The sequence below is a fragment of the Cibotium barometz genome, chromosome 25 (genome assembly GCF_041138505.1).
Source record: "Cibotium barometz isolate CiBa-2024 chromosome 25, ASM4113850v1, whole genome shotgun sequence".
NCBI lineage: Eukaryota > Viridiplantae > Streptophyta > Polypodiopsida > Cyatheales > Cibotiaceae > Cibotium > Cibotium barometz.
The window spans coordinates 8,974,240-9,081,739 of record NC_141070.1 but is presented as its reverse complement, the minus strand read 5'-3'; the positions used below and the strand labels follow the sequence as shown (position 1 = coordinate 9,081,739).

Sequence of the window (107,500 nt, the reverse complement as noted above, 5' to 3'; positions counted from 1 at the left end):
TTACATTGTGGATAGTAGATGTAGAAGCTCCGAGGAAAAGCGCTTCATTTTTAGGGAAATATTGAAATGCATTCCATTGAAAAAGTTGGTAAAGATAATGTAATAAGATTTAAGATTATTGATGGATGGGCCTCTCTCTCTCTCTCCCTCCTTCTGTATGTTTGATTGTTTGTCTCTCTCTCTCTCTCTCTTTGACATACTCACACACACATAAAATATACCAATAGTTATTATTGCGCTTTATTTTGTATTTGGTGTCAAATATAGTTAGGAGAGGGTGAAAGAAACAGAGAGATCATAAGTTTGTTATTTTATGTGCCTTTGTATATGAATGTGTAGAAGCAATCACAAGGACAATTGAATCAAAGTTGGTGCTTTCGACTATAATTCTCTCTTCAACTTGAGGTTAGTTCTTTGGATACCATCATTGTCTCTCTCAATTTTTGTGTTAAAAAGGGATGCATAGAGTGAGGACTACCTAGAGAAAGAGAGAGAGAGAGAGGGAGGGAGGGAGAGAGAGGATTGTGTACATCAGGATACTTTTTATATCTCTTTCTATCTTATGAGTGTTTTTGTTGTTGATAATCTGATTGCAAATATTAGTGTAAGTTGATATGTTAAAAATCTTTCATTTTTTGGACTTCTGTCGTTGAGATTGTTCAGAATATATAGATATAGAATATATAAATTGTAGTAGCCTTGGAGAATATATGCATTTATATTAATTGATAAACATTCTTAAAAAAGCAAAAAAACCTTTCATAAACAATTATATGTATCAATGTGTTCTTTTTTTTTGTTATGGTATACATGTAGGTTGCTAGGGTTAGGTATATGTTGGCAAAGATACATAGAGATAATTGTAGAGCTTTAAGATATTAATTTTGGATTTCAACAAATGGAGCTTCAAAATGATAACAACCGCTCCAAAGATGTAGTGGCTGTGGATGATTCTTTCAATGAAGAAGTACCTTTGTCTACACCACCTGAGTTTATGAATGTTCGTGCTGCAAAACACCTTGCTTGGTCAAGGTATCCATTTGGACAATCAAGCTCTAAACGTCTACAGACTATGGCCAAAGGGGAGATACGTTAAGAGATGAGTTGACTCATCATCTCCATCACGTCCATGATAGTAGTGGTCGCATGGAGGCAAACCAACTAGATATGTTTTCTTTCAAGGAGAACATGCATGTTCAAATCGGGGAATGTTTATGTGGATGTAATGGGCAATGTAAATAACATGTAGATTCTCTAAAAGATCAAGTGTGTACATTAGGCATGGAGGTATTGAGTCTAATAATATCTGTTAATAGACTCAATACAATTATGAAAAAGATGTGCCGTGTTTTAGAAGCCAGGGTAGTTGCTTAGAGATTTTTTGTGAGAGGGATGATGTTTTTTTTATCAAGGGTCAAATTGTGTTCCAACTTTTATATTTGGCTCTTCATCTTGGCGATATATATGAAATTTTTATTTTCTCAAATTTAATACTTCTCTCTTTTATTTTATCTTCATGCTCTAATTTTCCATCTCTCAACATGTTTCAACTTTGCCTTCCTCTCTCTCTCTCTCTCTCTCTCTCTCTCTCTCTCTCTCTCTCTCTCTCTCTATCTATCTATCTATCTATCTATCTATCTATCTATGTCATTGTCTATCTATTTGTCTATCTTTAGTATTATGTTGTTTGAAGTTAACAAAAAAAGTATTTGTTATTTTTTGTTTCGAAAGAGATTGAAGATGGCTTGGAGCTGTACATACTTGAGTTCAAACACATTCGTTGGCTTCGAATTTTGGATGCAACATGCATTCAAAAACAAAATGTTGCTAATTTTACAGATTACTTCAACATAGATGGGATTGAAACATTTAGAAGGGTTGAAAATGAGGAGCACAGTGAACCCCATGGTAGAATCCACTTGGAATCAAGAAACAAAACAATTCTCAATGCTACGGTTCTTCAAGAACCTATCAATAAACATCACAATGCTCAGACACATAGAGATTTGGTGCGAGGCCATTTCTCATTTGATTTAAATGAGCTACCTATGGAGGATGATAATTTCCAATCTATAACTTTTTGTTGTTGGTGATGTGTGAAAGATATTAGATCTGAATGTCACTCTATAACACGTGTGTTTTCTTTACCTCAAAATGTCAAGCACCCAGCACTATGGTGATATATTTTGGAGATTGTACTCTTCACTCATTTAGGAGGCCTTTCTTACAAGTGCCATTTTTGTGGTGCAATAATTTGGAAGTGTGAGGCGTCAAGAAAGCTTGGAGAATATGTGGGCAAACACTGTTGTGGAAGTGGGAAGGTCTCTTTACTACCATTGGAAAATCAACCTCTTGCATTGGTGGAGTTGTTGCGTGGTAATGATAATGCAAGTAAGGAATATATAAAGAATATACGCTCTTATAATAATGCCTTGGCATTTGTTTCACTAGGTGCTTACTTGGATAGTCAGTTCACTAGGAGAGGAGGAGTATTCAATTTTCGAATCCATGGTACCACCTATCATTGTGTTGGTTCTGTTATACCTTATAAAACCCGAGATACGGCTCCTTGATTTTCCTAGCTTTATGTGTATGATACAAAGCATGAATTAGAGAGTAGACTTCATGGGGATGCCCTCTTTAAATCATAAAATTGTTGAAAGGTTGCAAACAATGATGTATGTACATAATCCATACACTCGCACACTTCGTTCAATGAGAGAAATGTTGCTGTCAAGTCCACATGAAGTGTTCATAGACATGAACTAAGGCACACCTCGCCTCTCTCCACACTGATGCAATGTTTGCAATGTCATGCATGCTCTAGCCATGGTTCCAGTACCAAAAAAGCAATCTAGGACTGCATCCCTGCAATCAGCGAACATCCCGAGTAACCACTTACGAGAGTACAAGCTCACAATTACCATATGTACAAGTAGACGACAATGTGTAAGACATTGACTATATAATGATTTCAATACTTGAATTGTGCTTTAATTACCTTGTGAAAGGCTTGCTACACTCAATAGTATATTGGATGGGATTCCCATCTGCATTCAACTAGTATGGGGAGGTTTCCTCCTGTGCTTTCAGCTCTAAGAAGATATCCTCGCCCACCACAAAACCTAAACAAAGTGTAGCTACCTCGCCTCCCCGCCTGTCATACTTTGGAAAATTGGATGTACTCTCACTAGGGTGTGTCGGGTGCGTGAAAATAACGATTACCAAAGCAGAGACCTACTTGCACACACTAGTAAGTATGTTAGGGAGGAAAATCTTTGAGCTTCACTTTGATAAAAACCAAAGAATCCTGCACTCACCTCTTCTTGGCCATCTTCTGACATGACATACAGATATCATGGGACACGCAAGAACAAAGTCCTTTGCAATGTGAAGTTCCACGTTCCTGCCTCCTACACAACAATCCCTAGGTGCTCCGCATGTAGAGTGCACACCATAGTGCCATCAGCCTATCAAAACTCTGCAGCAGCAAGCACAAAAGCCGACTCCACAAGTACCTCCCTAAAAACATTCCATTGAGGAACCACAAAATCGCCCTTGTGGAGACACAAATCTGTAGGAAAATGAGCCCACACCAAGTGCATGCCTCCAAGGATATCGAAGGCATCCATGCTTCCCCACCTCGTTAGAGATCCCATGAGTCGTTGCAATACTGCAAGATTCCTGGAACAGCATGTAAAGGGAGTGTAAATGATATAATGACGATGAATGGAGAGAGTCCCTAGCACGCTAGAGAGATTTTACCTGTGTTTTTGCTTTCCCAAAAGCGCGAGATAGAGGTGATCAATGTTGGAGCTCAAAACTAAGTGCAAGGGGTCCACCACAACAGGATGATAGTCTTCATTTACACACCACCAAATACATGTTATGAGCGTTGATGAATAAATGATCTAATGAATGTTCAAACATGTTAAGTTCACTTACTAGATCCCAAGAGGTTTGCCTCGTCATCTTTTAAACTCTCTAACCCCTACTCTTGGGTCTCACCATGCGAAGGGGTCACATGCTCTTTGCCCTGTGCATGGGACTACCGCTCATCTTCATGCTCATCTTCCTTGGAATGGATGTCCTCAGATTTCTCATCAAAGTCATCCCCTTCCCACTCTGGCCATGACTTTTTCATTCATGCGAATTGTCAGGTTTGCAAAACAAGCAACAAAGTGGAACTCTAGGAAGGCGGGTTTGGTTGTCAACCAAGTGGTCCTCCACCCAATTTGTAGAGATGTGTTGATCAACCACTTGGCCGAGAATCTCTTTCACAGAATCCTCTTCTTCTACAATCGTGGCACTACTACTGGCCACACGATTGTCGACGGGCATTAAAGAACCAGCTCCCATAGTCAACTACAATTGTGAGGTGTTTGTTACCTCGCTTGATGTGGCCACTTTTGATATGCCCACATCTTGTGAGAGAGCGATCTCATCTTGCGATCCGGTGAACCCCTTCGATTGCAAACAAGTGCATGGAGGCATTTTGTCCTGAATATTCATCCATATTTAAGATTAGTTCTTAAATTAGTCTTTTATCATTAAAATGTGATGCGATTATTTTAAATTAGTCTTTAATTATCATTAATTTTTTATTCAAATAACATGTGATGCACTATCTCTTAAATTTTAGAAATATTATGCCATTTATATTAATCAAAACAAGTTTACCTTGAGAATTTGGATGATTGAGAACTCTTGGGCATTGAGGGCGAGTGAGGATCACTACTGCTTGAGGGCGTTTAGACCGCTACCGCTTGAGGGCCGCTTGATCTTGAAGGTGCTTGAGGACGGGCGAGAGAGAGAGAAAGGTTGAGAGGGCTTGAGAGAGCAACAGAGGGCGAGTCCGATGAGAGGGCTTGAGAGAGCGAGTGTTGAGGGCTCTTTGTGAGCTTGACAGGGCTTGATAGAGAGAGGGCGAGTGTTGAGGGATCTTTGTGAGCCCTCAACATTGGTTGTGCAATTGCTTTTAAAGCCGTTGCATAGCCATGTGGCCTGCGTGGCTAGCCACCACGCAGGCCATGTGGCCATGCGGCTAGCAGGCCAACCGCGTGCGTGGCTTTGTGGCCTTTTCCCTTGTAGCCTTTGCCGCGTGCCACACACGTGGCAAAGGCCACATGGCATGGGCCGTGTGTAATACCCTTACGCGGGCATTACACATGGCGTGGCCACGTGGACTATTTAATCCACGTGGCCTTGCCACGTGTAATGACCGAGTGCAGGCATTACACGTGTAATGACCGAGTGTGCAGGCATTACACGTGGCGATGCCATGTGAACTAAATAGTACACGTCCATGCCACATGGACTATTTAGTCCACATGGCCTTGCCACGTGTAATGCCCACACTTAGACATTACATGTGGCAAATCCATGTGGACAAAATAGTCCACATGGCTAACCACAGAGACTAAACAGTCCACGTGGCGTGGACGCTGACTGTTTAGTCCATGTGGCTAACCATGTGCTCACCACGTGGACTAGATAGTCCATGTGGCATGCCACATCCAGCCACATGTGTCACCAATGGTGACACGTGGAGCCAATTAGTAGGCACCGCGTGTGATTCACAAGGCACCCACGTGGACTGCGGCACCGTGCAGTCCACATGGGCACTACGTCAAGTGCACAGTGCACATGATGCCACGTGCACTACGCACTACACGTGTCAGCCACATGTAATGGCATGTTCCGCGTGGCCTGCATGCCACCGGTGGCATGCAGACCATGTGGCTGCACTAGAGGAGGGCCCACAAAAGCCCTCCTCCCAAGCGCCCCCTCGCCTATCGCCCTCTGCTATCGCCCTCTCCAAGCGCCCCCTCTCATATTGTCCCTCTCTCCAAGCGCCCCCTCTTCTATCACTGTAATCAAGGCCGAAACTTTCTCTATTCTCCATCAGCGTCGTGCAAACACCCACTTTTCTTCCATCAACACGTCTTTTTATTTTTTTTCTACTCGTCATGGCCATGCCATCATTAGAGGAGCTTACCATGGAGTGTATCATCTTGCAAGGATACATGATGGCGCTTGATGAGATGTACAAGAAAGACTCAAACAATCCAGACTTGTACCAAGTTAAAGAGATTTCAGGGAGTTTATTATTAGAATTAAAGCAAATAATCAAAGAAAAGGAGAATGACCTGGCATTGATAGATATGTTCGAGCTCAGAATATCAAGTGCAATTGCTTACTTGAGGACATACAGAGTCATCAACGATGAGAACAAGCAACTAATTAGGAATTCGGTTTAATCAATATGGTTACGCGTCGTAGAGTAATAATAATGCTGGCACTACTTCATAACATAATTAGGGAGTTTGGAAAAATCCCAATTCCCATTTTGCAAGATCAAAAAATGGGAGGCATGGTAAACCCTTTTAAGATTTTGTCAAAACCCCCTCATGTGACATATCATTGGAAAGCTCTTGAAGAGTAGATTCTAAATCCACATTCTCCAAAAACTTTGGAATTAGTATGCTTAAGATATGCCAAAAAAATAGATTGAAAAGAAAATTCCCAAAGTAATGGGATTTTTCTAAACTCCCTAATATGGTATTTAGGTAGTTTGAAGTGTGTTAATGAACTTTGCCCGCATTTAAAGAAGCACAGGGTGCCAAATACATCACATTTTATTGGAAGCATGCAAAAGCCACCAACCATTGGAGAGGAGTGCAACAGTGCATCTGGGAAGCTCCTTTGCTACCATTACTGCTCAATTCCAGCAATGTGTATTTCTACATGCAATTGCTACATCTACTATGTGATGCCCTCTAACGAGACGATGAGCAAATTAATGATACACATCGGCACCCATCAACATAATGTACATGCAGGCAAATCAAAGGAACTAACTGGTAGGACAATGCAAATGGTGTCTAGGGTGCTAGGGGTGGATCACAATGCTGGGGCAAGGAAGGTACAAATATGTGTGGCAAAAGAAATCGTAATGGCAGCACTAGTGCATGAAGGTGGTTCCTTACATTTCATTGGGGAAGGAACAAGAGTTCATCAACATTGCAAAGGAGATGGGACCACTAGTGGAAGATAACTGGTAGGCTAATCTTGTTTCGAAATTAGGTTTGTGTAAAAGAGTTATTTAAATCTAGATAAGTAAATTGTGATATTTGAACAATTTGATTTTTAGGTTTCGGAGATCAGTCATTGCAACTTGGCAAGGGCCTTCAAAGGAGAGCTTTGTCTTGGATGCACTTCTAAAGCTGAAGCGAGAGTGCACTTACAACTTCTCCACGGAAGCAGGTTCCCAGGTCCAGGGTCCTCATGTGAGAAGTGCTATGTTTTCAAGATGTTCACCATTGGACCCGCTTCAGGGTTGGATTTGGTGAATCGAATGCAACGGACTAGCTCTGGTGACCTGCAACATGCATGGATACAGTTCGACCACACCCAACGAACATCAGATTGGGTGACCATGGCTTGTCATGTATATGATCCAAGGTTCCAAGGTAGCAAATTACCAATGTAGAGTATTTAGGTAGTTAGAGCTAGCTAATTGTACAACCTCTTAAATGACTAGAGTTTTTACGGAGCATGCATGATCTTCTCACGATTGCGGTATGTGAAATGAAAGAGGAGGAAATGGAGGCCCAATGTCTATTCTGGGAATGCATTAATGAAGTGATGGCCAACCATGGTTGTGAGAGGGTAGATTTCTATGGTTTCATGGCAGAGGAGGCTCATGCTAACTGGAATGCAGTTCCTCGACATGTGTTCAATGGTCGAAAAACAACGTCTTAATAGATAGGGAGAGGTCTTGCCTATTTCATTAGAAGCAGACCATGTTTGCCTACACAACAAAGTATGTGTGTGTTACGTCTCAAGGAGAGCACAAAGAAATATACGAGAAGTGGCACATGGCTCCTATCAGTGAAGTTGCATATCAGTGGAGGCTCGATTGATACATCAACGATGGCATAATCGTCATGTGATGGATATGAATTTGTCAGCAATGGACTCTTGGTTGAGTTGGTGGGAGGTGCACATAGCACATTGGGGTTCAATCATGATAACGATAGAGAGAAGTAATGATGGTCCAAATACCCCAAGAACAAACCTAGCAGAAAGCAAGCATGGAAGTTGGCTAGTAGGGGAAGGATGTAGACGCAAGATTTCCCCTTATGATGCATGCACTACTGATATGGCAAATAATGCAATTTTGCAAAGCACAAAGATAGTCTCTTACATGAAGGAAGAGTACACCTCTCCTCCCCATTACTATAAATATAGAGGTAATCTTTAAAACACTTTGTTATACACCATTACCACCAAGCCTTGTTAGTAGAGTACAGCACCCTAGACCCTCCTTCATTTTGTTTATGATGGCCTCAAATGTTAGCATTAAAGTTGTTGCTGCGCATATCCAGAGGGAGGCCACCAATGTGGAGGTCAAGCAGAAGACCATAGATGGTGCACAAGCATGGAAAGGTCTCACATCCTTTCCACTTTCTAGAAAATGCTGATGTTATTTCTCAAGTTAAGGACAGTGGTGGGATTAATTGCAATTTGGCGCGAGTCCATGGTTTTATTGATGAATCATCTGAGCGTGTCTTGCTAGAGGAAGTGAGGAAGGGTACGAACACCGTTCGCTTACTTTGTGCCTACACCCCAAAGAACAACTGAGGTCCATAGTAGTAAAGATGATGGTTTTCACATTTCTGTATTTGGAAGGTGTATGTGAATGAACTTGGTTCTATTTTCAATTTGAACCAATAACCTCAATGTAGAGGATGTGATGTTGACATGTTTTTTATGTGTTCACTCCCTCCAAAATAATTATGTCATGTTGCTCTCTCCAACTTACTTTGCCCCTCTCTCTTCATGGAGGAGGGTTTAACATTTCTGTAATTGGAAGTTGTACCTGAATGAACTTGGTTTTATTTTTAGTTTGAACCAATAACCTCAATTGTAGAGGATGTTTTTCTGTGTTCACTCCCTCTGGCTCACTATCACCCTCTCCTCAAATATTTATGTCATGTTGCTCTCTCCAACTTACTTCGCACCTCTTTCTCTTTGGGGAGGCTGGGTATATTTTTGGAATCTGCTCACCTGATTCCCAAAAAGCGCTTGCTTGAAAATGCTCGCCAAAAAAAACCCCCATGTGTGCATACATGCCTGGTCATCATGGTCGTTTACGAAAGGTATTACAAAATTATTTGCAAAGGAAAAAGTTGATATTGATGCTAATATGTCGATGCTAGTGGAACCCATGTCACAGTCTCTCTCTTCTTTTAAACCCAACTTTAAGTGCTGGATTGGATGTTGATTAAAACACCACAAACAAGCCATAAGTCCACGCTAGTGACTACCCTTAATGTACATGAGAAACAATTCATATAAAAAATTTGGATGTGAATACATCCTTGTTAAAGTCTCCTTTGCACCACTTTTTACACAATGAAGGACATGACCCTTGAGGTTTTCAAAAGAAATAATGTTGGTGGAAAACAAAAAACATGATTTGTGCTCTCATGTGGCCGTCATGACTCAAAAAGAGATCCTAGCTACACTTCAAAAGAATGCTACTTGTGTAACAGTTTTGTGAACATTTAAAATCTCACTTCTTTGACCTCCCCTCTCTCCTTCTCTCATATGTCTGCTACACAAAGGTAGTGATGCTTGTCTCATAATGATGCTGAAAACTCCCTTCTTTGACCTCCTCTCTCTCTCTCTCTCTCTCTCTCTCTCTCTCTCTCTCTACTACACAAAGGTAGCGATGCTTGTCACAAGGATGCACACCTATGATCAACACTCTATTTCTCTTACTTTGCATTGAGCTACAGGTTAGCTTCTCTCTCTCTCTCTCTCTTCTAGATAATTTTTAAGAGGATGCACACCTATGGTTAGCACTCTATCTCTCTTACTTTCTCATGCTATAGGTCAAGTTCTCTCTCTCTCTCTCTCTCTCTCTCTCTCTAGATACTTTTCTAAAGCATTGAAATTTCAACTATAATTGTTGTCATCTTGCAAGTAGATGCCTAAGGTAGTGTAGTTAATGCACACACTATGGCAGTGAAGAGGAGTGCACATCTATTTAAGGTGTTAAAATGAAGCAAGTTATATTGGTCTTTCTCTATAGGCATTTGCAAGGAGTTTCCAAGAGTATAGCTAAAATTGTTGTGTTATGTCTCCTTCTTAGAGAGAATGTAAGCTGCGCATAGCAAGTAGAGAGAGAGAGAGAGAGAGAGAGAGAGAGAGAGAGAGAGAGAGAGAGAGAGAGAGAGAGAGATTCATTGTCATCTATAACTTGAGCACTATCCCCCCCTAATGCGTGACATCATGTATGCAAGCGAGATGGAGCAATGAGAGCTAGATACATGTGATCAACAAGAGGAAGTACGGGGGTATTCACCAAGTGGTTATAAATATGTAAATGGGTACATTCTTTTGGACGTCTTGTTAAAAAAGGCTCAATTTAATGACATTGGAATAAGACTCAATTTAATGACATTGGAATAAGAACAAATCTTAAGCACGCATCATCTTCAACGCTAATTAATTAACGCATTTAAAAAGGATATTTAGGGAGCATATTGGCTAATTGAGTAATACTATGGTATGTCCAAACCTACGTGATTTGAAGGGCAATACATGAACAATTCTTTTGAACCATAGGTATTGATTAATTTATTGCAATAATACATTTTAAATTAATATGATATTAGTAGGGATTTGGAAACTATATGTATGCCAAACTATTGTCATAATCAATGTAGGAACTATAGCACATGGATGAGGAGAGCGATAATGGTATATATCGTACATCTTTGAAGATCATCATGAATGCATTTAAGAGTCCCAAAAGTTGTTGGTTTAGGGACCTAGTATTTGTGTGAGAATATTCTATCTTTTAAGGGTGTTTCCTAAGGTTCGCTAAAGTATGAATGCATTTATATTTTTGGATGCTATTATCAGAAACCCTTAGGACAAGCTATCCATAATTTTAATTAATCGGGTAAAAAATTATTTATCATGGAAGCTTAGAGTTACACATGGAACTCTCTGGCTACGGAAAACATATTTTGGAGTTTTAAACCCCTTGCTCTTGTTCTAGGCTTGAGAGCCAAGACCCTTTTAAAGAAAGCGGTGAGCCAATTCAGGATACCAAGGATAGAAATGGATAAATTTTCCCCTTTTCACAAGCCAAAATAAGATTCAGATTACCTCCCAACTATATGAAAGCATGGCATACACTTTGCTCCTACATTCACAACTTGGAGACAGGTTTAATGTGCTATTAGCCTTGACTTGAATGTTAGTAAGTCCACACCTTATCAACCTCACTGCTATAATTTTGGTTAAAGGCTTCCTATTTGGGTTAGGAATCAGTAAAACAAAGACCATTCATCATTCAAACCATCATTATTCCTTACATTTTGTATTATCTCCCACTTTTAGATTGGAAAAAAACTCATGTTGCCTGGTTTGAAAGCATTACTAAAAGAGCTACATTTATGCACAAAATGTTTGATAATCATGAGATTCGGTGTACATGCTTGTGGGACATTATCCAAGGTCTTAAATTATATTTTCATGATATTTGGGACCTTGACACATGGGATACGTTTTTTTCTAATGCTCCTTATCTTGGAAGCTTTGTTGTGTTGAGCTTAAATGGAATGGAAGAACGAGATACACATGGAATTCTCTGGCTATGGAAAACATCTTTTGGAGTTTTAAATTTAAAGAGCCCCCTGCTCTTGTTCCAGGCTTGAGAGAGCCAAGACCCTTTTCAAGAAAGGGGTGAGACAAATTTAGGATACCAATGCAAAATTCCTCCCCTTTTTCCAAGCCAAAAGAAGATTCGGATTACATTTACTGTAACTTGGAGAGAGGTTTTAATGTGCAGACACAAGGATTGGATGATCACCTCTTACACAAAGGGGATCAGTGGAAGGCTCCCATAAAATCTTTCTATTCTATTATGCACACGTATATAGCCATTGTAACACTACCTGGGGGCTGCAAAACACCAAACATACTTTTCAAAATTTGTGGTCGACTACACCTATTATGCTTGAAGCATAAGGTTTTCATGTGGAGGATGACCACTGGATCTCTTCCTCTTGGCCACACAGGCTCAATGCTAGCTAGGCACATGACTAATGCTCTCTGTCTTCGATGTGGAACACACCAAGCACTTCATTTGTGCCCTAGGATATAAGCTAAATTCTAGAAGGAGATCAATGACAGCATCTACAAAGCCTTTGGGTACAAAATTAGTAAAACTCAATGGACTTGAACTTTGTTGCGCCTGCTGCAGAGGATGAGTGCGTTGCGCGCTTTCTCAGAATTTGGTTTCTAAATCTCCTATGGATTATTAGGAAATAATATTAGAGCCTTTGAAGGATTTTGTATGGATAATCTGTCATGGGCATGTCTCAGCAGCCAGAAATTCCTAGAGGTTATATCAGCTTGCCCTAATAAATCTTAGAGCATTTAACCCGATGATACTAATTCATAAAAAAACTCGGACGGTGGCTTGTTGGCGCTGCCTTGCAAAAGAAGTCACACCTAGAGAGAGACACCCGCTCCTGCATTTTAATTGCGGAACGTACCACCATGGCCGCTCATGAAGGAGAAGAAGAAGCTGCTGCTGCTGCTGTTGCCGCTGCCAAGAAGCTCAACCCCTTCCTTGTGAGAAAGCTGGCGCTGGAGAGAGAAGAGGGGAGGCGAAAGCAGGCCAAGGGACGGGGCCATGTCGTTCGGGTGGTGTGCGCTGCCCCTCTTCGCTGGCTGCTTCATCATGTGCCGCTGCCGCCAACCGCTTATGGGTGCAGCATGAGTCTTATGGGGAGAGCCAGGGCTGGCGCCAGGTCGCGGCTTGCGAGCAGGGAGGTGGTGGTGGTGGTGGGCGAGGTGGGGAAGGGCATCAGCTCGTCCTCTCCGGGCCCACACCTGCAAAGTAAGGCACAAGAATAATAAAGTACCCCACGGTCATACGCATGGAGGAGGGGGGCGTACTGTCTCACCTTCCAAGGGAGGCACACATGGCACATGCACAGTCTGACTGATGATGGTTTGCTCCCGGAGATCAGCCTCAGACACACACACACACACATGGCACCTGCACAGTCTGACTGATGATGGTTTGCTCCCGGAGATCAGCCTCAGACACATGCACAGGCTCCCTTGGAAGAAGCCTATGTGGGGCTCTGGCGTCATCTCACTCCATGACGCGACCGTGAGGGGAACCTACTAGTACCTTTATTTTTGGGTGTGGGTGTGGAGGGGGCTTGAGAATATACTTTGGTCCATCTAAGGAACGGCTTGCAACCGCTCTTTGGCCATGGAAACTACATATTCTCCTTTTGGTGTCGGGGGAACGGGGGGCCAACTGTTCATCTGGAGACTGGCTTGCAACCAGTCACCAGCATGAAAACTATGCCCACCCATCTCTCCCCACGCCTCCTCTGCCTCCACCTCCTCTCTCTCTCTCTCGCTAGCTATGGCCGGGGCCGGCACTGGCACCCCCTATGAGGTAAATTTTACCCCACCTTTCCTTTTGGGATTGGGCCTTGTACTCATCATCAATTTTGATCGGAAGAAGAAGACGGTGCAGTTTCTTAAACCCTAATCCTCTTATTTTGAGAGAGAGAGAGAGAGAGAGAGAGAGAGAGAGAGAGAGATTATCTCACGCACCAATCTGTTTGTTTAACAAGTTGTGTGTACTTATGTGTGGATCACGTGATGTTTATAAGGTTATCTTATGGTCCACACTCACAGTGTATGAAAGATATCCGTGATGCCTTTCGTGTCCAGAGTGCAAGGAGAATCAACTTACCTGCCATCCATGGCTTGCAGTATACCCTGCTAGTATTCACAGGTGTATGTCTATTATGAAAGACGTACAACCTTTCTTAATCCTTACATAAAATCATATGGGCTTTCATCTCAAATGTTATTAAACAGGGGACTGTGGTCTGGTTTGGCCAGAGATGAGCTGATCCTTAGTGCTGGCAGTGAGCCAGGCACATTGCCTGTGCTGTGTTTCTAGAAGCTCCCGTCCGCATTTCATTTCTAGAAGCTCTTGGGAAGTTGCAAGGGCAGCCCATGCAGAATGTATGTTTGCATATGTTTTAGTCATGTTATGAGGATGCTGAGGCAGCCTTATAAAGGAGGAAAACTAGACCTCCATGGTGAAGGGTATGCAGAGATTGAGAGACGATAGATTAGGTGTATATGTCAGTTGTACATATTACTTTAATGGGGGTAATCACATCAATAGAGGGTTGTGACCATATCTGTGAGTAAGTGTAAATACATATACCTCAACGTTCCCGCTCTCTTAAAGAGAGGATCTTATTCATTGAATAAGTCTAGAAGCTATCTTTGAGAGGGAATAGCATTGATCAGCCTGGATCTATTTTCGTATGAGATCAAAGGCTTGCTGTCCTGTATCTTTTCACTGGAGCTCGGAAAACAACCCTCCTCCTCTTTGACCATTGAATAAATCACCAGCTGAAGGCTGATTAATATAGGCAGTGATAAGGGAGCTCTCAATGTCTGCAAACGAAGAGAGACGTGGCTGCCATGCACATGTGACCTGCTCTTTGACACACCTTGGGTCTTTTGACTGACTCACGTACCACCACGGCATTAGGAAGCCGATTGCCTTTTTGCTTGAGTAGACCCCCCCACCTCCCCGCACCCCCCCCTGCCCCGGGCGCAAGCCTTTGTGATCAGCTTATCAATCGATCATCTGGCCCAAAGTTGACTTCTTGATGGGGTGCCCAATTGTTGGGGCTCAGAGTCCACCACCATTTGGGGGACCAACTTGCATGTCTTCATTTGGGTGGTGCTGCAAGGCCACTCACTCCATCACTGGTCTGCATATACTGTTGAGATGCTTTACGTTTGAACGAGCTTCGGTCCTCTCTGGCTGTTGTGTGTGTGCTGCCTCCCACTATCGGACTGCAAAACTTATCCATGTATGAGACTTGAATAGATTTATATGGGGCTAGATTTGCTGCTGCCAAGAAGCAGTACATGTGTACAGTGGCATTGCATGTCTTCTCGTCTTGTGCAGCAGCAGAATGGGCACATCTCTTCTTCTTCTTGCATGTCTTCTACTGCATGATCATGTTCTGCTTCAAATTGTGTGCCCTTGTCCAATTGTTATTCTCTGAAAAAAAACTGGGCAAATGGCTCATTTAAGCATAGCTAATTGTGCAGCAGCATTGGCCTTTTCCTTCTCCTAATCTATCTGATTCAGAAAATCAGCACAGCTGTTTCTTCCAAGCCATATGGCTTGGGGTCCTCAGCTTCATTTCCAAGGGCATCATCATGTACTAGGGCTTCGATGCAGGGCTCCATTCTGTTCTTCTCCATGGAAACCTCCCCTTTGGATTTTGAGATCATCAAGTTTGTCTGTACACAAGCAAAACTAAACTGACATTAAACATGAAAGAGATCCTTTCAAGGTTTTCCTTTGCTCTGCGATGTGCGTTGCGTTGAGATGAGAGATTAAATTGGGGCTCTGGATGGTCTACACGTGGCCATTGCTTGCTTTGTGTTCTTTTGCTTGCCTGCCTTCTTCTGCTATAATAATATTGTAATGGCACCACACTACACAATGTGTTTGTTGAACAAGTTGTATGTAGCTATGTGTGGATCAAGTGATGTTTATGAGGTTAATTTATGGTTCACACACAATGTACGAAAGATGTCCATGATACCCTTCGTGTCTAGCCTTTGGTTGGCTGCTCTATGAGGAGAAGGCTATCTCATAAGGGGGGGGGGGGGGGGGGGGGGCTGTGGGGGTGGGAAACAACCACACAGGTGGTCTGAAGTGCTGAATGGGGTCACCGCCTCTATCTGTGAGGAAAGGGCCAGGCCTCCAAAGTCTCAAGAAGGGTTCCTGCCGCTTCTGCATATGCGGTCAGAACCTCCCTGCAGCTTCCCCCACTGACCGCGGAGGGTGTGAATGATGTCGAGCCATATGCTCCTAATGGTCTTAGCTGGTGAAATGTGGATACTCTTGATGGCCTCGCTACATCTAGCACGCCAGATGTGCCAGGCTGCCATGCTACTGAAAATCTCCGAGCATTGGCATGAGCCTGGTCGCCAAACACCTGCTGCTGCAGGTGGGGCTGTGACTGGTACTAATGCAATATGACGGTGGAAGACCTGAAGGGCATGGCCTCCCCCATCCTCCTCGTAAGTCCCTACCACTCTAGCCTCAGTGGCCCAAGCGACAGTACCCCAAGTGATAATCCGGGTCGATGCCCTGTCCCATAGCAAAGATGCGGAGAATCCGTTGCCAAATTTACTGAGCCTTCGAGCAATCCGAAAGGCAATGTCGCTGAGACTCCTGGGGGTGGCCGCACCTCTGGCAAGTTGTTGACCGACCTTCGACCGCTAGCCAAGTACCCACTACCAGACTCCTGTGTGCCGTCAACCAAAGGAAGAGAGTGATCTTCCTCGGTCAAAAGCTGTCCCAAAGCTCTTCCAGAAATCTGAAAGGACACGTTGTGATAGGCCCTCAGACTGCCAATGTGCTGTTGTTGCCGGTGTGCCATCTATCTTTGACATCTGGATCCTGCGGTCGGGCCGCGCTGTATATGCAAAGAAAGGGGCATCCAGAGTCTCCACCCTATCTGTGGGATCACGCCACGTCCACTCTCCAGGGTTCCACTGCAACCGCGTGAGAGGTCAGCACTCCCAAATCCATAACCGCCAAAATCTCTCCTTGGTCACCTTGGCCGGTGATGGATCTATGTGCCATGCACGTGCCCGAAAACCAATCACTCTCACCCTCTGCAAGGTGCAACCCCTGAAATCCTCCAAGGGGTGCTCTAATGTCTCTAATTTGGCATGTAATCCAATAGAAAAAGTGAGTAGACAACTGTCCTCGTCTACTTCGTAGACTGCCATGAGAATATCGCGTCTGGTGAACATGTCTAGCCACATTGGGGGGGTCGGGTTTGGAATAGGAGTCAGCCACTCTGGAGGAATAGCTGAGTCAATGTCGATGTTGAGCCTGTCTCTACCCCGGATCCCTGTGAGGCCTCTCTCCTACTCCTCTTGAGGTAACTGCATGTGTGCAACCCAATCTCCAAGAGACCTGGCTGGTCCCATGCTCAAGGCGCCCCAGGATATGTGCGGTCGAGCCCCTAGCATGTGGCCACTGGGTAAATGAATAGGGGGTTCCAAATCAAAGACTGTCGAAGCTGCTGCTCTGAGGCCACTAGGCCACTGGAACAATCTGTCTGAGGGCTGGCTTGAGATGATCCCAAGCACAAAGTAGATTGGCTGCGAATCTGTCCTCAAATGTAGGACTAAAACCACAGGCTCGCATCTCTGTGAAGATCCATCTAGTACTCTGCGGCCACGGGCCTCCAAGTCTCGGCGTGCGGGCTGAAATCTGGACCAAGAGGAAATCCTTCCAAGGCTCACCATCGGGTTGGAGTCCTCTGACAATCAACTTGCCCAATAGGGCACGGCTCTATATAGCTGGATCAATGAGGCCTAGCCCCCCTTTGCTATGTGGTTGAATGATCACTCTCCATGCCACCTTGGCCCTGGCTCGCCCCATGCTCAAGGCGCCCCAGGATATGTGCGGTCGAGCCCCAAGCATGTGGCCACTGGGTAAATGGATTAGGGGGTTCCAAATCAAAAACTGTCGAAGCTATTGCTCTGAGGCCACTAGAACAATCTGTCTGAGGGTTGGCTTGAGATGATCCCAAGCACAAAGTAGACTAGCTGTGAATCTGTCCTCAAAGGCAGGACTAAAACCACGGGCTCGCATCACTGTGAAGATCCATCTAGTACTCTACGGCCACGGGCCTCCAAGTCTTGGTGTGCGGGCTGAAATCTAGACCAAAAGGAAATCCTTCCAAAGCTCACCATCGGGTTGGAGTCCTCTGACAATCAACTTGTCCAATAGGGCACGGCTCTATATAGCTGGATCAATGAGGCCTAGCCCCCCTCTGCTACGTGGTTGAATGATCACTCTCCATGCCACCTTGGCCTTGGCTCACTTCCCATCACTTCCGGCCCACAAGAAGTTCCTGATCAAACGTTGTACTTGGCCAATACAAGCCCGAGAAAAGGCCCAGCATGAGGTGATGTACCACATGGTGGCAAGCAGTACTTGGTTCGCCACCACCACTCTGCCTGCTAGGGATAGCCTCGCCGAGCTCTAGTATAGAAGCTTCTTTCGAATACTCAGAAGAAGCGGAGCAAGCTCCTGCTCGGGAGAGAGATCAATGCCAACCTGGCAGTCGAGGTATCGGACTGGAGTGCCCCTCGAGATCCACTGGAAAGCCTCAACTGGTCGCCAAGTTGGGGTGGGTGGTTAAGCCTACCCAAAAACCACACGACTTGTGCCAGTTGATCAGTGCTCCTGATGCACGACAGAAAATTTCTATCGCCTCTGCGAATCTCTAGAGATTCCCAACATCTCTAGCAAGGTAGGTTGCTGTGTCATCTGCAAACTCTGAGTCCAGCAGCTCCTCTTGTGTGCGGAGGGGAAGGCGCAATCCTTGAAGTCCGGTCTCCCGTGTCATGTGCATGATCAATGCCATGGACAATCTTCATACGCTGATCCAGAAGAGGCAGCTAGATAAAGACTATGAACCAGATAGGATCAGAGAGTGGAGCACAGGTGCTTTGGGCAGTGTGGGGCAAGGCTTGGGGAAAACAAGAAGAGGATGCTGTCGGCTACCTGGAAAGGGGGTACTGTTGGTTGGACACAGGCTCTGTCGGCTGCCTGGAAAGGGGGTACTGTTGGTTGGACACAGGCTCTGTCGGCTGTACCAGAGAGCATGGCGGCGGAAATGCATCAGGATATGGCAAAGGGACTACAAGCGCATCAAAACATGATTTATTTGTCCAATCAACTGGCCGACCAGCAGTCGGCCAGTTCTCCATAAAGTCAAAAGAACTATAAATAGCACAAGAGGCTCCTTGAAAGATTCATTCAATCCCCTAGGGATTGGGTCAGTAGGAGTCCCATAGGGGGACAGAATTTTGGGTGTTATCACCTTTTCTTCAAGGCAGCCTAGGGCTGCAGACAAGTACCTTTTTGTACTATAGTAATATACTGAATTTCCAGCATCTCTCTCTCTGTATATCTGCGTTTTGCATCAGATGGTTTCTAGGAGTGTTTAGGGTTGAAAGAAGACTCCCAGAGTGGAGAGAAAACTATTAATGGCCTCGGCGACAAATACAAAGAGGTACAGTGCTAGAGGACAGCCCTGTCGAACCGAGCGGGAGAGGGGGAATATGTCGCCTTGGGCTCCCTGAATGAGAACCTGGCTGTGAGATGCTGAATAAAGTCTTGAGACTCCGTGAATCCACTCCATGGGGAAGCCCATCTGGCTCATAGTGCCCTCTAGAAAGCTCCAATCCACCCTATCATAAGCTTTCTTAAAGTCAAGAAGTAGCACAATGAGGTCCTGCTGTCGTATCTTGGCCGAAGCTGTCACCTCCCAAAAGGTAAAGATGTTGTCTAGAATACTCAGATCCTGAACAAAACCAGTCTGAGTGTCATGGATCAAGTCTGGTGGGGAAGGCTGAAGTCACCTGCTGATGGCCTTGGCCAAAATCTGTAGGCCGTCCCTAGAAGGGTGATGGGTCTCCACTGCTGGATCTCCAATCTATCACCACCCTTCTAGGCGGCGGGGGAGGAGGTAGGGGAGGAGGTGAGGGGGAGTGGAAAGGCAGAGAGGGATGCTACTGAGAGGTATCCATCGGAGAGGAGGCTATTGGGGAAGGCTCGACGAAGTGAGGGTGGGGTCAACCTGCCCCACTGGGCACTGAAGGCTAGAGGAGAAGTCGCGACGAGGAATCGGCCGCCACCTCGGGGTGGGGGGTGGGTGTGTTGGGGGGGGGGGGGGGGGGCTCCGTGGACTGGAGGGGGTCCGCCGTCTGCGGGCAGGTGCTGGATAAGTGCTCGAAACGGTTCTTTGATAGAACCGAATCCTTTTGCATGTTGCTAGCGTGGCGCACATGGTGGCGACGCTGAGCTCTGGTGCTCGGCCGGCGATCGGGGCGGGGGCCAACCGTCTGCCATCCATGGTCGGAACCTGGTGCACCGCGGCCTGGGAACCTGCTCCTCCCTCGGCCCCCTGATGAGGATCTGAGTGGGAAGTAGGAGGGGGAACCACCAGGGGTGGCCGCCTAGTCTAACGCCGAGGACAAACTATGGCCAGATGACCCATCTGTTTGCAAATAAAGCATTGGCTTGGAAGGCCGGAATACTCCACTCGCTGCATAGTGGGATCGCTCCGAACACTGTGAATAGATATCATGTGAGGCACAGAATCCGACGAGGCAATACAAATGCGGAGAGATGGAATCCCCGTTGCTCGTGCGAGGGCCGAGGCAGCGGTGGGGGGGTATTCCATCACTCTCCCGATGGCACCACCAATCACTGGGAGGAGGAAGGTATTCCTTCCTGAGGCCTGGAAAGTAGACTGTCATAGGAAAGCTTGAAACTCCAGCTAATGGGTCAGATGCCTGGTCGAAGCCGTGCTGCCACTGTGCAAAGAAGGCATGGGCCCTACGCAGTGCAATGGGGCTCAGGTGCATGACAAGATTAGACGCCGTTGGTGAGTCGAACTCAACCTGGTAGTAGCCGTGCCCCAAAGGATGAATATCTACGATCGTTGCTAGCGCACCTAGGAGGCTAGCCTGAAGAAGATCTCTGAGTTGGCCACGCACAGGGCGGCTAGCGACAATCTTGCATGCGAGAGTGGAGGCCTCTAGGGATGTGACAGTTGTAGCGAGAAGCTGCAGGTCCACTTTGGAAAATGAAAGGCAGGTAATGGCGGCCTCGGTTGGGGCAGACGGAGCAGCTGCCATGGAGTCCTCCTGGGGGAGAAGACCAGAAGAGGCCGAAACTTACCGAGAAAATGAAGAAATACCGACAACCTGAGGGCGTTGCCGGTGGAACAAGGATGGGCTAGAGATGGCGGAGAAGAGTAAAATCATCTGGGCTTTCATCTCAAATATTATCAAACAGGGGACTGTGGTCTGGTTTAAGGCTGATTAATATAGGCAGTGATAAGGGAGCTCTGGATGTCTGCAAACAAAGAGAGACGTGGCTGCCAGGCACACGTGACCTGCTCTTTGACACACCTTGGGTTTTTTGACTGATGTACGTACCACCACGGCATTAGGAAGCCAACTGCCTTTTTGATTGAGTAGACCCATCCCCCTTGCCGGCTGCAAGCCTTTATGATCAGCTTGTCAATTGATCATCTGGCCCAAAGTTGACTTCTTGATGGGGTGCCCAATTTTTGGGGCTCAGAGTCCACCACCATTTGGGGGACCAACTTCAAGTTGCATGTCTTGATGTGGGTGGGGCTGCAAGGCCACTCACTTCATCACCCATCTGCATATACTGTTGAGATGCTTTACGTTTGAATGAGCTTCGGCCTTTCTGGCTGTTGTGTGTGTGTGTGCTGCCTCCCACTATCAGACTGCAAACTTATCCATGTACGAGACCCGAATAGATTTATATGGGGCTAGATTTGCTGCTGCCAAGAAGCAATACATGTGTACAGTGGCATTGCATGTGTGTGCGTCATCTTGTCATCTTGTGCGGTAGCAGAATCGGCGCATCTCTTCTTCTTCTTCTTCTTCTTCTTGCATGTCTTCTACTGCATGATTATGTTCTGCTTCAAATTGTGTGCCCTTGTCCGATTGTTATTCTCTGATAAAAAAACTGGGCAAATGGCTCCTTTAAGCGTGGCTAATTGTGCAGCAGCATTGGCCTTTTCCTTCTCCTAAATCTCTCTGATTCAGAAAATCAGCAAACTGTTTCTTCCAAGCCATATGGCTTGTCGTCCTCAGCTTCATTGCTCTCTGTATGTTTGCCATCCTCAGCTTCTTTCCAAGGGCATCATCATGTACTAAGGCTTCGATGCAGGGCTCCATTCTTTTCTTCTTCTCCATGGAAACCTCCCCTTTGGATTCTGAGATCATCAAGTCTGTGCTATACACAAGCAAAACTAAACTGACAATTAAACATGAAAGAGATCCTTTCAAGGTTTTCCTTTGCTCTGTACAGCGGCGTTGCGCTGAGATTGGAATCGGGGCTCTGGATGGTCTAATGTGGCCGTTGCTTGCTTTGTGTGCTTTCGCTTGTTAGAAGTCATCTCCTGTCTAGATTTATACACCAAGGCCTTTGTTGTGGGTGTGCCCGCCCTTATCAGGTGTTTTATCATTTTTCCTCACTCCCCGCATTTTTCCCCTATTTTTTTCCCATTTTTCTGTGGCATGGGAGGCAGTCTAGTAGTGGCAGGAGGACCCTGAGCCTGGCCGACTGCATCTGTGACATGGCCGACTGCAGTGCATGAGTCGTGGGACTCTTCTGGTGCTGGCCGACCCATTCAGATGCTGGCCGACTGTGATTATCCGGTCGTGGAGGTTCCTGTGTCCAGTCGGCTGCCCTACAACAGGCCGACTGCTGATGTGGGGGCATATATATAGGCCCCCAGCCCCATACCACTATTTGTATCATATTCGGGATCTTCTTGTGTATATCAGAGCAGAGTTACACGCCTACATCTCTCACTCTCTTGTGCTGTTTTTCTGCCTGCGTTTTTGCTCTTGTGTTCCCAGATCTGGTCATCATCTCCGCTGTGTATTCTGACATGGTATCAGAGCCCTAGGCTCTAGATAGTTCTTGGGATTTGTGTGAGCAAGAGGGGGACTGTTTTGTGGCTGATTGGTGGACTGTTTTGGACTGTTCGGGAAGAGGAGAAGCAAGAGGAAGGCGGGCTGATTTGCTGGACAGCCACTTGCAGGTTTTAGTTCTTCTTTGTTCCCACCCACCCACCCTTTTCAGAGTACATCCCCGCTATGGCAGATCTGTTTGAGATGGCCGAGAGACATGTGAAGATTCTGACACTCCCCACGTTCCCGGTGGACCGTCAGTTGGACGGGAGCAACTACGGCATATGGAAGGTGATGATGGAATCTGTTCTGGAGTCCTACGACCTTGCCAATTTCGTCGTTGTTGGTGTTCCACGGCCGGAAGTAGAGGAAGAGGAGTTACCGTCAACCCGAAAGGACCGGGAGGCCCAGACACAGATGTGGGATCGTGTCAACGCCAGGGTCCGTTCGTTTATTTTCCTCAACTGCACACCGCAGGTAATCAATCATGTAAAGCATATGACGCTGGCCAGAGGTATATGGGAGCATTTGGCCTCACTTTACAACAGGGTATCGCCCATGAAGAGAATTTCCTTGGAAGTACAGATGCGGGTTATGAGCCCTGCAAAGTCGTCGACGATGCGGGAGCATATTAACAAGGCTTCATCGGAGAAGTCTTCTGAGAAGAAGTCCGACGCTGACCGTGAGAAACTGAAGGCAGAGAGGACCTGTAATGATTGTGGCGAGAAAGGCCACTATTGGAGGCAGTTTTCCAAGCGGAAGACCGAGAAGGGTGAAGATTCCTCAGTAGCAATCATGAAGACTCCGGCTTTTGTGCACCTGGAGGCGATGGACACCGATGTTTCATTTTCTTCAGGTAGGGAGGAGATTGGAGGACTCTCCGCAACGGATACTCGAGAGTGGATTCTCGATAGTGGTGCTTCCAGGCACATGACTCCTTCCCGTTCCGGTTTACAGGATCTCTGCAGGCTTTCTGGTCATATTCTTACTGGGGATACGTCCACTATCCCAGTTCACAGCAGTGAGGGCAGGATGGAGATAGTTCCCGATGGTAGAGGGGGGAAGCATTCCTCCCAGGTGTTGTATGTTCCGGCACTTGGTTTTCATCTGTTGTCCGTGCATCAAGTTTGCAAGACTGGTGTACGGGTGGAGTTTGATGAGCATTTTGTTGTTCTCCGGGACAAAGCAATAGGCCAAGTGGTTTGGGAAGGCGGAGTGGAGAATGGAGTTTACAGGCTTTCAGCACTCTCTCTCCCAGGTCCTCAGGTTTGTGATGAGTGGCAGTCTGGTAATGGCCACTTAAGTGTGATGCGCTGCAGGTGCGAGCTTTCCGAGACTAGGTGGTGGATAGCTTGCCAGTAGATGGCAGCAGTTGGCAGGAACTTTCCAGTACTGATGTTGGTAGTTCTTGTGTTCGTGAGTCAGAGGAAGCTGAACAGGTCACTTATGCTCTGATGTCTCGTAGTATTCGGGACACAGAACTTCGAGTAGTTGAGGATATTCTTTCCACGGGGACCTTTCGGAAAGCCAGGCAGGTGGCAGGTGCTTACCTGCAGAAGGAGGTGGTTTCTCCAGGCTTTGTGGTTCCGGATTCAGAGGGGGTGGTTGATAGGTTTCATCAGGTTTCTAGGACTTGTTTGTGCACCGTAACAGGTGTTGATCCTTGTGAGCAGTGTGATGTCTCTGTGACTCAGAAGCTGTATGGTTCATTGATCTGGTTGATGGACACCAGATTGGATGGGAGCTTCCTGATGAGGCAGTTGAGCTCATGGTTGCAAATGTCTCTTTGGGAGGCAGGATTGCGTTTCCTGTGGTTTCTGCGGCATGCGAAGGATCATGGACTCTTGTACACAGGAGGGGGATTGTTGGATGGAGTCCGACTCCGCGGTTGGAGTGACTCGGTTTGGGGAGGAGATTCGGACACGAGGGGATCTACTTCAGGCCCAGGAGCAGTTTTCCGGAGCAGTTGGAAACAGTCATCTTTTGCCTTGTCGAGAACAGAGGCAGAGTACCGGGTTGTTTGTGATGCTGTTTGTGAGGTGGTGAAGGTGCAGAGGTTGCATGGCAGGTTTGGGCTTCCACTGGAGGAACCCATGGTCATCCAGAGGCACTTTGTTGGTGAACAGATAGTTGCTGATGACATCTTGCTGGAGTTCTGTTCGACGGAGGACAGTACGGTGGACCTCTTCACTAAGTCGCTATCTCAAGATTTGCTCAGGCGGCACCCCAGCTCCCAGTGGTTGGTTACACAGCCAGGAGCTGAGAGGGGGTGTTAGAAGTCATCTCCTGTCTAGATTTATACACCAGGGCCTTTGTTGTGGGTGTGCCCGCCCTTATCAAGTGTTTTATCATTTTTCCTCACTTTCCGCATTAATTTCCTATTTTTTTTCCATTTTTTTGTGGCATGGGAGGCAGTCTAGTAGTGGCAGGAGGACCCTGAGCCTGGCCGACTGCATCTGTGACATGGCCGACTGCAGTGCATGAGTCGTGGGACTCTTCTGGTGCTGGCCGACCCATTCAGATGCTGGCCGACTGTGATTATCCAGTCGTGGAGGTTCCTGTGTCCAGTCGGCTGTCCTACAACAGGCCGACTGCTGATGTGGGGGCATATATATAGGCCCCCAGCCCCATACCACTATTTGTATCATATTCGGGATCTTCTTGTGTATATCAGAGCAGAGTTACACGCCTACATCTCTCACTCTCTTGTGCTGTTTTTGCTGTTGTGTTCCCAGATCTGGTCATCATCTCCGCTGCGTATTCTGACATCGCTTGCCTGCCTTCTTCAAATTTGGTCGCTTTTTCTCCTCTAAATTGTCGCTCAAATAAATAAATAATAGAGGGAGTTTGAAAAGATAGGTTCGACTTAGCCTAGAACTCGTTCAGCTTTAGGAAAAACCTTTTCAAAATTATGGGAGAAGGAAAAACCTCTTCAGACTTGATTGAAGCTTTGGTGCAGAAATTAAAAATAAAGCATGCTATGTCAACTCCCTATTATCCCCAATGTAATGGTTTAGTAGAAAAAACTAATGGACTGCTTTGTGGATCTTTGTCTAAGCTAGTGGATACTATGAAGAGAAAGTGGGATGTGCATTTGCCAGAGGTCCTATGGGCCTATAAGACAACTCACAAACTCTCTCTTGGTTTCACACCTTTTCAGTTAGTTAAATATAAAGAAAATGCTTGCTCAAAATGATAATTTCCTCAACCATGGGCAAAAAGGATTCATGTAAGGTTCTGTAAAAAGAGTTTTCCGAACGCTTTCTATGTTGCTGCACCCTCCCCCCCTTGCAGATATATTCTTCTGCTATAATATATATATTGTAATGGCGCCACATTGCACAATTTTCTTTTTCTTTTACTTTAATTGTTTTAAAAAAATAGAGGAGGCACATTTCTTACATATTCGATAAAGCTCTAGGTTAGATGAAGAACATGTCATGGCTTGCATAGATGAAGGCGGGTATGATCCGAAAGTGCATTAAGATGAACGCTTCATGTCATGGATGAAGGTAAGTTTAAAGAATAGTCCTGATTCTCAATGCATGAAAGCAGAGAAAGAAAGGGTCTCCTGAATAAAACAGAATAGAGGATGATGTGGATGGAAATTATGTCCATATGAGCAAGTTTTTGGCATTGCAACTTTTTGGTGATGGGATGACTATGTATGTTACAAAATTTTTGGAAGGAAACTTAAAATGTATGCATCTTTGTGGTGTAAAGAGATCGGCTATGTAAGTTGTAACTTTCCGAGAGAAAATGGACTATGTAAGTCTTATGTGATTAACAACGTAACTTCTACAACCTTGTGAGATTGGTAAGTATTGCATCCTTGAGAGTGAATTATCTAGTCATTAAAACTATTTGGATTTCAAGTGGCTATGTAAGTTTTTAGGTCTGTTGAAAGTGGATCACCTTTTTGCTTCTCTAAGCTAGCTTGTGTAGGCCACTTCATTACAATGGTAGATGTTTTTCACAAGTAGCTTGTTTTGTCAAAGAGAGGAAGTGGATCCATAATGAAGAAAGACTTGATTGCTTTATTTTCAAAGATGAAAAACTTATCGAGGTAAGAATAAAATAACTCAACTTTAACATTATCTTCTATTGTGATTTCTCAAGTATCTTATCTTTTGGCATGGTTTTCAAGATGGACAAGATGATAAAAGCTTTGTTCAATAAACATGGGCAAGTTGGAATCAAGATGCGTCAACAAATGGTATTTCTTTTCATTGTGTTCGAAATTTATTTTTTAATGTTTTTTTGTATTGTAACTCTTTTAAAAGTTTTATTTTTGTAATCTCATAGCTTAGTATATAACTCCACATAAATTATAATGACGTAAATTTGTAGACAAACTTAAGGTGTATAGAAGAATATTAAGATTTTGTGTATAAAATGCTTCTAGACTCTACTTAACGGTTTATGGGAAGTCCAAAATTTTTTGGGAGATGCATAGTGAAGACCTACCATTATGTCTAGTTTCAATTGAGAAGACCAAGCTTCGTTTTGGTCTTCCAAAAAAATACCAAGGGAAGTCTTCCATTTTCAGTCCTACTGCAACCCAACTTGTCACCCGAATGTCTATTCTGTACATCCGACTACAGAACGTTGTTCTTCTCCATTCACTATCTTGTCCTTATGCAATAGGCCTCTCTCATTTCAGATTGTAGGTTCTATGGGCATATCCCTCCAAATGCAAAGTAGAAACGTAAACCTTTGCTTTCTCACTCCTTGGATTCACTTCAAAGTAGAAGTCCAATTTATTCACCCACTCTTCAAATCCTTGATTTGAGGTGGTTTATTCTTGAACTTTGCCAAAACAACTTTGTCTTTTACTCCTTTGAACTTATCTCTCTTATCATGTACATTATCCCCATGCAATTTATCATCATGTACACCATCCCCATGCAATGTCGAGAAATGTCCTTTGTGACTTCGATTTCCATCATAGCGAGAAGAATCAAAAGGCAATGCCTTTAGCATAGCCTAGAGATGAAGGATGCATTTTGGTGATGCAAATTTCCCATAGATGACAAAAAATGTGGTTGAATTTCCTTATTGCCATAATCAACCTCTTCCATGTCTCCAAACACTAATCTTTCTAATGGTCTAGTATAATCTTCCATGTTTTGATTGGGTTAATGTCTCCCAAATTCATGCGAAAGTCACTCCTTTTTGATGGCCTAGCATAATCTCCCATGCTTTTTTGCTTAGGTTGGTGTATGCCAAATTCATGAGAAACTCTCTCCTTTTTTGATGTCCTAGCATAATCTCCCATGTTTTCATGGGTTGGTGCATCCTAAATTCATGAGAAACTCTCTCCTTCTATGAGTCTTTCAAAGGAGGAGCACCTTGGCATGTTGGTAACCTAACATCTTGACTTGGTTGTGTCATACCTCCATTCTTGAATTCACTTCTCAAAGCTAGCATCTCACTCTTGAAGCCCTTGAAAAGTTGATTGAAATTCTCCAGCATAGATCTCATCACTAGCATGATGGTTTGCATTTTATTCGTCATCGAAGGACCACCACTCACATTTTGCAACCCTTTGGCATTCCCATCATTTGAATGCCTTGCATTGCCCACATTAGTATGTATATTGTCTTTATTTCCAAACTTAGCATTCATGTCATCATTATCTTCATCAATTCCGACATATTGTTGCCCAAACTCCACATCCTCTATGTACTCCCCAGTGTCATTGTCCATTATCTCTTAAAGAATCTTTGGGTTGCGGGGTCTTCCTATCAACATATTTGCAATCTTAAAATGCACAATTGACTAACCAAATGACCTCCATTTTTTCACCCAATAGCTTGTTGTGAAGCTTAAGTGATAGGCTTTAATAAAATGCGAAGAACGACGTTAAAACAAGATCCACCATTACTCTCTATTTTTTTTTTTGCACTGGAAAGCGTTTTGACCACCACCGAGTGCACACCGACACACCGATGCTCCAAATTACATGAAACTTGGTGTCTAGGCTATTTTTAGATTGCTATTTAGATTTTGGGGGATGTGATGGTGAAGTTGGACTTTGAATTTGATACACAGTTCAAAATTTGTCCAAAAGGTACCCGTGGGGAAAAATTGGTTGTGTCTCCTTGCCCAAGTCACCAAAACGAGTGTGTTATAGCTTGTTGGGAAGCTATTGAGATAAGGAACAAGCCTCTTTGTTTAATTTCACTTCAGTCCAAGTGGTTTTTGACTTGGTCAAACATTTGTAGTTCAAGTGTGTGAACATTTACAGTTAAGCTCTATGAACAATAAAAATAGAACATTTTGCCATAAGCTTAGGGAGGAGAAACTTGGGGTGGAGAAGCTAAGGGGGGTGGGGGTTCCAGTGAAGAAGAGAAAGAAGCAAGAGGATGAGGAACCTCTATAATAAGCTCGGGATGAGACCGGGAATCATCAGAGGAGAGTTCAAAAGAGTGAACACCGCAGGACATCACTAAGGACTTCTTCTTCAAATCCTTTAAGTTTTGGATTAAGAGCTTCCTAGATTTGGGATCGAATTTGGACCTGGAAAAATTTGTACTTTCTAGATTTAGGATCGAATTTGGACTTAGCAGAATCAAGGATATGAGCATAGTCATAATCAAAAACCCTAAGATGTGAAACTGAAGGTTTCTGTCATGTAAAAGTCTCCTCTGATGTCATATTAGCAACCGGAGAACGGTTGATGATGTAGATAGCAGTGGTGGTCCAGCTTCTCCCCAAAAAGAGGGAGGAAGATCAAAAGAAGAAATCATGGTACGGGTCATCTCCCTAAACAATCTTGTTTTTGTGTTCAACCACACCATTCTACTGGTGGAGTGCCAAGTGTGGAGAACTGATGGCCAATACCTTTCTGGGAATTAAAGTTGTGGAAGGCTTCGGAGATGAATTCTCATCCATTTTCTAAATGGACTTGTCAAACCTTTTGTGTGGTCGCATTCTGGACCAAAGCCACCCACCACTCTTGAAAGCAAGAGAAAGCTTAAGATTTTTCTACCACCAAGAGATAGACCCAAACTTTATGTGAGATATCATCAATAATAAGCATGAAGTACCTGGAACCACCTTAGGTAGTAGTCCGTGTGGGACCACACAATAAGCTCCAAGATGTGAGAAGCATGATGTGAGTAGCCTCATGAGGGAAAGGCTCTCTATGTTGCTTACCATGCAAACAAGCCACACAAGTGGAGTGGGAGGGTTTCAACTACAAAAGACCCTCGACCATCTGTTGAAGAGGAGCATAGTTCAAGTGAGCCACCAAATTCCTTCAACCTATAAAGACCACCTTCTTGTACACCTATGGAAAAAACAATCTAAAAGGTGCTAGTTTCAATGACCTCAAGAACTAAACTGTCAAAGTACATGTCGTACATGTGAGTAATGCACCCACTATCATACCACCCAATTCAAAAGATGTGAGGTGGTAGGAATAGGTGAGTATGTAGGAAGCTTCTCGATGTCAATAAAGACAGTCTCCTTGGTAGAAGAGGGTCTATGGTATTGATTGGTAGACGGAGAGATTTAACTGGTGGGATTCTTTGCAGAACCACTTTATGTCTTCTTCTTGTGATAGTTATTCTGTGAAAGTGACCTGTGTGACCATAATAATGGTAAGTAAGATCCTTATGAGAAAGATTGTTAGCAGAGGTTTAAAGTCAACTTTATTGTTGGTGGAACCCTTAGAGAGACTGTCATTTGCATTTTCCCTTGACCTAAACAAGGGTATCAAGGCTTGTTTTCTTCCTCATATCTCTATCCTGAAGCATGCCAACAATAGTATACAGATTGGGAGTAAAGGGAAGAAGTGAAATAGTATCACATAAAGATGAGAAAGTTTCGGGCAATTTAATGTGGAGATCATGAACAAAGTCTTCATCAATAGGGCTATTGATGAAGACTTTGTTCATCATCTCCTCCTAAAGAGACCAACTGCTTTTGGGATGGTAACAAACTTCGTGATGGAATCCATGATGTTGGCAGTGTCGAAGATCTTCAGGTTGGCAAGCTGATTCTCCAAGGTAATCTTATGAGTAGAGTTCTCTCTATGATAACTCCTTTGAATGGCTAGCATGATATTAGCATTTTTTCTGTAAGAGAACATAATTTAGTCATGCATTCATGAAGAAAAGATTCTATTAATGATCAAGAAAGGTTTTATGACTCTAAATAGCATGAAATTGAAGGGGAAAACAAGAGAAAAGCTATCTTTCTTGTGCTTAGATGCTTCTTGATGCAATCTTGAAAGAGATTGATGAAAATTAGCATGAGATTAATGACATTCACTCTCATCTCAGCCCATCTTATTCCCATGAAAAAAGAAATGCATAGAAGCTGAATAAGGGGAAGAAATGCTTACGAATTCTCCTAGTAGCAAGAAGAATGTCCAAATGGCTTATGCAAGAAGAAGCCTCTTTGTGGAAGAAATGCTTACGTATTCTCCAAATAACCAAGATCTAGGTCAAAAAGGCCAAGAAATAGGAAAAATCACTCACCAAAGCTTGCACACAAGCTATTGAAGCCTCCAAACACTTGCTAGAGAGCATCACGGCCATCATTATGCACCTATTGACTTCGAAAATGCATCTACATCCATTTCTTAAATTTTCCTCCTCATTAGTTATCCTTTGCCAAGATGAGATTCCAAAATGCTTGAATCAACCTCTTATAAGCCTAGGTAGGCTTGGTGAATCATAGGAGAGGCTAAGGTAAGTGAAAATGGCCAAAAATGTTGATGCAATTGTCAGTAATTTGGGAAAAAATAGAAATTTTATTTTTAGGGTTATTTTTAAAATCAAGCTCAAAAGAAGTCTCTACTAAGCATTGGAAAGCTTGTGGAGAGCTAGGGCTAGCAAATGGTTCAAGAAAATTTTGAGAAATTAGAGGAAAATGTAGAATGGATCAAGAACCATGCTCTGATACCACTACAAGAAAGGGGATTGATGATTAACTTGTTTACATAGGGAGTTGGACATAGGTGAAGATCACCATTAAAGCTTTCTTGAGCAAGATAATAAATTAGTAAAAATGTTTATTCATAATTGAGTAATTATAATTAAGCCTATAATTGACTTATATGCTCTTGGCCATGTTTACAGTCACTTATATGTTGGCCTCCACACTTGACCATGCCCACGGCCCCCTTGTTGGCCTATTAGCCTTCTTATTTTCATTAGTATATACTTGGCCTAATTATATGACCAAGTATTTGAACCCGCTTCATTATAGCAAAGCTATTTTTCTACAAGTAGATTTAGTGGAAAGTGATGCAAATTTTGGACATAAAGATTTTACACATGGAGAAACGCTTTTACTAATTAAAAATAAATCAATATTATAAACTCATTGCAAGGCTAGAGTGTAAGATCTAGGCTAAGTATACAAATGTTACATTAGGTAAATTTGGACTCGAAAAATGGCCCTCTACGAAGGGCCTCTAAGAAGAGTCATGGCATCACGTTGGTGAACCTTATGTATCTTACATCAAAACCCCCACATGTGACATACTATTGGAAATACCTTAAAATTCAGATTATAAATATACCACCTCCGATAAATTTAAAGTTGATATGCTCAAGTTATGTCTTTCCCACTAAAAAGGTAGATTCCAACAGTTGTAACATGGATGCCATAATGATTGGAATCTACATTTTAGTTGGGAAGGCATAATTTGAGTATATCTAATCCAAATTTGTTGGAGGTGGTAGATTTAGAATCTAATTTTTGTGGACTTTCCAATGGTATGCCACATGTGGGGGTTTTGATGTAAGATACAACCCCTTTTTTTTCTAGAAAAGTGATGCATGGCTCTTCTTAGAGGGCCCTCTTTTACTCCCAATTTTTCCTAATGGCTTCTTGCATCTTCCTCACTATTAATCTTAAGACTATAAAGATACATCCCAATTTTTCCCAATGGTCTTGATATTGAAAATCAACCAACACACCTTAGTCACATTATAGTGTCACTTCATTTACCTCAATGAAAAGTGACACCATTTTAACCTCCGTCACTTCATTTACCTCAATGAAAAGTGACACCATTTTAACCTCCTTACCTATATGCCCCAATCATGGCAACTTTTTCACATGTATATAAATCAAGAAGATGTAAACAAATGTGCAAAGAACCATCGGTCCTTTCCTACTAAAGATTGATATCTAAAGAACCTCACAAGGTCTAGGATCTAACCACTCTTATGATTGAAATTGGAGCACTTGTAAAATTTTTCCTTTAACGTCTCCATTCTTTTAAAGCTCCATCTTCACCTATACTTATAAGAAAACAAGTAAAGCAAGCCAATTATACTTTTATATCCTACCAATCACAAAATTCTGAAGTGAAAACATGCAAAATTAAAATAGTTGAATAGTATATAATTGTACACATAGTTACTTTTGTAATGGACAGAGTGCAAGTTGATAAAGTTACTTTTATAAACAGAGAGAGTCCAAGTCCTTTGTCCTCGATGATTTAATGCATATTTGAATAAAAAATAAATATTTATCTGCCTTCTAATTGTGTGACCTTTTAAATTGTTTACTTTTTTAGACTACAAATTCTTGACTTGCCTAGAGGATTCAATAATTGCAAAGCAAATAATTAGACGTATAAGTTTCTTAAAAAGAGAAATGCAAATATAAAAAAGTATAAAAACGAGTGTGAACAAAATTTGAATGTTCTAATGGAGAAGAGATTAGATTTAGTTCAAAAGAAATGGCACCAAAGATAATGCATCTAAGAAGTTTAGTTATAATTGGAATATGTGTGACTGCTAAAAAGTAAGAAGATGAATAATGGAGAAAGAAATAGCCACTAATAACAATAAATAAGCTAAAAATTAAAAAACAAAGATAACCAAAAAGAGGTGCTTATTTTAAGATATTACTCATTCTTTAATGTTTTATCATAACTTGAAACTTTTCACATATGTAACTTGAGATGCCTAGTTTACTATAAGATAGAGAGATTTAATTGTCTCTTTTAAGATGGTTTACTTCAAACTTTTCACACATGTAATTTGAGATGACTAGTTTACTATAAGAGAGGTGAGAGATTTTACTGTCTCTTTTAGGATGGTTTTGGCCCCTCTTATCAATGATGTAATATAGAGATCATAGATGTATGGGCTGGTTCTTGATGGATTGACTGCACTGCTATTGGGGAGATACTCGTGAGGTTACACTTATGGAGATGGGTTGATCTAGAAACCTCTCAAACCTCCATTACAAAATTTTGTGGTTCCCACCATCAGTAGAGCAGGTGATCACAAATGACCACCACCGATATGCCACGTGACCCTCTGGCACCATGCACACAAGGAGTCACCATGGATGAAGAGGGAAACTCTCTCTAAAGAACGTGACATACCTAGTCCCAAAGACCTGGACCATCCATCTAGTAGCTATAGATCAACAAGGACATTCTTAGAAGGTGGTCATTGCTATGCTTCACACTAGAGGTTTTGCTTCAACTCTCTTTTTTCATATACATGGGCTCACATAGTATAAATATTATTTCTAACATCTAGTTATTCATAGATTGTGTGTACTTGTGTTTTACCTCGTAGACACTTTAGATCTTTTATAGATGTCTAATACAATCTCTCTCTCTCTCTCTCTCTCTCTCTCTCTCTCTCTCTCTCTCTAATAGCTATCAAGGACATCCTTGGAAGGTGTACATTGCTATGCTTCACACAATTCATGAGGAGAATAAATGTTGACTCTATTTTCTTTTTTTTTATACACGGGCTCACATTGTAGATTTATTGTTTCCATTATTCGTGGATCATGTATAATTGGTACACACCAAAATAGGGGCTGAAGTGAGCATCCTCTTGAGCTCCTCAATGCTCTTTTTTGCTATGGTATCCCAAAAATAAGGCTTCTTTTTTAAGCTTATCGGTGAGAGGGACTGCAATTTCTACATACCTCTCAATAAACCTTCTATAGAATGATAATCCCAAGAGACCCCTCAATTATGTCACATTAGTGGGTATAGGCCACTTGTTCACATATTCCATCTTCTTGGGGTCCACTTTAATGTCCTTCTTTCTCACAATATGTGCCCAAGATACTCCACTTCAAGAGCGTTGAAAGTACACTTTCTCTCCTTTGTATTGGTTGGCCCCCTCAATACCTCAAGTACCTTTCTCACATGCATCAAGTGTCTTTCATAGATGTTCAGTACAATCAATCTCTCTCTCTCTCTCTCTCTCTCTCTCTCTCTACATTGTTATGCTTCACATAATTCATGAGGAGGATTTTATGTTGACTCTATTTTGTATACATGGGTTCATGTAGTAGTTTTATTGTTTCCATATTTCATGGATCAATATAGTCATTTTTAGTCTCATAGATACTTTGGGTCTTTTATAGATGTTCAATGTAATCTCTCTCTCTCTCTCTCTCTCTCTCTCTCTTTTCTCCAGTCCTCTTTTTTTAAAATTACATTAAACAACAAAAATTTTGAGTTTTTCTCTCCCTCTTCAAAATGATTTCATAGAAATCATTAAGATTTTATTACGTTTTATCTTCCTTTTTAACATGATTTCATAAGAATAATTACTTCCTTTTGTTAAGAGGATGAGGATCGAATTTGGACTTAGCAGGATCAAGGATATGAGCATAGTCACAATCAAAAACCCTAAGATGTGAAACTGAAGGGTTCTGTCATGTAAAAGTCTCCTCTGATGTCATATTAGCAACCGGAGAACGGTTGATGATGTAGATAGCAGTGGTGGTCCAGCTTCTCCCCAAAAAGAGGGAGGAAGATCAAAAGAAGAAATCATGGTACGGGTCATCTCCCTAAACAATCTTGTTTTTGTGTTCAACCACACCATTCTACTGGTGGAGTGCCAAGTGTGGAGAACTGATGGCCAATACCTTTCTGGGAATTAAAGTTGTGGAAGGCTTTGGAGATGAATTCTCATCCATTTTCTAAATGGACTTGTCAAACCTTTTGTGTGGTCGCATTCTGGACCAAAGCCACCCACCACTCTTGAAAGCAAGAGAAAGCTTAAGATTTTTCTACCACCAAGAGATAGACCCAAACTTTATGTGAGATATCATCAATAATAATCATGAAGTACCTGGAACCACCTTAGGTAGTAGTCCGCGTGGGACCACACAATAAGCTCCAAGATGTGAGAAGCATGATGTGAGTAGCCTCATGAGGGAAAGGCTCTCTATGTTGCTTACCATGCAAACAAGCCACACAAGTGGAGTGGGAGGGTTTCAACTACAAAAGACCCTCGACCATCTATTGAAGAGGAGCATAGTTCAAGTGAGCCACCAAATTCCTTCAACCTATAAAGACCACCTTCTTGTACACCTATGGAAAAAACAATCTAAAAGGTGCTAGTTTCAATGACCTCAAGAACTAAACTGTCAAAGTACACGTCGTACATGTGAGTAATGCACCCACTATCATACCACCCAATTCAAAAGATGTGAGGTGGTAGGAATAGGTGAGTATGTAGGAAGCTTCTCGATGTCAATAAAGACAGTCTCCTTGGTAGAAGAGGGTCTATGGTATTGATTGGTAGACGGAGAGATTTAACTGGTGGGATTCTTTGCAGAACCACTTTATGTCTTCTTCTTGTGATAGTTATTCTGTGAAAGTGACCTGTGTGACCATAATAATGGTAAGTAAGATCCTTATGAGAAAGATTGTTAGCAGAGGTTTAAAGTCAACTTTATTGTTGGTGGAACCCTTAGAGAGACTGTCATTTGCATTTTCCCTTGACCTAAACAAGGGTATCAAGGCTTGTTTTCTTCCTCATATCTCTATCCTGAAGCATGCCAACAATAGTATACAGATTGGGAGTAAAGGGAAGAAGTGAAATAGTATCACATAAAGATGAGAAAGTTTCGGGCAATTTAATGAGGAGATCATGAACAAAGTCTTCATCAATAGGGCTATTGATGAAGACTTTGTTCATCATCTCCTCCTAAAGAGACCAACTGCTTTTGGGATGGTAACAAACTTCGTGATGGAATCCATGATGTTGGCAGTGTCGAAGATCTTCAGGTTGGCAAGCTGATTCTCCAAGGTAATCTTATGAGTAGAGTTCTCTCTATGATAACTCCTTTGAATGGCTAGCATGATATTAGCATTTTTTCTGTAAGAGAACATAATTTAGTCATGCATTCATGAAGAAAAGATTCTATTAATGATCAAGAAAGGTTTTATGGCTCTAAATAGCATGAAATTGAAGGGGAAAACAAGAGAAAAGCTATCTTTCTTGTGCTTAGATGCTTCTTGATGCAATCTTGAAAGAGATTGATGAAAATTAGCATGAGATTAATGACATTCACTCTCATCTCAGCCCATCTTATTCCCATGAAAAAAGAAATGCATAGAAGCTGAATAAGGGGAAGAAATGCTTACGAATTCTCCTAGTAGCAAGAAGAATGTGCAAATGGCTTATGCAAGAAGAAGCCTCTTTGTGGAAGAAATGCTTACGTATTCTCCAAATAACCAAGATCTAGGTCAAAAAGGCCAAGAAATACGTATTCTTTAGACATAGTGGTTGTATTCTAGGAGGCATTTCCTTCACAAGATGTGGCTTTTACTCTGAGTTTTGAAGAAAAAAAATGGGCATCTTCATGGAGATTTCCAGTGTGAGGATTCCAAATTATATTTGAGGATATGGCTAATGTAGAGAGTTCATCACAAAGGATATTTGATGGATAGGGTGGATATTTACCAAGAGTGGCTTCTGATGTAGAGGCTAATTGCTGCTTTCAAACAAGGTCATAAAGAGAACTGAGTGTTATTTCATCCTTGTCATAGAAGACGTGTGCCGTGAAGATTTTTAACAAAGAAGTTCGAAAGAACAAGTTTTGTTTTCTCAGGACGTATGTCGTGGATCTATAGTAGAACAATCACCTTGTTTAAAGTAATTAATTTTGAACTTCTTAATTCTTAGAATCTCGAAATGAAGTCGAATAGAAAATTTAATGATGTATCGTTTTGGCAGAATCATGAGATGTGCGCAATGTGGTAGACAGCCAGATCCTCACACGGATGAGGATTGTTGAAATATACAAGTGAATAGGGTGTGTGCGGGAACAAGCCCTTAGTAAGAGGCTGTAAAAGAGAATCTGTAAATGTGAGAGAACCTATGAAAAGGTGAGAAGTATCTACTGGGAGAGAATAAAGGGTAGCATGAGGAGATTTAGGAGGTGTGGAGATATTCTGGGAGAGATGGAGAGAATCAAGCAAAAGAGGTGGAGTGAATCAAGGAGAAATCAGTGGGATTAGATGCTTGGATGTAAACTCTATAAATTGAGGCATTGGCCTAATGAGAATTTGTTGGTTTTTGATTATCCATGCTTACATTAAGCTATCAGTTAATTGCTCACTAATCACATCTTAATTATCATCTAATCTCTTTGTTAATGATGTTGATTCTAGCATTTTATCCACCATAGCTCATCACATCTTAATTATCATCTAATCTCTTTGTTAATGATGTTGATTCTAGTATTTTATCCACCATAGCTCATCACATTGCTGTAAATTTAACAAGGATGAGCTTGACCCTGACGATCGTAAAGCTCTACACAGATCTCAGCTATTTCATTGGATCGCTATGTGTTAGAGTTCTCTTGATAAGCTGAAGACAGCCTTAGTAACCAACCCTATCCTTAAATTGTCAGATTGTTCTATACCTTTTGAAGTAGTAATAGATGCCAATGGTTTTAACCTAGGATGTCAGGACTATGGTCCTACGGAAGTCGAACCCTAGCATAAGTTAATAGCTTTCGGAGTCTCGAGAGTATTATTAGTGCTAGCGGGGTTCAGGGGTTAATGGGCGTTAGGGTTTGGTCGATGTGTGTACACATCTAAGTTAGCACGGCTCTTAAGTAAGATGGGCGGCCGGGCTAGGAGGTGTGGACACAGGCCAGGGTTTTGGTATAAAACCCAACGAGAAACCCTAACTCGTCATTATGTGGTTGGGAGGTGAACCGACTTCCACCCTCTCTTCTTCTCCACGCCGAGGCTATGGCGGCTTGAGGAAGACGCAGCCGTAGCGGAGGCGTTACAGTGGTATCAGAGCTAGCGACGACCGGCGTGACCTGCACGAGAAAAAGAGCTCAACGCTGCAGCAAAAGAAACGAGCGCCGCCGCCCGTACGGTGGCCTGCACGAGCGCAGCCTACACGCGTCCGCGTGAACAGCCCACAGCGAGCGCCGCCACCTACCCGTCGTCCGTACGGCCTTAGCAGACGGCCACCACAGCGGGCGACTAAGGCGGCGACCAAGGCAGACCGGCAGTCCTCGAAGGCGATCGGTGAGCGATCGTTGGCGCGCCGTTGGCGAGCGCGCGAGAATTCTCCCTTACTTGAGTGGCACAAGGGGGAGGCTTCACCATCCAAGGAGTGGGGTTTTGAACCCACAACCTCAAGCTCCAAGGCAAGTGTGCTAGCCACTTCACCTTTTCACTTGTGTTGTTCTTCTCTTCAAAAGAGCTCTACTTATTCTTTCAAGGGAGGACACAAACTACAAGGAAAGTGACACAAACTACAAGGAAAGTGACCTTTTCACCTTCAACTTTCCTTCTTTCAATTTGTGAGAGGAGTTTTCTATGCTCCAAGTTTGGAAGTTTTTGGTGGACGGATCTTCAACGACATGCTACATGCAACACACTTTTTTGCATGCATGTGTTGATTGACGACTCAAGTGGTGATTTCTTCTCGATTTCCGTGCATGCAAGAGGACTTCTTCTACGACGCTTCAATTGGAGTTCGCTTTTGAAGGTAATCCGTTCTCTATTTGTAAGCACGTGCATACCATGGCCTCAACGGAACCGTCTCATGTTCACTTCGATTTTGAGAATGATATGCATGATGTTAGTGAGGCACACCCTTTGGGTGGTGGTGTGGGTGATTCGCGACAGGCTGTTGCGCCTGATCGGGATGACAACATGACCGATGCCGAAGGGGGTGCGAGTCCAATAGATGATTATGGTTTGGTAGACACGGTAGAGTTTGGGCGTCTCACTTCAAGGGTAGTTGCACTTGAGCGCACTATAACAAATGTCAATACCAATCTCACAAACATGAGCACGCTTTTTACTGAATTTATGGCACGTTTTGCAAGTGGATCGGCGGCAAGTGGAGGGCCTATTCCGATAGTTATGCCTCCTCTTGTTCCAAATCCTATAGTAGAATCTATTGCACCATCTGCAACGCAGGAAGGGGCTATGTTGAAAAACGTGAAGCCGCCTGTGTTTAAGGGAGAGGAGCGCGATCGTAACAAGGATGCGGTCCATACATTTTTACACAAGTGGACGGACTTGCATCGCTTACGCCGCACTCCCGCTGCTGTTATGGTCACTGAGACGAGTCTCACACTTGAAGGTAAAGCCTACAAGTGGTGGATGAGTCTACCTATTGAAACTCGCCCTAAGACTTGGGAGGAGTTTGTGACAGCATTTAAAAAGGAGTTCTTACCACAAAACGAGAAAGATCGGAGTTGGACAGCCTGGGACAAGTGCAAGATGGAAGGTCTTACACTTAATCAGTATGTGTCCAAATACCGTGAAGTCATTCTCAAGCTAAATGGTTTGGACGACTTTCAAAAGGTTCGTGGGTTTGTTAGAGGCCTTGATAAAGAATATCAGGCAAAGGTTAAAACCCAATATCCTAAAACTTTGGAAGCGGCTATCCAAAGTGCCCTTATCTTTGATGACACCATGGATAAGAAGGGCATGGATAGACCGGCCAAATTCAATGGCTCGCAATTTAATGCTAATAAGCGTAAACTTGCCAGCAATTCTACTGAAAACACAAAGAAGTCTAAAGGGTCAAGTGGTCCGTTGTCTTCACAAGACTTTGAACGGGCCAAGAAGGAGAAACTATGTTATCATTGCTTAGGTAGTGATCATGAGAAGAAAAATTGTCCACAGTTGCCTCGCAAGAATAAGGATAAGGAGAAGGTCAAGGAGAAGGCTGTACACATGGTGCAAACACTTCCCTTGGATGCTGATCCTAAGTATTCTGCGGTAGAGGTTTCGCACACTGCCGAGATGCATGAGTGTAATCTCACTGCATCTATGTGGCAAGAGACAGTTGGACCACATGATTTGGTCCGTATGCATGGCTCCATTTATGGTCATCGAGTACGTATTCTCATTGATGATGGTGCCACGCACAATTTTTTGAACTATGCATTAGTTAAGAAATTAAAGTTGCCGGAGACAAAGAGTTCTCATCGTTATGTGGTGTCCACCATTCAGGGGGATGATCACGATGTGTGGGATACTCTAGTACGGCAAGTGCCTGTGTTTGTGCAAGAACACACTATGGTTCTTGACTTCCAAGTGATGAATATGTCTCGTGCGGATGTCATCTTAGGACGGGAGTGGTTATATGGGTTAGGGTCATCACTCAAAAGGAGTTATGAACATAATACGTTTACGTTTGAGGCCAATGGTAAGCATGTTTTACTTATTGGGGAACGTGATGTACCCCCAACACCACTCATATGTAATGCCGAACTCTCTTTTTTGGAGCATAGTAATCAAATAGAAGAAGTCTATTTTTGTTATTCTGTGTCTCAAACTAGTGGGTTTGATGTGCATGATGTTTCTTCTTCAAATGAATCTTCCTCAGCGATGCCTTCTTTCTCTTTACCTTCTTCTAAAATCTCTTTAAATAATCTTAAGCAACCAGTTAATGCTTTGTCTTTGCAACAACTGTTACAAGAATTTAAAGATATTTTTCCTAATGAATTACCAGAGGGTTTGCCACCTGAACGAGCTTTGCCTCATCGCATTGATGTCGTTCCGGGCACCAAACCAATTAGTAAGCCGTCGTACAGGCTTAGTGCGACTGAAGCAGCTGAGGTGGAACGTCAGCTTGCTGACTACCTTAGTAAGGGCTTCATTCGCCATAGTGCTTCACCATGGGCATCGCCCATTCTTTTGGTGAAGAAAAAGGATGGATCCATGCGCATGTGTGTGGATTATCGCTCCTTGAATGCGGTAACCATTAAGAACAAATACCCGCTACCTAAGATAGATGAGTTGTTTGATCAACTCAAAGGTGCGAAGTATTTTTCTAAAATTGATTTACGTTCAGGATATCATCAAGTGCGTATTAACGCTGATGATATAACCAAGACTGCGTTCCGAACTCGCTTTGGACACTATGAGTTTTTGGTTATGCCGTTTGGGCTTACTAATGCCCCGGCAACGTTTATGACGCTTATGGATAGCGTACTAAGGCCGTACTTAGGCAAATTTGTCATTGTCTTTCTTGATGACATTTTGGTCTATAGTTCGACTTTAGAAGAGCATTTGGAACACTTACGAAAAGTTTTTCAGTTACTACGCGAGAATGCACTTTACGCGAAAGAAAGTAAGTGTGAATTTCTCAAGGATAGCATACAATACCTAGGTCATGTACTTTCTGCAGACGGAATTGCAATGGATGCTAGTAAGGTTGATGCTATTATGCGATGGCCAACACCTCGAAGTAAGGAAGAACTTCAAATCTTCTTGGGAATGGCAAGATTTTATCGCAAATATGTGAACGGTTATGCAAAGATTGCCGCTCCCATGACTGATCAATTGAAAGGCGCGGCAATTACCTTTCAATGGCGTGAGGAGCAACAACGTAGCTTTGATAAGCTTAAAGTTGCTTTGGCTACAGCTCCCATCTTGGCAATTGTGGATCCTCAAAAACCATTTGTGATTGAAACGGATGCCAGTGCTAAGGCAGTGGGTGCGGTTCTCATTCAAGATGGTCATCCTGTTGCCTATGAGAGCAAGAAGCTCAATCGTGCTCAACAAAACTACTCAGCTTATGAGCGTGAGCTCTTTGCCATCATATATGCCTTACGAAAATGGCGACATTACTTATATGGTGCGCAATTCGAGCTTGTTTTTGATCACGAAAGCATAAAGTGGTTTATGAACCAAACAGATTTGCAGGGTCGAAAGGCCAAATGGGCTGAGATCCTTCAGGAGTATGATTGCAAGCTACGCTATCGCAAAGGACGTTACAATATTGTAGCTGTTGCTTTGAGTCGTATGCCGGAGATTAATTCGCTGCTATTCACAGAGTTGAAAAGCGAATTGTTAGAATCTTTACGAGGCAAATGCAAGCAGGATTCAACATACTCAAAGGTGTGGAATCATGTTCAAATGAGGGGTCCCTCTCACTCAAATGGTAGTGTTTCCAGTTCTTCCACACATGGTTCTTCTTTATCACAAGATGAACTACAGCGATGGAAAAACTTTTCCATCGATGATGGATACTTACTCCACAAGGGGAGAGTTTGTGTTCCATTGGACTTAGACACTAGGCGCCAAATTCTTTTTGAGTGTCATGATAGTCCAAGTGCAGGTCATGCGGGCATTCGCAAAACGTATGCTCTCGTAAGAAAGCATTTCTATTGGCCTGGACTTCACAAGGATGTTACTGACTATGTTCTGCAGTGTCATGCGGGCATTCGCAAAACGTATGCGGGCATTCGCAAAACGTATGCTCTCGTAAGAAAGCATTTCTATTGGCCTGGACTTCACAAGGATGTTACTGACTATGTTCTGCAGTGTCAGAAGTGTCAAGTGAACAAAGCAGAACGTCTTAAAGCTGGCGGGTTACTGCATCCATTAGAGATTCCTGACGGAAAGTGGGAAAGTATCTCTATGGATTTTATAACGGGCTTGCCCACAACGAATCGTGGACATGATGCCATTTGGGTAATCGTGGATCGATTAACCAAGCTTTGTCGGTTTGTGCCTACTAAGAAAACAGTTACAACTCCAGAATTGGGACGCCTTTTCGTGGAGAATGTTTACCGACTTTATGGCTTACCATCCAATATTGTCAGTGATCGCGATCGCAAGTTTAACAGCCATTTTTGGCGAGCAGTATTCAGTAAGTTGGGTACTATGTTGAACCTTAGTACAGCTGATCATCCGCAGATAGATGGTCAGACTGAACGGGTTAATCAAGTGCTGGAAGATATGCTTCGGGCATATGTCAGCAAAAAACAATCTGATTGGGAGTCTTATTTGCCTATTCTTGAGTTTGCTTACAATAGTGCAAAGCATGTCTCGACAGGCTTTAGCCCTTTCATGTTGATGTATGGTTTTCAGCCACGTTCACCAGTGTCGGTGGGACTGGCGAATGAGAAAATCAATCAGGTTAAGGATTTTATCCAAGACCATATGGATATGTTGCGCCTTGCACGATTAAATGTTCGTCAAGCACAAGATCGTTACAAGAAGTTTGCGGACCAGAAACGTAGGCCACTTCACTTTCAAGAAGGTGATTGGGTGTTTCTGAAGGTACCAGAAAACTCCACCAGTTTAAAAACGGGTCCCGTACCAAAATTGTCGCCCCGATTTTGTGGACCATTTAAGATACTCAAGAAGGTGGGCCCAGTAGCCTATAAACTTGAGTTACCAGCACATTCCAAGGTTCATCCCATCTTTCACATAAGCCGTTTGAGGAAACGCCTTATGGGTCATGAAAGCCCAGTGGATGATTCTTTCTTGGTAGAATATGTGGAACCCCCAATACTGCCTCATGAACCAGAAAGAGTATTGGATTATCACATGTTACGTACTCGCCACCAAGTTCGGAAACAAGCTCTTATCAAGTGGAAGGACCGTCCAGAGGAAGGCTCCACTTGGGAAAACATTAGTGTGATGAGGAAACGTTTCCCCACTTTTGTTTTCGAGGACGAAAACTCTTTTCGAAGGGGGGAGTAATGTCAGGACTATGGTCCTACGGAAGTCGAACCCTAGCATAAGTTAATAGCTTTCGGAGTCTCGAGAGTATTATTAGTGCTAGCGGGGTTCAGGGGTTAATGGGCGTTAGGGTTTGGTCGATGTGTGTACACATCTAAGTTAGCACGGCTCTTAAGTAAGATGGGCGGCCGGGCTAGGAGGTGTGGACACAGGCCAGGGTTTTGGTATAAAACCCAACGAGAAACCCTAACTCGTCATTATGTGGTTGGGAGGTGAACCGACTTCCACCCTCTCTTCTTCTCCACGCCGAGGCTATGGCGGCTTGAGGAAGACGCAGCCGTAGCGGAGGCGTTACATAGGATGTGCACTATGCAGGAAGGTCATGCACTAGCCTATGAATCCAGAAAACTCAGAATGCATGAGAGAAATTATGCTGTCCATGACTTGGAGTTACTGCCGACTTCACTCAAAAAGATCTCAACATGCATCAAAGAAGATGGATGACTTGGAGTTACTCTCAGTAGTTTATGCTCTAAAGCTGTGGAGGCATTATCCCTTGGGGAGACAGAGATTCACCTTGATGATAGATCATCAAAGTTTGAAGTGGATCTTCACCCGAAAAGATCTCAACATGCGTCAAAGAAGATGGATGCAGACCTTGCAGGAATTTGATTTTGAGATTAAGTACTGGCCAGGGAAAGAAGATGTGGTGGCAAATGCGCTCAGTAGGAAAGCCTCCTTACTTGCAATAACATTGGTGTCAAATCCGTTGATTAGTGAAGCAAGAGAGAAGATCATGCAGGATAAATTCTTTGCCCCTATTGCTACCTTACTTAGGTAGAAAAGCAAGACTCCTCAGGAAATGAGTCGAGTTCTTGGGTACAGATTGGACGAAGAATGCATGTATTACAATAATCGGCTATGCATTCCCAATGATGAGGAAACAAAGGGAAAAATTCGGAGAGAAGCCCATGATAGCCCGACAGCTGGACATCCAGGGTTCATAAAAACCTACATGTCTATAAAGAAGAGCTTCTTTTGGCCAGGACTAAAAAAGGATATACTTAATCATGTGCATCAGTGTTTAATATATCAAAGAGTCAAGGCAAAAAGAGTTAAGATGCTAGGAAAGCTGCATCCCTTAGACATTCCATAGATGAAGTGGGAATGTGTCAGTATGGATTTTGTTACTGGACTACCATCAGTGCAATCAGGTTACAACTCCATTTTTGTGGTAGTTGACAGACTAACCAAGGTTGCCCATCTGATTCCAGTAAAAGAAACCTACACTGCAATGGATGCTACCAGAGTCTTCCTCAAGGAGATTTTCAGGTGCATGGCTTACCCAAGAGGATAGTGAGCGATAGAGATCCTACGTTTACATCAAGGTTCTAGACTGCATTCTTTGAAGCAGTGGGAACTTTCTTAGATCTCAATACAGCTTATCATCTCAAAACAGATGGCCAGACAGAAAGAGTGAACCAAGTAATAGAAGATATTCTTCGGGTCATGCTGTGGTGGGAGAGAACCCAAGAAGTGGTTAAGCTACTTACATCTAGTTGAGTTTGCCTATAATTCCTCTTATCACCGAAGTATCGGAATGAGCCCTTTCAAATCTCTGTATGGACAAGATTGCCTCACCCCCATTAACTTGGTCCTAACCCATTGATCAGGGTGTCGAGATGTCTAGATAGATGCTAGATGATATGGAGCAGCAAATGCAGTCAATCTGCAAAGATATTAAGGCTTCCTAAGATAGACAAAAGCAGTATACTGATAAGAAAAGAACAAAGAGAGTGTTTGAAGAATCAGATATGGTCTTCATTCATGTACGACCCAAGAGAGTTCTTTATCTCAAGGGAAGTACAAAAATCTATCTCCTAGATACTGTGGACCGTACACCGTTACAAAGAAAGTAGGAGATCCAGCTTATGAACTTTTTCTACCTCCCCATCTGAAGGTACATAATTATTTCCATGTCAGTTTGCTTAAAAAGTATTTACCCAGCCTAAGTCATGTGCTAGATGATGAGCAGTTGACTTTTTCGACTCAAGGTTAGATGGAACTCCAACCCGAAGAAATCCTAGATATTCGGGAGAAGACTCTCAGGGGAACAGAGTCCTTAGAGAATTTTTGGTCAAGTGGAAGTTCTACCCTTTAGAGGACGCCACTTGGGAAAAAGAAGATCAACTGGTAAAGGACTACCCCCACTTTGTGAGATAAGGACATCTCGCGTTTTTCAAGTGGGAGAGGATGTAAGGTTCCTCCTCAGCCCCTAAAGATGTATAAGTTATCCTTTCAGTCCCTTGTAATCATCCCCTTTTTCAGAATACAAGAAAATATTGTTTTCCTTGTTTTTGGCCTAGAGAGAGAAAATATTCTAGAGAGAGGTAATACAATTCTGAGATATTCTTGGATACAAAGTTATCCTTTAAATTTAAGATGAATTCCCTTGAAACAGAAGTTTAAAAAAAGTTTTCCAATATGCATTAGAAATTAAATGAATATGTGCACTACTGGACACCTTAGCCTAAGGGTAAGTATTTTCAAAAAATTATGGATTAAGGTCCAAAGAGTGTTTACATAGAGCAACATGGCTCCAAAAAGCCAATGCTTGAATTGCATATGCATGAAGTGGTGATACTGCGAGATGTGGACATGCCGCGATGCAATTGTGCCCTCATCGCCATTGGTGCTACAATCCTATTCCTTAGGATAAAATGACTGAGAAGCCTGAAAATATGGCAAGTGACCCTAAAATCTCAAGGTGAGGGGTGATAAAGTATAACACCATGAATCACTCCTAGTCTCATCAAAACCATAGCTAAAGAGACCTTCTGTCTCAGCCTTTGTCTCGCTGATTGCAACAGGCGTGGATATATCAAGTGATCCATCCATCAATTACAAACGAATTTCTAACTTATTTCTAGACGATTTTGGATCTTAGGAAAAAAAATTTAAATCGCACGGTTATCCCTTCTTCGTACTAAAGAAATGGAAATGGTCAAGTTTGGCTTAATTTATGATTCAAGAGATAGGCAGGCATCTTACTAACCACCTTTCTCAAGTGGTCATGGTCTAGCACTGAATTACTTGAATTTATTCCTAGATTTATTTCCTAAAGATATTTCTCCATTTATCTCATAAAATAAATGTGATTTCCAATCGTAAGGGTAAACATCCAATAATATGAAAATTCATTCTACTTTGGATTTAGATTCCTCTTTTTGACATCTAGATATTTATGCATGCACATACTATGAATGTATATTCAAAAATGTAAAAAAACAAAATCTCTCTTTTAATATTTAAAATGTTTATGCAAAGAATATCGTAAAAATTTTTATTTTTGTATTATTAAATTTATGCATAAACATAATTACATAAAAATATGGTGAGACTTTCTCTTTCAATATAAAAATTCTTTATGCCTAAACCTAAGCATAAATATAAGCATAATTGTATCTAAGCATCTTGTTTAAAAAACAATATCCAAATATAACTTCCATATGAAAATAAATATATGAATGTTATCCTAAGCTCTCTTTCATTATAAAATGAATAAATATGAAATTTCTTATCATAAAACAAGCTTAAATGAATTAACCTCATTGTAAATAGGTTAAAAATCATAAAAAATGTTATCTCCATCTCTAGCTTGTTAAGCTTAGAGTTTTGGGTAAGAAAATGAGATTAGAATTAAGGACTATCTTTCCAAGAAGGATTTAACCATAAAAGTGAGTATTCTTTCAAAAAGAGATATTACAAATAAAAAATAATATATTTAAGCATAAGAGATTAACATTAATTCATTTAAACTACATAAATCAAAAAGGGCATGGTATTAAGAAGAAACTATGAATTAGAATGCTTCCCAAGTATGTAGAGAGGTTGGGAAGAAGATTACCATCCAAGAAGAGACAAGAAGAGAGTAAAACATCATTGTTTTAGACTTACCCTTGGTTTTGGCTTGATTCTTTAAGGAGATGTGTAGCCCTCAAAGAAGAGGCTTGGCCACCAAGTAGAAGACGGTAATCTCCAAGAGAAGAAGAGGATTAGTGAAGCACCAAAGCTTCACAATGGAGAGGCAAGGTAGAGGGATAATGGAATTACACTAAAATGAAAATTATACTAGCATGTAAATACACTAAGATGAAAATACAAAGGAATGGGGTTCTATTTATAGGTGAGGGAGGCCACCAACCAAGTCCCACTATTATCTAGAGGCTTCCAGCTTCACTTTTATCCAATTTGGAAAAGTTTTAAACTAGTTAGGCCCACTTTTTTGAATTACAAATTGGGAAAATGATGAGGATTCTAGGCGCCTCCTTCATGAGTTCCACTCACCCTCTTGAGGTGCCATTTTTATACTATTAAGTGCCAGTACTACCCAACTCTTCATCTTATGTGAGAATTTACTCATTTTTGGTGGATTTTTTTTATTCTTGTATTTTTTTTATTCAAACACTTGGATTAACCCCATTGGTCCATTAGAACACTCTTTGGACCTTAATCCATAATTTTTTGAAAATAGGTACCCTTAGGCTAAGGTGTCTAGTGTACATATTCATTTAATTTCTAATGCATATTGAAAAACTCTTATTAAAATTCAATTTCAAGGGAATTCATCTTAAATTTAAAGCATAACTTTGTATCCAAAAATATCTCAAAATTGCATTATATCTCTCTAGAATATTTTCTCTCTCTAGGTCAAAAACAAATGAAAACAATGTTTTCTTGTATTCTAAAAAAGGGGATGATTACAGGGGACTGAAAAGATAACTTATACATCTTTAGGGACTGAGGAGGAACCTTACAAAGCTTGATAATCTACTCACTTAAACCCAATTATATCCTCAATCCATTGTGATCTTTTGGGTTGAATTATGTTAGAGTGGAGATCAACACTTAAAGTAGATTGAGAAGTATGATTAAATTACAAGTGAAGTGACACACTTACACACTCATAAGAGTACATACACTTGGAGAAAAAACCTCCTAAAGTGGAAAAAAAGTTCCTTAGGCCATTATTAGCCTACGTCCACACATCACTACCATATAAATGCTACAAATCCCCCTTGTAGTATTTATGTAAACATGTACAGGGATCATCTGGTAGATCAATCTCCAAAGCCCAAAGCTTTTTGCGAGACAAGCTTTGAACTTTTCTTGTGAGAGATCCTTCATGAATATATATGCCACATTGTCATGTGTAGAGACATAAACCAGACTAATCTCTTCTCTAATGAGCCTCTTCTTGGCATAATAATAATGCACCTCAATGTGCTTTGTGTGAGCATGAAACATTGTGTTCCTTGCAAAAATAGCTAATGCACTGTGCTCATTAGTGAAGATAAAGGTGGGGGACTATTGTCCCCAACACCAAGATCTACCATCTAAAGGCGTTTGAGCTTCCATAGTCGTCGAAAAAGCTGCCTTGTACTCAACTTCATAGTTGAAAGTGGCCACTGTCGCATGGCTGCTTCTTGATGATCCGTGATATATATGAATCACTAAGGTGAAAGAAAAATCCACTAGTGGACACTCATGTGTCATAACATCCAGCCCAATCAAAATCACTAAAATCATGTAACTGAACATCACCCCCCTTAGCATTGAATTAGCCAAGGGAATGAGTGCAAGGATATGAATACTGGTTGGTAGCCTGCCTATGCTTACTTCTAACATTGTACATAAACCTGCTCAACTGGGAGACCCTAAACTGAATGTTTGACCTTGTATTACATATATAGATGAGGCAGCCATGTGATGTATCAAATGGTTCATCTACATCTTGGGAGACTAAGCCTGGCACCTATCTCTCTATTGGTGTAGAAATAGGCTTACAATCTTCAAGACCAAACCATGTAAGAAGCCTCTATATGTACTTTGGCTATAACATCACAATATCATCATCACACTACATAAACTATATGCCCAAATAATAATGCAACAAGCCCAAATCTATCATCTTAAATGACACATGTAATTTAACCTTGAAGGCTGAAATCTTCTCATTAGGACATGTGAGAGCAGCATGTTAAAATGATGACCAAAAAACAATCTTTACTCCTCGTCAGCAGATAAAGGGTACTCTCAGTAACCATTTGCAACCAAGTATGCGTTTATCTTCTCATACCATGCTCTAGGAGTCTTCTTAAGATCATATAAAGCTTTTCTTAACCTACATACTTTAGATTCCTTCCCCTTCTCAACAAAACCATGAGGCTGAGATACATAAACCTCCTCATACAAGTCACCATTTAGAAGGAAGTCTTGATATCCAACTTATACATAAACCTCCTCGTACTTTAGATTTCTTCCCCTTCTCAACAAAACCATGAGGCCAAGATACATAAACCTCCTCATGCAAGTCACCATTTAGAAGGAAGTCTTGATATCCAATTGATGTACATTCTAACCATGATGTGCTGCACCTAATCATAGTCATACGAGACATGGGTGAAAAGGTCTCATTATAATATATGCTCTTCTCTTGAGCATAACCCTTTACAATAAGCCTTGCCTTATAGTAGCGATCAATGCTATCATCAGTTTTACAGTTTAGGTTATAAAGCTACTTCGTACCAATCACCTTTTTACCATAAGGCAAATCTGCTAAATACCAAGTGTCATTTTTTAGGATTGAGTTATACTCAACCTGCATTGCTTGCAGATGATCATTTTCTTGTGCTTCCTCAAAGAAAATAGATTCCTCTTCATTACATATACTATAGCAAGGAGAGAATTATCCACAAAAGAATAAGATACATGACGAGAACATGCACGTGTCCCACTAGGTAAAGCAATAGCTAATTTGTTATCCTGTAATATCTGCACACCAACCATTTTGGCATACTACTATTGGTGCATGTATGGCTACCCTTTCCTCATCCACGATATCATCCAAAATTGCCTCATCAATAGGATGATCTGTGGGGTGAAATTTGAGTTGATTTTTAGGCTAGTATGGTCTGATTTCTAGCACCTTTTAGAGCATTCATTTTCTCCACATGTGGCAACCTAGGATTGTACAAAGGCAAGAGTGTATCAAAGATGTCTTGCGAGCATACATTTTACTCCTTTTTACATAAAAGAATGCGCTAAATTGAGTTCTCAACAAAGACATCTCTACTCACCAAAATCCACCTTTTAGCCGCATACCCTTTTCTTTCTAAGCGATATCTCTACTCATAAAAATTCACTTTTTGGCTGCATGGTAGAGTCTATAAACTTTTCTTTTTGAGATATACCCCACAAAAATACATTTTATTGCCTTATCATCCAGTTTATTGTGTTGTTTCTCAAACATACAAGAGCATGAGTAAGACAACTAAAAACATGTAAATGAGCCATAACAGGCTTCCTACAATTCTAAGCATTATAAGGGGTAATTTTCTATAAGGCCTTGGTGGGGCATCTGCTTAGCACATAAGTGGCACACATAACTATTTCCAACCAAAAAACATAAGGCAAATCCTAGCCTTTAACCATGCAACGTGCCGTCTCCATGAGGGATCTGTTCGTTTCTCTTAGCCACCACAAGATTTTGTTGAGGTGTATCAGGCACTATGCATTGATGTTGTATGCCTCTTTCAACCATATGTACATGAAACTTCTTTAACATATACTCCCCTCTTTGATCTACATGAAGGGTGCTAATTTTACATATAGACACATTTTCAACCATAGAAACAAGGTGTCTAAAGCATGTAAAAACCTTTGGCTTTGGATACACCTAGGTGTTCCTGGAGTAGTCATCTCAATAAAAATCATAAAGTAGAGATATCCCCTTATTGATGGTGTCCGCATGGGACCACATACATCACTATGTATAATTTGTAATTTCTAGACATTCCTAAACTAATCCATCTTTCGAGAATGATGTCCATTATAACTTGACCAAAATGCACCCCTCACATGCATGTTTGATGGGAGCCTCAAGCTTTGGCAATTATGACACCATCTCTTACCTTTTAAGTCACAATAAACCACCAAATTCAAGTGACCAAAGTGGGCATGCCATAGCTCTACTAGCACGTGTGGTAGTAATTGAACAAGAATTATGTGCCAATCTCTCATACCTATCCATGTAAAGCTCAAGGCTTGGAGTACAAAATACTACAGTCATGTACAACTACCATACAAATCTAACCACTAGGCCTACCCTAGCAAACAATGGCAGACGGACACTAAAGTTTTTTTGATGCCTAGCACAAACAAGACTTCTGAGAGAGTGATTATCCTACCATTTGTAGTAGTGAGAACAACCTTACCAACTTCTTTTACTAGATATGATGAGTTGTTTACACATGTGAGTATTTCTCCTTGAGGAGTAGACTTAAGTGAAAAAAATAAATCACGCTAAGAAGTAATGTGCTTGCTAGAACCACTATCAAAGTACCACTATCAAAGTACCAGACATGTAGATCTGTCACATTGACATACATACACATCATGGACAGAAAGATCATAACTATAGTGCACAATGAATTCCTTAGCGCCCGTGTATGACTCTTTGTTCTTTTTCTTCTCCAGCCTTTTTCTACATTCATTGATGTAATGGCCTAATAGTTGCATTTACCTTTCTTCTTAGTCTTATCATCCCCCTTCTCGACATGGGCTGATTCTCCCTTTGGCTTATAGCCGCCTTGAGAGGCTTTGCTTTTAACTTTTGATGAGACTGGCAGTAAATGCGTGATCTCTGTAGCATGATCTTTTCTCCAATAATTTACGTAAGCTTTCTCACTCAAATAAAAACATAAAAATTACACAATAAAATTTATCACTTCATCTTAGCATAGCATAAAGAAGTAAAATACTCAACAATACCAAGAACAAAAGCATTGGGTACAATCTTCCCGTGTGTGGCTCTCCTTTCACATGCGGTATTTAAAGCATATTCATATTTTTAGCCCATAGAGACATAAATAGCACCTATTCCACTTTTAGGATTTTTCTTTACATTAAATAACTTTGTCTAAATTTCTAAGGTTTACATATGATAAAACCATGGTTTGGTAGCATATACAAATGGGCCAATGCCTAAAATTCACTTGTGCTCATATACCACATTAAACTATCATGTGCACACACACACACACACACACACACACACACATACACTCTAGCCGTATAATAGGCTTCAAAATAATCAATATCATAATTAACACATGATCTTTGTCTAAACACCACCGCTCAGTCCACCATCCATATAACACCTCAATCGGTAACCCATATAGTGCGATACCTCCAACCACTGGTACAGTGCACATGGGCATCCCCGATATAAAATAAGAAATATAATTCCCAATAACACGAGTTATTCTCATAACATTCCCTCTTGCTTGGGTTTCAACTGTCCTCAGTTGCATAAATCTATGTGAGGATGGCTTCATGACTAGTGTGGATAATATGTAGATAGTTGTAAGATGGTTTTAAATTTCTCGTAATTCTTACAAACTTAACATGGTATAACTAACTATTGAACTTGGAATACTTTACTAGAGTCAAGTAGTTTTATCCTAGCCTAACAATTTAATAATTTAATAGTTTTTTAGTGGTCTTACAATTTGAACTTGATTTTTAACTAAACTTGATAGCTAACTATTTTTGCCTACTCGAAACTAGCTCATGGTGGCAGATGATGTTATAGTCTTCCTATTATCTCAGGTTGACTAAAGTTACTATCAAATAATGTTGCCCACTATGGGGTGAAAGCATGATAAGGTGGACTAAAAACCTATGTCATGGACAATGGTGTACAACTGGTTTACGAAACAATTTTAAGCAAAGTTAGAGAATTGAAACATAGTTGTTTAATCTTGTTTCACATTTATTATATCTAAAAGGCACAAAAAAATATGCTAAATACATCTTGATGATATTAAATCCACTAATATTGGTTGTCTTCAAGTATGGTAGCAACCAATGCAATCGGTAGAATGTGTACCACCTTATCATGCTTTCACCCTATGGCTTTCTATCTAAATCTTATAGAAATTAGAAAAGCCTATACAGTATAATATAACCAAAATACAATAGCAAATATGAAAGTGTTTATAAATATGAATTTATACATACCTCCACCTTTAAATAGTGTGTCGGTTACGTTACCCTCTTGCTTGAGATATTTACCATGAATGAAAATAAAATAGTTTCATTAGAATACAAACTTCTAGCAAAATAGGTTAATACTCCAAGAGCATATTTCACAAGCATGAATCTATTTACTTTTTATATGAATTATGTAAAAGCTTTATGTAACATAAAAATGCTTATAATTAAAAAAAGGACAACATCTACATTTAAATTATTTGAAGAATTATAATTTTCAATAGATTTAAATAGCAAATGTTCAAATAAAACTTAGCATCACAAAGTAGAGTCAAAACTAATGTTTTCACCCGTAAGATTGATGATTTGTTGGCTATAAATTGAAATTAGAAAATAGTTATAATATTAATTGTAGCACATTCTATAACAACATGAGTATGATAGGATAAAAATATCTTTTTAAGTAAAAAACTTGGATTTAAGATAATTTAAATGGAAAAAATCTTCATCGATTATCATTGTTGGGTCATATTCAATGTTATGTCCTCAAATGATTTCATGTCAAGTATTACCAATAGGAATCATGACAAAACACTCTTCATAATCTTGTATCCAAAATTTTGACCATTCATCCTCTAGTTATTGTTGAAAATTTATAGTAATGTAAATTTATATTTTGTTCTAATATATAAGCCAATCAGATGCACTCCTCCATTAGTTGTAGTAGTTTTGAATGGTTGATAAGGCTCATGAGAAGATGTTCAAGTTATTTCAATTTGAAAAACATGTTTTGACAATAAGTGTTTTAGGATTAAGAATCAATAAGTAATTTTACTATGGGTGTGGACTTTTAGAAAAACTTTTGGTCTCAAATTAGAACTTAATGAAAAGCTCCTTTGGTTTAAATTTGAATATACAATATAAAGAAAATAAATTGAATAATTTTTGCTGTCATCTTGGGAAAAATAATAAATACACTTCACTACAAACTAATTACGTATAGCCATGGGTCTCTTCTATCAACTTATCTGCTATGTTAATTTGCTAAAGTCAAGGAACAAGTTTAATAATTTCATTTAGACCCTCATCTAGCCATCAAAATTCAAAATTCCTAGACATAGATTGATAAGGATCAAAATACATTTTTTGGGGAAAAGTTTAGCATGGTAGGAGTCCAAGTATAGGTAGAGTCACTTAAAGTGGAAAATGATCATGGGAATGGTCTCAAACTTTGTCGCGCATCAAAGTTTTTCAAAACAACCTTTAAATAAAAAAGTTTTATCAATAAATTTTGAGATACCAAAATTCTATGGGAATTTAGTTTTACGAATATAAAGGGGTCAAGTGAAAGGTCTCCAAGGATTTTTAAGAGATTATTCATACATCTCAACTCTGCAATGATTTCGTCTTAGGAATGTTTCCTCTTCTTTCCATATGCTAGCCACTAGCAATGGCCTACTCCGCTAACTGAGGATAAATCCAAAGAACGGGAGCATCAAGTTCTCCTGCAATCAAAATAAGTCTCTCTTGTGGAACCCATTAGTCTAGCTGCCCAACATACCCAAGCACGATACATCATAGCGGCCATGTACTATGGCACAAAATGGGTCGAAGCTACAGCCACCAGAAAAGGCGATACAAGGTCAACGATAAAATTCCTTTACGAGTGTGTGATCACTTGCTTTGGGTGCCCTCTTGAGCTAGTGAGTGACAATGGTACACACTTCATCAATGAAGTTATACAATTCTTGTTACAAGAATTCTTGGTGGTCACACACTAAAAATCCTCACCCTACTACTCCCAAGCCAATGGCCAAGGTGAGAGCACAAATAAGACCATATGTGCTATCCTAACCAAAACGGTACAAGCAAGCCGTAATGACTGGGAACAAAAGCTACCGATAGCACTCTAGGCTTATCGCACAACATATCATTAGGAAATCTTTGGACATCTTTTGGGCCCTTTGCTAATGACCTTCATTATAGCAATGGACCAATAGGAAGAGAGGAGTGTGCACATTTGGTCTCCTCCAAAAGTAGGGGGCAACTAGGCTTGTCTCCTTCATTACTACATTTGTGGGGTTCAAAAAGTAGGGAGGTGGAGTGCAAAAAGTAGAGGAGGGTGCCATAAAGCAAGGGGGTAGCTTCTAAAAAGAAGAGGGCTCCACCAATTTCAGCCCCATCATTCTCGTGGGTCAAAAAAACCCTTTTAAAATAGGAATTTAAAAAAAAATCAAAATTACATTTTTCTCTCTCAAAACCTAACCCAAACTATATTATATCAAAAAACTTCTTTTTTCACCTCAGATTTCTCTCCCTATATATTATTCTTCTCTCCAACATCATCCTCTTCACCCCAAACATCAAATATCCATAGCTCATTCTCTCTTTATTATCTCTTTACTGTGTAACCTTCTCTCTCTCTCTCTCTCTCTCTCTCTCTCTCTCTCTGCTCAGATTTGGAGCCTTCTCTATCTCTATCACACGCGTGTGTACAAATTTGAATCTTCTCACACCCACATCTACCTCCCTCTCCCCAACAACCTCTAATCTATACTGTGCAATCTTCTTTCTTTCTCTCTCCCCCCTTAAAGCTTTCTAGCAGAACACACTATGGAGAGTAGTGCATCTTTGTCGAGGAGAAGGCCAAGGGACGAGGTTGGGGCTCTACTCATGCATAATACCAGGGATGAACATGGTGCTTGGGTTGAAAAACAATTTCAAAAGGGAGATTGGGTGTATTTGCGGCCCAATTTCAAAAGGGAGATTGGGTGTATTTGCAGCCCAATGCCACTGGACCACATCGAGTTCGGCATTGAGTTGTGGTTGAGCACCATTAGAAGGGGTGTTTACTATGATTCAAGGAAACAAGGCATGATGGAATTGTGGCCCTAGTGTAACATGTATCCTTGGCATCAAAAATTTCTTTGAGCCCACATTGTCATAGGCATGCCCTGTGCATCTGTTTTCCCACACATTTTGGGCCATTACTTGCACATGAACGCCAACAACGTACATGTGCAAGATGGTAGGCTGTAAAGAGATTGTCGATTTGCTTGGCCAAGGGTGGGACGTTGTGGAGGGGGAGCACAAAGGAGAGATTTTCAAGTGCAATGTATGAGCTCGTACCACTTTGTGTACTCGTTTCTGTTACAAGTGGTGGATGAGGAAGAAGGGCGCATGGATACCCTTATTACAAGCTCAAGAGGAGGTTGTAGAGCCTATATATCTCTCTATAGGCCTACCTAATGTGGGGGTAGAGATTTTCCAAGCAAGTAAGCAATTGGAGCCTTTTGAACGTCCGTGATCACCTACGCATTTTGGTATTTGAGGGAATCAATAATGCTTGCTTCAATGTGCAGGGTAGGAAGGTAAGGATTGTTTAAACCTCTGTATTTATTCACCCTTTTCTGGAGTCACTTACTGTGTTTGGTGTTTGGATAGATTGGAAGGAGGATGGAATCAAACACCAAGATGTCCTTGGATTGGGGGATGGATGATGTTGCCTTGGTTTAAAGAATCTAAGCTATGAGTATCCACCACTGGAGCAATTTTGTAATATCCCTCCACCAAAGTTTTATATAAAAAAATATTTTCTAAGATACTTTTGTTGTATGGTTTCTTAAAGAGGTTGTTTTGTCTTTTAAAAAATCAACGTTTTTTTCATTTTTTTTGGTCCAGTGTGAAATGGCCGCTATCTTGTATAAATAGTACTTTGAAGGCCTTATGTGTCATTTTTCACTCATTCTCAAGAGCATGAGGCACCTTCACACTCGAGCTTCAAAGGACATGGCTGCCTACAAATGCTTCATGGACTTCCTCTGTGAGAGCGAGTTTCCAAAGGCCACACACTTGCACATAATGTTCACTCATGAGATCGATTAGATCTCCACACTCCGCCTCCATGAAGAATTATTTGTGGACACATTATCTTACATGGACACCCACATCAAGCCGCACTCTGTCTCCTTGGCCACTGATGATAGATTTTGGGTGCCCTCCAACCTCCTAGAGTACATCAACCACAACGAAAGGCCCTTCCAAAAGTGGCTCAAAAGAAGCAATGGCAATGAAATCTGGACACTTCCTAGAGCTTGACAAGAAGCAAGTATGCAAGCTCAACATAGGTGCCATTGGCCATTGCTTCCTATCATGGCTGGCCTACTTTGTTTTCTTCCTTTTAGAAGGAGAGGAGGAAGAGGAGGTCCAAATGCCGCACAACTATCCCTTGGAGGATTCATCCATGACAAGGAAGATCCTTAGAGTGCAGTGCACACAGGTGTAAGTGAAAGTATGATCGTCTCGCAAAATAATTTCCAAAAGGTACGCTGGGGCTCGCAGAAAATCCGTGCCGCTTTGAGGCTAGTGGAAGTGGCATAACAATTGAAGATGAAGATGACTTTGCCCCCCTTCCTAAGATAGAGATTGACTCTCTATGTTTGGTTGTGGTAGGGGGGAGCTTTTCATTTTTTTGCATGACATTGAAAAGTCATGTGGCCTCCACGTGGATGAGTACTTGAGCATGCTCAAGGTGAAGGCGGAGTTCCCATTGGATGAATCTAACAGAGGTAACATGGAGGAGAGCCTCCTCCCACTCATAGACTCGATGGAGGAGACGATGGTCATTGCTCTAGACACAGCCAGGAATGCAAAGCAAGAAAATGTCACCAAGGAGGAGTTTCAAGCAGCGCAACAAAGTGTATCCCGTGCAATTGAGCCTTGGACACCAACTCCATATCAATCTAACAAAATCGGTAATGAGGCATGACTTCACGGTCCTTGAAACCAAGGGGGACTCCAAAAGCCGCAACAAAATTTGCGCCATAGACTCCCGGTGCTCTACAAACACCCAGCCATTTGAAAATATAATTGGTCGTGAGTTGTAGTTTTGAGAGACCAAAAAAATCCTTTAAAAAAAATCCAAATCTACCACCAAAAGAATCTTTGACGTGCCCAATAAAGTAGAACTTTAAAAAGAGACTTTTTTGCTAAAACATACTTGCAAGTGATTCATTCGCTAAATTAAAAATTTGCCAAATTTTTCACTATTTGATGTCTAAGTACAAGCCTATCAACTACAAAATCTTAGAATATTTCAAACAAAAAAACATGACACAAAAGTTGCATTAGAGACTCACAACAAAGAGCTTCACTTTGAATACAAAATTATTGCTATCGTTACTAGAAAGCAAAATATAACTACTTTTACCGCACAACTTCAATGTCATGATTAAATTAATCTTCATTGAAAGTCTAATTACAAGACAATTACTATAAATGCTTCAATAGTGACAACATTTGACCAATTTTTTGAACCAATCTCAAAACGCAAGCTCCTCAAAAAGATTTGTGATGCTAGTTTTAAATATAAACAAACATTGTTCAAAACACTCTCAAAACCTAGAAATCCTTGAACACCCCCAATGAGGATTTAAATACCAAAAATTGTTTGAAACTACAAGTGTCTAAATCTATTCTAGCACAGGAAATTCCTCCTCTTCACATGACTAACTTCTTCATTAGTTTGCTCGCGTCCTACAATGAGTGGTGTTGATTCCGTAAGAGGAATATCAATATCCACAGTATGTGGATCTTCATAAGGCTCAAGATCTACAAATTGCATTTCATCATCATGAGGTCCAAAAGGGAGGCTGAGGTTCTCCAGACGCATCCACCACTCTTGGGTTTGCTGCCATGTTTTTCATTCCAACCTCTTGAAACTCGTCCGACAATTCTTTCATTGCAATGACTCGTTGTTGAATAAAACAAACTTGAACTAGATCTAGCTCAACAGCAACAATATTCCTTCCCTTTTTAGAAGCACTAATAGTGGTTTTGTTCCTAAGAAAAAAAGAATTAACATGGTAAAGCTCACTTAAATAAGCAATATAAAATATGTAAAAAGTTAAGGTTGCATGATTACCTGTCCTCGCAAAAAGATCCATGATCCACTCTCCTTTTAAAGATAGAAGCTCAATTAAATCCATCATCAAAAGTTGTGGTTTTTGATAAGGATTCATGATCTCATTTGAATCACCAGAAAGATCCCTAAGCTTTCAACACATACCTGGTCTATCAAAAATATTTGTTCGGTTAGGTTTCAAAGCAAAATTAAAATTTTCTTTATTGTTCAAACCCGCAGGAGACCAGAAACCAATGGTAGCAAACTCAGCAGCAAAAGAAAGTCTGTCAAGCTTATAGCCTTTGATGTTAGGCTTTGTCCTACAAAAGAAAAATTTAGGCTTTGACTTAAGCTTTTATAACTTGTAAAAGAATCCTTGAAATTTAACATACCATATGCATAGTTGATGGACCATTTGATTGTCAACGAATGCTTTCTGCTGCAGTAGAGATTTGATCATGAGCATGAAAAATTACCAATGCCCATGATTCAGCCATTTGTTGTGACCTTCTTGAAAGCGTCAATGACTATTTTATATGCACTTACACTGTACTTTACTTTGTCGTGTATTGAGTGTGGTACCTTAAATCCATACGAAGCATCAGCAATGGCTAAAGTAAAATGTTGTGTAGTCATAAACGATTACATGTTCTCTACGCATTTCTTCAAGAATATCTTTAGGAATTGGCTTCAAAGTGTCCTCATTCCCTGTTCCTTTGCCCTTTTGACTTCTAGGTGGGAGCTTTATTTTTTACCCTTTGATTTTAACTTCCTCCCAAAGCTTGAAAATGTCTTCTTGTAGATCCCATATCTCTCCATCACAAAAGGCCAACCAAAAGAAATTGTCATGACTTCGAACATTTGTATTTCCAGAGCGTCCAGCTTTGCTTGACTTCTTTGTAACAAGGCCAACTTGATCGAAAAGCTTGATTTTGAAAGCTTCATCAACTTTATGACCTTGCTGAATATGATTGATCCACTCGTGAAAAAATCTTATCTTTTGTAAGAAAGACATGGATAGTCGCATCTCGGAATCAATGTTGTGATCAAGGGCAAGTAGCTTTGCATGATCATCACTTAACCCAGTATAGACCCATGCTAGGGTTGTCTTATAGCTCTCTACATGAGGATACTCAGCACATAACTCTTTTTTAGCAATGAGAGAGTGAGTTCCCTCCAAGACAAAGTATTTGTATTGATTAATTTTTGATCCCTCAAAACTCTCTTTGTTAACACAAGAAGACTTATCCAAGAAGACTTATCACAAGAACAAGAAGGGGTAAAACATTTGTTGTTGGTTTCTCCTTCATCATTACTTTAAGATTACTCACATATCTAGGGACATGTGAGTAATCATTACTTTAAGATTACTCACATTTGTTGTTGGTTTCTCCTTCATCATTACTTTAAGATTACTCACATGTCCAGGGACAATGGTTCAAACTTCTAGTGGTCTCTTATTTGAAACAGGATCCAATGGAGGATGTTCTATGTTAGACACTAGTAAAATTAAGGGTCTCTCATCAACCATATGAAACCTTTTGGCTTTATTTCTTATGGTATTAAGACCAGAAGATCCTGAAGGATCTGACTTTGGAGCTCCAGGTCCAGAAAGCAAAGTATCACTCACATCTTGAGACTTTGACTTAGAAGTGTCTTCAAGAACTTTAACATCTTCCTCTGAGTCATCTATGTTTGTACCTTCATTCTCTTCACAATCAGAATCATCAATGGAGTGGTTGGTATTGTACAAATTGTCATGATGCTCTTGAAATGCTTCAGAACAAGACTACATAAAAAAAGGAAAAATCATTCTAAGTACAAGAGGATTTGAAGACTTGATAGAGTGAACTTAAAAGTAAGAACCAAAGCGTAACTTATGTTATAACCATCTCTGTGTATACTAGAATACATGGTAAACTCATTAAACCATACATAAAAAGTAAGCCAAACTTCCTTCTTTTGCTAAAATTCATTCAAACTAAACAAGACAAACTTCTTGTATACTAGAATGCATTCTAGCATATGCTAGAGTAGACAAACTTCTTGTATAATAGAATACATGCAAACTAGACTTGACTAGACCTCTAAGTGTTTCAAGATATGAGCTAGAAAGACAAGAATTAAATAGACTAAAAAATAAAGAAAAGTTCTCAACGTATTCTAGAATACACAAAGACAAGAAGTTTTATGAACTACGCGTACACTAGAATACTTACAAACTAGACTAGATAAACTTCATGTATATTAGAATACATGTAAACTAGAGTTGACTAGACCTCTACGTATTCCAATATATGAGGTGGAAAGGCATGACTTAAACAAACTTGAAAAAGAATAACAGTTCTCTACATATTCCAGAATACACAAAGATAAGAAATTTTTTTAACACTAATGAAAAAAAGGTCAAGAGAAAGACATCCATACCCGTTTGCGAGTAATCATTGCATCTTTAAACTCTTGTTGGGTAGAAACAAGATTCATCTCTTCAAGCCGAAAATCTGTAGAGAAAACTCTAACTGCAAGAAACTTCCCTTTGTTATTGTCTACCAGATGATGAATGATCCCACGAGATATACTTTCTTTGACTTCAACAATGCGACCATAAGTTAAATACTTTGTATTTTCAGAGTAGTCTCCTTTTTCTTCAGCAATAGAAAGGAAAGGTGTGTTTGGCTCAACGATTGTCTTGTGCTTACCTACCATGCCAAAGTGAATTGTCCAAGCAAATCCTTCTCGTGCTTTACCTCTTGCACTACTCCAAAGAGTTGTAGCTTCGATGCTTGAAGACTTTTTCTGCTGACTGATGTTGAGTTAAAGGTGTGCTTCCTTGAGATGATGGAGGAAGTCCATGAGTAGCTAAAACCATTCTGCTTGATGGTGGTTGATCTTGTAACTCTGGAAAAACTGGTGAGCTGCTAAAAGTTGTCTTCTTAGCTCACTTGGATGCCTATCAGGATTTGGAAGAGTCACAGTCACTCGAGGTGCCTGCAAGTGAGGACTAATTGGAGCAGGTTGAGATCGGGAAGGTGTCAAGACTCTTGAACGTCCTGAGCCACCCACAGGGACAGATGCAGTTTCTTGATTACTTTTCTTTTGCTTCTTAGAAGTTCAAGCATCATGTATTAGTGAGGCTATCTTAATCCTAAATAAGACAATAAAAAATCATTATCTCATTGTTGCTTGCTAAGATAAACAAACAGAGACAAAATCGTATTTCTCATGAAAACATATGATTTGTTAAGTGAAACAACATTTAAGATTAGCAAACGTGTATGTAGGGCAAACAAACGAGAAAGACAAAAGTGAAAGAGAACAAATAGACATAGAGAGAGAGAGAGAGAGAGAGAGAGAGAGAGAGAGAGAGAGAGAGTTAACCTCCATGCAAGAACGGACCTAGATGTGTAACCAAACATGAGATAGGAATGTAAGAGAGAGAGCTCCTCAGCACAATAGAGATAAAGAGGGAGAGAGAGATGTATTCTAGAATACAACAGGTTGTTTTCCTCCAAAGATGTGTTTTGTAATTGAATTTCAACAAATGACTTTCTAGAGCTATGTATTCCAGAATACAACTCACAAGAAGCCTCAAAACATAATACAAAGATATAAAAGAGAGGAGAAAGCTCTAAGAGATGAATAGATCAAACCCAAAACAATTAGGACCCTTTTTTTATCACCAAAGTACTTACAGAACCTCTTTCTTGAACACAATTTGAGAAAATTTTACCCCCAAAATCTATCTTCTAGTACGTTGCTCTGATGGAGATTCTGACCGCTCCGTTGGCTTCAAAAAGGGGGGTAAAATTGTAGGACACCTGATCCAAATACTCCCGGGTCGCTCCTCCTCTGTTTTTTATGTTAAAACTACATTTTGCTGTTTTTTAGTCGCGTGCGTGCGCAATGCAAACTCGAGAGCTTTTGCTTTCTTTGCATGTCTTCTAAAATTAGATAAAAAGCAAATCCTTTTTGCATGAAGGTCTATTCTAATGGTTTACATTGAGTTTGGGTTATTGTAGAACACAGCTTGCCGAAGCCGTGTATTCTGAAATAATACAACTCAAGTGTAGAGAGAAGTTGTATTCCAGAATACAACTTGATGAAGCTGTGTATTCTGGAATACAACTCAAGTGTAGAAAGAAGTTGTATTCCAGAATATAGCTTATTGAAGCTCTGTATTCTAGAATACAACTCAAGTATAGAGAGAAGTTGTATTCCAGTATACAGCTTGCTGAAGCTGTGTATTCTGAAATACAACTCAAGTGCACAGAGAGAAGTTGTATTCTAGAATATAGCTTGTTGAAGCTGTGTATTCTGGAATACAATCTCAAGTATAGAGAAAATTTATATTTTTGAATACAGCTTGTTAAAGCTTCATATTCTGGAATACAACTCAAGTGTTGAGAGAAATTGTATTCCAAAATACAACTTGTACAAGCAATGGATTTTGGAATACATCCTCAAAGTGCATAAGTGTTAAATTTTTAAAAATGTGACTTCAAGCTTTGTATTCTAGAATACAAACTACTTAATACACAAGAAACATGGCAACTTATCGATTTTTGTGTTGTATTCCAGAATACAACACAAGAATTAGCTTTTTAAAAAATGAAGTCATTATAATTTTAAAAATTATTAGATTAAATCTTTATTTTATAAAATTTTATTTTTCAATCTCTTTTTTTCTTAATTTACATATCAAATCTTCTTTTTGGTATTTTTTTTGTATTTAAAAGACAAACAATTCTTTCAAAAAAAAGTCTATTTTTGAAATCACTTACCTCCTTAGATAATGTTTTTGTTTTTCTTCCTAGCCATAATTTCCTCGTAGCAAACTTTGAACCAACAAATGACAATGAAAGAAAAATTCAAAATTGTAGCAAATAACAAAGTAATCAAGAATATGCATACCTTACAGAATTAAACTCAAGAAAAATGCTCCAAATTTTAAAAAAACGCTCTTGTGGCTCTCTTAGCGCGGCAGACCCTTGGAATGTGTACTTAAAAAGGACTTCCTCTCATCTTTTAAGTCTCATTTTTTATAATAATTTTTAATTTTTAATATTTAAATTAATATTATTATTTTTGAATCCAACCATTAAAAGTAAGCTATTTGGATTTGAGATTACACTCCACTTTGTAGCTTAGACCGTTGTTTTTTAGAGAAACTTAGAGGTTTGAAGTTCCTAGTCATTGTTGCCATATATATAGGCAGTGATGTGTGTGAACACAATTAGGACCGCCGGGGCACTTTTTTCCTCTTTAGGAGGTTTTTTCCCCGGCTTGTATATACGCCCATCCTTCTAGGGCTAACTTATCTTTTGTACATTGACACAATCTAATACACTTTGTGTTGTGTGCATTCTTACTTCTTCTTCTCCAAGCTTTGTGTGCTTTCCTGCAACCCTAATTCTAATAATTGGTATCAGAGTAGGCATCGGCTCCTAGCAGGGATTTAGTATTCACGTGATCACAAGATTTTTTGTGATAATAGCACATGTGAACAAGTTATTCACATGTTCTCATGTTACCGTTCACAAAATAACAGGTCACTTGCTATTTGGAAATCCCTTAAAAGCTTGGCTACACATGGGAATAAGCTATTCACATGTTCTCATGTTACCATCTTCACATAATAGCAGGTTAGTGGCCACCTAAGAAGATTTTTTATGCCCGACAAAGATAATTTTTTTAGGCCCTTGTGAAAGCTTTGTGAATATAACATGTGATCACAAGATTTTTTGTGTTATTAACATATGTTATTAACATGTTCACATGTTCTCGTTTACGTCAGTGAAATCCCTGGCTCCCAGGGCTACACCGCCAGTACTCTTCGACTCGCGTTCTCTATTTGAGGTGAGCTTTCACGAGCGCTTGCAGGTCCATATACTCTGTAGAAATTGGATCTGAGGTCGTTTCGAGCTCCGTTTTTGCATTTCAAGTTCTGTACAGGTATTTTCGTCATTTTGTGTAGAAATTTTGACAGTGTAGTTTTCTGCAAAACAGGCAAACGTATTCTATTGTGGGCCGTGCTACATAGCACGAGTTGTTTTCTGTTCAGTCTTTGCTTCATTACAGGTAGCTTTTGCATCAGTTTCAGTCAGTGGCCATGGCTGATAACAGCAATGATGTATTTCTCATGTTGTCTGCTGAAGACAAACTGGATGGAGACAGCAACTACCCACTTTGGGCATACATGATGCAGCATGTTTTGGTTGCAAAAGGAGTGTGGAACATTCTGCAGGGTATGGATGTACGTCCAAGTTCTATGGATGTAGGATCTGTTGAGGATGTTGCAGGTTGTAGCAGCTCTATTGTTGCTACTGTTTTACCCACTGCTGAACAAGCTCGTTGGGATGGTAAAGATGCGCAGGCTCATGCCTTGATTGCACTTTCTGTCAAACGTAACATCACCCCACATATTCGTTCAGCTAAAACAACAAAACAGGCTTGGGATATTCTAGCTGGTTTGTATGCAGGTCGTAATAACGAGGCAAAAATCTCTTACCTGCGTAAAGAGCTAGAATCAAAGATTATGCAGGAAGATAATGAAATGAATGTTTTTCTTGCTAAGATTAAAGATCTCAAGGAACAGTTGATTTTTGCAGGTGAGATTATTCTTGATCATTCTCTTGTGCAGACTGTTCTTGATGCTTTACCTGAGTCATATCAGACTTTTGCTTCCACGTGGAGACTTGTTTACTGAGGATAGACCTGATGTTGTCAAGTATGATACTTTAGTCAACAAGCTCTTGCAAGAAGCGCAGTCCAGGCAAAACAAGGCTAGGCAGCGTTGATGAGGCATTTATTGCTGCCCACCAGTAGAGAAGAAGTGGTAAGGCAGCCCCCTCCACTGTTTCTTCTCCTATTAGTAGATCTGCAACTTCTTCTCCTTCCACAGGTAGCAACAATAAGTCTGAGAAGGCTCTTGATAAAGGCAAGAAAAAGACCAGGTGCAACTATTGTAAGGCAAATGATCATGTCATTAAGAATTGCCCTAAGCTAAAGGCTAAAGAGGCAAAGAAGAAAGAGTCAAATGCAGCCACAATAGCGGATGCTTCTACAAATGCAGATTCTGTAAATGTTGTGCAGGATACAGAATGGGTGTTTAGTGTGTATTGCCAGTATGACCCATCTGTACATGATGCATGTTTGGCAGTTTTTGTTGACTCTCATGTTTGGTATTTTGACAGTGGTGCTACAAAGCACATTACCTCGCATCGTGATATGTTCACTTCTCTCTTGAGGCTGTCCCTAATGGGAATACTGTCACATGTGCCAATAATGCTTCTTACCCAGTGAAGGGCATTGGTAAAATTATGCTTACTGCTGCAAATGGCAGCGCTTTCACACTTTCAGATGCTTTGTATGTGCCAGGGATAAAGAAGAATCTATTGTCTATCTCTGCGCTTGCTAGACTTGGACTTGTAGTCAAATTTGTGGATGACAGATGTACTGTGTTTGACTTCTGGTGATACGATTATTGTATCTGGCACCTTGTTTCGTGGGCTGTATAGGCTCGATTCTTATGACAAGTGTGTGGAAGATTTAGCAAATGCAATTTCTGACGAAAAGGCAGTTTCAGATGCAAAACTATGGCATGCTCGTTTTGGTCATCTGAACTTTGCTAGTTTGCTGCGTTTACAGAAATTTGATATGGTTGCTTCATTGCCCCCTCTTGAGGCACCATTGAAACATGTTTGTGAAGGCTGTATTTTGGGCAAAATACAGCGTTCTACGTTTCCAAAGGATGGTTCTGTGCGGGCCAATCGCAAATTGCAACTTGTACATAGTGATGTATGTGGGCCTATGCAAACTCCGTCATTTGGTAAACACTTGTACTTCTTGACTTTCATTGATGATTACTCAAGGCATGCATGGGTATATCCACTGAAGGCAAAGTCCGAAGTGTTTTTGTGCTTCAAATAGTTTTTGCTTATGGTGGTTAAAAATGTATCCAATTGTAATGTAGGCACCCTCCATTCTGATCGAGGGGGGGAGTACATGTCTAAAGAGTTTGATGCATTTCTGGCTAGTCGTGGGATAAAACACCAATGTACAGTGCCGTATACCTCTCAGCAAAATGGTGTTGCTGAGAGAAAAAACAGGCCACCAATGTACAGTGCCGTATACCCCTCAGCAAAATGGTGTTGCTGAGAGAAAAAACAGGCCACTTATGGAGATGGCACGATGTATGGTCAAGAGCCAAGCTTTGCCACATGCGTTTTATCTTGAGGCCGTCATGTGTGCTGCATATGTACTCAACAGGTGTCCCACTAAGGCCTTGCAGTCTATTACTCCATATGAAGCTTGGCATGGCAGGAAGCCTTCTATTGGTCACTTGCGTGTCTTTGGTTGCTTGGCCTATGCTTTAGTGTCTGTGCAACAACGTAGAAAATTGGATGATAAGGCTGTCAAATGCATTTTTGTTGGCTACAGTGCTGAGAGCAAGGGTTACAGATTGTATCATCCACAGTCAAAGCGTATCTTGATTAGTCGAGATGTTTTTGTGGAAGATGCTGTGCAGCCTTTGTTATCATGTACCAAAGAGACAGGTGTAAGCTCACGGGATGTATTTGATACATTGTTGCCTCTATTTACAGGTGGGAATTCAAATGTAAGTCCTAATGAGGTAAATATTCAGCCTATGCAGATTTCAAACGACATCATAGATCAGCCTATTTCTAATGCAGATTTACAGGATGTAATTTATGAGGATAGGGCTGAAAATGAGCAGGCTAGAGGTATGCCTAAATGGCTAGTGCAAACCTTGCATGATAGTAAAATTGATGCACCTATGTCTAGTCGTACTCATTCAGGTTTTCAGCATGCCTCTTATGCATCAAATTGTTATGCTTTGGCTGTGTCTAGTATGTGTGAAGAGGAAGAACCTCTTTCATTTGATGAGGCACAAAAATCAGAAAATTGGTTGGCTGCAATGCAAAGTGAATATGATGCTATAATGAAGAATGGTACATGGTCTTTGTGATGGTCTTTGTGTGATTTGCCTATTGGTAAAAAGGCCATTGGATGTAAGTGGGTTTTTAAGTTGAAACGAAAGCCAGATGGCAGCATTGATCGCTATAAGGCTAGACTTGTTGCAAAGGGTTATGCTCAAGAAAAGGGCATTGATTTTGATGAGACCTTTGCTCCCACTTGTCGTATGACTACCATTCGTGGCATTTGTGCATTGGCAGCCCATAATGGTTAGAATGTACATCAGTTGGACATAAAGACTGCGTTCTTGAATGGAGATTTGCATGAGGAGGTGTATGTATCGCAACCTCGTGGTTTTGTTCAAAGAGGGCAGGAAAACAAAGTGTGCAGGTTGAAAAAGGCTTTATATGGTTTAAAGCAAGCTCCACGAGCTTGGTATGAAAAGATACATGCATATTTGACTGCACATGGTTTTCAGAATAGTCCAATAGAAAGCACTTTGTATGTTAAATGTGTGGATGATGTACATCTAATCATTTCTCTCTATGTCAATGACATGATGCTCACAGGACCAAATGAAAGTCATATTGCTGATTTTAAGGCTGATTTGAATGCCTCTTTTGAGATGTCAAATTTGGGACATTTGCATCATTATTTGGGGATACAATTTAAGCAGTGTGATGGAGGTATTGCTTTGTGTCAGACAAAGTATATTGAGACATTGTTGCGAAGATTTGGCCTTGAAGACTGCAAGCCTATTGCTACTCCAATGGTTTGAAGTTGAGTCTTCATGATGCTGGAGATCACTTTGATGTCACACTCTATCAGACAGCTGTTGGTTGCCTCATTTATGTATGCATTACAAGGCCGGATATTCAATTTGCAGTCTCACAGGTGAGCAGGTTTATGCGTAGCCCAGGGTCTCAGCATTGGAAGGCAGTAAAATACATCTTTTGCTACTTGAGTGGCACCATACATCTTGGGTTATTTTATCCCAAGGGGGGATCGTTGCCGCCAGATTTACATGCTTTTTTGGACTCAGATTGGGCTGGTTGCTATGACACAAGAGTGTCCATAAGTGGTTTTTGTTTCATGCTCGGTAACTCATGCATATCTTGGTTGAGCAAGAAGCAACCTTCTGTGGCCACTTCTAGTTGTGAAGCTGAGTACAGGGCAGCTTTCATAGCTACAGTTGAGTGTGTGTGGCTCAGACGGCTTATGGCTGACTTGGGTGTTAGATAGGAGTCTGCCACCTCTATCTTCACTGACAGTCAGAGCGCATTGGTAGTTTGCGAGAAACCCAGTTTTTCATGCTCGCACAAAGCACATTGAGGTGCATTATCACTATGTCAGGGAGAGACTCTCAGCAGGAGAGATCAACTTGGCCTATGTACCAACACAGGACAACCTCGCCGATCTTTTCACAAAGGCGCTTCCTCGTGAGAAGTTCCAAGCTTTCCGCAAAGCTTTGGGCTTGCTCCCCTTTGTGGATTGATCTACTTTGGGCTTGCTCCCCTTTGTGGATTGATCTACTTTGGGCATGGAACTCTCCTATACATGAGTGCCAGCTCTCGTTCACACCATCACTCCCAGGGGAGATTTGTTACCATATATATAGGCAGTGATGTGTGTGAACACAATTAGGACCGCCGAGGCACTTTTTCCCTCTTTAGGAGGTTTTTTCCCCAGCTTGTATATACGCCTATCCTTCTAGGGCTAACTTATCTTTTGTACATCGACACAATCTAATACACTTTGTGTTGTGTGCATTCTTGCTTCTTCTTCTCCAAGCTTTGTGTGCTTTCCTACAACCCTAATTCAACAGTCATGGCAGGGCAACAAAATTCTCTCTCTCAAGCTCGTTTTGCTCTTTTCAAGTGCCTGTATCCGTACTCACTCCTAAAAGTTTGAGCCAATCTATCAGTGATGATGATGTTACAAGCCCACTATTTGCTAATTTATCAAATTTTGATACCGATGTTCCAGTTTCTCCATCATTAGTTCAGCCTATTCGTGTGGAGACAACCGCTCCCTTGAGAAGAAAAGACAAGTTTTTGCATCTCAATGCATTAAGAGAGGCATGTAGGGTGTATTGTTGTTAAAAAAATTGCTTGAGGACACTTGGATTCAGAAAAATTAAGCAAGAACATGAAAACTTCTTTGATTTAAAACACACTCAACAGAATACAGCATTACATGGTTTTTTATTAAGGTCTGGAGAGAAGATAAAATATACAGTTTTCGGTACGATTGTGGTGTCAAAAGTGTTTTCTTCAAGTGTTTTGTTTAAGCAATCAGCAGATGCAAAAGATCTTAAAGCGGTTGTAATGGGTGGAAGAAGATTCACGGTCCTCATTTAGTACACGTGACACTCCTCAGCTGTGTTTTCTCAAGAGCTGGGTGGAACGATTTGTCACTTACAATGGTGAGCGCATGCCAAATTCAAAATTCACCCATTTGCCTGATAATTTTACAAAGGGAGAAGTTTACAACCTCTACGTGGAAACGTTGAAAGGAAGGAACATGTCATTTCTTTCATTAACTTCATTTCTTAGAGTTTGGAGACAATATTTTGCTGATGTGAAAATTCCCAAGAAAACTAGAATGGGGGTTTGTCAAATTTGTGCAGAGCTCAAAGCCAAAAGAGATGTTGCAAAGATATTTGAAGAAAAAGGTATGTTTGATTTGTGTTTTTTGTACGTTTTAATTTATGAATGAGAATTCCAAGTGGTATAATTTAAACTAGCTTTACATTGTTTTGAGTTTTTAGGTCCTATTCTACAAGCACTTAAAGCTCATCGAGAACAACAAAGTACAGAGCATCAAAAGCTGGCAAAGCATCGAAAGAAGTGCCTTGAGTAGAAAGAAATGTATTTGGGATTAGTCATAGATGGAATGGATCAAAAGAAGACGTTGATACCCCATTTTATGCATGCTCCAAAGAATTTGAAGGAAGAGAATTTCATACAACTACACGTTGTTGGAGCCCTCATCTTTAACGGCATCATGACGTCGAAAGTTTTTATAAACTTTCCAAATTTACACAACGACCCTAACTTGACCATCACCATAATTCAGCAAATAGTAAGTGAATGGCAAGGAGAATTACCTGGCACACTTTATGTGCAGCTAGATAATACGGCAAGGGAAAACAAAAATCAAATAGTGCTTGCTTATTTGAGTATGTTGGTGCAGCAGAAAGTTTTCAAAAAGGTCAAACTTGGATTTTTGTTGGTGGGTCACACTCATGATCAAATTGGATCAGATGTTTAGCAGGTTTTCAGTCAAACTTGCTAAGAAAAGTGCATTTGATCTTCCAGAGGTGTGCACAATTCTTAAAGAAGCTTATGATCCTACGCTAGAAATTCATGTTTTGAAAGGCACCTATGATTTTTGAGAGTTTGCAACAGGTGGAGATTTTGCAAGCCCTGCATTCGCTCAGCTTAATGACCATAGTTTTCAACATCAATTCAAAATAAAAGAATTAGAAGCTGAAACACATTTGTGGTGTAAGAAGTACTCTAACTCAGAGGCATGGCATCCTTAGGATGGTTTAAAGTTTTTACTCAATGTCCCAGAACGACAAATTCTTCAGGCAACAAAAATGCTTTTGGTATCAAGCATTGAAGCAGCAAAAGCTCAAAAAGAAAAGCGAGCCATCAATTATCAGCAATGTTTGATAGAAAGTAAAGAGACCATACAATCAGCACGTGTATTTTCCAGCTTGCTCACTTGGATGATGGAATACATTTTTTCATGAGCAAGAAATCTTGATTTAGGAAGTTCAAAGCAATTCAAGATCACTGATGTATCTGGAGCCCTTTCTTTGGAGGGTACAAGAACTTAAAGACTGTGATGTTAATATTCAAATTCCAAATCAACAAACAGAATTGCCTGAAGAATTGTAAACATTGGTGCATGGGGAGACTCGCAAAGCATATGTTGGTGCTAGAAGGACTAGCAACAACGGCTGTAAGAGAAGGAAATGTAAGAAGGAAATATTGAGGAGCTCATTGTAGGTGCAATGATTGTAGTGTTAGCAACAACAGATGATGAAAGCGGATGTCTTTTTTGGTTGGCAAAGGTACTTAAAGTCCTTGAGGAAAATGGAAAAGTAAGCTCAATTGAGGTCCACTGGTACAAGGTCAATGGAGATGATGCATTATCAGGAAAATATTATCCAGAGATGATTCGAGTAAATAAAAAGGAAAAGAAAGCAAATCGTAGTCAACGTCACGTGGATAGCCTAAGCATGGAGGATGTGGAAGTTCTTGTTTATGGTTTTACCTTGAAAAAGTCGAGTCATCTACGAGAACAAACCAAAAAACTTCTTCTAGAGAAAGTCAAAGATTTAACATGAGAGGCATAAGACCTCTCATTGTAACCAATTTTGTGGACATTATTATTTTATTGCAAATTGAGTATTTTTTTTCTCAAAAAATGTGTGATTTTATGAGCAACTCTATCATCTTTCAAAGTATTGAAGTGTAAAACTTGCACTTTTTAACAATTTTTTTGAGCTTTTTAGGAGCTCGTGCTCTTTTTGGTTTAAAAAATAGTGTTTTTTGAGATATTTTAGCATTTTCAAAAATGGGTTGTATTTTTGATGGTTTAGTTGTACTTTTAAATGGCTGGATGTTTACAATGTTCCTAGAAAACTGCAACGTCCTCATGCCGTCCGCTTGTGTTAGAGAGGGGTCATTACGTGGCCTCCCGCTTGTTAGCATGGAAAACTGAGCCTTGCTGATGCTATATGCAAAATTGAAATTGTCCTCGATCTAGGAGGCAAGGTTGTGCAAATCCCTGACTTCTAACTCCTGGGCTGAGAGGGCATCCTCATTAGGTTGGATGGGAACCTTAATAGAGAATAAGTATCGTGTGCGAGTTCGAAAGTGATGATTGTGCCCATGAGGAGTTCAGTGCTTGTATGCTCTCAAAGTGCTTGTACAAAATGGACAAAAAGAGAGAGGGTGCTCATTTATAGTGGCCAACGTAATCATTACATGAAACCCTAATTTTTAGAGAAATGTCACGTACCAGAAAAATAAGTTTTTAAACACAAAAGATAACATGGTTCCATATTAGGTAAAAAAGAACCATTTACATTCTCAATTATAACACCTGATTACATTCAATAGATAATATCCCCATAGATCAGCTACACATCAACCCTAGGCCTCATTCAAGTCTATAGGGACCCATACTTTACCAACTCTCCTATGTGTAACCCTTCATGCCGCGTGACATGCAGGTCTTGTCCCTGTCCTCCACCTTGTTGTTTTTTGACCCTTACTTTTCATTTTGGCAATTTGGCCCAATTTGGACATTCAAGCCCTCTCCCTTGAAAGGTTTCTTCCAAAGGTATAACGGAAGAACCAATCAAATATTTCTTTGAGATAGTTTGATCGAGTCCTGCCACCTCCATGTCTTGTGTTGTTGAAATAAACTCCCCTTGCACGGTAATGACTTTTCTTCATTCCTTGGGTGCTCCACATATCAAGCGAGCCATAGGCCTTCATGAAATATGCACCATGAGCATACAAGATGTGCTACAGATACCAAAGGTATAACGGAAGAACCAATCAAATATTTCTTTGAGATAGTTTGATCGAGTCCTGCCACCTCCATGTCTTGTGTTCTTGAAATAAACTCCCCTTGCACGGTAATGACTTTTCTTCATTCCTTGGGTGCTCCACATATCAAGCGAGCCATAGGCCTTCATGAAATATGCACCATGAGCATACAAGATGTGCTACAGATACCAAACAAAACCACCATTCAGGAAAAGTGCATTAGAAGAAGAAATCTGTTTTGCAAAACCTTACAAGCATTATATTACCATGTAATGCATAATATTCAATTCACCCCATGTGCGGACCATGGCTTCAATGAAGTTTTGCAACTCTGCTTGAAATTGTTCGGTTTTCGTCTGTTGTGCTGTTTTGACTCATCAACCGCACTACCTTATTGAAATTTGCCCACACTTGCTCACGCAAAACAACAATGTTTGCATCCAAGCAATCCAAAGTAGTACAATGATTGCATCCAAGCAATCCAAAGTAGTACAAGCACAAAGGTCTTTCCACAGCTTCCATCTCTTCGCGAACTGTCTGCATTTCTCTGAACCTTATTCCTTTTGTTGTTGAAAGGCTTTGGAAGAAACCTTCTCGCCTTGCTTCCACTCATTGAAACCTTTTAACCATATGTGAAACTCTAGAGGTCTTTTGGTTAACTCGTATATCCACATTGCCCCACTCTAGCAATTGCCTTATCCTATTGAGTTTTATTGGTCATAGTGAATGCATAGTCTATGTGACACTTTAAGAGGCGATCAAAGATATGCATGCAAAGCACAAAAGAGAACATTCCTAAGAGGGAAAGGAATTATGGGGTTCCAACCGTTATCCCTTAAGTCCCTATTTGGAGGAGCCAACATAGGGGATGAAAGGACACCACCGTCCTACTCTCCCTCGCAATTTCATGTTTCCTCACATTCCTCTGCAACCATTGGCTGTCCCCCTGTGTTTCTTCTTTGTTTTTTGTTTCAATCCATGTATGCACCAAGGGCATGGGTGAGTTGTATTTGCACCTTGAGTGCAACCCAGCATACACTTTATTGTCTTGAGATCCCCGCCAAGATGCTAATCAACATCAAAGATCCCTAAACCATCAACATCCAACTTCTCACCCCCTATTTGTGACTTTATCACATCACTAACCCAAGGTGACCTCTCAAAGACCCATGTTAGCACCTCGTGTGTCTCCTTTGGGAACCTCAAATACTCCTAATAACCATCATATATCTTTCTCTGATTGAACACTAAACGATGGTTTAGTGTGTGAAATATTACCATTCCCTTGCTCTTGAAAATCAATTGTGCTCTCTCCCTCACCATCGGGCCCTTCTACAATAACAGTGGTAGCAGATGGAGACTTAAAGGCTGCCACCATAGAGTGGTTTATGAGTGTGACACTCATTCTCTCTAGCTTTCTTCCCTTCACAATCTGGCACTCATCCAACTTTAGCATGAAGGAGACCTTAGAACCTATAAAACACAGAAATCAAACAAAATGTTAAGTTGTTCCCTGTAAATGAGCATAGACCTAATGCCTGCAAGGTTACGAAACCTACTTACATCCTGTAAGATTCCTCCCTCCAGCTTTTGAGGTGTGCAGGTGTAAGAACCTCCTCTTCTGATCTTATAATTATTCCCCTCTCAGAAATAAAAGAAAGATCATGTTTTACCATGTTTTAGCCTAGAGAGAGAAAATGTCTAGAGGGAGGTAATTCAAAATTGAGATAGTTTTGGATATAAAATCCTCCTAGTGTCTAACATGGTTTTTCCTGAAATAGAAATTTAAAAAGAACTTTCCAATGTGTAATTGGAATTAATTGAAAATAGGTAAAAGGACCTTAGCCTAAGGGTCCAGATTTAAAAAAAAAATTAGATTATGGTCCAATTAAGGTTCCTATGGACCAATAAGATTAATCCAAATGTAGGGAGGAGATAAATTGAAGAATTAAAAAAAACCCCAAAAATGAGCAAATGCTCACATAAGATGAAGAGTTGACTGAGTACAAGGTTTATTAGTTAAAAATTAAGAGATATTTAGAGAAAATGATGCATTTTTGACACCCCAGTGTGGGGATCTCCCCTCATGAAGGAGACGCCTATTTCACATGTGTGGAGGAGTTTTAAACTAAAAAATAATGAGATATTTTCATCTCTCCTCTCTCCTGTTTCAACTAGATCCAAAAAGTAAGCTAAACTGACCCAAAAATGGTCAAAAATTGACCAAACTGATCTGGAAATTCTAGCTTGGTTAGAGGCTCACTTTTTCCTATAAATAGAAGCCTCCCCCTTTGTAAAAGCTTAATGGTGTTTATGCACTGTTACTCTACTCTTGCCCTGAGCCATTTACATTGATTTTCTTGATAATTCAATTATTTTTGGCCTAATTCTCTCCAAAGTAATTGGTGGCCACTCTTGCTTCAAACAAGAGTAGAACCCTCGATCCCTCAAGCCAAAGGAAAGCTTACAACTCCATGTAAGCTAAATTTTTTTACTTTTTTAATTGTAAATCTATGGTTTTCTTGATTTTAATGTTTTACTACTGGTTGAAGTAAATTTAAATGCTATGCCTTGATGAAAAGGCCACACCCTTCTCTTCTTTGCATTCCAGCCTTTCTTTATCCTAGAATGATTAACAAAAATATTAATTAAACTTTTCTTATTGTTTATTCTCTTGAATTCTAAAAATTGTGTAGATTAGAGTTCTATACATCTAGATTGGGTTAATTTAAGTTGAAAATAGAATGATAAAAATGAGAAATGGTCAGCCATACAAAGGAGGTTATGGCAAAATTTTCTAGAATTTTGTGGAAAAGAAAGTTTGTTTTTATGTTATTCCAAAAGAGTAATTCCCACCATCTGTGCATTCTAAAAGAAGTATTCTAATTACTCCATGTACATATTCACTTATGAATATGCATGGATATCACTGATATTAATTATTAAATTTGATTTTTATGCATAGAAAGATGCATAAAGGAATTGTTTTTATCTCAAAAGTGTTATTCTCATTAAATTTGATTTTTATGCATAGAAAGATGCATGAAGGAATTATTTTTATCTCAAAAGTGTTATCCTCATTAAATTTGATTTTTATGCATAGAAAGATGCATAAAGGAATTATTTTTATCTCAAAAGTGTTATTCTCATTAAAGTTGATTTTTACGCATAGAAAGATGCATAAAGAATTTTTTAATATCAAAATTAGAATTCTCTTAAAATCTATGTTTAAATTCTATGAATATGAATGTGAATCAGATAGATGTGAATGGATGGATGGATGGATGTGATGTGAATAGAGGTGATGAGAATGTGAGGTGAATAGATGTGAATAGAGGTGATGAGAATGTGAGGTGAATAGATGTGATGAGATGTGATGTGAATCAGATAGATGTGAATAAATGGATGGATGTATGTGATGTGAATGGGTGAAAGCATGTATAGGTGGTACCACTTTTTCCACCTTTTGGTGGTACCACCAATAGCCCCTAAAAGGAGGGAAGTTTAGTGTTTTTAAAATTAGTAATATGGAAAATAGTGGGCCATCATAAAATTAAAGCATGCAAGGATTGGGCCACCCTCTTTAAAGCATGCATTAATTTGGCATGTCGCGCACGCCCCCCTTCTCCCTCTACTCCTCTTCTCCCTCTTCTCTGTTCCTGTATTCCCTCTCACCAAGTGAGCTTCCTGCCCATTGATCCCTCTGTTGCCTCGCATCACTCACGGTTTCACCGTTTCACAGCCGTGTGTGCAGAGATGAGTGATCCCACCACCCCCAAGAAGAACACCCCCCCTAGGAGGTGCAAGAGACCCTTTGCGGATGCTGACTCAGTCATGCAGACCCCTTCACCGATGCCAGAGCAAGGTGAAGCTTCCCAGACAACATGCGGCCCCCCAACAGAAAAGTCCGCTCGGAAAGGTATTGTGCTCCTCTTCCATGTCTGCTGCATGCACATATCCTTCTTACACATCTCCTCCATTGGCTTTTGTTTGCACATTGCTTCCCTGTCAATGCATGCTCCCCTTGAGAACTAACGTTTTCTTGTTCTCTTATTGACAGCGTCATCTGAGTACCCCAAGCTCTCCCATTTTTGCTACTCAGCAGCTGAGTTGCATGCTGAGTACGGCTTGAGCATGGAGGGCAAGCTGCCCAAAGACCTTACTGTCGAGGATTTGCCACCTGAGGAGTGGCTGACTGTCTTCAAAGTTCTCGAAAAGAAGAAGACAAAGGTCTTCCTGCATATGGTGTAGGATCACCTATATGACGCTTGCCGTCTTTTGTATCAGAAAGTGTACCAGGCTGCCCCCTCTAATGGGAAACTAATGACAAAGTTTGCTAGGGGGGTTTGCCTTTGAGAACTGTGCAGCTGCTAAAGCTCAATCCGAAAGTCACAAGATTGCATGGGCTGTGGTGGGTGGTATGGTCTTGGAGAATGTGAAGGCTCAACGGGGAGGTTTGAATCGCAAAGTGAGCAAGTTCATGTCCGATTACGGTGTTTCTGTCTTATATGCACAAACAGAGCATGCTGTTGACTCCTACGCCTTGACAGTGTCTAATCACCCTGCAAAACCAACTGAGGTTGCATCTCAGCCCCTATACATAGAATGGTTAGGTAGAATTGCTGAAGATCTTGATGGGCAGGCCCATATTGCTGAAGCGAAGGTTGGTTCTGCTAAATTGGTCTTAGCAGAGAAGAGGGATTTGTGGCTATGCAATGAAGGCACCTATTCGGCCAATGCCCCGATTAGAGATGGAGAGACTTAGAGCAGACATGGAGATATTAAAATCATCTCTCCTAGAAAATGAAGCTCTCATTCTGAAGAAGGAAGCTGAGATAGGAGTGTTGGAGACGGTGGTCTCAGTGGCTTCTGGTGCTATGACGTCTACTGCTGCAGAGATGAAGGAGGAGGTGTCCACTATGCAGGTACTTTTGAAAACTCAAGCATTTTTCTATCCTTTAAGTAGTGGTCCAAGCATTTGCAAGTGATATATGCACTTGCAAGTGATTCAAGCACTTGAAAGTGGTGTAGCATTTACACCACTTGCAAGTGCTTGTTTCACTTGCATCACTTGCAAGTGCTTAGAGTTCATCGAGTTCATAGACCACTCATAAGTATTCAGACCACTATAAGTGTTATACCACTATAAGTGCTTACATCACTAGCAAGTGCTGTGACCACTTGCAAGTGTTATACCACTATAAGTGCTTACATCACTAGCAAGTGCATAGACCACTTTCAAGTTCTTAGAAGTTTAACAAGTGCTTAGACCACTTGAAGGTGCTAAGACCACTTGCAAGTGGTCATACCTTTTGCAAGTGGTCATACCACTTGCAAGTGCTAAGGCCACTTGTAAGTGTTCATGCCTTTTGTAAGTTCTAAGACCACTTGCAAGTGTTCATACCACTTGGAAGCACTTAGAAGCACTTGGAAGCACACTTACAAGCACTTAGAAGCACACACACTTGGAAGCACACACACTTAGAAGCACACACACTTAGAAGCACACACTTAGAAGCACTTGGAAGCACTTAGAAGCACACATCTAGGCCACTAGCAAAGTTCAAGACCACTTGCAAGTGTTCATCATACCACTTGCAAGTGCTTAAAACACTAGCAAAAGCACAAAGCACATACAATTTCTAAGACCTTTAACAGGTGCTTAGAACACTTGGAAGAGCCACTTGCAAGTGGTTGCATCATTTGCAAGTGCTTAGACCACTTTCAAGTGCTTAGACCACTCACTGGTGCTTAGACCACTCATCATACCACTTGCAAGTGCTTAAAACACTAGCAAAAGCACAAAGCACATACAATTTCTAAGACCTTTAACAGGTGCTTAGAACACTTGGAAGAGCCACTTGCAAGTGGTTGCATCATTTGCAAGTGCTTAGACCACTTTCAAGTGCTTAGACCACTCACTAGTGCTTAGACCTTAGGGCACTGCGCAGACCACTGATAGGTGCTCAAACCACTTACACATGCTTGAAAGTTTTGATGGGTGGCTGGTTGTTTTTCATTATGTGCATGCTTCGGTTGAGGAAATGGAGCATGTGTTATGTGAGCTGAGGAGACAGGCCTCCTTCGTGAAGGAGGCATGCACTTTCTTGAAAAGAGAGGGGAGAGCCCTTCTAGTGCCTACCCCACCTGCCAAGTCTGTCCTAGGTGCTGACACTGTCCTCATTGGTGGATCTTGTGTGGCCTGTGGCCAGCTGCTATCAAACAAACATGCGGCCAGCATTTATTATCTGCCATGTGCCCACAAGTACCACCACCACTTTTTCTTTTCCACTGTCTGTGCGACTGAGCCCAAGTGCATTGTTTCGGACTGTTCGTGGGAGATACCACTTGTAGCAAGATGTTGGGCACTTGGGAATGCATATGAGGAGTCCATAGGTAAGGCATGCCTCTTTCATCGGGCAGGATTCATGCTACTTTTAATATGTATAGTAATTGTCTGTTATGTCTCAAGTGAGCCACAGGCTGGCTAGGGGGTGGACCCAGCCGCTTCCACCTCGTCCATGCATGATGTGGATGCCCCCTTTGACCTAGACGCCTTGATGATGAAATACAAAAACTTTGAGGGTTGATGTGCTTGGTGATGGAGGCATCCTGAGGGAGAAACCTGGTTCTGAGATCACACAAGGTAATTTTGGTTGCTGTAACATGTTATCCTCAGACATGATTATCCATGATCATTGTGATCATATTAACTACGTGTGCTCCTAACTTGATTTCCTATTGCTATCCCAGGTAGTACTGATGTCATTAAGACATTAAGTCATGTTAGTGCTCTAACTGGAGAGCCAAGCCATGTCAAAGGTGTACATACTGAAGAGGAGTTGGACCCAGATATGGAAGAGACCCTCCAATTTGTTGCAGGAGAGCTGCGAAAGAAGAAGAAAAGGCAGGTGGAGGATGGGCCTCTTCGGGACCCCAAGAAAAGTACTAACCCAATTTTCCCCAAAGCTCGAGCATGCAAGAAGCTAAAAGCTTCTTTCAACTTTGTAGCTTTTTGCTCATGCAAGCTGCATTATTTTGCGGCAATTTAATATATAAGTCCTTTGTCTCAGTGTCTGTGCGTGTCCTGACCATCTTAATTGTTGTGCATGTAGTTAAAATTCAAGTTGTTGGCTCGAAAACCCTACCACCCACCACACTGATGAGGTAGAGCACATTGAGCACTGTCCTCCATGCTATCAGTTTCGACGCTTCAATGACTCTCGAGACCTGGCAGTCGTTGTTGACTTCAACAAGGTTCTTTTATGCGTGCACGATAAGTGCAAGACAGAGATTCCCCCAAATGTCTCAACGTTGTACTTTTCCAAAGTCCATGAGGATGAGAACATCACCTATTATGTACGGTAGGATGCAGAGGTGTTCTTACTTGCGTTGAGTCAGGTTGCAGAGGTATTTGTGTGGACCTCCCACAGAGGCAAGGAATTGGAGACAGCCATGGATAAGTGCCTGCCTCAAGCAAAGAAATGCATGAGTGGATGGTTGTCGCAAACCGCTTGCCATGTTTGCACTTGGCGCTTTGATAATCCTCCTAGGCCAATGTTCTTGAAAAACCTGGATACCTTCTGGCATCTTTTCCCGAAATTCAATAAGACAAATACACTTGTGCTAGATGACTCATTATATAAAATGTACTCTAATGATCCTACATGCTATGTGATCCTTCCTGAAGTGGAGAAGCAGACTGAGGGGCAGTGGGAAAATTTTCTGAAACAGGATGTGGCTGACTTTGTGTTGCAATGGGCAGAAAGTGCTGAAAGAGCAAAAACTGTCAGAGAGTGCCCTTTTGATGTCAGGGATGATGCCTTGCAACGGTCGAATTGGAGAATCGTGCAGAACAATGTTGAGGAAATGAAAGAAATTGAAGCCCCCATGTTGCCGAAAATTACCCCCAACCTGGATCCTAAAGAAAGAAAGTATAAGCATCCAAAGAGTAAAACAGCAAATTAGAAGTGCTTTTGCTGGCATTTTTTCCATTGTACAAAGGACTGCCTGTAGCCCCTTCACTGCCATGACACCATGCCCTTACTGTGTAGCTTAATGTACTCTGACACCGTGCCTTTATTGTGTGGCTAACTTCCAACACTCCTTGACATATCCATCTCTCTGTCACTCTCCCACTCTCCTCTTTCACTCCCTCTCACTCTCCCATCCTCTCTCTCTCTCTCTCTCTCTCTCTCTCTCTCTCTCTCTCTCTCTCCTCATCTTACTTTCTGTTTCTTACTCCTCTCTCTCTCTCTCTCTATACTTACTTTATCTCGCATGCCAATGCATGTATGAGCCATTACAATATATTGCATTGCATGGCATGGAATAGCATTAGGATGCTATTACATATGTATGTCATTGCATGGTACTACTTTATAATGCATAGTGTTGCATGTGATTTTATGTCATTGCATGTACTTGAGGAGTATTGCACATCATTGCATGCCTGCGCATGTCATTGGATGGCTTTGCATGTGACATGTCATTGCATGCCTTTGTATGTAACATGTCATTGCATGCCTTTGTATGTAACTTCATATCATAAAAAATAATGTACAATGTAAAATTGAAAGGGATACTATTGTAGCCAATTGTGGGCAAAAGATAATTTTATTTCCCAAAAGAAATTACATCAGGATCATATAATATTTCCTAAAAGCAACAAACAATGTAAATTTGACAAGGCAAATAATATTTCCTAAAAGCAACAAACAATGTAAATTTGACAAGGCAAATTATAGTTAAAAGAAGACTTTATTCTAGAAAGGTTGTTACATCATCCTTACATTCATCCTTACATACTGTTTAGTAAAGACAACATGACACCCTCACATAACTACATAAGGGTTCCTACAACTAAGTACTTGTAAGGGCTACAACCTTAAATATTGTTTACTAAAGACAACATGACATAACTACATAAGGATTCCCACACCTATGTGCTTTTACGGTCTACTCTATTCTTTAACTCCTCTTGAGGGGCTCCTTCTTTTCTTCACCAATGTAGCTATAACTCCACCAAGTGTCGATGGCAGGTTCCAATATTCATATTCCACACATATAGATCCTTGGAATTGATGGGCTCATTCACTAGAAGCTTTCTCCAAAGATTACGGGCCTCTATTGTAATTTTGAGATGTTCTTGTACATCTTCTCCCAACTTCTCACACAACTTCAAGAGTATCCTTTAGAGTAGAGTTGGGAGCATTTGATGAAGACATGATGAGTCAAATAAAGATAGAGAATGATGGAGAAGGTGAGGGTGAGAATGAGGGTGGGTGACATAGAGAATGATGGTGAGAGAGTTATAAGGAAAGAAGGATAAATAGGGAGGGAGAGATGATAGTGAGAGAGAGAGAGTGAGGTAATGAGATATGGGAGTGAGGGTTAGATTAAGAGGTACAAGGACATATATATAGATAGAGCATCTAAAAGCAAAAAGTTTTGAAAGGATATTTTCTAAATTTAGAAAAGTAATTTCATGGATAATTACTTTGTGTAGGAAAAGTAGTTTCATAAATAAATGCTATATTAAAGAAAATGGGTTCCAATAATTGAAAATATATTAAACTATGTTGACATCAATGTCAAAAAGAAATTAAAATAATAAATGAAGATATTCAAACCATCGACATACAACCATATTGATTGTCTTACTAAGACATTAAAAAAATGAAAAGTAGATAGACCTTCAGAGAGTGATAGAACCATGATATAAATGACATTTTATTCTAGCAAAATAAAGGACATTTTCAAAACAACAGTACATTGTCATTAACCTTGTCATTAACCTAGAGGTCCTTTTCAAATTGTTCTCCTACTGCTCAGCATTCTCATCAGGTCCTCCTTTTTTTAATAGGTTAATGTATAAACATATTATGGCTTGCATCTAACCCGAAAATACACAAATATATAAAATAAAGATGCTTTCATGCGCAATATGGGCTACTAGCCTCTACCCTGATTTGAAAATCAGGACATGTGCATGATGGATTCTTTCCCATACTCACCCTGTATTTTTCATTACTACGTAATAGTGATTCCTTAGTCTCAATTACAAACACTTTCATCTGCCCGAGCTTAATGAACAAATGCTCAAAGATCGTAGTTGTAATTGAAATTGTTGAATCTATACTCTTAGTTGCCATATCCGATATGCCACTTCTATACTTTGTTCAGACCTATGGGTTATATCATTTTCTTCTTGGTGTAGTCTTTTTTACAATACAAATCCACCAACCTCCAATGCTTGGATCTCATCCATAGTAAGGTTTGTACCTCGTCCAATTGGCCATACAACTGGGGGTCTAGCACGTGATTGACAGATAGTATTATATACTCTCCATATATGATCCACACCGTTATTGTAAAACCACACGAATTGACGCCTCTAGCCGCCTGATCACTCTCTCGTACCATAGAAAGATGGAACTGGAACACCCTTCCCACAGTTCTTGATGGGCTTCTTATACTTGCCATCTTGGCCACCTAACCATCCTTGGCAGGTGACCTTGCTGTGTAGACGTGTTCGACATATAGCCCACATTGAGTCATGTATGTTACTCTCCACAATTTCCTACACCTTAGCTTCAATTGCAAATCCCCCTATATTGTGCTCATCATCTTGTGTAGTTGTAGGAATAGCGGGTGGAAAGTTTAACCTTCTACCTTGTTTCTTACACCTAAAACCATGTAGATGGTTTAGTAGAATCACATAAGCAATCTAATGATGTGCTTGGTTGTGTTAATTAATTTATAATTGAAGATTAATTTAAACCCAAATATTAGCCACATAGGAAAAAATTAAACATGGATTAGTTGATTTGAATCTTTCCTCTTTTGGAATACATTCAAGGCATGTGACAGCTTCTTGAAGTCCACCCATGGGAAAACATTTTTCCCATATCTTATCGGAAATTTTACCATGACCTCATCTACAGCAGTGCTATCATAAGCTCCAATCTTCTCTCCGAATTACCCTCTTTTTCTTTTTCTTTTTATCTTTAGATTTCTTTTTATCAGACCCCCCCATGGATGTAAATTTCGTGCTAAGTAAGTCCGGGAATGCACCAATCTCATGCCATAGAATGGATGACTCACATTCCTCCTCATCTCCTTCTACACTGAGCTGTTTAAAGAAGGGTCCCAATTGTGGCCATCTTTATTATTATTATTATTTTGACTTGGATACAATCCACACTCGTTACATGTCGTCCCTCTTGCTGCCGATACGACGTCTTGCCCCACCTCTGCTGACTCCGAACTTGATTTATCATGCAGCTCAATATCTAGTTCTTTACATGGATTGTGGTCATGTATATTGTTGGCCATTTTTACATCCCCACCCTCATCTCATCCAATCCCAATTCTGTTGTTCCCTATTGCCTTTGCAACTTCAATGGATCTACCTCCTCACACCTCCTCCAAACGGTGCATATATCACTCTTGGTCGTCTTCGTCTTCGTCTTCGTCTTTGTCACTAGCTCATCTAGACCCATACCATAGCTTTTGCTTTTCCCATACCCCACTAAAATTTAATTCTTTTTGACCTTGTACATATCATTTCATTTATGTACTCAATTTTATTTCTACTGTGTTCAAGTTGTACAGTTCCTTGCCAACTGTACGATTCCCATAAATCTTTGAATATGCATCGGATTTATTTTTTTATCTTTTGATGTCGTGGGACACATGTAATGACACACCCATAGATTGTCAGACTCCTAAGTCAAAGGACTCCATGCATTATTGGCATTGAATTTGCTTCCACATGATTTTTCCTTGTTACCTTCCCTTTATTACTCTTATAACCACACACTAGACAACAATTATCTCAGGAAGGAGGCAATGATCTAGTGTGTTTGATCACCCTCTGGGTCATTGGGGACGCCCATGGCTTAGAGACAACTGGACTTGAGTATTGGATTTGTACTATTGATTACGGTCAAGTGTTAGTAGCTGTTGTGAGCTACTAATTGGTGTGATGGTGGACAACTAGTATAGTTGGACAGAGTGTGAGCATGTGTTGCTCATCTGCCAGGTATGGCTTCAAACAATAGATAAGGATTGTTGTTTCATTAAGCTAGGTATGGCTTCGGATATGAGAGAGAGAGAGAGAGAGAGAGAGAGAGTTTATTCATAGGCTCGGTATGACCTGAATACAAGACAATGGATCAAGATGTTTGACATTTCAACAACAATATCGAGCTTTTGGTATAATGGGTATATTTCTTATCAACTAAACATGCATACCTTGTTGATGGTTTTGGTAGGACTTTCCAAGCACATTTTATTCGTAATGTATGATTTACGCATTTTCTAATGTACCATGTGCGCAACCCTGCTGGTTTGTTGAACTTTTCTTTTGTCCAATTTCAAGACCAGGTTTGCAAGCTACACAATTTAGGAAAAATGTCTTTCTAACAAGGGAGTATGTCATGGATTCTGAAAATTTCAGAGGATAATTCAATTAGAATGATTTAATTATTGCACAAGCCGAATTTAAGTTTAGAATAGATATTGGTTTTTAAATAGATAGCTATAAGTGCACAAGAAATGTAAATTGTATGGTTGAAAAGCTTAGCCTTTATTTATATTGAAAATCTTAGGATAAGTCAAGGCATCATATAATAATGTGTAAAATCACGTTACTCTATACAAAAGAGTGAATGTATGATGTGCATTAAAGCACCCCACTCTATAAAAAGAGTGAAAGTATGACATGCACCCTTGCTTTTTGCAAGAGAAAGCCAAGCCACTCCTTTTGTATTCTATTTTTGGCCTAAAGTGGCTAAACTAATATGATTATAAATACCCATGCATGGTAGAGAGGCCACATGCTTGGGGGGGGAGGATTGCACCCAACGCTCATGTTGATGATTTTGCAAGCTTTTCTCCAGTCTTGGAGTTGAGCTCTATATTCCGGTGATGTTATTCTTGTTTATTTATTTTGCGTAATTTTTGTATATATAAGTATATTTAATTTGTGTTTTTTGGTTAAATTCCATTCATGTTATGAATGACATTTCTATTTTCTTGAATTATGGAGCCTCATGCTTTAGATCGTCTTAGGAAGCTTCTGTGTGAGCTTGCCTATTATTTAAAAAAATACAAAGTTTCAATAAATACTCTTATCAATTAATGTTTATTGAAATTGAGCTAAGATAATAAGCTTATGAATCCATGATGTACTCGGTGTGCCGTAATAAGTGCATTCAAATAATCCTTCATAACAAGAACTCTTTTGGACTACTCCGGGAAACTTCACATGACTCTCCACCGCAAGTTTGACCCAACAATGGCCATCATGCACTTTCTCAAATCCTTGCATTGGTGAGGCTAAAGGATCACGTACCTTTGGTAACTAAAAAGCCACATTACCATTGTAAATTTGAGGAATCTCTTCCACTTTCTCAATATGCATACATGGTAATATCATTCCACGAAGAACACATGCATGAGATTCCTCAGATAATAAGTACTTGACCACACTCTTCTGATAGGGTGTGCGTGTAGGAGAATCTTCTATTGTAAGATCAATAATAATGATGCTTTGGTGTACTTGTTGTAGTGTTGCTTGACTCCCCTATTATTGGAGCCACAAGCTATTCTGTTATTATATCTTTTTCGAAGATATAACATGGTTTCTCTCTAGCAGGTCTCACTGATTAGATAGATATAAGATAATCTACACCATCATCTTGTGGTTTGATTACAAAAGCGTTCAACCCAAAATGAGTAGATAACATTTTAACATAATCATCAAGTTTAGAAATATAAAAACATCCTTGCACAGTTCTAACAATAGGATCACTCTCTAAACCTCCTACAAAAATGTGAAATGTTGTGTTCTCTATCTCAATAAAAAAGAACATAGACTAAAAGAAGATAGAAGAGAAAGAGATCTCTATTTTTAAAGTACTATGTGTCTCAAAAAATACAACTCAAAATAACCCACAAATGCACAAGGAACTATAAAAAATGGATTTGAGTTTTGACACTAGATCCTTACATGTTAAAAAAAATTATATATATATATATATAATTTCTAACAATCATAAAAACATTCTTTAATCATTATAAATACTATCATCAATATACAAAATCTAAAATTTATTTTTAATAAGAATATTTGATATTAAATATTTATATAACTAACCCTCATATATATTATTTTAATTATAAATATTATTTATTTATTTATTTATATTATTATTTATTTTATTCGTATATCATTTAAATAATTTTAATTACTTAAAATTAAAATAAAAAATGTCATTAGGGCGACCTTAATCGGTTGACCTTAGTAAGGGTGACCTTACTAAAGGGCACCCTTAGTGAGGTTGTCCTTAGTGAGGTTGCCCTTAGTAAGGGCACTCTTACTAACATCGTCCTTAGTGAGGGCGATCTACAACCTTAGTAAGGTCGCCCTTACTAAGGGTGACCAAGTAAGGGCCGCCCTCACTAAGGGTGACCAAGTAAGGGCCGCCCTCACTAAGGGAGACCTTAGTAAGGGCAGCCCTCACTAAGGGCGATGTCGCTCTTAATGAGGGTGACCTTAGTAAGGGCAACCCTCACTAAGGGCGATGTCGCTCTTAATGAGGGTGACCTTAGTAAGGGCAACCCATGTGGGTTGCCCTTACTAAGGGTCACCCCCCTCTCTCTCGCCCTTCCTCTCTCGCCTCCCTCTCTTCTTTTTGCCTCTCTCTCGCCTCCCTCCTTCTTACCTCTCTCTCACCCTTCCTCTCTCCCCCTCCTTCTTGCCTTCTCCTCCCTTTTTACATGCCCTCCTCCTTCCCTTCTCCTCTTCTGCGCCCTCAAAAGCCCTTCCTTACTTCTCTCTCTCTCTCTCTCTCTCTCTCTCTCTCTCTCTCTCTCTCTCTCTCTCTCTGGTTAACTTTCCCTTCTCTTTTTCTTTCTTGTTTTTTTCCCTCTCTCTTCTCTTTCTCTTTATTTTCTCTCTCTTTTCTTTCTTTTGTCTATATAAGTAACTTTCCCTTCTCTCTCTCTCTCTCTCTCTCTCTCTCTCTCTCTCTCTCTCTCTCTCTCTCTCTCTCTCTCTCTCTCTCTAGTTAACTTTCCCTTCTCTCTTTCTTTCTTGTTTTTTTCCCTCTCTTTTCTCTTTCTCTTTATTTTCTCTCTCTTTTCTTTCTTTTGTCTCTATAAGTAACTTTTTCTTCTCTCACTTTTCTCTGTTTTTTCTTCTAAACCCTAAAAGTTTGTCTTGCTTTCTTTCTTTATTCTCTCTTTAGAACTTTTTTTATTCTCCCTTTATGATTTATCTTTATCTCTCATTTTCTTTCTTTATTTCTTTCCCTTGCCTGTCTCTTCTTGATCTTCCTATAATTATTTACTTTCTCTATATGTCCTCTTTCCTTTCTTATTTATCTTTCTCTTACTCTTCTCTCTCTTGTTTCTTATCTCTTGCTTTTTTCCCTTTCTCTTCTCCTCAATATGGCGCCTCCTTAACTCAAACGTTCATCAACGATTCGAAAGTAGCATGTTATATGTAAACTCCAATGTCGATATCGTGCATAGAGTTCCTTTACCGTTGGGGTATGTCAACATGTCAATTGAAGATGTCGAAGTAAGAGAAGTACCACTTCCTTTCCCTCTCAAAGATGGTGATATTTCCACATTAAATCAAACCAAAGGCTACATCATTTTATGGCTAGCAAGAGATTGCGTAAGTATTTTTATATATGTTGTTTCCTTGTTAATTATGTTTATTTTTATTGTTTTACTTAAATTAATTTATCTTATATATGTCATTGTCTTTAGATTGATTCACATATAATGGAAGCACAACATGTAATTAATCTCCAAAGCGTCGACAATGCTTAAAGAGCATTGCTACTAGACAAGCAAGCCACGAAGTAACAAGCACGAAGAAGAGGAGGAAAATAATGTAGGAAGAAGAAGATTACGATTGGGTACCTCCACGAGGAAAATAATGTAGGAAGAAGAAGATTACGATTGGGTACCTCCACGAGGAAATCCAAGTCAATCTTCTAAGTCTATAAAAAAGGTGCATCTTTGAAATCCATGAAAGAAACAAAGGAAATAGAAGAGGTGGAAGAGGGAATTGAAAAACAAGGCAAGAATGAAGACCACTACATGATCACACATGCCACTTATTTGCGGCTTGAACTCCTACAAGACAATTTAAACATAGTAAAGATAAGTGTAATCCACTTTTTAAGTAATCTTGTATAAGGTCTTATTATGAGTGGGAAGCACAATCTTTGTGTGCACATTATAGGTGAAGAGATCCACTCCTTTGCCACCTATTCCCTTGTGCATCCTTATGCCGAACCCCTCTATAAGAAGATTGTAGTTTAGGTACAAGAAGCACACAAGGGAAATCTACACAAATGGCTATCCGATTAGAGAAGTATTGCAGGATGATGTTAGTAGATGTGATGACATATGGTGAATGAAAAACGAGGAGTTCGAGAATGTGATCAAAGATGCAGAGTGGGCATTCTTGTCTAAGAAGATGTTTTATATGTGGGACGACAATCGTCGCATTGTGGCATGGATGGAGGAGATACGAAAATGTGAGTCATCTTAACATGCTAACTCTTTGAATGCAGTGTTAAGTTTTTTAAAATAGCAATGGACTAATTAGGTTCACAATGAATGTAGCATTTAAGAATATTGTATCAAGATATACATGTGTTGATGCTATCCTTATTGAATTTAATAAGGATAGTGAGGGAGAGGTCCTCATCGTCATAGCTTGCTTGAATAGTTAAGGGAGCATATACATTACGAGAATATTTGTTTTAAATCTCTTTGACTTAGATTGTCCAACTGAAGTATGTTTTTTCTTAACTCATAATTTGTTTGCCATAGGATAAATGAAGTGGGCTATGTTTTGTCGTCTCTTGTAAACAAAATGTGCCTCATTAGGGCACTCAAATCAACAAATAAAGAAAAAATTATGAAGCACACAAGAGTGATGTGAACAAGGGATAGATGGAGAAGCCTCGATGCAAAAAAAGGGTCGCCCATCTTAGTACAATTGTGAACTTCCAAAACTATCTCAAATAGTAGAGGGCTTAGTAGAGGAAGAAATAATTCTAATATTTGCAATACATGATTAACATCTATATATTCTCATTCTAATATAGTAACCTATGAAATATAGGATGAGTAATTTGGTGCCACTTATAGATACCTTGCTTACAAAGGAGTTCAGAAACAAATGGAGAATTGTATATATTCTCATTCTAATATAGTAACCTGTGAAATATAGGATGAGTAATTTGCTGCCACTTGTAGATACCTTGCTTACAAAGGATTTCAGAAACAAATGGAGAATTGCATTTTATAAAGATGAGAGAAAGTGGAGGCAATGCCAGATGGTTTAGCCATGATTGTAAATCTTGCGTAAGGAGATGGTTTCTTTGAGTAAGAAAACCTACGCTCTTCCCTCTTAGTCTCTTTGGTAGGCAACATCACATTTTGGTTTTAATGTTGCAGTTTGATTTTGGTGTTGTGTGTTGCAATTGACTAGTGCAAGTAAATTGGGATGACAAACTAGATTGTTTGATGCAGGATAGGCTATATAGCTTGGCATCTAGCACATTGCCAAATGACCAAAAATCTATGATTTTAGATATCGTGATTGATGGAGATTCTCAGAGGTTGAAGGACTTGCAAATCCTAAAGAATAAGTAATAATTATTTTCCCTATTCTCTTCATATACAAATCATTTTATCTTGTATTAATAACAATTTCAATGGTAATGCAACAAATGCAAGTTTATTAAGAGATTGGCTAAGACAAGAAGTGATATAGCATGAGATTGGAGCATAACGTGTGGTAGTCCTAACAAAAATTATATAATAAGTATTAAATACAATTTTCAAATATATTTCAAGAGGACCTCGCCGATCTCAAAATTTTTTTGTGAAGATGTTTAAGGCAATGGTGGGGTCCTTGAAAAAATAAGGCATAGTAGCTTCAAACCCTGCTGCTGTCATCTAAGCTACTAAGCATGCTATATTTAGATGCGTAACAATCTAGAAAGACTATCCACTACTTTATTGTGTTCTTATATTCATAATTTAAACAAAAACGATTATATGTAGATGGATTCATAAGTGCCATGGCAAGAATTATATTGCAACTATGCTAGCCATCGCAAATGAGGGATCTAGGACATGAGAACACAATGTATACATAGCAATAACTTCAAGAGATTTGGGATGTAGGGGTATACAAGAGATGTCCACTATTCCTTGACTTTCCAAATGGAAAATTTCATAATAGCAAGACGGATATGTACACTCGAGCATATAAAGTAAAGTAATCCAAGATGGTATGTACTATATATCTACTTGTGCTAGTAATTATATTATATCTTATATCTTTTTGAATTGTGATTTATATTGTGAAGACTTGAACTATACGTGACCAATCACATCTTCAAGCAAAGGGCAAAGAGCTTATGGAAGATCAAGATGCTATGAAGATGATGATGATGAAGAGGCAAAAGTGCCAAAGAAGGATGCCACGAATGAAGAGGAAGAAGTAAATGCAAGAGAGGAAGAAGATGATGAGGATGCTATCTCTACATCAGAGTATGACGAAAGTGATTCCGAGGATAATAATCAAACCATAGAGACAACCCCAAAAACTGATGAAGCGGATCATGCTACAACATAAGCAGGGCACTCTTTTACTCGTGATTGATTAGTTTTATTATTAAATAGTTGAAATACTAATGTAGATGATTTAGTTATGGGTCCAGATAAGCTTAGCAAGAGGTGAAGTGCCAAATGCACCGTTTTAACATAGTAATCCACCTAACCTAGGTGTTTTGACACCAATCCAAATGAATTTGTTAGGTATGATTTTACTAAATATTAATGACAGTGTAGTATATGTGGTAGTGAATGTACTTAAAAATTTTATGCTTTGTAGGAGTGTCTCGTGGTACGATAAGTCAAGCATGTTGCAACATTAAAGTGCAAGTTCCTCTATTGTTGTAGAAACCTTAACGCGCATAGGTGTAATAATCAATTGTGCATCACGTGTGTAATGACAACAAATGTGTGTCTTTTATATAGTGTAATGACAATTAATGTGTTTTATATCATGTAATAACAACAAATGTGCATTACATGTGTAATGACAATAAATGTGTATCTTTTATATTGTGTAATGATAATTAATATGTAACTCTTATCAACATGGTGTCGCAGGACAATTAATATGTAACTCTTATCAACATGTGTCGTAGGACAATTAATATGTGACAATTAATATGTAACTCTTATCAACATGGTGTCGCAGGACATAATTTTGTGAAGGTGAGAGAATTTTTTAGGGATCCTTTCAAGATGGGCTGTGCAATTCAGAACGAGGAGTGTCCATAGGAGTTAGGACGTCTCAAGATATGTTACAAAGTGTGAAAGAGGAAAATTGGACCTTTAATATTAAAGGTGTTAATATAATCATAGGATGTGTAGCATGAGGTTGCCCACAGGAGGTTCAATTTATGGCTACCCCGATGACATTATCCCACCATGGAATCTTTGTACATGTGAGTGATCAAGAGGAATTTTTTAACATTAAGACCTTAGGTGTTATTGTGTTTACATTGGGTACAAATTCTCACGTTTCACGTCTATGTTATTTTGATGGAGATGAGACTTTATTTCTCAAGATTTGTGATACCATCCTAGATGATAATGGCTCCCTTATTGTCATTGGTAATATGTATCAAGTGACAACCATGATAGGGAAAGCTGAGCAATATGGCTTTGTATTAGATACCTTGTTGAATATGCGGTGTACAACATTTGAAGATTGGAAAGGGGTTTGGACAAGAGGTGAGCAACACTAACCATATAGGTGCATATGGTTCTCATAAAAGGTTGCCATTGAACAACACTTTCTGTTACAATAAATCTTCTCATTCTCTTGTGTAGACATATACCCTCATCGCTGCTGCTACATTCATGAGCATAGTTGGAATAAACCATGCACATCATTTTTTCCTGATTATATCATTGGTCCTTGCACTAGTATGGAATGGGGAAGATGCCTAGATGGGACATCATGACGAGGTATGGCATAAACATGTAAGTACTCCAAATTATGGGTATTGCATATTATGTGGAATTTAGAGCAATGTTTTCTTTACAGGTGGATAGCAACATGCATATGACTTTTAGGATAGCCTCTTGAAGCAACATGCAAAAGAAGGGCAAGTGATTGTAGAGCTTTATTCAAGATGTGGAGATTGTGCTGCTATAGTAGCGTGAAAATTAGGCATGAGCATAGTTTGTATTGATCCTGAAGAGGATGTTGTGGAGGGTGTCTTGATGAAGATGTCATTGTAGTGCAATGAACATATTTTTTTACGAATATTCAAGTGGTTGGATTGTTTATGATTATTCAAGTGATTGGATTTAACAATTGTTTATGATTATGTCATGATCTTATTTTACATATGAATAAAGAGAGAGAGAGGGCAAGAGAAATTTATGTTCTCTTTGTGTTGGGCTTTAAAATAAAATATGATTGATAGTAAGACTCATAAGCAAGACATATATGCCCTTTGACTCTAATACTAAAAGAACTAGAAAACACCAAGAATGCAACAACCTATGTGCATGAAGCCCACAGGGACTAACTCCTTGAAGAGCTCAAGCAAGCTAAAGCCAAAGAAGCCCCAGTTATCCATGGAGCTAACCAATTTGCAAAAGAGTGTGAAGATAACCAAAACACACCAAAATCCATAAGCTGAAAACCATTACCTCATATGATACCCCTTGGAAGGGTGTGACCAAAAGAAGTTAGATATAATGCTTCTCTTATGACCTCGACACACCTTACCAACCAATAGTTGATCTCCTATGGATACCCTTACCCTCATCAACCATAGCTTGTCCTTGTAATTACTTTAATTCAATGTCTTTTTATCTAATCCAATATCAACCCCCACCTTTGACATCTTCCTAGCCTGCATCAACACCATACAGAACCAATCCTTGCCACCTTCTTCTTCTTTGAGCAAGCCACCTCCTTCTTGGACACTACACTTTTGTACTCCATTTAATCCCATCCTATTGTGTCCAATCTTGCCACTTTTTTGTCAATTCTACATACTCTTTACCAAACTTATGACACCAACTAGCCTTAACCCCATTCACTCTGCCATGGCAGCCATGAAGATGTTGAGAATCATGGACATCATGTGCATGAGCAAGGTGATTAGTGCTAGTTCTACACTTAATCTAATGTGATTAGAGTGAATTAATCTAAGGTGGGTGTAATCTAAGTTTACTTATGAGACGACGAGTATGTGCAATAGACTCAAGCGAAAAATTAGGTTACAAGATTAAGGATTGTACTCATAAAGAGGCTTGAGATGTGTGCAAGTGATATGATTTCATTGCTTGAAATGGCCCCATTTTATATGAGGAGGTACACCCTTAGGCTTGTACATCAATGTGGGATATATCCCTTTACTCATGTGGCTACATGCTACACTTTGCACTTTCTTAGCTTACTCAACTCACTCCCTACCTTTTCCTTGTGCTCTTTGGCACCATAGTTCTCAACACCCCTCCTTGGTGCCAAATCTTTGGGCTACTCAATGTGTTTGGATGCCGGTTACAAAATGTTGTTTTGAATTTTTACTTTCTACTTTCCCCTATGTGCTGTGAGCAACTTTGGTTCATGTGTTGCTTTAGCACTTCTCCCCTTTGTGACTTGACCTATCTTTGAGGCCTAGAGGTCATCTCTAAGAGTGAGGTCCCCCCCTTGATAGAGACGACCTATCTTTGAGGTCTAGAGGTCTCTTCTAAGAGTGAGGTAACAAAATTTTAGCTATTTCTTCTACCTTGGCTACATCATCGGTGCCAAAGGGTAGTTACAGGCACTTTTTGTAGGAAGTAGGATTTTTTTACAACAAATTTTTTGTTTAAGAATTGGATAGTGGTTGGTAGCTCGATGTTGCTTAGTGCTGCTGGCTCGAGATATCCTTGCTTTTGCTTGATGAAGATCCATTGTTGCTTCCTTTGTTCTTTATGTCGATGTCGTTTCCTCCTTCACTTTGTTAAGTGCTTCTTGGCTCTTGGTCTTTGCTCTTGGCTTGACTCTTGGCTCTTTAATAGCTTCTTTGGTGTGGACACCATTCTTCTTGTTGCCAATTGATGCTTGGTTCTTGATTTTCTTATATGGATGCCATGCTGTGTGCTATGGTCATCTCATGCACTTGTTCTTTGAGCATGCTCATGATAGTGTTTAATACACTTTTCCTCTGCTTTTGATGCTTATGCACACATATTTTTCCATGATGAGTTTCCCAAGGATTTAACCCTTCCCCAAATGATGCCAAGTGTAAAATGTTTGCCCAAATGATTTAACCCTTCCCCAAATGATGCCGTGTTAAATGTTTGCCATTTAAGAAGGTCTTACCAAATGAGCTTGTGTTTTGCTTCACTAGCAATGTCTAATCTCGTAAAAAGTTGGCAATGTGCTGTGGATTTTCTTGTAATGATGATTTCAAGCTAACCAAAATAATTAAAATGTAAACTATGTGCTAGAAATGCACTAAATGCAATAAAAAAGTACTAAAATTGAGCAAGAAAATGGATGCGATGGATTTTGATCCAAGAGAGAACCTCCCATAGTATATTGACACTCCAATTGTCCAATTTCAACATTAATTTGGCCCATTTTTTGCTAATGACAACAGTGATTAAGTGATAATCATTATGATTAAAAGAGTTGATCATTGTGATTAAGAGAGCTAAAATTTAGAGCTTTCAATTGAGCTCGTGGAAGTAGGAATTGAAGCGGGTTTTTGCATGAGGATGTTGTGTTTAAAGTGTAGAATGGGCCTATGTAGAAAAACTCAGCTCAAACTCTAAGAGACTACCTCATTTGCCCTAAAAACAATGACACATTTTCTGCTTGTTGTGACCAGATCAGTGGATGATAGGCCACCAATTTCGAGTTGTAGACTCCTCTTAGTATTGCTAACAATCTCCTAAAGGGGCTTTCCCCAATTCAAAGTACAATCCTCTTAGTATTGCTAACAATCTCCTAAAGGGGCTTTCCCCAATTCAAAGTACACATGACGAATGGAGCACAAAAAGCAGTCAGCGTGCTGTTATGCAAAATTCAGCGTGCTGGCAACAAATTTGCTAAATCCCCTTGAGGTGGGGGTTAGCAATAATGCAATAATGAATCCCTTGAGGTGAGGGTTAGCAATGATGCAATAATGAATCCCTTGAGGTGAGGGTTAGCAATGATGCAATAATGAATCCCCTAAATTATCTTGGGAAATGGGGAAGAGGGTAGTGTGAAATGGGCTTGGCAAATCAGCACCACAAAGAGGGCAAGAGGATAAGAATAATGTGATTAGTGACTAAAAAATTAATTAGTGAAGGGTTTAGGTTAATCTAGACTAATATTAGTAATGTGGGGATAGGGAAGGATTTGATACCATGTTGAGAATCATGGAAATCATGTGCATCAGCAAGGTGATTTAGTGCTAAGCTTACACTTAATCTAATGTGATTAGAGTGAATTAATCTAAGGTAGGTGTAATTTAAGTTTACTCATGATGATGAGTATGTGCAATAGACTCAAGAACAATTAGGTTACAAAATTAAGACTTGTACTCTCATAAAGAGGCTTGAGATGTGTGCAAGTGATATGATTTCATTGCTTGAAATGGCCCCCTTTTATATGAGGAGGTACACCCTTGGTCTTGTACATCAATGTTGGATATATCTCTTTGCTCATGTAGCTGCATGCTATGCTTTGCACTTTCTTGGCTTACTCAACTCACTCCCTACCTTTTCCTTGTGCTCTTTGGCACCACATTTCTCAGCAGAACACCCTTAACCTACCACCATCTTTGTTACATGCCGATCAACTAATATAACCTGCTAGGCATCTTTTGATTATATCAAAAGTCTACACACATCTCAAGAAATCCCTTGCAACTGGAGATGCCACCATTTGTAGCATCCATGTGGCTTACACATAGGTATCTTCACCAACAAGGCATAGGAGGCCTATGCCTTAGAAGCCATATGCCTTCATATGAAGAGAATGACCTTGAAGATGGACCTAGGCTTTTAGAGAATAATATAGGCAAGCTCATAAGGCACACTCTTCTAGAAATTTTTAGGCCATAAGAAAATCCCAAGGAGAAAAACCCAGAAGAGTGTGCTAGTAAAATACTCTAAGTTTTAGTTTTAGGTTGCGGATCATGTGATGAGATCATATCCTAAGATCATATTATTCTCAGATCTCAACCTGGCTCAGCTTAGATATAAACTATGAGATCCCTACCCACCTATCTACACAATAATGTGGTATAGTGGAAACTACACTAAGAGTAGAGTAACTCACTAACGGCCTCATATCACAATATCCCAATGCTTGGATATCCTAGTAGCTTTCCATAGTCTGACTAGAACAATCCTTATGCGAGGAAATGTGTACAATTCCACCAAGTGTTTTTTCCTCTATAATTATCATAAGCAGGTCAAGTGGCTCCTCCCAAGTCTAAATAAGATGTCTTGACTTCTTAATTATGAAGGTGATTTCTATATCCTTTTTCATAACTTCTAATCTAATTTCATCTCCCCAAGTTAACCCGTTCTTCTAAGATATAATTTTGTTTTGGTTTAGAAAGTACCTAGCAAGCTCGGGTCTATTTTGTCACACTTTCTAGTGTTTAATCCTTTTCTACTTAGATCAGTCCCATAGACTCAGCCTAGCCCTATCCAATCCCATGGTTCTAGTCTTTCACCCAACCACTTGGCCTATGGAGCTAGTGTGAACATACATATCCATAATTGAAATTGCCATTTAACTCACACACATCACTTAGTAGTGTTCACACACACACTCCTCTGAAAATAATTCTTTTTGTGAAAACAAAGCATCATACTAATTTCTTCACATAACATCTATAATTTGTATATATCCACACAGTATTACATATCACTGAATCACATCATCATCATAACATGTCTCCTTACACCTCAATCGTGATCCTCAAACAAGGTGACACGCACTACTAAGCTTGATATCATAATTACATATGACAATTTAGTGATATGTAATCACAATTACAGATCACTAAATCATAATGACATCATATCTCCTTGCACCTCAACTGTGATCCTCAAACAAGGTGACATGCACCGCTGCGCCCGATCTCTTGGATCTCTGAGTGAAGGAGCCCACATGTCTCACATCCACCTCAATCATGAAATCCACTATAATAAGAGCTCCTTCTACCAGTCCTCACCTAAGCTGGTACACTCTAGTACACCTGACGTTAGGGCCACATATATCAAGTACCATCTCGCATACTTAGCCACTAGGTACCACCCTACTTGAACTATTCGAAGGCGCTCCCTTGTCAATCACACCAATTTTTCCAAGGATCCCATCCATGTTTATGATTGAGAGGGGTTAAGATCTCTCATGACCACCTTCATGTGACAGACTGCAAGAGACTAGGGTTGGCCACTCAAAGCATGGAGTGACAACATGGGTGTGGGTCACCATCCTCACATCTCATATAGGAGAAGTTTACCACCATGAAACCTTCGGCAAGAGCACCAAGAAGATATGAATGTCTATAAAGTGCATATGATCAAAAGGGTACAATGTCCATGAGCCCTATGCCTCATATTGCCCAAGGCCCCCAAAAGTACACATATAAATGTCCCTAAGCCCAAGTGTGCCTAGGCCCCAATCCCCATGTACACGTGCACCCAAACCTAGTTCATTACAAACCATCCCCTTCTACAATGATTTCGCCCTCAAAATAAAAGGGTGGTCATACCCAAAGAAAAGACATATACAAGTGGCTATGTACAAAAGCCAAAAATCACATCCATGAATGAATGTAGCGGAAGACCCATATATGGATCATATGACCCCCTGGGTCAAATGGAAAGGATAGAGGGCTCCCGTCTCGATGATGAGGCTATCTATGAAACCTCCTGGATCAAAAGGAAATCCGAGGCATGCAAAATCCAAGGCAAAGGTCGGCCTCCTGTAGAGTCAAATGTGAACTCATGCCATCGTCACATGTAGTACCACTCGAAAAGTCGAAGGCATGATCCACCATATCAATGTATGTATGAGTATGATCCAACCCATGCACAATATCTCCATGTGCAAGACACTCTATGTTTGTGTCCCTCTAAAATAAAAGTTGGATCATCATAAAGATCATCATCACTAAGGACTGACAAAGTGTCTACATAAGAGAGATAAGTGGTATCAGTCAACTCACTATCAATGGAATCTCCAAGGCCACTAAGGTCATCCCCAAAGGTATAGACAAACTCTATCACTGGTGTCCCTATATGACCTAAATCCCATGATAGATTAATCTCAATAACACTGGATCTAAAAAATACCTAGATCAAATGTGAAGCTCTCAAGGTCAACATCATAGGATATGCTAAAAATATGATCGATATGCATACTCCTACGATGTCTCACCTCTACAAACTCATCACTACTCTCATGCACTATCCCTAACTGCTCAAGCACAACAACTTGATCCACCCGAATGCTGCCAGGAATGCTATGAAAACTAGGAGTAGTGGTCGTATCTGAAATCTCTCCACATGTAACAACTCTAGAGGAGTAGCCCAACACATCTAATACTAGAACCTTGAGTCTATGCTCCTCATGGTCTATGATGTGCTCAACGACATGTGAAGTGTCAATCCCATGTGTAACTAGGGATATATGACCAACCGAATGATCATGACTAGTCAAATGCCCATCAAGATCATGGAATGCATCACTATGGTCATCTAATGTATCCATATGATCACTAGGAATAGAGATAGGTAGCTCTAAGATGCTCATAATGCACGATGTGCTCGCTGCTATCTCTGCCCCTTGAGATCATGTCCACTTTATCTAACTCACACATATCACCCTCACTATCACTATCACTATCACATGCACCATCATCATGTGCATATGTGTTAGTGGCATCAAGTGCATGTGTATCACTATCATCATGTGTATGTGTGTGCGATACATCAATATCATCATGTGTGTGCGTGTGCAATACAACGTCATCCTCATCATCCCCATCATAGTACAATTGAATGAGTCGGTCTAAGTAAATGAGAATCAATGAGATGATGGCTAGTCGATGTCGTGGGTGAGTCATAGAAGCTCTCGAGGCCTATGTGAACACCACTACTGTGATAGCAATAAAAGTGGTAGCATGCTCGATCCATGTCCTCCAAGGATCCAATCATGTCATGCCATAACTCAAAAAATGTATCCCATGAATGATCACTCATATAATCATCTGTAGTCATAGCATGAACATCATCATCACTATCCACATCATCATCCCCTGAATGCATGTCATAATGATACCTATCCTCAGGTATATAGTCATCTCTTCTCACAAATGTAGGGCACTCAATCAAGTCCCCACATACATCATCCCATGCAAGCAATGCTGAACCATCCCTGTAAAGATAACCACATAGATCCTCAACAAAATCACCATGTGTAGAACGTCTGGACCATCTGGCATGGACATCCTTCTCATCAAATAAGTGTCTAAACTGGCTAGGCAACAACATCTCAAGCTCAAATATCCATAAGTGACATGAATATGATGTGTCATCATAGCATGATGTCAATGAAGAAGGATCTAGAGGTCAAAGCCGTGATTTGCCAAATGTATGTATGAACTCGAAAAATGATATACATCTCCTCACATGAAATGGAAAATCAAGATGATGGGCATAGAGCCAAAGTAATAGGGTATGAGAGCGGATGCCACACGATCAGCATCTCGGATGAAGTCGTAGTGATGTCAACGATGATGATGGTGGGTAGCATGGCAATCGTAGGTGGGGTAAAGGTAATAATGGATACCCATGTTGTCCCGCCAATGCTCCCAAAAGTGTGGAAACACCCCCAAATGTGCACAAGAATCCCACACCGCATGTGAAAAAGCACCAATATGCTCAAATGGCCAAAAATGTACGTGTGAATGCCTAAAAATAAACCAGATAGCCAAAAGTGTGCGCGTGAACGCCCAATGACTCGGGGTGAGGTGTGAAAATAACCAAAAATATACTAAACAAAGGCTAAGATGCGTGTGTGAACACATCTCCTAAAGGCCCAAAGCATGTGAACACCGTGTGAGCGGTCAACTAACACACTCAAGAACACCCAAAAATTATCCAACATACACCAAAAATCTCTCACAATGTATAAAAAATCTTAAAATGTTCAAGGGTGAGGAAGAGTATGGAATATGAGCAAGGATAAGTGATCAAAAGCACTAGAGTGTGGGCTGGTCAAAAATGAACGGCTGGCTTGGTCAAAATGGAATGGGCTTGGCCATTCCATTTTTTTTCTTTTGTAATATATAAAAAAAACTTTATTGTCAAGTTGGGTTGTGCACAAAGAACAAAAAAAACCCAATGAAACACTGCTGATTTTACAATACTGCATAATTTTTCTGGTGGGAACTTGCTTTCTCTAGAGCTTGCTTCAATAATCTCCATACTACATGTGAAGGCTGTGGGCTGCTGTGTATGCTGGTTGTAGGTAGAACGTTGAGACGCTGCTTATGCAGTTGAGAATGTCGAGACGCTGCTTATGCAGTTGGCTGAGAACGTTGAGATGCCTGCTTATGTAGTTGGCTCATTTAAGTGTCTCAGTTCAGTCACAGAGATGCTCGGTTGGATTTAAGGGCTAGATCTGAGCTTTGATTATACTCATCTTTCCTTAATTTGTATGATAAACATGCACTATATGGCATGCATTTTACAGTACTTTGTTTTGACTATAACTTCCCGACTTAAGAGGATACTTTTTAATCTATAACATGTCTTCCATTGCTTCGATCATATGGCGGGACATTGTTACTAAGAATCTTGTGCACCACTATTATGAAACCTTGCACGTAGACCGAAAAGGATCACACCCTTCATACACTTGAAGGCCAGCCTTGCCCAATCCTGTGTTTACTTGCTTTGGTTTTTGTGATAGCTGAGTTTGTGTTGGGCCGACAGTAATATGCCCGATTTGAAATCTCAACAAGTGTAGACCCTCGTATTGTACCCAAATCAGTTGCTCAATGCTTAGTTGCTGCAGTTGTTTTCGAGGGATATTTGTATTCATAGGACACTTCGACTAGCAGCACCCGATGGAGCACCGTTGTGACTTGCTGATCTTGTGCAAGGTCGTTGGCGCCCAATACTTGTGCTGATCTGTTGGACGTAGGCACTAATGTGTCTATATGGTCTGCAATATGAGCGTAATGCAACTTATATATCCCTTTGTTGTTGACATCAGGTCAGTGACACACATTTGTGTCCTTATCATTATTAGAATGTCCAACTGCAATGTTGTCATAAAGTTGCAATGCTATACTTGGTTGCCATAATATACTTCAAGATGGTATTGTTGCTCCTTGTGCTGCTAAGCATGTTGCAGAGCTGAGACGTTGTTAGGCATCTATTGTATGGTGTGGTCTAGCTTTGAGTCTGCATTCTAATCTTATTCCACACCCCTTTGATGTTGACACATGTCAGCACTGCTCAAAAAAATTAATACAATACTCAAACTTAATCTAATGTATATCCCTTTGAGGAGAAAGGGTCAATTTGGGCTATTAAAACCTTTATGGTCACACAGGCTTAATAAAGCCTTACCCTAAGGTGTAGATAAGTCTATTTAAGGTATTGTATAGTATTTAGATTTAAAAATATTAATTTATTTGTTTAATTTGAATCAAGGTGATCAACACAATTTAAATGCAAAAATTTGTGTATTTGAAATGAGCTAGGGGGTCCTCTCATATTTAAAAATGACACTTGGGTACTCCACATGCTCCCTTAGTTAACTCAAGGTTGATAGTCCAGCATATCCCCTGTAATTAGAGTTAGGAATGGATGTAGCCATCCATTTTCCATGCAACTACCTCTTTCAACTAACCCTTAATCTTAGTTAACTAGCCCTTCTTATGCACGGCTCACTCCAAGTAGTAGTCTCCATAGTTATCTCCTCATTTATTTAACTTCTTTGGCCCCAAAATTCAACCTTAGCTTATTGAGCGTACCCAATTAATCTTAGACAAATTAATGTATACATTCCCATCTACAATTGCCAAGGTCAATATTTTACACCGAAGTATAGGTTTAATTTAGATGTGAATGGGGAATATTTTATCTATCGTTTTTACTCTTTAATTTTCTTATGGATTTTTTCACTACATTTTCTAAATGTATCTCCCCCCCCCAATTAATGTGCTAGGGGATGCACATGGGCACATGGAAGGGTCCTAATAAAAAATTTGTGCACTCACGGACTTAATTTAATTTTCTCAAAATTAACCTTAATTAGTTATCTAATTTCATTTTCTTAGGGTGTTGAGATTTCTCATTAATTTACACCTCTATATAGTGTCTCTCTAGAATATACAAAATAAAAGAAATACCCCCTATTAATTTATTACACAATAAGAGGTATCATGCATCCATAGAGCAAGCCAAGTCATGAGAGGTAACTATAACATAGCTACTTAGATATAATGAAGATGTGATAATATAGTTACAATAACAATAAGCATAGAAGATGAAATGCCATAAGCAACGGAGACCAATGAGAGAATGGAGAAGCTCATTAACACAGCACCCACACTTGCTATGTTGGGGTAACCCCAAAGGCCCATCCAAATAATTTCTCTCTTTTCTTTTCTTCACTAACACTCCAACTTCTTCTATTCAACCTCGGTACCCTGAGGGGATATAGCTATAATAAGGGAAAATTAAAGAGAAATATGCTGACTCCTTTACCACAATGTCTATATTCCACGTAGGTCTATATCTCTCTATTATATACTCTTACCTCCTTCATACAATAGTCCTTAGCTTTAGATCTTGGTATAGAGTTGTCTAAAAAATCCATCATAGTGAAGAATACATATAAAGGTTTAAAAATATCTGTCCCAGATAATCTTCTATACTTACCATACTAGAAGTCATATAGGCTAGTATAGTGTGGTTCACATAGGGGTATCATCCATACGATATCTATATGTATCTTGAACTTTAAAGAAATTACTCTTTATCCCCTCCATGGCATTCTTAAATCAAATTAATACATTTAATCATCTAAATGCCATGCTTATTTTATTAATAAATGATTTTGCCATAGAACATATAGAATACCCTCTATAATATAAGTGAGTGGACTTCCATGGAGTAATTTTTTGAATACAAAAAGCCACCACCACCACCACCTAATGATTTTGCCATTTATAATCATAAGAGTAAGTGGGCTTCCATGGAATCATTTTTTGAATACAAAAACCCACCACTGCCACCTAAGGAAGATAAGGGGGAAGATTGAGATGACATACCCCATTCTACTTACCCTATTTACCACCCCCTAGCTAATAAATTAATACCTTCTCAAGCAATGTCACTAACACACACTTCTTTTTCTCCTCCGTAATATAAGATGACTTTCCCACTAACCCTCGAGAAGTTACCGGCTCCAGAGCAAGTTGAGGAGCCTTTCTATGTGGCAAGTTCTACATAGGTTACTTGGTAAGAAGTGTAGAACCCATGGGATTAGACTATGCCATGACTATCATGCAATGACATGCACAAGTAACCCACTGGTTGATCCAAAACTCATGATTGAGGCATTGCTAGAGATAACACCTTTCATAGCAACAAGGATATATCTTGAGGCTTACATCATAATGCAAACGATGCCATGGATGTTTAAACACCCAATCAAAGCATTGAGGTTAGATGTTATAGAACTGATGATGAACCTAATCAGAGCATTAATGCCAGATGACACCCAATGTTATATAGCTGATGTGAATGGTAGGTGGAGTTACTCTTTGGGAGAATGTAGCAAAGTACACATAGTTAGCCAACCTGCAACCATATGGATTTATTAGAAATCCATGAATTATAGTTTATAGTTTCAAGAGAAAAGGGTATGTCAATATTCCACTAATGCTCACAAGAAAAGGGTATGCCAATATTAAATCACATGATGTCAACAACCTCCCCTTGAAAACTTTGTAGTTGAAAACTTTGTAAAAACTTTGTAATGCAATCAAAATGGCATAAAGGCTTCCTCCACATTATGAGTATGATGGATACTAAATGCAAAAAATTCTAGCCCTTTGAGTGGATCCCACGTACATGCTAATGAGAAGAAGATCGTTGCATTGGAATCTAGAATTTGCTAGGGAAAAGGAAAAAGATACTCATTTTTTTAAAACTTCCCTTAATATTAGCCTACTATATTTAGCACCATCCAAGAGCAAAGAAAATAGCTGCTCCTTTGGATTAGAGCATCGAGAACCATACCTAATCTAGCTATTTTTGTTGTGAGCACATGCATGAAGCTGATCATGGTGCTCTTGTCAACTAACCAAATGAATGTTGTGCGACCTCTAACAACAACATTCTTATCTTTGACATGAATTGAGGTCCCACAAAGGTGGTCATGATGCTCTACTACCATTGTCCTACATATGTAGAACATTTGAGTACATGACCTAAGCTTCTAGATGCCCTCAGAGAATACTCAAAAGGCTCTAAAAACACCGCAATTACTATAAGTATAAACTTGGAGATAAAGCTTTC

At 40.3% G+C, this 107,500-nt stretch overlaps 1 protein-coding gene and 1 pseudogene across 3 annotated transcripts; both read left to right on the top strand.

Annotated features, from left to right (window-relative positions):
- The first annotated feature begins 6,971 nt into the window (after positions 1-6,971).
- On the top strand, positions 6,972-7,764 carry LOC147624219 (uncharacterized; annotated as a pseudogene).
- A 4,596-nt stretch (positions 7,765-12,360) lies between these two features.
- LOC147624218 (uncharacterized) lies at positions 12,361-57,990 on the top strand. 3 transcript variants are annotated; one of them, XR_015269067.1, is made up of 3 exons: positions 12,361-13,504; positions 26,798-26,866; positions 37,626-37,951. XR_015269067.1 is itself a non-coding variant. In XM_086819169.1 (3 exons), the coding sequence occupies exon 1, from the start codon at positions 22,837-22,839 to the stop codon at positions 24,010-24,012; it is 1,176 nt and encodes a 391-aa protein (XP_086675295.1). In that variant the 5' UTR covers positions 21,393-22,836; the 3' UTR covers positions 24,013-26,716; positions 26,798-26,866; positions 57,854-57,990. The 3 variants fall into 3 exon arrangements, 2 of the variants coding, with proteins under 2 accessions (XP_086675295.1, XP_086675296.1); XM_086819169.1 differs by lacking the exons at positions 12,361-13,504; positions 37,626-37,951 and adding exons at positions 21,393-26,716; positions 57,854-57,990; XM_086819170.1 differs by lacking the exon at positions 12,361-13,504 and adding an exon at positions 21,393-26,716.
- The last annotated feature ends 49,510 nt before the right edge of the window (positions 57,991-107,500 follow it).

What these genes read in the sequence shown, in the direction of transcription:
- LOC147624218 (XM_086819169.1), top strand. Translation starts at nt 22,837, where the DNA reads ATGGCAGATCTGTTTGAGATGGCCGAGAGACATGTGAAGATTCTGACA.